General features: G+C 37.9%; 1 protein-coding gene across 2 annotated transcripts; it reads left to right on the top strand.

Annotated features, from left to right (window-relative positions):
* Nucleotides 1-28,182: 28,182 nt before the first annotated feature.
* ZNF292 (zinc finger protein 292) lies at nucleotides 28,183-115,828 on the top strand. Of its 2 annotated transcripts, XM_061207260.1 has the most exons (10): nucleotides 28,183-28,692; nucleotides 28,892-29,088; nucleotides 74,290-74,444; nucleotides 74,637-74,715; nucleotides 76,992-77,127; nucleotides 92,103-92,305; nucleotides 98,397-98,533; nucleotides 100,815-100,956; nucleotides 107,653-110,100; nucleotides 110,527-115,828. In XM_061207260.1, exons 2-10 carry the CDS (start codon nucleotides 28,921-28,923, stop codon nucleotides 114,796-114,798), a joined length of 7,740 nt encoding a protein of 2,579 aa, XP_061063243.1. In that variant the 5' UTR covers nucleotides 28,183-28,692; nucleotides 28,892-28,920; the 3' UTR covers nucleotides 114,799-115,828. The 2 variants fall into 2 exon arrangements, with proteins under 2 accessions (XP_061063243.1, XP_061063242.1); XM_061207259.1 differs by having other exon boundaries at nucleotides 107,653-115,828.
* Nucleotides 115,829-128,725: the final 12,897 nt, after the last annotated feature.

Genomic DNA, 128,725 nt, shown 5'->3' with positions numbered 1-128,725 from the left:
GACACATGTCAGGGATGATAGCCCCAAACCTACAACCCGTCCATCCCTATCAAAACTCCCAGAAAGAAAAGCAATATTTATTAACGATTGCCCAAAGAATGTGCAGGCTACCCCTCTTTCTCTCTTACTACTCAAAGTGTGATCCAAAGACCAGAAGCATCTGCATCTTGTTAGAGCTTGTTAGATTTGCAAAAACTGAGACCCTAACTCAAACCTAGTAAATCAGAATCTGCATTTTAACAAGACTCATATGCACAGTAAAGTTTGAGAAGCACCACTGTAAACCACATTCCTAATCTGGGGTACATGGATCGCTGGATAAGCCTCAGGAAGACTGTGATTTCCTTGACGTATTTCAGTGTTGTGCATGCGCGTTTGTGCGTTTTCTGGGGAGAGGTTGCATGACTGTCATCAGATTTTCCAAAAGGTTTGCTTCAAACATGTTCACATAGGTTAAAACCCCTCGCTGTGGAGTTTCTAAAGAATTTCTTTGATCTCGACTAGAGCATCAGAGAGGTTTGTACCTTTACCACCTCTATTAGTTATCTGTTGTCGCATAACAAGTTACTCCCAAATTTAGTGGTTTAAAATACAAGTATTTATTAAATCACAGTTTCTGTGGGTTCAGAATCTGGGAGTGGCTTGCCTGGGTGCTTTGACTCAGCATCAATCAGAGGATGCAGTTATCTGAAGGTTCAGCTGGGTCTGGAGAATCCACTTCCCAGCTCCCTTACATAGCTATTGTCAGAGGCCTCAGTTCTTTATTGGCTGTTGGTTGGAGACCTCAGTCCCTCACTTAAGTGGGTCTCTCCATAATCTGCCTGAGTGTCCTCTTGACATGGCAGCTGGCTTCCCCCAGAGTGAGTGAACCGAGAGAGAGACAGAGTGAGACAGAAAATCACAGTGCCTTTTATGACCTATCTCCAAGTCACACACCATCACTTTAGCCCTAGTTATTCTGTCTCACAATGTTTTTGTGAGGATTGGATGATGTAATGCATGTAAATAAATACTTTGGTCAAGTATTTCTCACATGGTAATGACTCAGTAAGTATAACTATTGCATTGAAGGCTACTTTAAGGAGAAATTCTATGAAGATCACTGTTATACAAACTGTAAGGGTATTATTGAGGATATTGTCCACAGCAATCTCGTCACAAAAAAAAAAAAAAAAAAGCCATGGGAGGATTTCTCCTTGGCCTCAGTGAAAGGAATAGATAGTCATCTCATGGATATTGTGAGTTAGGTGATTATGTACTTCCTGTGTTGGCTGCTAGAAAGCACATAGCCACATTCATGGTCTGACCTTAATAAGGGAATGGAGACCCTTTCAGGAAGCATTTTGTGCTCTAATCTTGCTCTTAGCTTTATGTTATTTTCCTACCCTATATTCCACCTATTCTGGTTCTCTCACATGTCTAAAATAAAGTTTGATTTTGTTTCATTATATGTAGTTTTATAAACTATTAAAACCTCCTTGGAACCACACAAAATATAAAACAATCTTTCCAATTTCACTCATAAGAAAGTAGACATTAGTTATAGGAAATTTGACCTGGCATATTCTCTCCATAAATGGAGGGATATGGAATCTAAACATTTTTTAGTAAGAGTCACCTATAATGAAAATTAAGAAAATCCCCCCCATGCAAAAACACAAAAAATTTTAGCACAATTTTAGGGTGGCTTTTGTAGCACACTGGAGCCCTTCCACAAGCCCAGGTTGAGAACCAGTCTCTGTGGGATTTCTCTGATATTTAATTCAGAGGATTCATCTGTCCTCTTTTATTTATTTATTTATTTATTTATTTATTTTAAATTATTTTATTTATTTATTTTATTTTTGGCTGCATTGAGTCTTCATTGCTACGCGTGGGCTTTCTCTAGTTGGCGGCGAGCTGGGGCTACTCTTCATTGCGGTGTGCGGGCTTCTCGTTGCGGTGGCTTCTCCTGTTGAGGAGCACGGGCTCTAGGCGTGCAGGCTTCAGTAGTTGTGGCTCACGGGCTCAGTAGTTGTGGCTCCCGGGTTCTAGAGCGCAGGCTCAGTAGTTGTGGCGCATGGGCTTAGTTGCTCCGTGGCATGTGGGATCTTCCTGGACCGGGGCTTGAACCCGTGTCCCCTGCATTGGCAAGCAGATTCTCAACCACTGCGCCACCAGGGAAGCCCCATCTGTCCTCTTTTAAAGCACAGTCTTCAAATGGAGCCTGCATGCCCCGGGGATACTCTAAGACTTTTCGGGAGATGGAATGGCATGAATATGCTACGGAGTCCAAGCTCACTCTGCTCGCCTCACTACAGGCCAATAAATCGGGAGATGAAGTGTTGAGGCAAGGAATAATGACTTTATTTGGAAAGCTGGCAGACTGAGAAGATGGCAGACTAGTGTCCCCAAAAACCATCTTAGTGGGGGGTCTGGATGCCAGTTTCTTTTATAGAACAGAGAGGGGGAGGAGGTGAGGAAGTAAAGTAAAAAAGCCATTAGTTTTGCAAAATATCTCCTGGCTTGGCCAGCATTGGGAGGGGATGTGTTAATTTCTTCTTTTCTGCAGCCATTCACAGTGGGCAGGGTCAGATTATCTCCCTGTGAGCTGAACAAAGGCACTTTAGTTTAACATTCAGGCAGAGGGGCAGGGTTCCCTGAAGCAGGCCATTATGTATGATTATAATAACAAAAGCAACGAAAAGCAAAGTTCAAAATAAAAGAAACAGCTCCAACATGGAGTCAGATTTTGCTCTTCCCTGTTACAAATAGTTTTTGGACCATCCGTTTCCAAATCCTCAGATTCCATAGGCATTATTTTCTAGACTTGATCTGTCTGAGAATGTGCCACAGTCAAGACATCATGCCTGTTCTCCTTGCCCACCTTCCCTCACCTTTCATAATTGCATTTCCCCACATTACAAAATAAAGACATGTCTCTCATGCATCCCCAAACTTACTATATTGTACTGCCCTGAGAGTAAAAACCACAGAGTGAAAACATAAGGAGAATTCTAAATATCTGTGTTGATAAAGCCATCTTTAATTAAGATACTGTTACTGAATTGGTTGACTTAGACCCTCGCTGGGCTGATACCCCTTGTCTTTGCCAGGTAGCTTCTTTCCCCCTCAGATTCGCACAACCAATAACAAAACCGATGCTGAGACTGGAACAGCACAAGTTATAGTCAATGGCCAAAGAATGAAAAAGTGGGAACTTAGTTTGCAAATCAACTTCTCAACCCAACTGGAGCAGAGACACCAAATATATAGGAGGGTCAGAGTAAAAGAGAGGGAATTGGAAAGAGAACACATTATCTGAGAACAGGAGTGTGGTTTAGACCCACAGAGGCAACACTCCTTTTCAGTGCTTGTATGGGCTTTTCCAGTTGTTGTCATGGCAGTTGTCAACTGTCATGGTGCTGGTGGGTGTGTCATTGAAACATGCAAATGTATTATAATGAGTGTTTAATGAGGGTTAAAGGCAACTGGAGGTCAGATCTTCTACCATCTTGGGCCTAGTGAGTTCTAATCAGGTCTTGTTTTTTCTCTTTGCAGTTTCCTCCTGAAACTAAGACAAAAGTAATTGGTTCCCATTTGAGAGAGGGGCAGGGGAATGATTCTGGGGCAACAGCCTTGGTAACGATACCGTAAACCCAAATAGACCTTGGCACCATTCTCTGTCTTAAATATATATCTGTTAAGATTGAAGCAAAGTGTTAGATATCTCTGTTGGGGTGTTTCAGTCTTAGATATATGGCATAGTGGGGCAGTAGAAGTCATGGCAATTTTTTGCTCAACAACTTCATCCCTTGCAATTTTTGCCTATTATCACAAAATGTATTGCCCCTGAGATAGATTCTTCTGAGAGCAAAAAAAAGAAAAAAAAAGAGCCTCAGTAAGACAAAGTAGCCGTCTTTTATTTCATTCAGTAACAAACTCCTGGCAAAGCTCCATGACTTATGTAAATACCTTGGCATTAGAATTAGGAAGGAAGAAGATAGGTGGTGGGAGGCACACTAACTCTTACGTTTGATCTGAAAATGAAACCATATTTCTTCTGATGGAAAGTAAGTGCGATTGGGCTCATTGGTTTGACAAAAGCGCTGGTTTGATCAACTATTTTACATGTCAGATATTTTCCAGAGATTGAATGAACTAAATGTAAATATCCAAGGATTTAAGAAAAAAATAAGTAAATCACATATAATAAGATAAAATATGTTTGCAAAAGGGAATTGACATTAACAATTTTTCAACTTTCCCAACCCTTTCTGGGTAAATTGATACGCTTCTAAGTAAGCCGGTAAGAGTAACTAATACTCATTTGATAACTCTGAGTGAAGCCCTATTGGGAGATTCGCAGAAATGAGAGAATTCTAATGACTAAGTAACAAATACTTTGCAAGTTAGGAGGTTTCTAATTCTGTGCTTTCAACAAAATTGAAGGAGCACCTAATCAAGCTGTCAGTTGCTGTATTTTTAGCACATAATTTGAAAGAAGGTTTTAAAAATTGAGTAATATTACCACAATAAAACTTCTTCCATTCCCATTACTTACGGGAATAAAGATTTCTCAGAGCGTACATCATTAAATTTCTTTTGAAAATTGAATAGAATTGATGTTGAAAATTCCATCTGCTTCTAATTATGTGATAGTTTTCCATAGATGCACGTAAAATGTGAGCAGTAAGGGTCGCCACATCATGAGACCGCCGTGAACAGTAAATAAACTAACCAAAAAGGACACAGACCATGTGTGGCAAAAAATCAACAGCAATACACATTAACTATTATTATTATTATTATTATCATTATTAACCTGTAGTTGGCATAGAAGTGACAATCATATGAATCACAGCTGTTTCCACATGCACTTCCAAAATGTTTTATGTTAATAATTATTTATCAAATCATAATATATGTATGTTTTGGTAAATTGGCCCTGAAAATAATTTTTGTGGCAGAGAAGTATGTTAGAATTATCTACTAAAGATTTTCAAACATTAGGATATATTACATTAGGATAAAAAGTATGTGGGGAAGTGCAAGAGAAATAAGTCTGAAAAGAAAAGGCAGCAATGTAAAACTCCGAAGTTAAAGAAGAGTTTGTTTATGTATCTTTTTAAATGGCTTATGATACATATCAAGGTGGTATAGTATTTGGATCATGATACATTTTAAAGAGTGATGTAACCATTTTAATGTAAAATATCAAAGTTACCTGTGATCATTTTGTAACATATAGAAATATCAAAGCACTATGTTGGGTTTCCCTGGTGGTGCAGTGGTTGAGAATCTGCCTGCCAATGCAGGGGACACGGGTTCGAGCCCTGGTCTGGGAAGATCCCACATGCCGCGGAGCAACTAGGCCCATGAGCCACAACTACTGAGCTTGTGCGTCTGGAGCCTGTGCTCCGCAACAAGAGAGGCCGCGATAGTGAGAGGCCCGCGCATCGCGATGAAGAGTGGCCCCCGCTTGCCGCAACTAGAGAAAGCCCTCGCACAGAAATGAAGACCCAACACAGCCAAGAATAAATAATTAATAAATAAATTAAAAAAAAAAAAAGCACTATGTCACGTGCCTGGAACTAACATAGTGTTGTAGGTCAATTACACTTCAATTTTTTAACTATTAATAAATAAATGTATCAAACTTAGAATATGGAGGAATTTATACACTTTGCAACTACTTAAACTTACCACGAAATTTTTTTATAACCTAAAAAATAGACTGGGCACATCTATTATGAAAATATCATGAAGACCACTGCCCTGGAGCTCTGTCTTTTGTTTCCATTCACTCTGTACCACTTACTCACTCACTCTCTTGCTCAATTAGCCTCTTTATCATCAACTTTATATATCTGGAGAGAGAGAGAGAGGGAGAGAGAGGGACAGAATATGTATGTAAATAATTATTATATATAAAATATGATATGGGGCTTCCCTGGTGGCGCAGTGGTTAAGAATCCGCCTGCCGGTGCAGAGGTCACGGGTTCAAGCCCTGGTCAGGAAGGATCCCACATGCCGCGGGGAAGCTAAGCCTGTGCGCCACAACTACTGAGCCTGCGTGCCACAACTACTGCAGCCTGTGCGTCTAGAGCCCGTGCTCCGCAACAAGAGAAGTCACTGCAACGAGAAGCCCGTGCACCGCAAAAAAGAGTAGCCCCCGCTCGCCGAAACTAGAGAAGGCCCACGTGCAGCAATGAAGACCCAGCACAGCCAAAAATAAATAAATAAATAAATTTATTTTAAAAATATATATATATAATATGTATAGAGAGAATATATAATATGTATAGTTATTATATTCTCTCTATATCTATCTGGCCTCTGGTGGAGTTTGGGAAAGTAACTCATAATCAAGTAATCAAGCACTTCAGTATTTCTCAGCAAAACATATATATGTGTATATACATAGATAGATACAATTTTTCTAAAATTAAGACTTTAAAAAAGTCTTTGAATTCTGAAACACATCAGTCCCCAAGGGATTGTGAACCTGAAGAGATATAAAAACATCTATCATACACAGTCTTCCTTTCACCATGCATTTGACCTATTAGGTAGGGACTGGGGTTGAAGCTGGGTCTTGGAAACATTTTAAATGAGTAATAATGGGCACCATGCAACTAATTTCCATTTACCACTTCCTGTTTACTAGAAACTTCTTAAAATCTCCTTCACTTATAGTCTCAAGGAAATGCTGGTAAACTTGCTTGACTTTTCTGGAGATAATAATATAGATCCTAAAATTTATCCTTTTCATGTTTCTGCTTCTTTACCCAAATGTTAAAGCCTTTCTCCTTTTATTACCCAGGACTTTTACTTGTGCCCCCAGAATCCCACTGAAGGGAGTTTCTGATTCATTCGCCCCTTAGGGGCATCTCAGTGTCCTCTTTTCTAACAGATGTAACAGGTTGGTTCCAACATTCGCATTTTTTTTCACCTTTGTTTCTCTAGATCAAAATTTCTAGAATCCTGTTTCTGTAATTTGCCATGAATGCTTTTGTCATTTTCCTCTTTTCTATTTCCAGTTCTCTCCTTTCCTTAATTGTCCCCAAAATAATCATTCACCTATTTTGGAAATAAATTTTTCATGATAACCAAAATGCATGCAAAAATAAAATTAAGTATATTAGAATTTCATATAAAGAGAACTTGCACTTAGGGAAGGATTGCTGGCTTTACAAGTGTTTGATTATAATTTCTAGCCATTACTTTCATGCAGACAGCCCCTGATTCTCTATATATGCACCACAGTCACAATAATTTATGGGATAATGTGACTTTTCCCAAAAGATGAGACTGATAATTCGTGTTCCCACTTAATAAATGGCTTAATAAGTCAAGCAGTTTCTCTCCTGCACATGCCCTCAGACCCAATTTAAACCAGGAATTCCCTGGCGGTCCAGTGGTTAGGCCTCGTGCTTTCACTGATGTGGCCCAGGTTCAATCTCTGGTCGGAAAACTAAGATCCCGCAAGCTGCATGGCGTGACCAAAAACAAAAAACAAAAAGCAAACTGTTGACCAACCTGGAATTAGTTTAATCTTTCAGGCTGATCATCCTAAAGTTTCTCTATACCACACTTTTCAAGACTGTGGCCTTTGCTGTGGTAGATGGTTCAAATCATAAGCATTAGACTCTCTACTTATTAAACTAGGCACACATCAAGTAAAAAATCTTAAGCTCTGTGTATGTGACAATAATTAGGGGTACAAAATGATTTTTCCACAAGACTCGCAGAGAAAGTTTGTGATCTGTACAAATTGTAAAAGCATGGCCCTAACAGAGGAAGATGTGAGACCCCTAATCCCTGAGGTAACATTAAGGGCTTCTCTGTCATTTGTGAATAGTTCTGTTCTCTCAGCAATACTCTCTCAAGTAAGTAACAGTTGGTGTCTTTTTGTCACTGGCATTTTATGACTAGACCCAGCTCCAGCCCTGACATCATGACACATAAGAAGCAAGAAGCTATAGTTATGTTCATCATAATGCATTCCTGCAGACTAAAAGTCAATAACCACTTGACATTCAGAAAACGTCCTCATGCTGGCAAGTCCAATGCTTCAGTCTGCTAGGGCTGCCATAACTAAATACCACAGACTTTGGGTCTTAAACAGCAGACATTTATCTTCTCAGCTCTGGAGGCCAGAAGTCCAAGATCAGGGTGCCATCATGGTTGGGTTCTGGTGAGGATTCTCTTCCTGGATTGCGCATTGCCACCTTCTTGCTATGTCTCCACGTGGTGGAGAGAAAGAGGGCAAGCTCTGGCATCTCTTCCTAAAAGTCACTAACCCCATCATGAGGGTCCCACCCTGATGATCTCATCTAAATCTAATTACCTCCCAAGGATCCTATCTCCAAATACCATGACAATGGAAGTTAGGGCTTAAACATATTAATTTCGGGGTTGGGGGGGACATAATTCAGTCCATAACAGCTTCATAATACCTTTTCAAAGCAAGCAATGAAATAGTTATGCAGAGGCTAAGTTCCATGGGAAAAGCACCCGAAAGAAGTGATGTAGCAATAGAGGTACAGGTGCAAGGGCTTTATCGTAAACTTTACGCGCACATGCACACACCCACACCACACCCACACACAATTTCACAACATGACATCTGAAAATTTCCCCAAACTGCAGTGCTTGGTTCTGAACATAAGCAGCAATGCATTCTCCTGTTTGTTTCTATTTGGGAAATTTACATTTCAGAATAATTTGGGGTGTTTTTTGACAATTGCACCTGAAGACTAGCCAGAGAAACAAAAGTAAGGAGCAGTCATTCTCCCCTGGCCCTTTTGCCTGCTGAAGGGAAGTCTCCTTGTATATCTATATCCACAACTGAACCTTCAGAAAGAGCACTTCTTTGCCCATTATGCGATTGAATCAGTTAAGGAAAAAAGGAGTTGTTGTCGTTTATCATTAGTTCTTAATTCTTTTCAGTTTCTGCATGCATCCATGCTGCAGTGATTGGATTTAGCCTAGAGGGGATTCCAGAAATAAAAGATTATCCTTTCGAATACCTGTTCCTTCCTTGCTTGGTTTTTGTGTTTTGGGTTTGTTTTATTTTTACTAATAACCAATATGTCTCTGCCTTCCACCCAAGACCTACCTCCTCCATGAATCTTATTTCATTCCACTCTGAATTTTTCCTTTTTCTGGCTTTTGAAACATGTATTGTGGACTTCCCTGGTGGTGCAGTGGTTGAGAGCCCTGCCTGCCAGTGCAGGGGACATGGGTTCGAGCCCTGGTCCAGGAAGATCTCACATGCCACAGAGCAACTAAGCCCGTGCGCCCCAACTACTGACCCTGCATGCCACAACTACTGAAGCCTGGGCGCCTAGAGCCCGTGCTCTGCAACAAGAGAAGCCACCGCAATGAGAAGCCCACGCACCACAAGGAAGAGTAGCTCCCGCTCACCACAACTAGAGAAAGCCAGTGCACGGCAATGAAGACCCAAAGCAGCCAATAAATAAATAAATAAATAAAATATTAAAAACAAACAAACAACAACAAAAAAAACATGTATTGTATGGGCTGCACAATCACTTCCTCAATAGTTTTCTAAGGTGGTCACACATAATATTCAATAAACATTTGATTGATTCATTGATATTCTTTATCAATATTTCTAGTCTATTAATTAGGTATCCGTTACACAGTTCTTAAAAAGAGAGTGAGAACAGGAGAGAGAGCAAGTTGTGTGCCACTGAGTTTCTTCCTGGAAGCCTCTTCATGGTTTATGCCACCCAAAGCATCTCATCTGATCCACAGGGCCACCTGGCAGAAAGCAGGATACCAGACATACCCACTCTTGGATGCCCACATGGATCTGGATAGTCTATCAACATCATCCCTCTCCCAACCCAGAGTTCCGTTTGGAGAGGTGAGGCCTCCTTTCAAGGGACCACTCACCAACATTTAACTCTTGCTTTCTTTCCGATGTACTCTTCCTCTCCCAGTGCAGGATAAAAAACAAATTTTTAAAAAACTTTTTGCTCTGTTGACTGAAAAAAATGCACAACCTAAAAGGTGAGAGTTATGTTTTATTCGGCGGACAAAACTGAGGACTTAAACCTGGGACACAGCATGTCAGATAACTCTTAGAGACTGCTCGGAGGAGGCAAGAGAGGGGGAGCCAGGATAGACAGGAGTTTTTGCAACAAAGACCAGGTAGTCGGAACATCAAACGATTACTGGGAATTAAGGAAAACCGGATTATCTCAAATTAAGGAATTTAGTGCTTTTCTATGTACAGGAAGATGCAAAGTCTGGGCTCACTGAAATCATCCCTTTGATATGCAAGCTATCTGGGGCCAGTATCCTGTGCTTTCGCATCCTGAGTGTCCTCAGGGTGTACCTTTGGGAGTGGCTGCAGTGGCTGACTGCTAGTTGGGGGATTGGGGGGTACCCTGCCTCTATCCTGAGTTGCCTCAGGGCTCACCATCCTGGTGGCTGTAATGGGATGGCTTGATGGCTGTGACATCCTTTGTTTACTGATATGGCAGGCAATGTTTTTCATTCACAGCTCTCAGGTAGGAATGAAAGGAGGTCAGGGCAAAGTGGAACTCAGTTATCAAGTATTTTTTCCAACCTTTCTGCCTTGTACTTCGTCCTGGAGATTCAAACTTTAAAAGCAAGGAAACAAATGAACAAAAACAAGAAGTTGCTGCTTTGGGAGCTTCCTGGTGGTCCAGTGGTTAGGACTCTGTGCTTTCACTGCCAAGGGCCCGGGTTCAATCCCTGGTCTGGCAACTAAGATCCCGCAAGCCGTAGGGCGTGGCCAAAAAGAAAAGGAAGTTGCTGCCTTGGTTCTCTACTTCCATTATCCTTGGGACGTCGCTGGCCTAACTTCCATCCCACAGCACTATTGGGGATGGGCTAGGGAAACAAAAGAAAACAGAGGGGACCACATCCATTCCTATTTTGAAACATCTTTTGGGTGCAGATTATGGTGATTTGGTTCAATATCCAAGGTAGTCTAATAATCATTGAAGGACTTATTAAAAGAATACATTTGAGAAACAGGATTTAGTAATAAATTTAAATAATTATTTTAAAATGAACCATAAAATTATGTTTGTCCTAGATTCCTGCAGTTTTCTCCATTTCTTAGCTCAAGCCACAACTTACCCTATCAACAACTTTTTTTTTTCTACAGAAATCCATTAACAATTTATATCTGTAAGGAGCAATTCTGATCATTTGACTGCTGTGAAAAGCAGTGGTTTGCTTTCAGCAAAGGTGACATTTTGCCCCTAATCAAGTAAGAGAATAGCTGTGTGAGTAGCTGTTATCTTGGTGTTAAAAAAATGGAGCCTGTGCATCCCTAACAAAGAATGTGTTTGCAAGCTGTTGATCTCAGGGGAGATTCAGAGGAGGAAGTTAATATTTTCTTGCTGAATTCTATATCACCATAATACTTTGAATTGATTGTAAATAATGCAAAGGTTTGTATGAGTGAAAATTATCTATATCCAAAGAGCTGCAGGAAAGTAAATTTAGCTGCTGAAGATATATATGTTATAAAGCTTTTTATTAAGTGGTTAATATTACATTCTTCTCCCAATATTTTCTACATTCTTAGTACTGCTACTCAACTATGTTACAAGAGGAATTTATTACATTCATTGTATTCCCATTAATCTTTAAAAAAATAAATATTTTATTGCTTTTCATTTTATTTCACTGCTATTGTTTTTCCACTAAGCAATGATTTTTTACCATGAGGCTGAAAAAATCAATAGACATTTAACAAGTACTATACACAGGTTTATCATCAATCAAAAACCCCAAGGACCTAACACAGCACTTACTAAAATTGAGTTTGAATTCATCCTTGCTATTGTATTTTGTGAAACTTCTTTTAGAGGCTCTGGTTTATTTTACTGAGAAAATGATGCACTCCTCAATAATAATTGACAAAAGATTTAAGGAAATGTAATTCAGGAAAAAAAAATCATTTACTGCACATAGCTGGAACATGAAAATTTGGAACCCTTTTCTTCCACACTCATTCTGCCTTGGTAATACAGTAGAGGAGGATATTTTGTGACTAATTTGGTTTTATGTAATTTTTACATAGCAAACCTTCACTTAAAAGGAGATTGAAGATAGAGTGTTTGCTTTCCAGGAAGGCAAAACCAAACTAATATATTTGAGGAAAAGCTGCAAAAAAAAACCATGAAGTTGCCTTTGGTTATCTGATTATATTACCTACCACCAAGTCATGAAACTAAAACAAGTCAAAAACATAAGGATCAAATTATTAAAATGATTGTAGCACTTTAGAGATAGAGTATAGCACTAAATACTACTAGAAGGGAAAATATATAGTTAACATTAAGGAAAGTTGAAAATATGTGTACGGATGGACCTACAGATCAAAAGAATCTAGCTAGCAATGAAGGGTACAGGTACTGAAAACCAGACAACTCCAGGTATAAAGATCCAGAGATGACAGAAATGAGCTGTCATGCCAGGACCGCAAACTTTTTGTACATCAGTTTCCTCGTATAATCCTCCGTCATCTGGTTACCTCTTCCTTTATCGTAGCCTATCACAGTCCAACCTGCAGTACTTCTTTGGGTTCTGGAACCCACCTGCGGGTTTCTGCCACCTGTCAGGAGGAATTTGATGGCTGAGTGTTTACCAAAGAATAATTCTCACTTATATTAACATGGCACAGCATCAACAGGGCTAGGAGTACTCTCCTTCCACCTAGAGAAACTTGTAGCCATTATTTTTACACGTTATCCTCACTAAATTGAACTCAGTATTGTTTGAAATGGCAATGCTGTATGTATATGCATGTATACAGTTGTAAAGGAAACTTCTTAGGGAATTTTTTTTTTATTAATTTTTATTGGAGTATAGTTGCTTTACAACGTTGTGTTAGTTTCTGCTGTACGGCAAGGTGAATCAGTTATATGTATACATATATCCCCTCTTTTTTAGATTTCCTTCCCATTTAGGTCACCACAGAACATTGAGTAGAGTTCCCTGTGCTCTACAGTAGGTTCTCATTAGTTATTTTATTCATAGTAGTGTATATATGTCAATCCCAATCTCCCAATTCATCCCACCACCCACAGGGGAATGTTTTGATAGTTGAGAAAAGGAAAAGAAAGGAAAGGAGTAAAGGAGTAAACACTTTGTAGAGAATAAAATTTAGCAATTAGAAATAAATCTCTGCAAGAAACTGGGGATATTGTAAGTCTAACCATAAAATCTCTGGGCCCTTCTGTAGTCAATCTGTCCTCTGCATAAAAGCTCTCAGAAGTCTACCGCTCCCCTTTCTCCCGCCTTTTGGTTTATAAATTGGAGTCAGGGGTATTTTGTTGAAAAGGACCAGCAAACCAAAAGGGGAGGGCTTCCCTGGTGGCGCAGTGGTTAAGAATCTATCTGCCAATGCAGGGGACACGGGTTTGAGCCCTGGTCCGGGAAGAGCCCACATGCCGTGGAGCAACTAAGCCCGTGCGCCACAACTACCGAGCCCTCGTGCCACAACTACTGAAGCCCGCGTACCTAGAGCCCATGCTCGCAACAAGAGAAGCCACTGCAGTGAGAAGCCCACGCACCGCAATGAAGAGTAGCCCCTGCTCGCTGCAACTAGAGAAAAGCCCGTGCGCAGCAACGAAGACCCAACACGGCCAAAAATAAAAAATGAATAAAATAAATTTAAAAAAACAAAAAGGGGATAAGGCCCATTTAAAATTTGCAGCTTATGAGAAGGCAGGGCCTCTGGTCAGGTCCAAGTCTTCTCAACTTCTCTAAGGCTAATATTTTTTTTGCAGAATATGATACTTGAGTATGTGGTAATCTATAAAATATGAGAAGAAAAATGAGGGCAACAACCATCACTCCAAGCTTTAGTTAATATTCCTTTAGAACAGGGTGATTTTTCAGAGCCTTAAACGCTTATAACTGAAAATAGCTTTTATGAATAAGAACAAGGTAGATTCTGGCCAGATCAATACCTTGTTTTCAGGGGGCCAGGTTCTCATTCTATGTAACTATGGAAATCAGACTACACAGGAAGGCAATCTTCCCCAGAGAGAGATGGGTACAGGTGAACCTTCTGATACTGCTAGTGAAATTGAAGTTCCAAATCCAGCTATGTTGATTGAATTCAACACACTCTAATGGGCATATGCCTCCTCTTAGTATCCTTTATTTTAGTAAAGGGGAACAAAGCACAAATAACATGATTGAAAGGCTTACTCGGCTTCTGAGTATCATGCCACTGAACAAACGCGGAAACGCCCTCTGCATCAAGAATCCGGAGTCTATTTCATATAACGTCCTTTACATTAAATAGACCTCCCTCCAACTGCTAACACATTAGCAGTTGGCTTTGATACATTGTATCTAAGTCAAATTACTGTTATTTTTTCTAACATCTATCTTAAATATGTCTACTTTAAAATTTCAAGTTGTTGATCCTAATTATACTAAAATTAATCAGTTTAAAAACTATTTTCCTTCCTTCTATGACATTAGCACTTGCGTTAGTTTCCTATGACTACTGTAATAAATTATCAAAACTTAGTAGCTTAGAACAATACAAATTTGTTATCTTACAGTTCGGGAGGTCAGAAGTCCTAAAGGGTCTTACTGTGCTAAAATCAAGGTTTTGGCAGGGCTGCATTCCTTCTGGAGGCTCTAGGAGAGAATCCATTTTCTTGCCTTTTCCAGTTTCTAGAGGGCCCTGATTTCCTTGGCTGGTAGCTCCCTATCATCTTCAAAGCCAGCAATGGCTAATCAAGTCTTTCTCGCATCGAATCAATCTTCATATTCATTTGTATCATTATTTTAGATTCCACATTCATGTGATCTCATATGATATTTGTCTTTGTCTGACTTATGTCACTTAGTATGATAATCTCTAGGTCCATGTTGCTGTAAATTCTTTTTTATGGCTGAGTAATATTCAAATATATATATATATCACATCTTCTTTATTGATTCATCTGTCAATGGACATTTAGGTTGCTTTTATGTCTTGGCTATTATAAATAGTGCTGCTATGAACATTGGGGTGTGTGCATCTTTTCGAATCAGAGTTTTCATCGTTTCTGGATTTGTGCCCAGGAGTGGGATTGTAGGATCATACGATAACTCTATTTTTAGTTTTTTAAGGAACCTCCATACTGTTCTCAATAGTGGCTGTACCAATTTACATTCCCACCAACAGTGTAGGAGGGGTCCCTTTTATCCACACCCTCTGCAGCATTTATTATTTATTACTATCTTCAATTTTTTGGAATAGTTTGAGAAGGGTAGGTATAAGTTCTTCTTTATATATTTGGTAGAATTCCTCAGTGAAGCCATCTACTCCTGGACTTTTGTTTGCAAGGATTTTTTAAAATCACAGATTCTATTTCATTTCTAGCAACTGGTCTGTTCAATTTGTCTGTTTCTTCTTTTTTTTTAATTGGAGTAGAGTTGATTGACAATGTTGTGTTAGTTTCAGATGTACAGCAAAGTGATTTGGTTATACATATAAATGTATTCATTCTTTTTCAAATTCTGTTACCAATATAGATTATCACAGAATATTGAGTAAAGTTCCCTGTGCTATACGGTAGGTCCTTGTTGGTTATCTATTTTATATATAGTAGTGTGTGTATGTTAATCCCGAGCTCCTAATTTATCCCTCCTCCCCATGCTACCCCTTTGGTAACCATAAGTTTGTTTTCTAAGTCTGTGAGTCTGTTTCTGTTTTGTAAATAAATTCATTTGTATCATTTTTTAAAATTAGATTCCACGTATGAGTGATATCATTGTCTGTTTCGTCTTGACTCAATCTTGGCAGGCTGTATGTTTGTAGAAATTTGTCCATTTCTTCTAGGTTGTCCAATTTATTGGCATATAACTGTTCCTCTTATGATTTTTTGTATCTCTGTGGTATTGGTTTTTATATCTCCTCTTTCATTTCTTATTTTGTTTATTCAATTAAATCAGACACAGGTTTTTTTTTTAATATTTATTTATTTATTTATTTATTTATTTATGGCTGTGTTGGGTCTTCGTTTCTGTGCGAGGGCTTTGTCTAGTTGTGGCAAGCGGGGGCCACTCTTCATCGCGGTGCGCGGGCCTCTCACTATCGCGGCCTCTCTTGTTGCGGAGCACAGGCTCCAGACGCGCAGGCTCAGTAGTTGTGGCTCACGGGCCTAGTTGCTCCGCGGCATGTGGGATCTTCCCAGACCAGGGCTCGAACCCGTGTCCCCTGCATTGGCAGGCAGATTCTCAACCACTGCGCCACCAGGGAAGCCCCAGACACAGTTTTAAACAATTGTTAACTCTGTATAATATTAATATGAAATTCCATGAATATACTATGTTTGAAATTGTTTATTAATTTAGATGTTAAAAGATACCCTTAAGGGGAAAACTTATTCTCTTACATCAATAAAGGAATATTAAGACTGAGCTAATGTTTCCTTCTTATTTAATATTTCTGCTGATAGAATGGCTTTCTGGTATATTATTCCCCTTTTGTATTAGTGACAAATGATAAGTGGCTTGATTTCTAGTAAGAGTTACTTGTTTTATATGAAATATTCAGTGAACCAAGGAGGCAACGTCTTTTACCTCTGCCTCAGGATGCCAGGGTCTTGCTGTCATTTCCATTCCTCTAGAATTTCCTTCTTTGGTGCTCTGCCCTATGTCAAGTGTAGAAAGTAACTGAACACTTACAAGCACTCAACTGTCTGCAGCTTTGGTGCATCATTTAGAAAGTAAGAATCATTTCTTACTGAGTGCTGACTGGCACAACACAGCAGGGGAGTAAAGCTGAAAAGAGAAACCATGAGAAATTTATGTTTTCTTTTTGCTTGCGTTTCCTGTCAAACGAGTAAAAGCAGGACTTAAAAATGAATCAAATGTGCTTCAAATAAACTTTCAAGGTTGCAGTCAAAATATTATTTTTTAACCTCCAAATGATCAATATGTATCGCTCCTCACAGAATCATTAGAAACTACTCTGTACAGATTTATTTGAGGTTGTAGGGCTATAACTATGAAAACTAGTTTTATGACAAACAAGCTATTGGAGTATTTTGTATTTTTCATATACTTGAACTATATATATAGGATGCAAAAGGCTACTTTAAAAGGGTAACCGATCACCATTACTTTTCTGTAGAAGGTTTTTGCACTAAGAATTTTCAGTTACTCCAAATACTTTCCCTTCAAAACATAGTAATAAAACTAAAGGCCCAGGAATTCCCTGGCAGTCCAGTCATTAAGACTCCATGCTTCCACTGCAGAGGGCACGGGTACCATCCCTGGTCGGGGAACTAGGTTCCCTTGTTCTGTTAAAGATGACTGCAGTGTAATACATGTGCCTTGCAGTGTGTCTGCAGGATGCCCAGAATATCTGCAGTGATGACCTTCATGAACTGAAGCCTAAGCTCTTCATTTCCACCTCTGATCTCATAAAGCCATTTTCTGCACAATTATTTTGGAAAATAACTTCCTTTGACACTTTTGTCACTGTTAAATTTCTACTTCTTGGGTTGGGGGTATATATTCTCAGATCCTTAAGACCTGAACTTGTGTCTTAATTGCTCTTGATATTGAGTGACAATTATTTTCTTTGTTTTGCCTCCAGCGACATAACGTGGTTCTGTTATATTGGATCTTTGACCTCTTTAGAAATCCCTTTGGACGCTAAATATTTTTCTAAGTTTCTGCCATCAACCTTCTCATTATATCCTCTACTTTGGCAATCTCATCCCAAATCAATATCTCCAATCTGAACTTTTCCCTTCACACATCGACCTGCTTGACAGACAGCGTCACCTAGATGTTTTGCTGGTATCTTCATCCCAAAACGAATTCATCAAGGTCCCCTCCCACCCTTGCTCTCACCCAGGCTAAGCTTTCTCTTGTGTGTTTGTTTTGTTTTGTTTTTTTCTGCCTGCGCTGCGCGGCATGTGGGATCTTAGTTCCCCGACCAGGGATGGAACCCGTGCCCCCTGAAGCGGAAGCGTGGAGTCTTAACCACTGGACCGCCAGGGAAGTCCCAGGCTAAGCTTTCTCTTACTTTCCTATTTCTGTTCAGGGCATTACTGCCCTTCCAAGTTTTAGGTTCCAAACCTTGAGTTCAGCTTTGACTTTCTGCTTCCCCTTTTCTTTACATGCCATCAGCTGTTCAGACTGGCCAAAGAAATCTTTGTATAGCTTCTATCTTCCCAATGTCATCCCCCAGCAGCTCTCATAAATCTCTCCTAGAGAAAGGTTTCTTTTTTTATTTTTATTTTTTATTGGAGTATAATTGCTTTACCATGTTGTGTTAGTTTCTGCTGTACAATGAAGTGAATCAGCTATAGGTATACGTATATCCTCTCTCTGTTGGACCTCCCTCCCCCTCCCTTTCCCACCCATCTAGGTCATCACAGAGCACCGAGCTGAGCTCCCTATGGATTAAAGACCTAAATGTAAGACCGGACACTATAAAACTCTTAAAGTAAAACATAGGAAAAACACTCTTTAACATAAATCACAGCAAGATCTTTTATGACCCACTTCCTAGAGTAATGAAAATAAAAACAAAAATAAGCAAATGGGACCTAATTAAACTGAAAATCTTTTGCACAGCAAAGGAAACCATAAACAAGATGAAAAGACAACCCTCAGAATGGGAGAAAATATTTGCAAACGAAGCAACGGACAAAGGATCAATCTCCAAAATATACTAACAGCTCATGCAGCTCAATTAAAAAAAAAAAAAAAAAAATGGGCGGAAGACCTAAATAGACATTTCACGAGAGAAAGATTTTTTAATTAGCCTCTTTACCTTCTGCCTCTTCTTCTATTTTGTGCTAAGGATTTCCAGCTAGAGCTGCTCTTCTAAAGGACAACACTGACTTTAAGGCAACGTAATCTAGAAGAGCTGAGCCCCCAAATCTGCAGTGAGCTAAGGGTGGAGGATTATTTAAGCCACTTTATCTTTCATTCCCTATTTCTTATCTGTATTGTGGATACTAATAATTTCTACAAACTATAATTGTTGCAATTGCATGAAAATATGCACATAAAATGTTTTTCCCTGGCACTTTATTAGCACTCAATAGATGGTAACAGTTATTATTATCATGTCACTTTGCTGTTCAAAATTGTCTATGGTGGGAATTCCCTGGTGGTCCAGTGGTTAGGACTCGGCGTTTTCACTGCTGGGGCCCGGGTTGGATCCCTGGTTGGGGAACTAAGATCCTGTAAGCCTCGCAGCGCAGCCAAAAAGAAAAACAGTCAGTGGTGCCATAATGTCCACCAAATGGTGCAGCTCTAACCTACCTTTCTAGTGCTGAATCCCACTTACTGACCTTCACAAACTCTTTTCAGTCATGCACGCTGAACCGTTCTCTACACATTTCATTTACCTAAGATGCTTCTTACTTTCTCGTTTGTCTTATAGCTATTTATTTAATTTCCCTGTCTGAGTCAACATTCTGTTAATTACAACTGACCTATACTCTTTTCACAGTAAAGTTAAGTAAAAAGGAGGGAAATTATTAACTCACACGTGTGGGCCAGGTGGGGACTACAAGGCTGTCAGGTTTCACGGAAGCCACTCCCTGGGTCACAAGCATTTTGGGACCACAAGGGCTCCACTTTTTTCTACACGTCAGCTTTATTTCCTGCCCCAACATTGGCTTTCTCTGCTTCTCCTTAAACCCTGCAGCAACACACTTCCCAGAGGTATGCCTTGTTATTTCCATCCATTTAGTTCCACACACAGATCAAATGACCCTGCATTCCAATCCCAAATTTCTGCGACAGTGTGCCAGGCAGTTCTCAGAGCAAGTCCATTCAGGGTAGGATGCTCCAAAGATGGTTAATGTCTCAGAAAATAAGATCATTAGAGCATGAGTAGTGTCTTATCATCTTTATATTTTCTCATCATTCTTGCAAATTGTGACTTGCATAGACCCCCTTCAATAAATATTTATAGAAAGATCTGAAATTTTCTCTTGTGAGTTTGCTAAAAGCAATACGGATATTGAGTGAAGTTAAATTTATAATTTATTTAGTCTACAGAGAATGATATAGACTTGATTGGAAGCTCCAAGACCTCACAATGCAATGGAAAATTTTGCCAAAAAGTGAAGGACACAGGAAAAGAGGCTCAACATCACCAATTATTAGAGAAATGCACATCAAAACCATAATGAGGTATCATCTCACACTTGTCAGAATGGCCATCATCAAAAAATCTACAAACAATAAATGCTGGAGAGGGTGTGGAGAAAAGGGAACCCTCCTACACTGTTGGTGGGAATGTAAATTGGTGCAGCCACTATGGAAAACAATATGGAACTTCCTACAAAAAACTAAAAGTCGAACTACCATATGATCCGACATTTCCACTCCTGCATATACATCTGGAAAAAACCGAAAACACTAATTTGAAAAGATACATGCACCCCTATGTTTATAGCAGCACTATTTACAATAGCCAAGACATGGAAGCAACCCAAATGCCCATCAATAGATGATTGGCTTAAGATGTGCTATACACACACACACACACACAATGGAATGTTACTCAGCCATAAAAAAGAATGAAATATTTCCATTTGCAGCAACATGGGTGGACCTAGAGAATATTATGTTTAGTGAAGTAAGTCAGAGAAAGACAAATACTATACGATATCTCTTATATGTGGAATCTAAAAAATAATACAAATGAATGTATATACAAAACAGAAATAGAGTCACAGACTTACAGTTACCAAAGTGGGGGGGGGGAATTTAGGGGTACGGGATTAACAGATACAAACTACCATACATAAAACAGAGAAGCAACAAGGATTTATTGTATCACACAGGGAAGTATATCCAATATCTTGTAGTAACCTATAATGGAATATAATCTGAAAAAATACTGAATCACTATGCTGTATAACTGAAACTAACATAATATTGTCAATCAACTATACTTCAATTTAAAAATGATCCTCAGTTTGTCCCAAAATTTAAGAAATGCTCATTGAAATGAGCTATTATTTTTAAATTATGAAATTGTTTTAAACGCTTGACAAAACATAGATCTACTAAGAATTCCTGGGAAACCGGTCCTTTTCTACACTGTTGATGGGACTATAAGCTGGTCCAATATTTTGGAAGGGCAATTTAGCAACATCTGACTAAACTAAAATCACAAATTGCTTTGATTCAGCAAGTCTTCATTGGGGAATTTATCCCATACATACTTACTTGCTCAAATAATCAAATATATGCACAAGGAAGGTCACTGCAGCATTTTTATAGTTAAAAAAAAAGAAAAGAGAAAAAAACCAACTTGTTCATCCATGAAATAATTAATTAAATTACCTTCATTTATACCATGGAATATCTTAGGGTCATTACAAAGAATGATGATATGGAAAATTTGTAAATTAATTTTTAAGAGAAAAAAGTAAAGTGGAAGACTGTCCAGCTGAGTGGTATGAGTAGATTCGTTAAGAAAGCAGTGGTGATAAGCACATATTGCTTATATATGCAGAAGAAAATTTTTTTTTTTTTTTTTTTTTTTTTGCCACCGTGGGGCTCGTGGGATCTTAGTTCCCCCACCAGGGATTGAACCTGGGCCCTTGGCAGTGAGATCACAGAGTCCTAACCACTGGACCGCCAGGGAAAAGAAGAAAATTCTTAAGAATAAATAAACCATTGCTGAGTCAAGTAGCAGGGTGGGACTTGATCCTGGAGGTTAGGAATGGAGGAAGACGTTTATTTTCTATTTTATGTCTTTCTTTGCTGTTTGAAAATTTTATAAAATTTATAATTTTAAAATTAATGGCACCTAATTAGCAATTTTAGGAAGTCTCAGAACCATGGATATTTAGAATTTACAAATCAAATTTTACATTGTCTTTCTTCCCTGTCCACTTACCCTTATATGTATAAAAAAATACATGTCATTAAGACTTATAAATACAGGGAGAATTTTTTTTTTTTGGCCGCTCGGTCTGTTCCCCTACCAGGCATGTGGGATCTTAAGCCCCTGACCAGGGATTGAACCCATGCCCCCTGCATTGGGAGTGCAGAGTCTTAACCACTGGACCACCAGGGAAGTCCAATACAAACAAAACTTTGAACTCTCTTCCCCTACCCCTTCACACCACTTCTGATAGAGCTGTTAAGAAGTAATCATATTCTTCTCCTCAACAAGTAGCCTGGCTAGGGAATGCATGAGGAACAGGTTGAAAAATGCACGTTTATTGAGAACACACCTCCCATGTGCTGCACATGGGAGCACATTGAACTAGGCGCTTAGGAGTCAAATGATTCACAAAACAAAGGCTTTGGATAACAGGATGATTAGAACAAATTATGAAGAGTTAGCTAGAAATTTTTTTTTTTTAAGTGCTTTGTGCCCGTTGGTGGTGGGTGGAGCAAGAAGGAAGGTGTTTAGGCTTTTTTTTTTCTTTCTTTCTTTCTTTCTTTTTTTACAAAATTGGTACAAGGGCCATGAGTCAGAGGGAAGGAAGGGAAAGCAGAAATTAGACAACTACAGGTCTAGAACAGTATGATCTGAAGGATCCCGAAGTGATGGTTAGAAAGCAGGTTTCTAGGGCCCAACTCCAGTCTACTTAATCAGACTTTCTAGAGGTGTGGCCTGAGAATCTGCCTTTAAGTTAAATTATTCAAGTGATCTTTATGCACACTAAAGTTTTAGAGGTTCTGCTGTAAGATAATTCAGATCCTGAAGGATAAGCCCTACCTGGACTGAGAGGTAATCTTCTTACATTTATTTTCTCCTTAAATTTCTAGGATGGTAGTAAGGTCCTATATTAGGCATGCAGTAGATGTTAGTGGGTAAACTCGTGGTAAAGAAATTGAGAAAAGATTCAGTTATGTTAAGAAAACAATTGGACTGGAAATTTAGACTCTCTTGAGAAGACAGTAAAAAAATCAATATTGTGACAAAATGTAAGAGAAAAGACAAAATTAAATTAGATCTAAAGCACAGATTAAGTTTGTGAAAGAGAAAGCTAGAGCCTGTGTTTTTGCAGTTCATCTGATAGAGTGTAACAACTGAGCATCTATCTTGCCTTCTTTTGAGTCTACTTGCTATAACTTTTGATTATAGATAATTTTGTTGATAAAAAGTAGAGTCCCCAAAATATTTGAAAGGCAGTTGTAAATAAGTTCCTAAAGTTTAGAGAGCATCATTGCTCATCCTGTAGAGTCTAGGATATTTTAGATAATATGAGGATAAGTGTAAATCTATATCTATGACGGTCAAAAATAAACTGAATTGAATTTAGTTCAATGGGCATTTATTGACTACTTAATTTTACCTTGAAATGTGCCAAGGAATATTAGAGAAGGGAGCCTGGATATAAGACACAGTGTCTACCCTCAAAGGGCTTACAAGCTCATGAGCAAGGCTCATCTATAGACTAACTATAATAAAAGGCAAGATGAGGGATTTCGAATTAAAATGCAGTGGGGGGTGGGATGAATTGGAAGACTTGGGATTGACATATATACACTACTATGTATAAAATAGATAACTAATGAGAACCTACTGTATAGCACAGGGAACTCTACTCAGTGACCTAAATGGGAAGGAAATCCAAAAAAGAGGGGATATATGTATATGTTTGGCTGATTCACTTTGCTGTACAGCAGAAACTGACACAGCAGTGTAAAGCAACTATACTCCAATAAAAAAAATGGTATGACATTAAAAAAATAAAATGCAGTAAGTAGTAGATCGAAGCTACAGGAGTTTTAAAGGGTGGTTATTTCTGTATGGGAAGGGGGGTGGTGGGCTAAGGGAAAGCAGAACAAATCAGTCAACTCTACTCTGGTGACAGATGTATCCAGACTTCACTCCACCAGGAAGACAAAGGAAGACTTCACAGAGGAGCCCTGGTTAGAGAGGAAGTCAAGAGGGTGAGGATGTGGAGTGAGGAATAGTGAGCAAGTGAACATTTTTGTAAAGGTACGATAGAGGGTAAGCGCTTGGTGGGACTGATCCTGGTCCAGTATATGAATAGAACACTAAACACTCAAATTGATGTTAACTGAATTATTATTACTGCCACTGTTGTTATATTGAAGAATACGTCTATAAGAATCACAGAGGGGGCTTCCCTGGTGGCGCAGTGGTTGAGAATTTGCCTGCCAATGCAGGGGACACGGGTTCGAGCCCTGGTCTAGGAAGATCCCACGTGCCGCGGAGCAACTAGGCCCGTGAGCCACAACTACTGAGCCTGCGCGTCTGGAGCCTGTGCTCCGCAACAAGAGAGGCCGCGATAGTGAGAGGCCCGCGCACCGCGATGAAGAGTGGCCCCCGCTTGCCACAACTAGACAAAGCCCTCGCACAGAAACGAAGACCCAACACAGCCAAAAATAAATAAATAAATAAATGGGAAAAAAAAAAAAAAAAAGAATCACAGAAATCAGCAAAACTCCTAAGAAGTTGATGTCCTAAAATGGGAAGAGAGACCTGTGCATTTCCAAGTTCAACACACTTTGACAGCCCTATTTTTTAAAATCCAGATACCACAAAAGTGATACTCTCTGATGGGTTTCCAATGAGGTAAATGAGATACAACGAGGAAAACTTAGAAATATAAGAAAAAGGCACTTCTATATTGCCTTTCTAAAGGCAATTTCTATATTTCTTCTTGGGAGAGATGCTGTGAATCAACTCAGGGGTTCTCTACAGAGATAGCGTATGCCACATTTATGCTTCCAAGATTTATTTTGCTTTATTTCGCGGTTAATTTACGTTTGAATAATTGAGGCTCTATTAAAAGCATTTTCCTTAGAATGGTATTACTCTCTCTCATCTGCACCTGGCTTTTCCTCATGGAAAGAAAAAAAAAATCCGAATAGGCAATACAAATATCTCTCCTCATTTAACTACCTGTTTATTTAAATATACATGCTATCTTCTTTCTGGGAAGAACGCAAGGACTAGAATTAATCGTTTTAAATGCGGGCCCAGCGTTTCCGGTGCCTTTGGAATCATTTCAATACGTGGCACAGCACCTGCCTCGTGTTTTCAACTTTGATTGGACTCCATTCGCTGCTCCTCTCATGAAAAATGTTTTCCTTGGGAAAGTGTGGAGTGTTTTTAACCGATCCCAATAGACCTTCAACCCATGCTCCCTCTTTGTGTCTGCGGACACAGAAGTGGTTCCCAGACTCCGGGGGGACTTTCTGCTGGACCGATCCCCAGACAGACTCCGGCCCTCACCTCTGAGATCCAGCAGGCGGCCTGTCTGGGGCCTGGCGGCCCAGCCCCTCGGATGAGAGCAGGTAGAACCCGCCCGAGACCCAGCAGCCGTGCCCGCGTCGCGGCCTCCGCAGGACGGACTCTAGCATTCCCGCCCTGTCGGTTTCCGGAGCCCCGGAGCCCCGCCGCGCCCTGGAGAGGCTCCAGCATCCCTCGGCCTGGAGGCCCCGGGCGCCCGCGGCTCCCGAACCACGAGCCACAGCCGCCCTGCGGCCTCGATCCGCAGCGCCGGGTGGAAGAGCCGTGCCGGCAGATGCCGGGGCTGGGGCTGCTGAGCGCCGGCCCCCGGACGAAAAGCGCGAGCACCCGCGCAGCTGCCAGGCGATCGAGCGCCGCGCCGCGCCAGGGGAGTCCCGTTCCTCCTCGGCCGAGTGGGTGCCCGAGGACACGGTTAGCCGAGCAGATTGGAGGCGTCCCCAGCCCGGCTCCAGCCCCGCGCACCTTCCCGGTGGCCGGGGCCCCGGGAGACAGCCGGGGAAGGGAGAAACGGCGGCGGGAGGGCGGGGCGCTCTCCGCCCCCTGAGGCCCGCTCTCTCTCCCCGCGTGCTGGGGTTGCTCGGCGCCCCGGTCGGAAGGACGTGCCCAGCCTCAGCCCTGAGCCGTCCGCCGCGCCCGCCGCATCCCTGGCGCGGCCCTCTGGCTCTGTTAGCAGGCACAGCCCAGTGCCCTTCCTGCCCCCAGGCCCTGCTATTTCAAGAATTTTAGGGGAAAAAAAAAAAAGTGCACTAGCTAGCTGGGGGCCGGGGCAGCCCGGGAAACTCGTGAAGCAGGCAGGCAGGCGCGGCCTGGATGCAGCGACCTCTGTCCCCTAAGGGTCTCCCCGGCTTTATTGATCGCAGGGGTGGGGTGGGGGGCTTTTTTTGTCTCCCAGATTTACTCTGAAATCGAGTCCCTTGGGACTGAAGGTCCATATGATTGTATCACGTCCATAGCAGTCGCGCTGTGTCCAAAATGGGCAAGGGCACTCGCGGCGCAGACACTGAGGTCCCCGGAGACGCCAAGTCTCTTGGCCCCGGGGCTTATGCTTGTTTTCTCCATGGAACGGGCCTCCGAATTCCCCCAGGAACGTCTCAGTAAGTAGGGGGTGTGTGTGCGCGTGTGTGCAATGATTCCCGTGAACTGACAGTGTTATTACAAGAACAAATGGATGTAAGTACAATACGTCATGTGTACTTGTTGATACACTTTTTTAATGGATAAGAATGAAATTTCTGAGGTCTCGAAGACAAGGTCGGCTTGTCAAGGGAAAGTATTTCCAGCCCTCATTTAATTAAAAAAACCTGCACTTCTGTAGCGATTCGATGGACATTCCAGCTAGCACCTTAGACGACTGTGGTGTTCCGAATTGAATCTGCGTGCATTCTCATAATAGAACACTTGTCATACGAACTGCCATTGCAGGTCACTCTTCCTCAAAACTGTAAGCTTCCTCAAGGCAGGGATAGTTTTCATTCACCTTTGATTTTCCCCATATCAAGCAGTGCCTGCGCATAAGTACTCAATAAATGGTCGTGAATTACACCACTCACTCCTAGTCCTTACATTTTCTATAGATTCTAATACGGAGGAATGCAGGAAGGGGAAGGTGGGGGGAAAGATACCAAATAAAAGTGAAGGACTTAGTCGTCCAAGCTGAGGGACATTTGCAAGACAGTGATAATGCTCAGAATCAATTTGCTAATCAAATCTTTTTGGTTTTAGGGCTATCATGGGCAGGAAGTGGAAATGACGTACAGTCTTGGGCTTTTTTTTAAAATCAATAAGTGGATACATTTCTCTTTGGATATATTTTCCTTTTTTTTTTCTTTCTTTCTATAGATTAGGTGTGGTGTAAACCATTATACTTGAAGTGAAAATGTGTCTTGCTAGCCTTTGATGCCTTAGATGTCCTTGAATTTACTGGTATATGTGGCTAATCTCATATTTCTCATTTTTTATATTTTAACGGTTATCCTAAGATAACATACATTGGAGAAATCTCGTTTGGACATCTAAAATACTTCACTTGGGAGAGTGAGCTGCAAATATTAAAATCCATTAGCTGCCTTAATCGTTGCTTTTTAAGCTCTCAGTGATACTTTTATATCTTTGTTCCTTAGCCCTTGAGTGTACTCCCCAGCCTCTTCCATTTGTAACTATTTGAAGAACCTGTATTGTTAATATGTAATATCAGCACACATATGCTGTACTATGATTTTAGCTGATAATGGCTTTTATAAGGGGTTCATTTGTGCCCACTCATCTTATATAATGGCACTTAAACATCACCATCACTGATGCATTACAAACATTCATTCTGGACAACATACTGTCTAGAACATTTTCTATTAATACTAGAAATCTCCAGATGCCTCATCACTACCATTGTTTCTGAATTTCTGTAGACAAGTTGTAAGAAAGATTAGCCTTTTGTCTAATTTTTGACTACTAACAAAATATTTGTTTTATTCTGAACTTTAGGCTTAAGCACTTGAATTTTTGTACTACTTCTACTGTTCTGTTCAAGTGCCAAGTGTTCATTCTTTCCAGGCTGTAAATAAAATATGGTTCAGAACGCCATCTCTATTTGCAGCACCAGGAAAAAAATGCTGTTGAATTTGTAATAACTCTCGATAACCCTGTTCTTTTATTTTAGCAACTTCCCCTCCGTTGTGATTTTTAATGGAGTCCTTATTGCTCTTTTTTTTTTCTTGACCTACTTTCTTTTCAAGAGCTTTCATATAGAGCGTGTTTTATGTGGCGGTGATTTCTGTTGTGTGTAGGAGAGTCTTAAATCGCGGCGGAACAGATTAGTTGGCTATCACTTATTCCAGAAATGTTTTCGTGGTTTAAAAATCACCTGGTTCCAACGTCCACAATTTCACAGTCTGAAATCTTTTAAGCTATGCTTTTCATGAGTTTGCTCCGTTCTCCAGACTGAGGATTGGACCTCATTCTGCTCTGACCCAATTGTTATTTTTCTTTGTTGCCTCAACCCCCTAGAGATTGTGTTTCCAAGGGAGAGGCGTTCTTGGGACTGACGAGGAGGGGAGTGGGACGAGATCTGGTACCTCAGGCACTGGATCCCGCCTCCCCCTCCTGGTGAGAAGTCAGAGACATTTTGACAGTTCATAGTCCCGCTTTGGCTCTCACGCTCTTGGTCCATGGGTGGGTTTTACCTGCTCCCACTTCCCCTGCCTCTGGCCTGCCTTCGGGCCAATCGCAAATGCAGCCCTTGCCCCAGCCCACCTAGAGCTCTCCCTCACCCGTCCTCTTGGGGAACTGGGGCATATGTCCGTAGAAGGCTTCGGAGACTGGGGAAAGCCACGCCGGGATCCGGACGGTCGAGAAGACAGCCCCTCCCCAGGCTTTTCCCCGCGTCGCGGCGCTCACGTGACCGAGAACAGGCCTCCACCGGTCCGCCCATTTCGTCCGCTGCTGCCCACTTCCCGCTGGGGGTAAGTAAACCGCGGTTTTCCGCACCGCCCAACCCCGCCCTCCTCCTTTCCCCTTCCCTTCACCTCCCTCGGGTTCCCTCGCGCCACTCTCCCCGCCCCCCATCCTCCCCACCGGGCCCTTTGTACGTGCTCGGCGGCGTGCGAGCGCGCCCGGCACGTGACCCCGCCGAACGTGGCATTGTGTTATCACGTGACCCAGGTGCGTACGCGACGGAGCGGGGTGTGAAGATGGCGGACGAAGAGGCCGAGCAGGAGAGGTTGAGTCGCGGCGGAGGCGGCTGCGCCGCGGAGCTGCAGCGCCTGGGTGAGCGGCTCCAGGAGCTGGAGCGACAGCTGCGGGAGAGCCGGGTGCCGGCCGTGGAGGCGGCCACGGAGTACTGTCAGCAGCTGTGCCAGGTGAGGGCGCCTGGGGTCCCCTCCCCCTTTCCCCCTGCTAGAGGGGGAAGAGGGCGAGCGAGCGCTTGGCGGCCGTGCGGTGGTCCTCGCTGCCTTGGCATCGTCTGCGCCGCCGCCCGGGCGGGAGCGGGGGAGTACGAGGAAGGCGCCTTTGTGTGGCTGCCGTTGTGGCGGTTGTTGTCGGCGGCTCCCGGCTGGGGGAAGGGAGTTGTGGTCAGGGCGGAAAATCCCCCCTCCCCTTTCCTGCCCCGAACTCGGGACTGCGCGGTCCCCGCGGCCGAGAGATGCAGACTGCGAGGACTGGAGCCCTCTCCGCCGTAGGAGAGGGTAAGGGGGGAATGGAGGCCAGGTCCCCTTCCTCCTCCTCTTATTGTGCACTGGGGATTACCGCGCCCCCCGCCTCTGCGCCCCCGCTTCCCACTCCAACGGGCCTCCGCCCCCACTGGTTTGATTCCTTTGCCTCCTTTTGCTTTCATCCGTCCCGCCGCCGGCCCCGTTCTCGCTGTCTCCGGGCCTTTGTTGTTCGAGTTTCGCCTTAGGACTGAAGGGGCCTTTGTTGATGTTCCGAGGAGCAGTCCCCGCCGACCCCTTCTAGCTGGGCGAGACGTTCGGGGGTAGGCGGCGGGGAGGTTGTCCCTTCCTGCCTTTACTTGCTAGGAGCACCTCTTCCATGGTAAAGGTTGCTCTCCTCGGTGGAGAGAAGCTGTCCCTGTATGTGTATCCTAGGGTCGGATGTCCCTGTGCAGCGGCTTCGGCTTTTCCAGAGTCCGCTTCTCTTTTGCCTTCACCCTTGGAGGAGTGTGGTTTCCTCTCTGCCCTTCCTCTCCCGTCTCCCCACCCCCCTATTACTTGGAGCCTTCCCTGTTTGGCCTCCCGGTGGAACAGAGAAGACTGAGGTTCATGTGGACCCGTGCTCAGGTCAGTTTCAGGCCTTTCCTCCCTTTTCTTGCACAAGGACACTGCTTTCCAGTAACTGCGTTCTAACCAGGCTTTGGAATGTTAATAGCACTGTTTGCTTGATAGAAATCGGGGAGTTTGTGTCTACATTTGGACTTGATTACCTACCCTCCAGTTACGTTTGAAATTTCAAGGTGCTGCTGCTGGCTGTGGTCAAGATTTTGGTTAGATTATCTTCTTGAGGAAGAGAAAGAATTTATACGGGTCACATTTAGAGTTAGCTTGTGAACATGTCATGATACAGAAGTTGTTTCATTAAGATACTGAACTTGAGGTCGAACAATGGTGGACCGTTTTAGCATTTCAGAGTAGATCACATTTTCACTTAACTTTTGGCCTCCAAGTTCTGAAATCTTTCTTTATAAGATCAGGGATACTTGATCCCATACCAGAAATTCTCCATTGTTCTATGCACCTTATTGTCGCAAATTATTTGATGGCGGTTCATTATCTTAAAAAGCAAAACAACCAAAAACAAACAAAAAAACTTTGTGAGATTGCATGGTGACTTGTCTGGGAATAAATGCAAGGTGAAAGCCACCCACTTAAGGTAATATAGGTCTGGTGAATACCTATGGCATAATTAGAGATTCTATCATTCCTTTGAATCCTAGTTTTAAAGAATTGTTGAAATTTACTAATTTCACCATCCTGACCATAACCACTCATTCTTAATTGGTCTTTCAGATTTAAAAATTTATCGTAGATTAAAAAAAAAAACTTTAATAAGATGCCCATGAAAGGAACTCTTTCATTTGTAACTAAAATTAGCTTTTTAGTCAGTGAAAAGTATTAAAGTCTAGCTTTGCTGAAAGACATTTTTCAGGTAACAGTTTCCACTGATGCATTTAAGGCTTATTGCTGTAAATAGTCTTGACCAGCAATATTTAGAATCAGGATTAATAATTCTGGGAAAGTGGAATCTCATACAAGTTGGACTTAATTTGGAGGGTGTGCAACATCAGATATTTGTCACTTTAAAATTATTTTTAATGTATGAAACAGTATTTCTTTTTGTCAGCATGAAGGTAATTTCCTGTATTAGTTTTAAGTGATTAGTCTTACAACATGTAAATTGTTTTTATTGACCAGTGCTACATGAAATAGTAATAAAACAAATGCTGTGTTTGTGGATTTCAAAAATAATGACATATTGCATGCACTAAAATCCCACAATAATGTAAATGCATTTAAAAGTGATCTCCATTATTCGAATAGTAGAGTGTATCTGATGTTTAAAATCTCCTGTAGAACATTTATATATATATATATACACACATATATATATATATATATATATATATATACACACACACACACACACACACACATATACATGATAAGTTTCCAATTTGGTCTTGCCAGATGGGAGGTAACTTGAAACAGTTGTTTCTTTAAAATTGTATCATAGCCATTATTATTAACATTTTGCTACAAGTTGAGCAGAGCAGAGCAGTGGTTAACAATTACAGAATTTATTGGAGCAGTTTAAGAACAGTGCTAGAAATACTAGGAGCTAGAAATTATATCTACATTTCTAACCTGGAGATTATCATTTAACTTTTTCTATCTAAGCTTTTCCTGTAAAACTGGGGTATTCACATGCTTCAAGAAGGCAAAGATGAATAAATATTTGTCAGGGTTAGTGTGCTTCAGAGTTAATAGTCTGCAAGTGTTGATGCTTAGTGCTTTTAAATGTGAATTAGTTTATATTCTGAATTTTTACTTCAACAAAAGGTGAGTTTCTGGAGAATGTAGTGAAACCTACAGAAATAAAGTTGCTTACTCTTTCTAGTTTATAGATTTTTCTTTCCTTTTCAGTGAGGTGTAGGATAGTAACAGATTTCTTGAGTTCTGAGAAGTAAAATAGAAATGAAAAACATTTAAGTTTTTCTTATTGTTAACTGTATCGTTTTGCTGTTTATATTAGGTTGCTTCCTGGAAGCATGCCCCACTTTTATATGAACATTTGCTTAAAGCTTAAGAGTAAGAGGAAGGGAAGGTGGTAGAGGATGGGCATATGGGAGTATTTGTCAGAAAATCTTAGATTTCGTTATATCTTTACAAGCTAGCCGTAATCTGGATAATGTTTAATTTTCCTAAAAGCAAATTAGAATAAGAATATAGGATAACCAGAAATAATTTATTGCATTTATTTGTTTCAGTATCATTATATAAAAACAGATTGTAATTGGAACTTTTGGGACTGTTTATTGTATTAGACTAGGCCAGGATTCACTCACTCATTCAGCATTGTTATTGAATACCTACACCGAGGGCCAGGCAACCATGAGCATGGTCCCTGGCTTCAAGGATCTTACAGTCTCTGGAGGAAGGTAGACAAGTAATTGTAGTAAACTGTGATTTATATCTTTTATATGGAAGGTTATTTATTTGGGAGCTTGAACAGAAGCATTCCAATAGGAAAATTGTTCTAAAGGGATTTTAAAATGATTATTCATTTAAAAAGTTAAGCCATCGTAATAGTTGAAGAATGATTTGTTGGAGCATGGTGTTTGTTGACAGCATTACATACTGGACTGGATGACTCGTTGATTAATACATGAGTTGTGACTGTTTATGGTTGTTTACCGTTTGGTGACAATTATTTTAAAAGGTAGAATTGCAGTTGTGGAAATATGGTTGTGTATCATACACACACGCACGCTTCTTACCTTTGTTCATACCTTAATTCATATAAGCAGCTTCTCAACTGGGCATATACTTTTTCCCACTGCATTTCTCTCTTAAGGACATTTAGAAGCACGTGGGGTCAGTTGTTCGGTTACTGCAGTGACTGGGGATGTGATAACTGGCATTTAGTGCCCATGGGCCATGGATACTACATTTTCTGAAGTGACCAGGACAGTCCCACCCCATTAAAATTTATCCCTCTGCCTAAATACCCACAAGTGCCCTTTTGAGAAACAGTGACCAGAAAGAAGAATATATTAAGATTTTTTTTGTCCTTATGCTTTTTCATGTTAATATAGTTATATTAAGAAATGCAGTTAATCTGGAGCAGATCCAGGTCAGTGCTTTTCAACCATATATAAATGCACACACTGAGCTTCAGTGCACATTGAACTTGAAAATTTCTACTTTCTTAGCAGAAATTACGAGCAATTACTTAAACAATTACTAAAACAATTCACTTTTACTAGGTTAAGGAGGGTAGCAAAGTCAGCATACTTAGTTATCCTGATTAAAGCAGAGATTTGACCTTTTGATAAAAATTGAAATTCTGTGCTCTTAAGAAAGCATTTAATGCAAGGACTAGGTTTAAATGTTAGGGAATATAGGATACTGGAGACTCTAGTAGGATATAAACTAATAAGATAAGATTTAAATATCACTTCAAGATGACAACTGAAGAGATGTCAGAAGGCTGTGTATCATTAACATATTTGCTTTATTTTTTATTCCCCTTTTTAAAATTGAAAATGTGGTACGTTAAAATGGTTTTTAAAAATTCAAAGACCGAGAAAGGGCATACACTGAAAACTTGCTCTCCTTCCCACCCTAGGCCTCCAGTCACCTTCCACAAAGACAGTCCCCTAATAGTATTTTATGCATCTTCCCAGAAATGCTGTTTACTTTTTTTTTTTAATTAAAAAATCAGGACATACTGTATACTGCATCTTTTTCTTCACCAAAAAAAGGTATCTTTGAGATCATTCTGTAGCTGCCCACCTAAATCTATGGCTTTCTGTTTTAAACTGTGTAGTAAGTCTAGTCTGCAGCTGTGTCTAATCAGTTAATTGTTGGTGGTTATTTAGAAGAGTAAGTTAATTTTATGTGTAGTAATTTCAGTAGAGTTCAGAATAGGTAGTAAGCACATCAGGCTGGGGTATCAGACAGAAGGCTTTACTAAAAAGGTAGGATTTGACCTAGACCTTAATGCCTTTATTAACTGTGTTTAGTGCCTTATTGGTATAAGAAACAAATGAAATGAAAACTGTTGAGAGCTACTGTTTAAATTGTGCAGTTACAGTATATCTTTGTATATATTTCTTTCAACTATTTGATACAAGTTGATTCTTTTGTTTGCACGTTTTGCTTAGCTTTAAATGCAGAGGCAAGAATTTTGAAAATACTTAAATATTTTCCTTGAGAAACTCGACTTTCTTTTGATTATTAGAGACCATCTTAAGTTAATTTGTAGGTCACTTCAAATCAGAAGAAAAGATAGCTTGCTTGTTAATTAGTGATAATTACTTTAGGTATTGAGGGAGTAATAAGTCATTTAAACTTTAAAAGTTTAGGTAATGCTCAGGGGAAATAATTTATTAAGTGTTCGTAATTAGTATGATTGCATGCTGGAGATATTAAATTCTACTTTCCAGAATATACTTATACCAGTTTTAGCAAAGGAAAACTTTACCAAATTTTGCTTGCCTCCTTAACACTTCTTGATCCTAAATTAAAATGGGGGAAGGGAAGAGGTATTTTGCAGTTGCCATTCATGATATTTTATATGACTAATCTGCAAAACCAAGGATTTTTGAAAATGTATGGTCTTAACTGTATGAAACTGCTGCTGTACTTATTTTCCTGGAGATTCTGTCAAAGTTGAGAAATTACCTTATTTTTCCCAACTCCCACACGTAAATTCAGTTCATAAAATAAATCAATCAATGTGTGAGTAGCCTTGCTTATAAAATGGAAAGTTTACTTTTTATTAATGTGTTTGTCAGATATGCTGTGTAACTTTTAGCTATGTATTGTTTTCCAGGAGAGCCTCTTGATTCATTGTTTCTCTTATCATTTAGAGTTGCACAGTGCACCTCATAGGAAAAAATGTTACCTTTTCTCACCTTACATATATTTAGCCAAGAAGATTTGTTAAAGTTCAATCAGTTACATCTTAATTTATTTTAAACATATTGAAATTCCTCTTATATGGGAGCACTAAGGGAGCTATGGAGAATTATGGCGTGGATAGAGCTTACAAAATCTGGTACATATATTAATAGTTAAGTAATACTATTAGATAGTAAAGTATCTAGTGATTAATACAATAAGTAGAGTGTGAATTAAGAAAACTAGAGCATTTTAAAATTACTTACATTAGCTAAAAATTGAAAGGAAAGGAAAGGAAAACACTATTTACATTGGGTCTTGAATGTGGATAACTAAAGAGGGAAGGATGGGAGTAAACCTCAGAGAACTGGAACAACTTTTCAAACTGGCATCTTGGAGAAAAATGTCATGGGTTGGGATGAAAAATAGGATAGAAAAGGTAGATCAGAACCAGACTAAGGGTTAAAGATCCAAACCAAGGAATTTTAACTAATCCTGTAAGCGTAGATAATATATGGTTACATTTCTTAAAGACTTACCCTTCCAAGGTTGAAGCATTGAAATTTTAAAAAGTTCAGAATGTTAGAGCCTTTGGTTTTTCTTGAAGTATCCTGTGTCAGTTACTACCATGTAACAAACTACTCAAAAACACTGTGGCTTTAAAAGAACAGCCATTTTTATTACTGTTCTCAAGTCTATGGGTGTTTTGGGTCGTTCTGCAGTCAGCTGGTAGGTTGTCTGGGGCTGAATGATCCCAGATGGTCTCACTCATATGTCTTGTGGTTGGTGGGTTGGTTGAGGGGCCCCAGTTAAGTTGGCTCATCTCTGCTCCACTCTTACCCTCTAGTAACGTAGCCTGAATTTCTTTACTTTGCAGCAGGAAAGCCAGTTCTGTAGCACAACTGCTTTTCAAGCCTCTGCTTGTGTCATGTTCGCCATTGTCCCATTGGCTCAACAAATAGTCATACCCAGCCTCTTCGTGGGTACAGGGAGATGTGATTCTTCAGGGACCAATTTTATAACAGTTTATGACATATCCCACTTCTGTTTATTCTCCACTGCAATTCCGTGCACTTTTTTGGGTGAGATTTTAATTTTTTGTTTCTATAGCCCCACCTCTGCTTTCTTTTTTGTCACACATATTCTGTCATCAAAGCACATCTAGTTGCCCCTTTTCTCTTTGATTGGCAAAAGGCATTTCTATTCCTGCTTTCTAACCTAAATCTCCAAATAGAAGAAGGGCATCCCACTCCATCACTGTAACTTTGGAAAGTTTGTGGAACAACCTCTTATTTGCCGTGGTTCTTTACCTTAATATTAAACCTGGTCTGTATGTGGTGTTTTGTGTTGTCTCTACCTTGTACAGTTTAGTAATAACATCCTAGTTCTTGTCCTAATATTTGAACTTCTTTTTCCTTTTAACTGATGAACTTGCTTTTAACCTTCCATTCAGTTTGTGAAATTCCCCCAGCATCCTGCTTTTATCCTTCTACCTCAGTGGCAGTCCAGTACTCATGACAGTGTTTCTCAAATTTGTGTTTGCAGAAACCCAAGAGAGTCTGTAGATTTTAGAGTTACTCAGCTCAGAGTAAGATTAAGATGTAACTTTTTTTACATCACCACTTAGTTGTCCACTGAAACAAAATTATCACAAAAAAATACTTATCTTTACTGTGTGTGATGCATTCTATTTTCATTTACTATTATTGTTTTTAAAAGCTGCTCTTGATTTTATGATCCACTAATACGTCATAACCAAGAAATTGGAAAACACTGCTTATAGGGAGTTAATGGGCTCAATTCAGTAATAAGCACAAACATAGGTAGTCCTAAGTTGTAAGGTGGCCTTCTAGTCTAGTTGATTCAGAAAATTCATATGGTTTTATTTATGAGGAGCATCAAAATTAAAATACAATTTTAAATGACTGCTGAAAACCCAGCATATGTCCATGGAATCAATTTGAGAAATACTGGTACATAGGATCAAATCCAAATTTAAGCTTGAGCCCGGTGGTCTCCGTGCTCTATTGTTTACTTTTTTTTTTGTATTTTCACTGTTCAGCAGGAACTTTCTGCTCCATCTAAATTGTTCATTCCTCATTTTACTGCCTTTGTGACTTTGTTCAGAGGAGCAGTGTTATGCAGTGAAAAGTCAAATGGCTTTGGGTTCAAATAGGAGGTCCCCAACAATCAAGACAAGATTTTAGCTCATGCTTTGTCTGGGGTGAGGGTGAACCTTGGAGTTAGAGTCTAGACCAAACAGATTGAAGAGGAAGAGAATTAATTTTCAAAACAGGCACTGTTACGCTTTACTAACAATGAATTGTTTAATCTGAAGACTTGTGAGATCATAGGATTAAAAAGCGTTTAGTCTGTTTAAATGTCTGTTTACCCAAATTGCCTCTTAGGACCTCATCATTGCTATATAATACTTGTTCAGTATGACATTGATTTATCAGAAAATGTTCAGTTTTATTAGACATTTGTTTAGGAAGACTGAGATATATGGTTAAATGGCTAAAATGAAACAGTTCTTTAAAAAATGAATTTCAAATATATGGATAATATATTCGTTTGGAACATTTGGCATCCTTATTGATGCTTGACGTATAGGCAATGTTATGTTTTAAGTTTATCACTCCTAGATACAGATTTTACATTTAGAAAGAGGTAATCTAAATTTAAAAGTAGTAATTAATTGACTTGATCCCCATCCCAGTCATTTTGTTTGTTGGTTTTTTTGGATTGAACCTCCCCCGCCCCACTCCTCTGCAGTGAAAGCGTCCTGATCACTGGACCGCCCGGGAATTCCCTGCATGAAGATATTTTCTAGGAAGGGTTTCTGAGTGCTTGTCATAACTATTGCTCCTTAGTAATTCAGAATGAACCCTAGTATGTAAAACTGAATATGTTGGCAAGAATGAGTCAGACTTAGTATATTTAATATTGTGACCTATTTAGTGTTTCTGAAAAGGCAATCTGATGTTGTAAATGCTGCCTAAAGAGAAATTATTTTTAACACCAGAAGACCTTTGAGGATTTACCTATCTTGAATGAAAACACTTGTGGTGTTTGGTGCCCCTCCTCACCGAATTATCTTTTATAAATCTTGTTTTACTTGATGAAGAAAACCTACCCTCCAGATTCTTTCATATATACTTTGCTTGACAGCTCATTAGATACTGTGAATTAAAGTGTTGGAATTCTAAGGACACTGATTTTAATTTTCATGAAATTGTTTATTGTGACCCTTGGCATGCTACTTAAGACTTTCCTGGGGTTTTTTTGTTTGTTTTTTATCCTTGACATGGAGATGCTACAGACTTTTGCTGGTTGTTGGTATAAGAATGGATCAAAGGCATGATTATTTAAAACGATTGTTGTCATATAAAGTAACATTTTCATTTACATTTAGAGACTACTTGGGAAACACCTGTGATGTTTTATACATGATAGTGACCTAGCATAATGTTATTACATTAATAATTCTATCATTTTGAAGTCATCTATTATCGTCATTTTGAAAATAGCATTAGATTACTGATTAACCAGCTTGTTTAAAGCCTACATTTTAGAGAAGGCAGGATTAGATTTTATAATAATTTATGAAAGATCTTTTTGTCATGGGGGGCATGCAGATTACTCAATGTGTGTGAATGTGCCAGGAGAAAATTATTGACTTTGCAATTAAAATCTTTCCTTTGTCCAGAATTTTAAACCTGGGATTTGAGAGGCTGGGATGAGAAAAGCTAGTATTTACCTAGTAACTAAAAGTGTAGATTTTGAACTATGATTAGAATTCCAGCTCCCTTACTTCTGTGGGATTTCAGGCTTGGTTTTGTGTCTGTGTGCTCATCTGTAGACTGGAGGTAAGAATAATATCTGCCTTAAAGCTGTTGTGATTAAGATATAATGTTTGTTGAGCACTTTGCATATTATGATGCTGGAAGCACACAGCAAATGTTAGCTATTAATACATTTACAGGGACTAGGTCTGAAACCTTCCCTCATAAAAGAATATTAATCTTAGTAAAATACTCTTTAGTTTCTTATCATCTAGTGGTTTTCAAACTTAAAAAAAAAATGAGGGGAACTCCCTTTTCCTTCCCCCCCCCAAGTCTTACTTGAACTCTTATGTATGAAACAGAAAAGTTACTGCTGCAGAACAGTTTGACAAATACAGTACTAATCCAGAAAATAACAACGCTATTGCCAGGGGTTGTAAAGGGAGTTCAAGCAGAGTTCTTTTCTGCTGTTATTTTCTTCTCAAATGGTTCTTTTTTCTTATTTTCCCTCATTCTACTGCTTTTCTACACTCTCCCAAAAGATAATGAATGTTCTTGTCTTAGAGGCATAATAAAGCCATCACTGAAGACTTGAATATATTTTATCTTTAAAGACTTTTAATTGTGCTGCTTATTTTTGTTTTACATACCAAGGCACACTAAATAAACTCATTTTTTGGTACCTAAGATTTAAAATAAATTTGCTTCTCTGGAAGCATGACACTGATGTGAATATGTCTAAATAGAGAAACTGTACCTTATCAGAGAAACAATAAATATTAAATAATAGTGAAACTTATGCATGAAACAGTCCCACAGATATACTTAGTGCTTATGTTTAATTCTTTCTGAAAATTTGTTGAGAGGACCTAAGCCATCTTATATATTCCCTCAAATCTTCATCTCATGTTTTCTCTAGATCTTTTATTTTCTTCCTTGTGTTTCCAAAGAAGTGGCTGTTCCCTGGCAAGTGGATCTTTTCGTCTGTGCACCTTCTCAGAGAACCTTTCCACTTTCCTGTTTGTTCACATTTTTCTTTTCATCGCTTCTGTCCTTTAGCCTGTAGAGATGTGTGTGTGTCTTTCTCATCTTTTTGCTATGTTGATCGTGTCTTCAGATTTCTCCCTTTTCTTTAACCCCTTCTCTCCACATATGAGATGTCTCCTATCCTAAAAATGTCTTTCTCTAACTCTTGTTTTCTAGTCTTTCTTGCCAGACTTCTTTGGAAAAGTACCCTATACATTGCCTTCATTTCTTACCTTCTGTTGCAGTTTGGATTCTACCCCTCACCACACTAAAGAAGACGCTCTTTTGAAGGTCACTGCTTGGCATATTTGTAATACTTTATTAAATTTAGACCCAAGTAGCAATCCAGCAGCTCAGACTATTTCATATACCTGCATATTGTGTTTAATAAAATTTAATTGTTAGCATTTTAAAACTCATAAGCTTTCATGTTGAAATGAGAGTGTTTGGCTTCTCCTGGAAAATCAGAAGATCGGGCAATATTGGACTCATGCATGGCTACAGGCTGAAGTGGCTGCCTGCTCAGCCTCTGTTGCATTTAAAAGTGTTTGTGACCCCATCTTAAGTTCATCTCCCTTCAATTTATTTACACTGCTCTCCTGATTCTCTTACCTTTGTGACTGCTCCTTAGTCGTCTTCACTGACTTTTCCTTTCACCGCTGGAAATGCATGGTAGTTATTAGCTAGTATTAATATATTTAAAAGGAGTAGATACAACATTTCTGAAATTTTTTGTGGCATTTCCTCAATGTTCTTTTCTTCCTTTCACTCTTCATTAATGACCCTCAACCATTTTCCCCATCTCATCAATGTATCTGAGACAGGACTCTAATCAGAAAGGGGCTCGTGAGCCCTGGTTGACAGTCCGTGCTTTACATACTCATCTTCAGCAGGCATCCCCTCTGACAGCATCTCCTGTCACTCACTCTGGATAGGATTTCCAGGGGTCCATTCTCTTGGACCTTGCCACTCTTCTTAGCTCTTGACTCCTGCTTCCAACCACCTGTGGAACTCTTCCTCGTGAGGTTCAGTAGGTACTTCTAATTAAACAAATCTGAAGTTGAACTCATCTACTCTCCTCTCCATTCCCTACTCCCCACCAAAAAGAAAGCCTGTTGGTATTGGTGACATTCCTCCCCTCCCCCTCAAACTTAGGTTTTGAAATCTTGAGTCATTTTTAGCGCCGCCTTTCACCTCCACAGCCCAGTCACTGAGTTCTGTCAATTTTATTCATGCACTCTTTCCTGTATCCTTCTCTGGTTAGATCTGATATGCTATTAGTGGCCACTTAGTTTCTTGCAACAAAAAATTCAACAGACATTTTTTTCATGAAGGTACTTTTCTGTTCTCCATTCTCTCCACTAATCTATCTTCTTCTACATTGTCGCTAAGATTGTTATCTTTTTAAAGCATGGATATCATATTTTTAAAGACTTTTAGAAGGTAGCACAATGTGGAAGAGCTCAGACACCATGAGTTGAAATCCCAGCTCTACCATTTACTGATTATGGGCTCAGTTTCTTAATCTATTAGATGAGGATGGTAGTATTGTGAGGTAAATGAGGCATCAGCACAGCACCCACCACATTAGTAAGCACCACATAAAATGCTATTCCATGAAAAATAAAATTCAAGCTCACTAGCCTTACATTCAGGGACTTTCATGACATGACACCTAGCATGCCAGCCTGGCTGATTGGCAGCCATATCTCTTCATTTCTTTTTTATATAGAGCCTTAGGGGTTTGTAGTCTGTTCTTATACTGCAGTTTACATAACTTCCCTCACCTCTGTGCTTTGGCTCCAGCTTTCCCCTTTAGGATTTCCTTCTTTTATCAACCCCATTTCTCCATATTTCTTTCCTTCAATCTGTGATGAGATTATGAGGTATTATTATCTTTTTCATGAGGCTTTCCTGTACTCCTAAATGGATTTAATGGCATATTCCCCATCCTTCTTATTGAACTGTATTTTTTCTGGCTTTTATCATAGTTTTTCTATATTAAGATTGTCTCCTCGCCCTCTCCCCAAATTGGAGCTCCTTAAAAGCAGGGGCCATGGCTTAATAAGTGATTAAATCTGTTAAATGGTTGTCTCCTCTTTTTTTGCTTGAATAGGCTGGTTTTAATTGTGGGGTGAATTTTGTGCTCATAAGAGGCCATTACTTCCTGAAATTAGGTTTCTTCTGACCGCAGTTGTTTCATCTCAATTCTGACATTGCGTTTCTGTGTTCAAGGCAAGGATTCAGTTTGATCAAATATGTATAGTTTTTATAAAGCAAACATGAATGAATGGTAAGTAGTAGCTCTCTTAATAGCTTGCATTCATTAAATGCTGATTGTGTGCCAGGAACTGTTAAGTGTAAGTGTGTGTGTGTTTGAGAGGGAGAGAGATTGAGAGAGATGAACTCATTGTAATCCTCAACAACCCTCTGAAGTAGGTGGTTACTATCCCTATATATGAGAGACTGCTGAGGCACGGAGAAGTAAAGTAACTTGCCCAAGTCAGTTAACTCAGACTTAATTTTTAAAAAACAAAGGCAAAACCCAAACTAAGTAAAACATTTTTTTATTCTTTTTGGGAGGAATATATAAGTGTTAATGTTGAAATTTGTTTTAGGGCACAAAGAGAATTTACAATAGTAAAATTTAATCATCTGAAACTAAACCTCAGGAAAGCAGAGCAGTGAATATAAGCAGTTATTGTAGTGGAATTTGAGTAATAGTTTTATTTAAGAATGTGTTAAGTAAAGTTATTTGTTTAGTAGTAGTGGGAATCTTATTAGTTTTGAATTTCTTTGAGTAATGTATAGGTCTTTTAAGGGTAATCAATACATATTTATAAATTACAATGAGGGCAACTTGTTGAAGAAATCTGTTACTAATCTCCGAATATAACTACGATCAATTCTTTATTTCATTGGAATAAGAAAAAAACTGCATTTGTGTTGTGTTTGGCCTTTTTATGTGATGCAAAGAAGTACCTAAAATCCATGGGGTAAAGTAGGTCATCAGTGGTCTTTAAGCTGCTTTTAATTGGGTATCCTACCAGTAAACATTTGAATAGGAACTCTCAGTATGGGAATGCCTCATAAATTTCACACCCGTGTGCACATGCATATTATTTCAGTTTATATAGTTATTTGAGTCTGTTAAATTATAAAGTTTGTTTTAGATAGATTTCATAGGAAAAGTTTTTTTCCCCCTCTGTACTGCATTTTACACTGTGTTTGGAAACCTCTGGTTTATAGTGCTGTGAGTAGCTGAAGTTTCTGAAATATGTTATTAAATAAGTGCTGGATTTATTTTCCCCATTTTCATAGTGTACTGGAGAAATGACAGCAGTGACTCAATCAGAATTTTTTTTCATACTGTCTTTTAGGCAAATTTAATGTATTGTGTATTTCCAGTTTATTGTTTTTGTCATGCTTTACCCTTTATGAACGTTCCTGAGTATTGAGTGTGCCTGTTACCAGATTCTCTCTTAGCTCTGAATCAACTCTGTTACTTGCTCTGTGATATTGGAGCTTGGCCCTTTAAGCATTTCTCTGTTGATCGATGTTAAGCTGTGTCAGTAGAGGATGCTGAAGGGCCATTACACAAAGAAGGGGCTTCTGTTTGTGTTTCTTGCTCCTGATGCATGACTGCTAGTGGCACAGATAGGGGGACATCCAGTGGTCCTCTGCTCCAGATGAGTGCCCCGAGTGGACAGGTTCTTTGTGAGCTCACAGCCCTAGCCCCGACTTTGTGACTGCCTCACCACAGTTCTCCTGCCACGGACATTGCACACCCCGGCCACCAGCACCCCACTTTCCCTGCATGGCTGCTTGTGCTGTACAAGGTTGTTTCCTGTGGCCCTCCCCACGCAGGTACTGCTTGCAAGCAGGTCTTCAACTCCCTTTGCAGACTCACCTACCGGCCACTTAGTCCCAGGCAACCTAACCTGGCAAACTTCTTTGCGATCCAGTAGGCTGTAACCATACCTTCTCCAGCAAGGTCCAGATCCTAGCTTTGGGGAAGAGCCCTCCTTCAGGTTTGTTTTTTTCCTTCTGGTACTCTCTCACTTCTTGGGTATTCTTTAGAGCAGCGGTCCCCAACCTTTTTGGCACCAGGGACTGGTTTCGTGGAAGAGAGTTTTCCATGGATGGGGGTGGGGAGGGGTGATTCAAGCACATTACGTTTATTGTGCACTTTATTTCTGTTATTATTACATTGTAGTATATAATGAAATAATTATACAGCTCACCATAATGCAGAATCAATGGGAGCCCTGAGCTTGTTTTCACTTGCCTCTCACTGATAGGGTTTTGATATGAGTCTGCAAGCAATTGATTTATTATGGTCTCAGTGCAGTCAAACCTCTCCGCTAACGATGATCTGTATTTGCAGCTGCTCCCCAGCGCTAGCATCACCGCCTCAGCTCCACCTCAGACCATCAGGCATTATAGATTCTCGTAAGGAGTGCGCAACCTAGATCCCTCGCATGTGCAGTTCACAGTAGGGTCCGAGCTCCTATGAGAATCTAATGCTGCCACTGATCTGACAGGAGGCAGAGCTCCGGAGGTAATGCGAGCGATGGGGAGAGGCTGTAAATACAGATAAAGCTTCGCTCGCCCGCCCGCCGCTCACCTCCTGCTGTGCGGCCGGTACCAGTCTGTGGCCTGGGGGTTGGTGACCCCTGCTTTAGAGTGCTCTTTACCTGTTTATATGTGTTACTCCCCTGTTAAAATTAATAATTCTTTATGTGAAACTTTCCCTGTTCAAATTACTGTGTGGTTCCCAGTTTTTTGGTTTGACCCTATCTGATGCAGTGGGCTAAAATGAGATGAAGTACATACTGAGCGTAAAAACTGTATGTAGATTAGTACCAATACTTTCTGCCTTATACACATTGCCTATTTGGTTCACCTGCTAGTCCATGGAAACTAGCTTTGGTATTTAAAAAAATACCATGGTTGTAAATTCAGGTTTTCATTCTAGTGGGATTATAATTATGTAGTAGTGGTGCTTAAAAATCATTGGTCCCAAAAATTGTTGAGGTAAGGGAATGGAGTCATTGTGTTTCATAGTTAAATATCTCTCATACTTTAAACAGGAAACATCAAGTGAGAACTTTTATATCCTATTAAGTTGTTGGCATATTTATTGCTCAAAAAATTTCCACCTGGTCTTTTTTTTTTGGTAAATTAGCAAATGACAGGCATGAGTTATCTTTTAAAAAAAATTCCCCAAGTAGGAGGTTAGGTTAAAAGAAAAGGACACCCACACTCCCAGAGGACGTGGAACTGTTGAGACAAGGAGACAAAGAAGTGCTATTTTGACTGATTTCTTCGTCGTGCTCACTTGTTAAATGGTTTATTTGTAGACATCTGAATTTGATTCTGTTTAATACTTTCATATTTGAGTTTTCTTGTGGATATTTAAAATCAGTAGCTTTGCTGATTTTAAGATTCCTCTCATGTCTTTAATAACATTTACCACATGTCTGCAGCTATTGCTGTACAGTTGACTAAAGTGTTCTATTAATACTACATTCATTCCCAGGAAGTTTTCTCAATTTTCCAGTTGCTGGATTTCTGACTTCCACTTTGGTTTTTGTGAGCCCTAGTTTTAGCTTTTTTTTTGAAGCAGTGATATGTACTTAAAATGGATGATGATAATGTTTCCAGAAGTTGAAGGAGAAAAGAATAAAAGTTAATGATCAGATTATTGATTCTATAGGAAATAATTTTGCTATATTCAGTAACCTTTACACTGGTGTGGAAGTAATGAATCTGCATAGTGTATTAAATAAATTACATTATTTTTTAAAAGTTAATAAAACAGTAGGACACCAGAATCCTATTTGAGGGGTTTCTTACTTCCTGGTCCTACTGCTTTAACGTCACTATTTGTGACAGCTTTGGGTAGAGATATTATTGAAGATAAAACTGATGGCCCTGACTCTGTAGATGATGATTTTCCCAGTGGAGCATTTATCCAGTTAGTATATTAAGTAAAGTTTTAAAAGCAAATCATATTTCCTGTAGAGGAGCCGATTTCTTAAAAAAAACCTATCTTATAATTACTATGTATACAGTGAGTGCTTTTGAAAAGAAAAAATGTGCTTTTTAATAAAGTTACAAATAGGAGTTTTTTCCCCCTGCAATGGAAAGAATGGTACTTTAAGTCTTTGATGTGACATTCAGTAAAGGTGTGATGTACTAGAGAAAGATTATAATTACAAAGAGGTGAGTCTCGTCATCTTAAAGGAAAATAGAATTCTTTGCAACAGTAAAAATAATAGGAAAATAATTTATAATATATATTACTATCAAATGCATTTTTTTTCCCGCTGGTTGGCTCCTGCAAGAAAATATAACATGAAATTGAAATATGTAGTATATGTTGTATCTTACTAAAATGAAATTCAAGTATATTGTATATATTGTAATTTACTAACAAGTTACTTTTTTTAAAAGCTCCCTTCAGGTGACAACAGTATGGCAATTTAATTAACACAGTAATTGTTTTAATTTTGTTGGTGTACCCTTGGTATTCTTTTAGAACTTTAAGCATACTTTTCTGTGTTGTTAGTGGAGGTAAATTCCCAGCTAATCACAAAAGTCTTTTTATTCACAGAGTATGCTTTAATGTTATTTTGTACTCTAGGAACAGGATGCCATGGAAAGAAGGGTTTCCTACTATTTTTCTGAGTAGTCGGCAAGCTTGCTGTCCAATTTAGAAATAATAGTTGTGAGTAGTTTTTTTTGGGGGGGGGGTGGGAGGAGGGCTCCTTAACACTTCATTTTCATTCCTTCTCCCTTCCCTGCCCTCTTTCCCAAGTAGCCACTGTTCTCATATTTCTGTGAGCTTCACTTTGCATCCTCACTCAAACCCCCTATTTCATCAGTGTGGGAAAATGCAACTACCTGTTAAGGAACATCTAGACTAATATGTGATAATGTGTGGGTATATCTTAAGAAGATAAGATTTTGAGTAGATAAATAAAAATGGGGAAATATGGGTAATTTGGGGAAGGATAATTTGGAAAAGAAGGGTCTTCAAAGAGACAGACCACACTGTTGCTGTTATCTGAGTTCAGTCTTTTTTTTTAATTTTTTTTTTTAAAGAGCTGTTTCTGTACTCCTGAACTCATAGTTGCTCTGAAAATTTGAACTCAAAAAACTTTTTCCTGACTACTTTTACATTACAGCAAAGGTTCATGGGGTAGATGAATAGGGTAAGATGGGAGCCTTTGGTATGTATGGTTTTGTAAATTCAAGATTCCAGTTGTGTCATCAGACACTCTTAATCTTTTCCAGTTATTATGCGAGCAAATAAATTACTTTTTTTTTCTAATCCTAATACGAATAATAGTCCAAATTTTAAGGGAAAAATTAACTACAAAAATGTAGCAAGTTGTCAGTCCTCTCTGACTTAAATACATAAAATATACAGATAATTATGGGTCCAGATAAATCATGATAAATACCAGTGAAATTTAAGGAAAAAATCATCTTGTCCAATAACTCTCTTGACTACATCTCTGGATTCCGAGGCGTGGCCACTTAGTACTGGAAAATATACATGTCCGTAGCCAGATCTTCAGCTGAAGGGCTGTTGGATGAACCTATTTTGTGGACAAGTGTTTGATATTTACTGATGACCTAATGTAGTTTGGTGCTCCTGCGTTAAAAACTGCTTTCACTACTTAACTGTTTGTCTATGCTAGCAGTGACAACACTAGATGCCTATAAACCCCAGGAATGTCAAATAAATGAAGCACTTGGGTAGGGAAGGAGCAGTGAAGAACCAGAGAGCTCCTCCCTGATTTCCCAGTTGCTACCTTCCTGCTTATCACTGCTACGTGGGATTCTTGACCCAGTATTACTAGATCTTCTGAGTCTTCCAAGAAGAACTAGAAATCCAGATTTTTATGTGCATTGTCCCAATTTTGAAATATTGGCATCTAATTCAAAATGTCAGGGGAGGGAGGTGGGGAAACCCGAAAAACATTGTGTGAGCCAAGCAAAACATGTCCAGGGAATTTAAATTTATTCCTGGATATTTTGAGCGGTCTGTAGCTTGCCAGAAACAGTACATGGAAAAACTCCTCCCCCAGATTGAGATTTGGTTATGATTCCATCACTGTCCATGTGTTTTCCTTCTTCATTTGCATTTCTGGAAACTAGTCTCCTGAATGCATCTGGAAAGAGGTATGTACAGATGGCTAGTACGGTAAGAGGAGGGAAACAACTCAGGTTACTTTCGCACCTTCTTTAGAATAGAGAGCTCTCTGAGGTAAAGATTCCTATTGGCAGATACCTAAGAAATCTCTTACCATCCTCCTGGTCTTGTATTTCTGCTATAGGACTCTATGCATTGTTTAATTTATCCTGAGGCCCAGACAGATTTTTAACCAGTATTCTAAGTTTCCAGAACTGTTTAAACATTGTATATATCCAAGGGTGGTTATATCAATGTATCAGTGGAAAGACAGAGGAGAACAAATCAGATAATATTAGCTTGCAACCATGTTAATTTGAAACTTGGGTGATTAAAGAGTTAAAAATATACTTATGTTAAATTAGATTTTAGAATGTCAGTATTCTTGGGCTTCCCTGGTGGCGCAGTGGTTGAGAATCTGCCTGCCAATGCAGGGGACACGGGTTCAAGCCCTGGTCTGGGAAAATCCCACACGCCGCGGAGCGACTAGGCCCGTGAGCCACAATTGCTGAGCCTGCGCGTCTGGAGCCTGTGCTCCGCAACAAGAGAGGCCGCGATAGTGAGAGGTCCGTGCACCGCGATGAAGAGTGGCCCCCACTTGCCGCAACTAGAGAAAGCCCTCGCACAGAAATGAAGACCCAACACAGCCATAAATAAATAAATAAATAAATAAAATTAAATTTAAAAAAAGAACAAAAACGGATCACATTATTTAAAAAAAAGTCAGTATTCTTGCTTAATTTTTTGCATTATCTAAGAAAAATTCTGAAGTTTAGATTAATACATGGCCAGCTGTATTATCTTTTGTTTATTTCAGAAAGTTCACTTGTTAACAATAGCCAAATATCAAGTTTGAAAATTAACATATTAATGAAAGATTTTAACAAATAAAAATGTTTTTTAGAACAAATTTCTTATTAGAATAGTTTTAGATTTACAGAAACATTGTGAAGACAGTACAGTGAATTCCCATGTACCCCAGGGCCAGTTTCCCACATTAGTCACATCTTGCGTTCGTGTGGTACATTTGTCACAGTTAATGAACCTATATTGATATAGTATCATTAAAGTCCATACTGTATTCACATTTTCTCAGTTTTTTTATCTTAGTGTTTTTCCTGTTCCAGAATCCTATCCAGAATACCACATTACACTTAGTTGTCATATCTGCTTAGGCTCCTTTGTGCTGTAATGATTTCTCAGACTTTTCTTGTTTTTGGTGACCTTAAGTTTTGAGAAGTACTGGTCAGGTATTGTGAAAATGCCTCAATTGGAATTTGTCTAATGATTTTTTCTTGATTAGACTGGGGTTAAGGTTTTTTGGCAGGAAGACCTCACAGGTAAAGTGCCGTTGTCATCACAGTCATATTAAGGGTACCTGTTAACAGTATGACCGAACACTGTTGATGTTGACCGTGATCACCTGGCTCAGTAGTGTTTGTAGGTTTCTCCACTGTGAAGTTACTCTTTGTTCACCCTTTCCATGATGTACTCTTTGGAAGGAAGTCACTACACTTAAGAGGTGGGAAGTTATGCTCTATCTCCTTGAGCGTGGTGTGTAGATAAATTATTCATGATTCTTTTACATGGGAAGTTTGTCTCTTTTCCCACATTTATTTATTCAGTCATTTATTTACATCAGTTTGGACTCATGGATATTTGTTTTATACTTTGTGTTATAATTTAACACTACTGTATTTTGTTGCCCAAATTGTTCCTGTTTTGGCCGTTGGGAGCTCTTGCAGTTGACGGACTCCTTTGGATTACTGCCCCCGCCCCATTTCTCTGTGTGTGTGTGTGTGTGTGTGTGTGTGTGTGTGTGTGTGTGTGTTAGCACAGTAAGTCTATCTAGAAGAAAAATTTTTAAATAGAGATTAAGTTTTTTTTTTCATTTATTTATTTTTGGCTGTGTTGAGTCTTCGTTGCTGCGTGCGGGCCCTCTCTAGTTGTGGCGAGCAGGGGCCACTCTCCGCTGCGGTGCGCGGGCTTCTCACTGCGGTGGCCTCTCCTGTTGCGGAGCACGGGCTCCAGGCGCGCAGGCCCAGCAGCTGTGGCACACGGGCTTTGTTGCTCCACAGCATGTGGGACCCTCCTGGACCAGGGCTCAAACCCGTGTCCCCTGCATTGGCAGGCGGACCCTCAACCACTGCGCCACCGGGGAAGCCCGAGGTTAAGTTTTATATACAGATAATCTTTCCATTTTTACTCTCTTGCTAACCCTAAAACTCCATAACTAACAAAATTCCACTATTATGGTTATGCCCTACTCTCAGCATTCTTTATTCAGGTACTTTCAGAGGCATTGGTGAACATTATCTTGGAAGTAAACATTGTCAAGATAGAAGATCCTAGAAGATTTTGAAGTTCTTGAAGCAGTGAAAAATGCCTATGCTTGCTACAGGAAAATTTACCAGAAAATGGAGGTCTCTTAGGCCAGTGGATATATATTTTTAAGAAGACTGCAGAAAAATTCCTTCAAAGGAATATTTAAATAGCTAATAAACATCTTTGAAACATGTTTATTTTATTTTTGATCAACTTTAATATTTTTTGGTGATATACAACTCATTTCTAGAAATTGGAGTCTAATATATAATCTCTCTGTAGAGTTTGATTTACTAGGAGCCAGTCAAGTCATTGTTTGGGGTGGGGTCACTGGTGTTAATTATCCATACAAATATAATCGTCCTTAGCATACCCTGAAAGTCAGTTCTAACACAGTTTTCTATGTAGTAGGAACATTCTTTAAGTCAGATAGATAAAACACTTCTATGTGATTAGTTTTTTTTAACTCTCCAGAACATAGTATTAATAGTCTCTTTCCATTTTTTAACTACTTCCTTTTTTAAGTTATAAAAATGGCATTCTTTTTATTTAAAAATACAAGCAATACAAAGGTGTCATCCTCCCTATGCTGTTCTACTCTTCACTCCAGAGGTGTAACTAGTTACAAAAATTGAGTATCTTTCTAGACATTTTCCTGTGCATTCACATAAATGTAATTCATTTATATGTTCAAATTTAAATAGCAGAATCATGTAATACGTATTGTTCTGTGCTATACATTTTTTTTCACCTGATAATATATCCTGATCATCATTCCTTGTCAGTAAATTCAAAACTACTTCATTCTTATCTTTTTATTCAAAAAATTTTTTTTTTAATTTTATTTATCTGTTTGTTTATTTTTGGCTGTATTGGGTCTTCGTTGCTGCGTGCAGGCTTTCTTTAGTTGCGGCGAGCGGGGGCTACTCTTTGTTGTGGTGCGCGGGCTTCTCATTGCAGTAGCTTCTCTTGTTGCGGAGCACAGGTTCTAGGCGTGCAGGCTTCAGTAGGTGTGGCACTTGGGCTCGGTATTTGTGGCTCGCAGGCTCAGTAGTTGTGGCGCATGGGCTTTTTTGCTCCGCAGCATGTGGGATCTTCCTGGACCAGGGCTTGAACCCGTGTCCTTTGCATCGGCAGGCGGATTCTTAACCACTGTGCCACCAGGGAAGCCCTACTTCATTCTTTTTAAATAAAACATTTTATAGTGTGCACATACCATAATTTATTAAACAATCTTCTACTAGTGACATTTGGGTTGTTTCCAATATTTTGGATTACAGAAAGTGTCAGAAAACCCTTGTATCAGTGTCTTTGCATGTATGTGGCAGCATTTGGTTAGGATTGTTTTGTGGAACCAGAATCTTTAGTTTAGTGGTATACCCATGTAAAATGTTTGTATTGCCAAATTGACCTCCAAAAGACTGTACTAAACATTCTACAACACTGGTTGTTTTTAAGGTTTTGGAATTTCTGCCATCTTGCAGAGTGAATTGGCGGCTCCTTGCTGCTTTTAATCTTATATTCCTGACAGCTGGGGAGGTTTGAAAATTCCTTTTTCATAGACTATGCTTTGCCATGGAAAAGGCTTTCAGAAGGTTTTGTTTTCCATCTCTGATTCTGGGTTATTAGGGTACTACAGTTAAAGTGGTTTTCAGATAGTTTCTATTTTAGAAGCATTTTTAAAACCTTTATATCAGGTATCTCTGAATTGTAGCTAATATTTTCTGGAAAAAGTAACATGATTTTGAGCCATTAATGTTTTAAGCAATGTTTAATATATATTGATCGGTACTTTCTTTTTCATTAGTTTCAAATTGATTCTGTGAATTTGATGGGTTAAATCAGAGGCAATTCGGACAGCTAGAGATCTATGTCTTAAATGACACTAATTTGCTTAAAATTTAAATTCTAAAATAAGTCACTATTACATAGTACACATTAACTGTGTGCTTCATGTTCAGTCATTTACAAAATATTAAAACAAGAACTAATTTGTAGTTGGGAAATGGATGTTGCTTAATATAGGTTATTATAAGGTATAAAATACTTGAATGTATTAGGAGGGCTTGGGAAAGTTATTAATTCTCTGTGAATTCCACAGTCCTTATGTGAAACCATTGAAGCCAGATGTGATTCAGAATTCAGAATTTTATGGCTTTCTGAAAAGCTATATGGTGCATATACTGTATTTTACACAATACTTTCAGAGGGGCTTTGGGTTGCATCCCATAAACACATAGCAAGATATATGAGTATTCTCACTAAGTGGAGTAAAAGCTATGAAGTATTTCATTCCTTTTTATTATTTTTATTGGATTATATTCAACCATATGGATATAATACATTTTATTTATCCATCCACTCCATTTAATGGACATTCGGCTTGTTGCCAGTTAGTGTTGCTATGAACATTCATATACATTTATTTTTGTCAACATGTTTACATTTGTTGGGGTGCTTTGCTAGTAGAATTGGATAGTGAATTTATGTTTAACTTTTTATGAAACTGCCAAATTCTTTTTCCAAAGTGACTGTGTGTGCCATTTTACATTCTGTATGTACCATTTTGCATTCTTCCCAGCAATGCATGAGGGTTCTAGTTTCTCTATATTCTCACCAAACTTGGTATTGTCTGTCTTTTTAATTACAGCCATTCTAGTGGATGTGTAGTGGTATCTTGTGGTTTAATTTGCATTTCCCTAATGACTAATGATATTGAGCATCTTTTCATGTGCTTTTTAAGCCATTTGTTATGTTTGCTGAACTGTCCATATAAAACTTTAGTCCATTTTTGGGAGAAGGTCATTACTTGTGTTTTTATTATAGAGTTGTAATAGTTTTTTATGTATTCTGGAGACAAGTCCTGTATCAGATATATTATTTCCAAACATTTTCTCCTAGCCTAAGCCTTGTCTTTTCATTTTCTTTTTTCTTTCTTTGTTTCTTTTTTTTAATGAATGCTTAATTTTTTCCACGTCTACTGAGAATTGATAAATAAAATTATATATATTTCAGGTGTGCAAGATGACGATTTTATATACATATACATTATGAAATGACTACAATCAAGTTGATTTAACATATCCATCACTTCACATATTTACCGTGTGTGTGAGAGTACGTGTATTGAGAACACTTAGGATTTACTCTCTTAGCAAATTAGAAATATACAATACAGTATTAATTCTAGTCACCATACTGTACATTAGATCCCTAGAACCTATTTATCTTATAACCGAATGTTTGTACCCTTTGACCAACAGTTCTCTGTTTCCCCCACCCCCCAGTCCCTGGCAACCACCATTCTACTCTCTGCTTCTGTGATTTTGACTTTTTATTTTTTTTAAAGATTCTACGTACGAGTGAGATCATAGTGTTTTTCTCTGTCTGGCTTATTTCACTTAGCATAATGTCCTCCAGGTTCATCCAAGTTGCAGCAAATAACAGGATTTTTTTCTTTGTTATGGCTGAATCATATTCTGTTGTGTATATACACAACATTTTCATTATCCATTCATTTGTTAATAGTCAATTAGGCTGTTTCCATATTTTGGCTGTTGTGAAAAATGCTGCATGAACATGGGAGTCCAGCTATCTTTTCAAGATACTGATTTCATTTCCTTTGGGTATATGTCCAGGAAGTAGAGTTGCTGAATCATACATTCCATTTTTAAGTTTTTGAGGATCCTCCATACTGTTTTCCATAATGGCTGTACACTTTACAATCTTACTAACAGTGCACAAAGGTTCCCTTTTCTCCCCACCCTCACCAACACTTATTTGGTCTCTTTGATAATAGCTATCCTAAGAGGTCTGAGGTGATACATTGTTATGGTTTTGATTTGTATTTCCCTGATGATTAGTGATGGTGAGCACTTTTTCATGTACCTGTTGGCCATTTGTATGTTGTCTTTGGAAATATATCTATCCAGGTTCTTTGCCCATTTTTAAATTTTTTTTTTCCCATCGACTTGTTTTATGTTCCTTGTATATTTCAGATATTAACCCCTCATCAGATAGATGGTTTGCAAATGTGTTCTCCCATTTTATAGGCTGCCTTTTAATTTTGTTAATTATTTCCTTTGCTGTATAGAAGTTTTTCAGGTTGATGTAGTCCTCCTTGTCTATTTTTACTTTTCTTGTCTGTGCTTTTGGTATTACAGCCAAAAAATCATTGCCAAGACCAGTGTCAAGGAGGTTTTTTTCCTATTTTTCCTATGTTTTCATCTAGGAGATTTACAGTTTCAAGTCTTCCTTACATTTAAGTCTTCAATCTGTTTTGAGTTAATTTTTATGTGTGGTTTAAGATAGGAGTTTAGTTTCATCCTTCTGTGTGTGGATATTCAGTTTTCCCAACACCATTTACTGAAGAGACCATCTTTCCCCATTGTGTGTTCTTGGCACCCTTGTTAGAGATTAGTCGACTATATATGCATGGGTTTATTTCTGGGTTCTCTGTTCTGTTAGTCTATATGTCAGTTTTTATGCTAGTACTATACTGTTTTGATTACTGTAGCTTTGTAATATAGTTTGAAATCAGGAATCCAGCTTTGTTTTTTCTCAAGATTACTTTGGCTACTGGGGTCTTTTGTGGTTTTGTACAAATTTTTGTTTCAATTTGTTTTCAATGAAAAACGTCATTGGAATTTTGATAGGGATTGCATTGAATCTGTAGATCGCTTTGGGTAGTTATGGACATTTTAACAGTAATAATTTTTCTGATCCATGAACATGAAATATCTTTCCATTTATTTGTGATTTCTGCAGTTTCTTTCAATATTGTAGTTTTCAGTGTACAGTTCTCCACATCCTTGGTTAAATTTACTCCAGTGTTTTTTGTTTGTTTGTTTTTACGGTTTTTGAAGCTTTTCTTAAAAGCTGGAACTGTTTCCTTAATTCCTGTTACGGCTTGTTCTTTTGTAGACACATAGTTTGTTCTCTCATAGTTTCTAAATTTCTCTTATAGTTTGTTCTCTTATAGTTTGTTGTTAGTGTATAAAAATGCAACTGATTTTCCTATGTTGATTTTGTATCTTGCAACTTTACTGAATTTGTATATTTTCATTTTCTAAATGAAGTCTTATGAAGTGCAAAAGTTTTAAATTTTGACGAAGTCCAATTTCTTTTTATAGATCATACTTGTAGTGTTGTATCTAAGAACTTTTTCCCTAATCCAGTGTCACTAAGATTTCTTCCTGTGTTTTTTTTGTAGAAGTTTTATAGGTTTAGCACTTTATTTAAATATGGTCTATTTCGAGTTACTTTTTGCATGTGATATAAGGTAAATGTCTTATTTCATTTTTATGCGTGTGGATATCCAGTTATCCCAATACCATTTGTTATGTTGAGAATGGATCACATCCCCTCATAGTTCAGCTTGTATTAACATTTTTCCTAGGAAAAGAAGTAATTTTTTTCATTTGCTTTTAATCAAAGTTTTTGTGGATCAGTGGATATAATATAAGTGACCAAGGAAAAACTAGTTTCTGTTGAATTTTATTACCATCCAAGATAGTTGTAAATTATAGAACTGAAGGGAATTGATCACCTTTTAAGCTGGGCTTCCTGCTGTCATACTTCACGTCTAAAGTAGATGTATTTGTTCGTTTGAGCTGCTATAACATAAATAACATAAACTGTATGGCTTATAAACAATAGAAATTGATTTCTCACAGTTCTGGAGGTTGGCAAGTCCAAGATCAAGGCACTAACAGAATCTGGTCTGTTGAGAGCCCACTTTCTGGTTCATAGATAGACAGCACCTTTTCACCATGTCTCACATGATGGAAGAGGCAAGGGAGCTTTCTTGGACCTCTTCTGTAAGGGCACTAATTCCATTTATGAGGACTCTGCCCTCATGACCTAATCACTTCTCAAAGGCTCCACCTTCTAATACCATCACCTGGGGGTTATTATTTCAACATATGAATTTTGAGGAGCACACACATATTTAGTCCATATCAGTAGGAATGTCATATTTGTGGCAGTTGGCCCATGATAGAGAGACATACCCAGTAGACTATGGTATCCTTTTCTGCTGAACCCTAGCAAGTTGAGATTGAGACTCATGCTGTTATTATTTCTGGGATTTTGACTATGCTTATTTGAGTATGATTATGTATATATACTGTGCTTGTGGGTCCCTGGAGATATTAAGATTACAGTCTTTGTGGAGGTTTTCCTCTCTAGGATTTTGGACCTCCCATGTGATATTCAGCTGTATGTTGGAATAAAATTATCACTCTAGACTTGAACCACGTGTTTACCTTCACTATGACTGCTTCACTCTTGGAGTCACAATATAAAGGTACAGGTCATCCAGATACATGCTGTCATGGTTCTTAGAGTATACGTACAAAGTTAGAAATATTGTGGAGACTAAAGTCAAAATTGTCATTTTTGGGGGGCTTCCCTGGTGGCGCAGTGGTTGAGAGTCTGCCTGCCAATGCAGGGAACACGGGTTCGAGCCCTGGTCTGGGAAGATCCCACATGCCGCGGAGCTACTGAGCCTGCACGTCTGGAGCCTGTGCTCCGCAGTAAGAGAGGCCGCGATAGTGAGAGGCCCGAGCACCACGATGCAGAGTGGCCCCCGCTTGCCGCAACTAGAGAAAGCCCTCGCACAGAAACGAAGACCCAACACAGCCAAAAATAAATAAATAAATAAATAAAATTTTTTTTTTTAATTGTCATTTTTAGGGTGTCTTGTATGCAGAAACAGTTATATAGTGTTATGAGAATTAGTTCAATGGATGGGATCTAAAAACACTTCCTCTCTAGGTTACAATGTACTAGACATTGTTACTTTTTATCTCTATTACATCAGGTTTCTTAGGAAATTAGAATCACCTGTGGGCATTGTGAACAGGTTAGTGTCAAACATGTTCATATTAGTCCAAGATTGAGACCCTCTACACGAGCGGTCCCCAACCTTTTTGGCACCAGGGACCGGTTTCATGGAAGACAGTTTTTCTACGGATGGGGGGGTGGGGGGGGCGTGGGGGGGGCGGTGGTTGGGTGGTGGTTCAGGCGGTAATGCGAGCGATGGGGAGTGGCAGATGAACCTTCGCTCGCTCACCTGCTACTCACCTCCTGCTGTGTGGCCCAGTTCCTAACAGGCCACGGAACTGTACCAGGGGTACCCGGGGGTTGGGGACCCCTGCTCTACACTAAGGAACTCATTTGGTTCCTTTTGTAAAACTTGTTTATAGCAAAGGATATATTATAAGAACTAGAGAGATTAATGGGCCACACCACGTCAAGGTAGGGAAGAGAAAATGTTGGGGTCATGATGTTCATGCCACCAAAATGCTGCAAAGAAAGTAGGCTTTGGATTCTGAGAAATTCTGGAGAATTATAGCATCCATATTGGAGATTATTTAAGATTTTACGCTATCAGAAGCTCAGTTTCTGAATGATTACTTCACATCCTAGAATGAGTGTATGGGAGTGCAAATTATGTCAAATTCATAATTGATTTTCTTTGAAAATGCTGAAGTGCCACTGAAATAACTACAACAGTGGGCCATTTGCCAAGGACAAAAGACTAAGGTATGGGGAAACAAAGTATCTGGAATAATGTGGAAGTAAGATTATGAAATAATATTGGATTTCATCACAAGTGAGAGAGACTCATTGAATTCTCACTGTTCAGGAGAAAGATGATACAAAAGCAGCAGCCCCAGAAGAAAGTACAGTAAGGGACAAGCTCAAACCTGAGATGCTGAGGCAGACTTGGGAGGTGCAAGTGATGCAGATGAACATCAGTTCTTTGAAGTCAGGCTTCTGACTAGCTTGGTAGTTGGGAGTAACCTCCTTCACCAATTCTAGTCAGAGGAAACTTTTATTATGGACATGTTAATATGTATTCCTGGGAATATGGGTTGCAAATACTTCTTCCCAGTTTGTAGCTTTTCATTTGGTTTTATGTGGGGTTTTGGTGAACCAGATATTAAATTCTAATGTAGCTTTGGTTGTCAGTGTCTTCCTTTATGGTTGTGTGTTTTGTTTAAGAAATCCTTCATTGTCCCTTGAAATATTCTCAAGATCTTGAGATCTTCTCCTCCTGTGTTCTTAAAGTTTTAAAGTATTGCTTTTCACATTTAGATATTTAGATATTTAATCCATATGGAATATAATTTTGTTGTATGCTGGGAATAGTTGTAGTTTTTTTCTCCTGAAGAGCTGGTTGTTTAAGCATTATTTATGAAATGGTCTGTACTTTTCTTACTAGTTACTAACGGCACATCTGTTATATACCCAAGTTCCCATATATACTTAGCTTTGTTTTAAAGCTCTCTCTAATTCTTTTCTGTCATCTAGGCCTGTACCAATATCATGCTCTTTTAATTTCCGTCTCTTTAAGTCTTGCTATCTGATTAGGGTATGTACTCCCACCTGGCTCTTTCAAAATTGGTTTGGCTTTTTGTGTGAATTTTAGAGTCAACTTGTCAGGTTATATGAAAAATCCTTATGGGGAATTTCTTTGGCATTGCTTTGACTTTATATATCAAATTTGGGTCATATTGCCATTTTAAAAATTTGTCTTCTAACATCCATGAATGCAGTATCTCCATTTATACAGGCCTTCTTTTATGTCTTTAAGTGAAGTTTCATAATTTTTTTCTGAAAATTTTATATATATTTCGTTAGATTTATTCTTAGGTACCTCATGGGTTTAGTTATTGTGAGTGGTATCTTTTTAACAGTTATATTTTCTACTTGCTTGTGAATAGAATTGATTTATATCCTGAATATATCTTGCAACTAATTTGAATTCTCTTGGACTTATGTATGCATTTTCTGCAGTAATGACCTTTTTATTTTTCCTTTGCAGCCTTTATTGTGTTCATTTCTTTTTCTCATCGTGCTGATTAGGCCTACAGTGTTGAGTAGAAGCAGTGATAGCAGATGTTTTTGTTTTGTTTCTGACTTTAAAGGGAAATGCTTTTAACTTTTCACCATTAAGTATGAGGTTTGCTGTGGGTTTTACTGAATACATTTCATCGTTAAGGAGCTTTCCTTCTATTCATTGTTGCAAAAAGGTTTTGTTTTGGGCTTCCCTGGTGGCGCAGTGGTTGAGAGTCTGCCTGCCAATGCAGGGGACACGGGTTCGAGTCCTGGTCTGGGAAGATCCCACATGCCGCGGAGCGACTAGGCCCGTGAGCCACAACTACTGAGCCTCTGCGTCTGGAGCCTGTGCTCCGCAACGGGAGAGGCCGCAACGGTGAGAGGCCCGCGCACCACGATGAAGAGTGGCCCCTGCTCGCGACAACTGGAGAAAGCCCTCGCACAGAAACGAAGACCCAACACAGCCAAAAATAAATAAAAATAAATAAATAAATAAATAAATAAATTTAAAAAAAGGTTTTGTTTTTTTTTCTTTACGTTGAATGGGTTTTAATTTTGATCATGTCCTTTTTTTTGGTAATTATTGAGGTAATCATATAGCTTCCCCTTTAAATCTGTTACTATGATAAATTAGTTTAAAATTAGAGAAATCTTTTTACTATCTTCATATTGCCAAGATAAATCCTTCTGGGTCCAAAATACATTAAAAAAAAATACATTGCAGCCCTTCCTCTTCCTTTCCTGAATAATTCAGTCCTTGATTCCTTATGTAGAGGGGACAAAGTAGGTGTCTGTGGTGGGAGCAGGAGTGTTGCATAGGCCCAGAGTGAGTGTCAAAGCCCAGGTTGGATGAGTAGCAGCTCTGTGGTGCAGGAGTCAGAGCTCAATTAGGGTGAGGAGGGCTCCATAGGGAGTTGGCAGGGGTGGCTGCATGTGGGGATTTAGAGCCCAAGTGAGATGAGTAGGTTGCCCATGGGGTGGGGGAGGGGAGAGCAGCCTGGTGTGGGGCTTCAGAAGGGGGGCATTTCCACAGAGGGGCGGCCTGGCAGAGGATGTCAGCGCCTAAGCAGAGGGAGAAGGGGGAACTACCTGGAGAGACAGCCAGTTCCAGCATGCTGAGCCCAAGCGGAGTGAGGAGGGCAGGCCCTAACTTAATCAAATGATCAAAATGAACATCATCCATAATGGGACAAATTGAAATCATGTACTGCTTGATAGCATACAGTGAGCAGAAATCATCATTGCTTCTGTGGTATTCCTGCCAAAATGCATAACATGGATATAATTATGAGAAAACACCAAACCTAAATTGAGGGTTATTCTACAAAATAACTGGCCTGTAATCTTTGATATTGTAAGGGTCCTAAATGAGTCTTTAAAGTTTCAGTTAGGCCTTGGAGACCGAAGGGACATGACAACTAAATGCAAGGCATGGTTCTGAACTGTATCCTTTTTTGTGAAAGACATCATTGGGATAATTGGCACACTTGAGTGGTGTCTGAGGATTAAATGGTAGTAGCGTATGTACCAGTATTTTTTTCTTGATTCTCGTGGTCATACTCTCTGATCATGTAGGAGGTCTTTGTTTGTAGGAAATACACATTAAAATATTTGAAGGCAGTAGAGCACCAGGTTGGCAACTAACTCCCAAATGGTTCAGCAAAAAATTTTCTCTATACTGTATTTCCAACTTTCTGTAACTTTGTGATTGTTTCAAAATATTTAAAAATTTTTTTAAAGTTTATTGCCGTATTTGGTTTGGTAATATTGGGGATTTTAAAATCTGTTTATGAAGAGAGATTGGCCCGTGATTTTTCCTTTCTCATATCACATTTACCCAGTTTTTAAGTTTATAGTAGCCTTAAACAATGAATTGGGGGAAGTTTCCCTCCCTCCCTTTTTCCCTTCCTTTCTTCCAGAAGTTTCTATAATAGACAGTCTGTTTCCTCAAAGATCGTTTGCTGGATTTTCCTGTAGAAAACCAACTTGATTCTCTTTTTTTTTTAAATTGGTTTCAGTTTCTTTAGTGGGTAAAGGACTTTTTCTGTTCTTGAGATAGTTTTAGTAACAACTTCTACCCATTTCATTCAGATTTTTAAGCTGTTTCATTAAAAAACAAGTAAATAGTTAAAAAAAAGATTTTAAAGCTATTTCAAATAAGGAATAAGGTTATTCAATGTATTATCTTAAGATTTTAAAAAAGTCTGTATTGCTTCTGTAGTTTTGGTCCCTTTCTCATTCCTAATTCTATTTATTTGTTCCTTCTCTTTTTTTTTTGATTATTTTTGCCAAAGGTTTTTGGTTTTTTTTTTTAGGTCTTTCAAATGACCAGTGTTTGGTTTTGTTGATCCTCTCTGTTGTATCTTCATTTTCTATTTCATATATAAATATATCTGCTCTTGTTTTTACTACTTTAAAATTTTTAAACTCCCTTTGAATTTATTCTCTTTGTCTAACTTAAGTTAGCTACTTAACTCAGCTGTTTTCACAAAATTCTGTGTAACAACCACAAAACCCTAGTGACATCTAATAGCAAGTATGTATTGCTCATTCATCTGAAGTCAGGGCATGGTTGGCTAGGCAATCTGCTGGTGTTGGCTGCAGTCATACACAGGTTTAAGGTTGGCTGGATGTTGCCTGGTATAGGCTGGCCTCAACTAGAGCAACAGGGATGGCATCTTCTCATCTTCCTGGGAACAGCAGGCTAATCTGGACATATCTTCTCCTTTTGATGGTAGAAGCATACGAAGGAGCAAGATTCTTAAACTCATAGATGACCTACCATCACTTCTGACACATTCTTTTGGTCAAAACAAGTCACATGGGGTAGGAAAATATTCTCTACCACTATGAGAAGTATTCCAAAGTCATGTGAAAAACGGCATGGATACAAGGAGGAGTGAGGAATTCAGTCTACCACACTTGCCATCCCCAATATTTTGCTCTTCCAAACTTTTTATTATAGAAAAAGTACAAGAATAGTACACTGAATACTCATATACCTTTTACAAGATTCACTGGTGTTAACATTTTGCTGTATTTGCTTTGTCTCATGCTTTAATGCTCTTTTTCTCCGTGAATCCTTTAGAGCTAGGCATCATGACATTGCCTCAGTCCAAAAATTGGACTTGTATTTATCTCTTAAGTCCAAAAATACAGGCATCACACTCAGGAAATTTTAACATTGACACAATAATATTAGGTAATTACAATATATGTTCAGATTTCTTTATTTGTCCCAGTAATATTCTCTATGACTTTTTCATTTTGTCTTTTTCTAATGCAGCCAGTTTTGCTTTATCACAGCGTAAGTATCCCTAGCAAAAAACCTTGCTATGCAAAATTGCACAACAAAAATCACAAGTCTTATGGGGAAAATGGGGTTAGAGGCACAACACTCGAAAACTTCATCAGTGTCACACACAGAACCTTATAAAAACTGTAGTACAATTTTATACTCCTTTAGTGGTTAAGACGTACATAACTATTAAAATAAATGTGGTGCTTTACCTTGGAAAAGACTTGTACTTTCTTTGTAGGAGTGGTGTCAGAAGGGATGCAGTTTGTGAGTTATTGTGAGGTGGTGGAAGGAGAGTTCTCTGAAATTGGACAGAAGGTTGTAAAAACCACGTGTGGATGGGTGTGGCTCATCACACACCTGGTGAACTGATGTAGCTGATAACATGTTTTTGAGGTGTGTGCATTTTGTATTTTCCTGCAAGTTTAGTTCAGCTGGATATAGTTTTCTGCTTTCACCTAATGTTTCTCACCAAAAAAATCACACATAGGCAAATGGGAAATTAATGTTTTGCTCATACTGTGTTGGAACAAATTTGCATGTTTTTTTTAAAGCTATAGCATAACAGTATAAACATTTGCATCTATAAATTTTCCTCTTAAGATTGTTCTAGCTGCGTCCTACAAATTTTGATATGCTTTTGCTATAGTTCAAGTCTAAGTATTCCTCGATTTCTATTATGATTTCTTCCACCCGTGATTTAGAAATAGACTTAAGGGGGGAGAGGGATAGATTGGGAGTTTGGGATTGACATGTACACACTACGGTGTGTATGTATTTATTAATTAATTAATTTATTTATTTACTTTTGGCTGCGTTGGGTCTTCGTTGCTGCACGTGTGCTTTCTCTAGTTGCAGCAAGTGGGGACTACTCTTCGTTTTGGTGCGTGGGCTTGTCATTGCAGTGGCTTGTCTTTGTTGCGGAGCACGGGCTCTAGGCACACGGGCTTCAGTAGTTGTGGCACGCGGGCTCAGTAGTTGTGGCGCACGGGCTTAGTTGCTCTGTGGCATGTGGGATCTTCCCGGACCAAGGGTCAAACCCGTGTCCCCTGCGTTGGCAGGCGGATTCTTAACCACTGTGCCACCAGGGAAGTCCCACACTACTATATATATATATATATTTTTTTTAACATCTTTATTGGAGTATAATTGCTTTACAATGGTGTGTTAGTTTCTGCTTTATAACAAAGTGAATCAGTTATACGTATGTTCCCATATCTCTTCCCTCTTGTGTCTCCCTCCCTCCTACCCTCCCTATCCCACCCCTCTAGGTGGTCACAAAGCACCGAGCTGATCTCCCTGTGCTATGCAGCTGCTTCCCACTAGCTAGCTATTTTACGTTTGGTAGTGTATATATGTCCATGCCACTCTCTCACTTTGTCCCAGCTTACCCTTCCCCCTCCCCAAATCCTCAAGTCCATTTTCTAGTAGGTCTGTGTCTTTATTCCCGTCTTGCCCCTAGGTTCTTAATGACCTTTTTTTTTTTTTCTTAGATTCCATATATATGTGTTAGCATACTGTATCTGTTTTTCTCTTTCTGACTTACTTCACTCTGTATGACAGACTCTAGGTCCATCCACCTCACTACAAATAACTCAATTTCGTTTCTTTCTATGGCTAAGTAATATTCCATTGTATATATGTGCCACATCTTCTTTATCCATTCATCTGTTGATGGACGCTTAGGTTGCTTCCATGTGCTGGCTATTGTAAGTAAAGCTGCATTGAACATTTTGGTACATGACTCTTTTTGAATTATGGTTTTCTCAGGGTATATGCCCAGTAGTGGGATTGCTGGGTCATATGGTAGTTCTATTTTTAGTTTTTTAAGGAACCGCCATACTGTTCTCCATAGTGGCTGTATCCATTTACATTCCCACCAACAGTGCAAGAGGGTTCCCTTTTCTCCACACCCTCTCCAGCATTTATTGTTTCTAGATTTTTTTGATGATGGCCATTCTGACTGGTGTGAGATGATATCTCATTGTAGTTTTGATTTGCATTTCTCTAATGATTGATGATGTTGAGCATTCTTTCATGTGTTCGTTGGCAATCTGTGTATCTTCTTTGGAGAAATGTCTATTTAGGTCTTCTGCCCATTTTTGAATTGGGTTGTTTGTTTTTTTGATATTGAGCTGCATAAGCTGCTTGTAAATTTTGGAGATTAATCCTTTGTCAGTTGCTTCATTTGCAAATACTTTCTCCTATTCTGAGGGTTGTCTTTTGGTCTTGTTTATGGTTTCCTTTGCTGTGCAAAAGCTTTTAAGTTTCATTAGGTCCCATTTGTTGATTTTTGTTTTTATTTCCATTTCTCTAGGAGGTGGGTCAAAAAGGATCTTGCTATGATTTATGTCATAGAGTGTTCTGCCTATGTTTTCCTCTAAGAGTTTGATAGTGTCTGGCCTTACATTTAGGTCTTTAATCCATTTTGAGTTTATTTTTGTGTATGGTGTTAGGGAGTGTTCTAATTTCATACTTTTACATGTACCTGTCCAGTTTTCCCAGCACCACTTATTGAAGAGGCTGTCTTTTCTCCACTGTATATTCTTGCCTCCTTTATCAAAGATAAGGTGACCATATGCACGTGGGTTTATCTCTGGGCTTTCTATCCTGTTCCATTGATCTATATTTCTGTTTTTGTGCCAGTACCATACTGTCTTGATTACTGTAGCTTTGTAGTATAGTCTGAAGTCAGGGAGCCTGATTCCTCCAGCTCCATTTTTCGTTCTCAAGATTGCTTTGACTATTCGGGGTCTTTTGTGTTTCCATTCAAATCCACACTACTATATTTAAAATAGAAAACCAACAAGGACCTACTGTATGGCACAGGGAACTCTGCTCAATATTCTGTAATAACCTAAATGGGAAAAGAATTTGAAAAAGAATAGGTACATGTATATGTATAACTGAATCACTTTGCTCTACACCTGAAACTAACACAACATTGTTAATCAACTATGCTCCAATATAAAATAAAAATTTTTTTAAAATACGCTTAAAAATTTTCAAATTTGTAGTTTTCTTTGTAAGAGTATTTTGTTAATAGTTTCTGACTTTATTGCATCATGTTCGAAGAATGTGAAATGTATGATATTAATTCTTTGTTATTTTTTGTGACTATGTGACCTAGTTTATGGTCAGTTTTTGTAAATGTTTTTTGTTTTTAAAGAATGTGCATTCTCTAATTGCTGAGTGCAGGTTAATGTACTTAAATTATCTTATTTCCTTAGCTGAATATTCTATGTATATGTCACTAATTCAATCCAAACTCTCCCTCAGTTGTATAAATCTCCTCTCAGCTTATTCAGGCACATTAGGTAGTCTTGTCAATTTCATCTTGAATAAATTTGTCCTAGAGCCATCTGATATGCTGTAGTTATTTTTCAGGCCCATTGCACAGCTGTCTTCTTGAGATCTTTCTTCATTTTCTGTCTCTTGTGTTAGAGTCCCTTTTTCCTAGATATCATTTTCACTCCTTCCCTGGTTTATTCCCTCATTTTGGTGAAATTCCCTCTTCAGTAGCATCCTGAAAAAATATGCCTAGAAGTTGAAATTTTCGAGAACTTGCATGTCTGAAAATGACTTTTCTGTCTTAATACTTACGATAGTTGGATGGAAATAATCGCCCCTCAGTTTTTAATGCAGTGCTTCATTTTCCTTTGGCTCCAGTGTTGCTGTTGAGAAGTCTGCTCCCTGGTCCCCCCCAAGCTTGTTTTGATCCTCTCTTTGTCCTTGAGCTCTGAAATTTTATGAAATAGTACCTTGGTATAGGTCTAGTTTGAGTAATTGTGTTGGGCACTTAGTGGGTCTTTCAATTCTAAAATTCGTGTCCTTAGATTCTAGGAAATTAACTTGAATTAGTTCTTTGATTTGTTCCCCTCCATATCTCTAACTTCCTGGAATTCCTCTTGTTGATTTTGAGACCTCTAGCACTATTCTCCAAAGTTTCTTATCTTTTCTTTCCTTCCCTTTTACTCTACTTTCTGGGGAAATTTCCTCAGTTTATCTTTCACCTCTTTAATTGAGGTTTTCATTTCTGCTATTATATTTTTAATTTGAATTTTTTTTAAAATAAATATTCTTTTATGATATGGTATTTTTTTTCATAGGTCTAATAGACTCTCTCACACACACACACACTCTCTAGAATATTAATGATAGTTTCTTGGAATTTTGTCTTCTCCCTGTATAGTCTCTGCTTGCTCCAAGTTTCTTTCTTTCTTTTTTTTTTTTTCAACTAATTTGTTTCAACCTCCTGAGTGGCCTTGGCTGTCCATATTTAAAGGTATACCACTGAAAAACTGATTGAGAGCTCCAAGCCCATGAGTGGGATTTGTTGTGGTCTTCACTATAGGGGGACCTAGCTGTTTTCTTTTCATGGGGGAAGGCCTGGTGTCAGAATCTTTGGGTCTTTTCTCTTGAATTTCCTGAGAAGGACTCAGCTAAGGAGGTTCTGGCAATTTTGGAGGGAAAAGGACATGAGAAAGGGAGCTGTCTCTATAGTCAGTATGTAAAGTTGACTTAATGCTCCCCTTATCTCTGTGCAGACACCTTTTTTTCTATACTTCTCTCCAGAATAAACTGCTGGGGGTAGAGAGGAGTAGTGCCCAGCTTTGGTCACCTAGCTGTGGAGAGGGATGCAGAAATAAGAGAGGCCAACTGCTTAAATAGACTTTCAGCCAATCCTCTCATTCTCAGTCTCACCTTTGCCCCCATTTCCAGAGGCACCTGGTGCTCCCAGTTTTTGAGCCCTTCCGTGATTCTTCAGAATTAGGTCTTTACCTAAAGCCTACTTTGGAGTCATTTTTCATAGAGTGCCAATCTTCCATATGCTTTCCAGTGTTTAAAATTTTGTTTCTCTTTCCTCTGTTCCTATTTTCTTAGTCCTTGTGGGTTTATGCCAGTTTAAAAAAAAAAAAATTACTGTTGGTTTAGTGAGGTTTGGAGAGAACAAGGAGCAAAATGTATGTGTCCAATCCACCATTTTCACGCAAAACCTTAAAATAAATTTTAGTAACTTTGAAATTATAAAAGAGTATCACTCACCAAAGGCTCAGTGGGTACAAAAAAGTCAAAACTCTGTTATTTGCCTTCTTTCATCCCTGTACAGTGGAGTTTTTCTGGAGGTTACATGATCTGTGATGTTGCAGCAGATTAAATGCAGGGATATGAGAATCCTGCTCTTTTCTATTAAGCCAAACATTGAAGAGATTTGAAAAATGTAAAAAACGCCACTCTTCTCACTAATTTTTTTGAAAACAATTTTTTTCATTAAAAATACCCTATTTATAGTAACATGTGATGGGTTTGTTATTTTAAATTCATTTATAAGTATATAATTAAACATCTCAGTTTTCATTTCTAATTCTCACATGGTGAAAATCAATAGTTATAATCCCCATAAACAAATGCTTTGGGATTCTCAGTAATTTTTAAGAAAGGGTCATGAGATCAAAACTTTTGAGAACTTCCAGTCTAGAGAATCATAGCTATAAATTGGAATTGGACCATGAGTGTAACAGTATAAACATATCCAACACCCCAGTCTTACCTTTATGTAGGACAATAATGTAATTTAATCCTCATGCTTATTAAATTTAACACCCCTGTGGTTTTTATTCCCCTTTTATTCTTCTTTCGTTTTCTCTCCTAATAATCCTTAGAGGAACTAAAGGAAGCTTCTGGAAGTTAATCTATACTGTCTTCCTCCCTAGAGTATATATGTCCTAGTCTCTGCTGATTTAGATAATGAGAAATCAGCTTAACAGCCAGAATATTAAACGTGCATTTTTGTTCCCAAGGGGGTGAAAATTGGTTCTTAAGGAGCAAAAAGAATCTTAGATATTACAATAGCTTGTGACCCATAAACAGATAGACAGTACATCTGTGGTATTAAAATTTCATTGGGGGTGGGGGACAGTTAGGGAAAAAAGTCAGAAGTTTCCTTAGGAGCGGATGAAAATGAAAAAGAGGTTGAGAAACACTGTTGTAGAGATCCTGCTGGAATATGATCTTTTAACCTTTCTTTTGCTTGTATTTCTTTCTCTGATCGTAATACACACTATAGGAAAGGTGGTGATGACAGGTAACTCGCAGGAATACAATAGGCCCCTTAAAGAGGGAGGCAGCTAGGTAAGGCTTCCCGCACGCAGAGAGCCGGTGCCTCAGCTCCCGCCAGTTATTTCAGTGCCGGAATATGGACCCAAGGTTTCCAAATTAAAAAAAAAAAAAAGTCAGAAATCCAAGTTCTATGTAAACTTATGATTTTTAAGCGTTAGAAACTAATTAAAATAATTTTTAAACAATATGCCCACCAATCAAAACCTTTTTGAGCCACCCCCACTAGTGTAGTCTCTTCTGGTGGGATGGAATGTGTCTCCCAAATATGACTGCTTTACTGTATTCTGAACTCAGAGCCATTTTGCTCCTGCTTGAGTAACTTCAGTGATGGAGGCCAACCTGTTCAATTTTTGGTTAACTGTAATTGCTTGATGGTCAGTCTCATAGGAAGCAGCAATTTATCTCCTTAAAACTTTAACTTAGTGGTGCTGGTTTGTCCTGTGAGAGCACATAGAGTAAGACTAACTCTTGTTTTATGTGACAAGTCTTCAGATTTGTTAATTTGGCTGTGAATCAAAGTTTTATTTCTCTAGAAATGTAGAGCATAGTATTTAAGAACTCAGGCTCTGAAGTCAGACTATTAAGGTTTGAATCTCCTCTCTGCCTCTAGTTCTGTGCTCTTGGGGCTTATTTGTTACTTTAACTATTTTATGCCTTTGTCCATTTTAATATAAGCATATTACTGTAATTTATCTAATTGCTAATAGGTATTGTAAAGCTTGCAGAACAGTGCCTAGCATATGGTAAATATTCAGTAAATGTTATTTATTGTCCAGATTAAGCACCCTGTCCTTAGTTCTATTAATCATTCTTTATAGAACACAGTTTTAACTTTTCTTACTATACTTAGTTTACAGTTTACTCATTAATGGAAGCAATCTGGTGCCTCGTAGGAAGACTTATAGGTTTCTTTTCCTATATCTTATCCTCTATACCATCCCCTCGCATATCCCTCTCCAAACCAGATCACAACGACTTTTATTTTTGTTCATTTGTGTATGTGTATTTAAATATAAAAACACCACACACACACACACACATTAACTTACTCATTCTTGAACACATGTGGGAGTAAAAACCATTGGAGAGGCAACCAAAGTGTGAGGCTTAGGCCCCTCCCCCACCTTCCTAATAGAATCCTGATTTTATTCACACATTTTCCTTCTTCAGCATGGCTTTGTGCTTCGGAGAAACCTTGGAGAGTGGGCAACCATGGAGTTCCTTTATGGCTGTGTGATTTTTGACGTAGGTGTCTGATGAAATTCTGGCCGTTGGGACCTGAGGAGAAATTTACTGATAGAAATTGGGTTTCTGGTTTCTGGGAAGGGTTTCTTTGTTGCTTGAAAAGATGTACATGAAGTGGTAGTCTCATCTTTTCTCTGGTTATTGCTGAGATCTAGGGACTGGGTGGGGCACCACCTGAGGACGGCAGAGTGAAGGCAGAGGTGGTCCTTGAGGACGTTGTTGAGCCGATAAACTAACCAATCCCAGAACTTGCTCTTCCTTTTAATCTCTTATTATGTGGGAAACCTTTCTTACTGTTTCTGCTGCTTTGAGTTGGATTTTCTTACTTTCAGCTGAAATAAGCTTAACCAATAAAGAGGTCAAGTTATTTAATTCTACTATGGCTGGCAAACTAGATAAATAGTACATAACCTCATAGAGTTATGAGGAATAATTGAAGTAATAAAGTAATCTACAGATTTATAGTTGTGACATTACCACAAACAGTATTTGTAGTGGACAGAATGTTTCACAGAGAGTGAGGAGGCTGCCTGGCTTTGCTGATTACCAATTCAGTTAATATTCGAATTGCAGGTCACTGGACTTCGTAAAACTGAATTAAGTGATCTTTAAGGTCTGTTCTGATTCTGTGTAAAAAATATGAGTCTGATTGTTCTGGAATTCCTGCCTGAAAGCCTTTGTATAGATTAAGGTAGTAGATATAAATAAGTAACTTTTTTAGTTGAAGAAAGCATAATTTATTAACTAGTCACATTGGGAATGCTTCCAGTTTCACAGTGGTTCTACTAATCTTAGTGTCTTGAGAAACAAGGGAAGCTCTACTATCAATACACTTACTGGTTATGAATATCAACTCATACCTTTATAAAAATAGATACTTAACCCAACTTTTAAACTTATTCTCCTATATGTAGTCAGTATGAGCATGTCATTAGTTTTCTTTTTCTACCATCTCTTATAATCTGCTGTGATCCCTTTCTTCTACCCTTTCCCTAGTTACGTTATTCCCAGACTGTTAAAAAGCCACCTAAAAGGTGTGATTTTCACCGGAATCTGCTTTCTCCTCCTCTTTCCTCATCTATAAAATGAGGTGAAAGTATATCATTTTTAAGGTGCTTTATGATTCTCTCATTCTGTGACTTGTCAATTATTTTTCTCATCAATTCAGACTCTGTTAATACCCAAAAGAAATCATCTTTGATTATAATTAAAGGTAAGTTTAAAAACTTTTTCGGACTTCCCTGGTGGTGCAGTGGTTAAGAATCCACCTGCCAGTGCAGGGGATACGGGTTCGAGCCCTGGTCCAGGAAGATCCCACATGCCGCGGAGCAACTAAGCCCGCGAGCCACAACTACTGAGCCCTCGCACCACAACTACTGAAGCCCACATGCCTAGAGCCCATGCTCCACAAGAAGAGAAGCCACCTCAATGAGAAGCCCGCACACCACAACGAAGAGTAGCGCCTGCTCACCATAACTAGAGAAAGCCTGTGTGCAGCAACGAAGACCCAACGCAGCCAAAATTAAATAAATAAATAAATTTAGTAGAAAAAACAAAAAAACTTTTTCACCTGAGGACAGTAGAACTCAATTATATAAAGGAAAGAAGTAATGTATAAGTACCCTTTGCAGAGCTAGACGTATCAAGAAATGTAGAGCTTGGGTAAGATGTAGATTTATGTACATACATGTAGATATATGTGATTTTTTTTCATGTAATATTATTTTAATAAGAAATCCAATCACAATGAGCAGGAATGAGGGAATAGGGGAATAAAGCAAAGAAGGAATATGTCAGCCAATATGACAATGCATCATCAAGCTGGCCACCTGTTAAATCTGTCAGACTGAACCTCTTAGAAGCTATATGAACTGCATTTCAGGATCACCCCTAGGGTTTGGGGGTGGGAGGGTGGGAAAGGAAGAGGAAGAATTTATCTACTGGTTCTCATCTTGGATTGATCAAAGTCTTTCCCCAAAGGGCACTAACTCCCCTACACTTGAGTTTAACTCCTCTGTTCTTCCTGGTTGCACATGTGTGGGTCTGGGCACTGAGTGGACCCCAGAGCAGTGGTCACATGGAAGCCCTGCGGCAGGTAGCAAAGGGCTTGCAGAATGACAGGAGATGAAGCTACTAGGTTATGCCTGCATGAGGGTTTGCATAGAGGTGAAATGAGACAAGTGAGTCCTAGAGGATCTGCAATAGTATATAAGAGGTATCTAAAACATTTAGGGTTTTTTTGGGGGGTGTTGGGAGACAAGAAAGGAAGAAGCTTATAATTTCAAAGCTTTTTGGAAATCACTACAATATATTTTCTTTTTCAGGAAAAATTAAAACTATTATGGGAAATTGATTCATTACTGCAAGAGTACTAATAGGGGAAACCTAAGCTTTCAATCGAACCCACGTGAGATTGGGTACATTGGCCAGGCATGAAATTCCCCAGACGCCTAAACTTCTTTTTCCAGAAAAAGGAAAATAATATTTAATGACTTTATGTAGAAAGACAGGTGCTAGCTAAAGTAAGAATTGTATGCATAGTTGGTGTTAATTCCAAAAACCTTGAAGATGTGAGTGAGGTCATCCTCCATCATATCACCAGTTTTATTCCTAGAAGTAGAGGGATAATCCCAAAACAATTCCAGAATGCAGATTTTTCCCTTCAGTTGGTAGGTTTTGTTTAGATTTTTCTTTAAGTCCTGTTGAGAGATATTTGTACTGCTGACACCAAACACATGGTGTTTTTTCCAGTACCACTTCTCAAACTCTCCAACGCCAAATAGGTGTCCCACAGTTCAGTTAGCTCAGACTCCACAGGTTAAAGGGCTCAGTCCCACAAGACTGCCCTTACTTCAGATGCCAGTTGCAAGTACTGGGCCTTCAAGTAACCCGCACTTCTGTCCAACTTGGAGAGAGTCAGGGTTTGTGAATATATGACTACTCAGAGAGTAAGTTGTTACTATGTTGCTCTTTAATTTACCAGATTACCTTTTCTATCCTTCTTTTCTTCCATATTCTCTTTGATCACTTACTACTTCTAGTAGTTAGAGGGTTGTAGAGAGGAGAAGGTAATAAGTGTTTTCTTTTGAGTGTCTGATAGTAGAATATAATTCCTTCATTCCTACCTTCTTACCTTCCTCCCTTCCTACTTTCCTACCTGCACATTTGTAGAAAGCTGCTTCTGTATGCCAGAGGATACAAGCAAGGCCTTATGGAGTTTTCCTTCAAGATACCTCTTTTCTAGGAAATAACACCTGAATTTGCCACATTTTGATGAGTCTTAAACCTTGAAGAGTGAGAAAGACTAATTGTGGCAGTCTTCTATATTCTGAAAACATTTAATTAGAGTTCTACTTCATTTAGCATAATAGTAGAACCTTTTAGGTAGTTTTTAGTAACTCACAATGTTAGTAGTTGTAGAACGCATAGGTGTCTGTTTAACTACTGTTGCCAGTCTCTTCTATCTCTTCATTCTATAGGATAAACAGCATTTTGTTTTTCCTGATGAAGAGTTTTTTATTGTAAAAAACAAGCACTTTAGGGGCTTCTCTGGTGGTGCAGTGGTTAAGAATCCGCCTGCCGATGCAGGGGACACGGGTTCCAGGCCTGGTCTGGGAAGATCCCACATGTCGCGGAGCAACTAAGCCTGTGCGCCACAACTACTGAGCCTGTGCTCTAGAGCCCGCGAGCCACAACTGCTGAGCCCGCGAGCCACAACTACTGAAGCCCGTGCGCCACAGCTACTGAAGCCTGTGCGCCACACCTACTGAAGCCCGCACACTTAGAGCCCGCGCTCGGCAACAAGAGACGCCACCGCAGTGGGAAGCCCGCGCACAGCAACAAAGAGTAGCCCCCGCTCGCCACAACTAGAGAAAGCCCGCGCGCAGCAACGAAAACCCAACGCAGCCAAAAATGAAAATAAATAAAATAAATAAATTTTTAAAAAACCAAAAAAACAAGCACTTTATTACAAAAATTTCTTGACCTTATAATCATTCTTTAATAGTGATTTTATGTGTGTTGAACATCTTTAGATGATATTTTTAATGATAAAGCTCGTCATAAAAACCAGTAATATACTATGTACTATTATTTTTTATTAACTGAAAAAATTACATGTCTTTTCTGACCGTATGTGGTTAATTTATTGTTAGGTGTTGAATTTTATGTTCCTTGCATGAAAAATAGAACACATAAATATTTGAAATTCTTCACTGCATGCCTGGTCAAGTATTACTTGCCCAGGTGTCTTCTTTTTAAAATAACTTTTAAATCTTAGAAATTTGTGGGTGAAAGGGTGGATTTTGACTTGGAAAGAGAGGAGATAATGCTTTCACTATTTAAAACCAGACTTCATGAAAAGATGCTATTGTTGGATGAATTAACACTAATCTTGTCTCCTACAAAGAGCTGCTGGAAATAAGATTACGGCTTTATTACTTTCAATATTTTAATCAGTATAAACTACTTTTTGTTTTTATAAATAACAGTTATTTTTCAAAATTTCTTAGGGAGGAAAGAAAAACAGTTGATTAATCAATATGTATTTTTATTTACTTTGAATACTTTTTATTATTCCTTCCAAACAGACACTCCTTGAATATGCAGAGAAATGGAAAACTTCAGAAGATCCTTTACCTTTATTGGAGGTATACACAGTGGCTATCCAAAGTTATGTTAAAGCCCGACCTTATCTTACCTCTGAATGTGAAAATGTAGCATTGGTTCTGGAACGCTTGGCATTGTGAGTAGACCTTTGAGTAAATAAAAAATTAGATTTAGCTTTTTTGTTTTTAACTCTATCTCAGATCTTATGATAGTTTAATTTTAAATAGATTAGTTATGGACAGTATACTGATGATATTAGAATTATTCATCTTATTTTACTTTGAATTTTAGTAATTATTTGTATCCTTACCAACTTTTTGTTTTTTAGAAGCTGTGTTGAACTTTTACTGTGTCTGCCTGTTGAGTTATCTGATAAACAGTGGGAACAATTTCAGACACTGGTGCAGGTGAGAATATTTACCTACTAGATTTAATATAGGTATATTTTATGACGATTTTCTTTATTCTTAATAAATTATTTGGTTAAACTTTAAATGATTTAAGTAATGACAAACATTAATTGCTGTTCTTATTAACATTAATGTCTTGCATATAGTCAGTGCTCAATAGATGTTTGCTAAATGAATATGTACATTTAAGTAGATTGGTTGAATATTGCACTGTTCTTTAAGATCAGATAATTAGAACCTTGCCAGAGCAGTAAGGGAACACAAAAGAAAATGCCCTCATTTGTATTTAGAAACAGTTTAACTAATTGTTGAAAATTGCAATATGCTTTGTAAGAATTTAACATATCTCATTTAATCCTTATGAAAACTTTGTGGGGGTAGGTATATTTTTCCCATTTTAAAGGTGAGGAAACTGAGGCTCAACTCTAAAATATTTATCTGCCCAAACTTGTATAGCTAATATCAGAGTAGTTATTTGAACCAAGATTCTTTACTCCATAGGCCATACTTTTTCTCCTATATCTGAAAACACATGCTTTATCTCTGTTACTTAGGGCTGTTATTCTACTTATAAAAGTACTACATAGTTTAGCACTTAGTTGTTTTGGAGTATTTCAAGAATGTTAAATTTTGTTAAGCACTGGATTGTGCTGGATATTTTATAGCTTCAAGTAAATTTTGATTAATTGGTTAGCTAAAAAGAATGTTCCTGCCAGCTAGTCTCAAAAAGTATAGTTGTCTCTCTATTCCTCTAGCCAGAGTTCTTAAAATATCTTTTGGCCTTATGTTTTTCCATAGAAGAGATATTAAAAGAGGATTAGTCTCAAATTTTAGAAGCATGTGAAATAAACTATAGTTAGGCAGAGAAATCAACTTTCCTATTTTAATATTAAATATTAAAATTACATCAAGTGCAAAATTCTTGAAGATAGGATTCATATCTTTATTCCAAAGGATTCAGCATAGAGTTTTACACATAGTAGATACTTAATAACTGTTGAAAGTGTCTTGTCCTGTTTGTCACATTGCAGCTAACTTTTTGATCATGCAATTTGTACTTCAGCATATCAGTAACTTGTGTCTCAGGTTTTTTTCCCAGCAAGTGATTATTTTTAGGTAAATGATTATCTCAGAACTTTTTTTCATTGTTTGGCACTCAGATACACTCTACCACAGAATTAATTATATAAATAGTTTATATACAAATATAATACTGAATTCCTCATATTAATTTTGTTTGTCAACATAAGGTAAACTTTTCAACTTTCTTTTTTGAAACAATAGCACTACTTGATACTTTTTCATATGGTTTAATGAGGAGGAAATAACTCTTTAAATCCCAGTATGGAGCTCTCAGCAGTTGCTCAGAGAAAATTTCTTAAAGCACTTGAACTTGTTCAGTGAGATTTTTATGGTTTTGAGGAATAGACTTTTTATACAAACACAGCGTGCAGCTTTAAGAGTTTCCATGACACTTTGCTTTCATTTCAGAGCTTTCTCAGGTTTATTTTTTACCTGCTTAACAGCATTTGTTTTATTTTGCCTGTGTTTTAACTGTTTTTAAGCATCTCTTTACCCCACTAGAGGATAAGCCCCATAAATGCAGGGACTAGTTGCTCTCTTCCTTGGTACTTTGCCCATAGAAATTCTCAATAAACATTTTCTGAATTGAGTTAAAACTGTTGGTCTTTTGTGACCTGAAGAATATGCTAATTGCATGAACACTTGGAAACAACAAGTAAGCAAGGTTCAGTGTCAGCTTTAATAGGATATTGTAAGGCTATATCATGAATAAATGAAAAATCATACATTTAGTTGTTTTCTTTTCATAAGTCCCTTTTATTGAAATATGTGTATACAAGTTGTCACTTAGGCCTTGATGCAGATTTGTCATTTGTTAATGATAGAAGTTTTTTTGGAAAAAGTTTTACTAACACAGAGGATATAAAATGTGTAAGGTCTTTCATGCTATGGATACTCTAATAGCTTCCTTGAGAAATAACTGCTCTTGGTTTAGATTTTGGGGAGAAAATAATATGAACTTATTTCTAGAAATACATTTTATTTATTTAAAATTTATAATTAATATAATTCTTATCCTTGAGATTCATCTTTAAAAATCAGAAGTAAAGGATTCAGCACTTTGTAATGTGACATGAAAATTTTAAGATAAAAGTCTTATTTTTCAAAAGTTTAGTATTATATTTAAAGCCTGATAAGCTTGCTTTTGAAAATCTGTTGTAATTCTTTGGATGTTTATTTAATATTTATAGGTAGCTCATGAAAAGCTGATGGAGAATGGCAGCTGTGAATTGCATTTTTTAGCTACTCTAGCTCAAGAGACTGGGGTGTGGAGAAACCCGGTACTGTGCACTATTCTTTCCCAGGAACCATTGGATAAGGATAAAGGTAAATTTTCTAGAGAGCAGAGAGAAAAAAAAAGAATCATTAGACTAGAAATAAGTACTTAAAATTGTTTTGATATAATTTATCTCAAGATATTCCAAGAAGGACCATTTAATTAAATTTTATATGAGGTGCTTAAGGCCCTTCACCTTTTTTTTATTGGGGGAAGATGTGTTTATAGGATTATGTAATCTTAGAGTAACAGTTTTTTTCTCAACATTATTTTATCAGAGGAATTCCCTCTGCAACATCCTGACAGGTGGCAATCTAGCTTATATTTGATAACTAACTTATTTGACAGATGGAGAAGCAGAAACAGGGTAGTGAAATGATTTTCCTCAGAATAAGAAATTAATGCGGGAACTCTCCAATCTTCTGTCTCTGAGATTAGTAGTCTTTCTCAAACAGCTTTTTTCTCAGACTTACTTTATCCTGCTTTGTTATTATTGTATGAGCTTAGGCAACAAAGATCCCAGTCAAACTCAAACTGGCAGGTAGCCTATCAGAATTAGATGGCTAAATCACTAATATGTATAACACTTAATGTTCAGAATTCAAAAATTGTATGTGCTACGAAGAAGAGCACAATTATTGTCTTTGGTACTTTTCTTGAGATTATTTAGGAAAATGCCCAGATTTCACCCCAAGTTTTCCCAAGGTATTTAACTAGAGAAGTAAATAAGCTTCTTCCATTGTTTATTGATGTTTTCTTGTTGATTGATGGCAAACTCTAGGTATTTTGCTATGTGATAGCAATTTCTGAAGGCTCTGAGAAAGGAGTGTAGGTTCATTGTTTGTTAACTCTTCTGGTACTTTGATATTTACCAAAAGGCTTCTCAGCTAATCTCGAAACTTCTCTTCAAGCTGGTTGTTCCTACCTGACTCCCCTCTTAACATTTCTCCGCATTTCTGGATAGTTTTAGCAGTGTTATCTGTTTCTTAGTTTTCACCAAAAGTTTATTTTTATTACCTCCCTTCCTTTGTGTATATCCACAGATTATAGCTACATTGTTCTCAGACCCTCATTATTTAAAATAAGAAGAACAACAACAACATTTAAAAGTTGAGAATCTTAGAGGTTGTTTTGCCTTTGGCATATTAGTTTTTTATTCACAATATATTACCACCACCATGTTTTTATTCCTTTAACCAAATTATACTTTTTAGTCTTCCCAGCTTTGGAAATATTGGACGTATAATATATTAATAATAATATCAAATTACATTGTATAGTTCCTTACAGTTTGAAATGTGCTTTTATGTGCATGGTTTCATTTAGCCTTCACACTGATCCTGGGGAAAAAGTGGGATCTTTATTGTCCCTGTTTTACAGGTGAGGAAATGGAGGCTCAGAAAGATTAGTTGTCATTTCTACATCACATTGTCAGTGATGTGAGGTAGAGCCAGGAATTGAAGTGAGGTCCCCAGCTTCTCTCCTTTTTATATTATGCCACTAATAAAATAAAATTGCACCTAGCTTAAATAATTAAATCCTTTTTTCTGTTGTCGGTTTCTGAAGACTGTCTTTGCCAAACTCACACATTATGCTAACGCAGGAAAATGGAACCTTTACCTTAGCAGAGATTTAAAATTTACCTTAAAAGAATATGTGCTCAGTTTCCTTATTTGTTTAAATGTGCCTAACATTGTTTCTGTTAACAAATGTCTTTGCCTATCTCTGTGCTGCTTTATTCCATGGTCTTCACGTGGCATAGCTACTGGAATAATTTGGACTGTGCAGGCAAAAGGAGTTTGTACAATAACAGATGGATTGTAGGTAGCCAGCTTTCAATACAACTCATGAAGCAACCAGAGAGATGTTACATGACTGAGAGACTCTGCAGCCATAATCTTTACTTGGTCCTCCATTATTTAGAATACTTCTTTGATGGGAGTTAGTCTGTGGGTAATCACATAGACTAGAAGTGTATGTTTATTTCCTCCTTTGAAAAACTTGAAGGGAATTAACATTTTACACATACATGCTAATTTATTTATATTTTCAAATTGGATGCTTCTACAGCATGTGGAACTTTTAGCTTTTTATATGATATATCCAGCCCCTTGGTTTAACCTACACTAGCCTATAGCAAGTTTGATGAGAAGAGCTAGAGCTCAGACAGTAATCAGTACACCATAATAAGCTGTGCTCATTAGTTTGTTTATAGCAAAGCCTTTGAAGGTTTGATGTACTATTTGAACAGTAGATGATCCACTTAATCTTGATTTGTTTTAAATAATTAATTTTTATTGACTAATTTTAGAACTACTAAAGCCCAGATAAACCAAGAAATGCTCTTTGATTTAGGGACTGACGGTGTGTGGGACTAAATTAAAAATGCTGGTTTCACCTTAAGGTTTTAGTGTCCTAGAATAAGATAACTCTAATAACTAAATCAGCATAATTCAAGTAGATGTCCATTGAATATCACAGGATCTTTAGGCTTACATATTACTTTTGCTTTTCTTTAGTTATCTCAGAATTGGAAAGGCACTGAATGCACATTTATTTTTTACCCAATTTTAACTCCCTTCTAAAACATCACTGATAAATAAATGGGCCTTTGCTTGAAGACTTCTAGAGAATGGTAACTATGTAATTCAGTCCATTCGTAGCCTGCTATTAGATAATCTTCATTGTGTAAATTGTGAAAAACTACATTCTTAGAGTTGCCATCCTTTGGATCTAGTGCTACCCCTAAAGCCATACCTAACAAAGTACAAATCCCTCTTTCGTGCCATAGCAATTGAGATGCTTAAGGATCGTCATCCTGTCCACACTTAGTCTTCTTTTATTCTAAAGACTAAAAGCCGTCCTGGTGTGGCATGATTTTAAATCTACAGTCATGATTCCTGACCTTTTAGTGCATTTTGTTTGTTCTCATTCATGTGTAATTCTCAAAACTTATGTGTACCCCAAATGCTATCTGGCAGGCTCTGAAGTCATTGGTACTCTCATCCCCTTCATCTTAGTGTGACTTAAGATGACGTTACCTTTTTGGGTGGCCTTACTCTCACAACTCAATGAGGTTACTAAAATCACAAAAATTAAAAAAAAAAACAAACTGCTCTTAAATTATTTACATTTTTATATGTTGTGTTTTGGCACACAAAGTAGTCTTTTTTTTTCTTCTTAATTTCACTGTGTTAGATCCATTCTGCCTCTGCAACTTGTCAATATCATTTAAAATCTTGATTTTGTTAATTCAAGATTTTTGTCCTTCCCTGTTTAAGCAGATCTTATTAGCATACACTCTGTTGGCATCCAGGTTCTTTTTTTTTTTTTTTAATTTATTTTATTTATTTTTATTTTTGGCTGCGTTGGGTCTTCGTTGCTGTGTGTGGGCTTTCTCCGGTTGCGCCGAGCGGGGGCTACTCTTCGTTGTGGTGCACAGGCTTCTCGTTGCGGTGGCTTCTCTCATTGCGGAGCGCGGGCTTCAGTAGTTGTGGCTCGCGGGCTCTAGTGCTCAGGCTCAGTAGTTGTGATGCACGGGCTTAGTTGCTCCATGGCATGTGGGATCTTCCTGGGCCAGGGTTCGAACCCGTGTCCCCTGCATTGGCAGGCGGATTCTTAACCACTGTGCCACCAGGGAAGCCCGGCATCCAGGTTCTTGATAATAACCATTAAAAAGGTCATATCCAAAAACCTACCCTATGGGGTACTTATAGAAATCTTCTTGCTTGTCTTCAGTCTTTTAGCCAGTGCCCTTTGATTATGGTTGTTTCATCAAATAAACCTATTTCCTTATGTCTGGTCCATGGCTCTCCTTTTTGTCTATCAGGATTTGATGAAAGACCACAAGAGGTATTTGGCTAGAGTTGTATTAAAGTAAGATTGTTTAATATTGAGGTTAGTCTGACCTAATTAATTTTTAAATGAACTTTTTATTTTAGAATAGTTTTAGATTTACAGAAAAATTGTGAAGAGTTTCCAAATAATCCACAACCATTTTTCCCAACTGTTAATATCTTACATTAGCATGATACATTTGTCACAATTAATAAACCAATATCGATACTTTGTTACTGACTAAAGTCCATACCTTATTCACATTTCCTTAGTTTTTACCTAATGTCCTTCTTCTGTTCCAGGATCCCACCCAGGATACCATATTACATTTAGTTGACATATCTCCTTAGGCTTCTCTTGGCTGTGACAGTTTTCCAGACTTTCCTTGTTTTTGATGACCTTGACAGTTTTGAGGAGTACTGGTCAGGTATTTTGTATCCCCTCAATTGGGATGTGTCTGATGCTGCTCTCATGATTAGAACTGGGCTTATGGGTCTGGGGGAGAAAGACCACAGAGGTAAAGTGCCATTGTCATCACATCATACCAAAGGTACATATAATCAACATGATTTCTCACTGTTGGTGTTCACCTTGGTCACCTGGCTGAGGCAGTGTGTTTGTCAGGTTTCTCCACTGTGAAATTACTTTTTTCCCCCCCTTTCCATGCTGTACTCTTGGGAAAGAACTTACCTTGTACAGCCCACACTTAAGAGGTGGAGAGTTAAGCTCCACCTCCTCGAGGAGGCAGTATCTACACAGATTATTTGGAGTTCTCCACAGGAGATTTGTCTTTTCTTCCTTATCTGTCTATCTATCTGTTTAGTCAATATGGACTCATGAATATTTATTTTATACTTTGGTGATAATCCAATACTACTTTATTTTGTTGCTCAAATAGTTCAGCTTTGGCCCCCAAGAACTCTTTGAGTTAACTTCTGTGACCCTTTGACATATCCCCATCATTGTGAGTTATGTTTTTTGTTTGAGTACTTCCTTGTGTTCTGGCCCTAGAAGATGCTCCAGGCTTATCGTGCATATTTCCTGCCCTAATCCTAGAATCAGCTATTTCTCCAAGGAACCCTAGTTCCTTTTATTGGAGAATAGTATTGATATTAGAAACCAAGACCTGGTAATTGGGTGTGCTCATTGCTACTGAGATGTCATTGCCTCTAGGACCTCTCAGCAGACAAAGTAAGAAAATATATGTAAGTATAACTAATCTGTGTATGTACACATATCTATAAATGTTTCTATATGTAACCAGCTGTATCTGTATTAAACTAAATGTGAGAGTTTATACTGATGTCTCCAACTCTAATCTATATCACATGTATCATTCTAGCCTTCTCTTCTTGCTTACCTGTAATCTCTCACTTCAATAGAATGTCATATAACTGGAATCATACAGTATGTAGCCTTTTCAGACTTACTTCTCTTACCATTGGCCATCCATATACTTAATCAATCCTAGTATACATGTATAGTGGTTTCAGAATTGATAACCTCTACCCCTGTGGGTACAGTTCCTCTTTCCATTATTCTTGCTGACTCCACTCATCCAAAGTTAGGTGAGCACCCCATTTTCTCACCTCTTTCAGTGAAGTTCTTTCATTACATTTGTAAGATTCTTTTGCCATATTCTACGTTCTATCCTGGGCTTCCCAACCTCCTAAATATTTTTTTTAATTTGCATACCTTGAGTCCTTCTTCATGCTGTAAAGTTCTATGGGTTTTGACCAATGCATAGTATCATGTATCCACCATTACAGTATCATACAGAATAGTTTCACTGCCCTAAAAAAAATTAACTGTGCTTCACCGATTCAGTCCTCTCCAGAACACCTGACAACTACTGATCCACTTACTATCTCTATAGTATTGCTCTTTCGAGATTGTCATATAATTACAGACTTTTCAGTCTAGCTTCTTTCACTTAGCAATATGCATGTAACATTCATCTATGTCTTTGTGTGGCTTAATAGCTCGTTCCTTTTTATTGCTGAATAGTATTCCATTGTGTGAATGTACCATAGTTTGTTTATCCATTCACCTATTAAAGGACATCTTGTTTGCTGCCAGTTTGGGGCATTTATGAATAAAACTCCTATAAACATTGGCATGCAAGTTCTTGTGTGAACATAAGTTTTCACATCAGTTGGGTAAATACCTAGGAGTAAGATGGCTAGGTCATATGGTAGGACTATGTTTTGCTTTGTAAGAAACTGCCAAACTACCATTCTGCATGTTGCTCTACATTCTCACTGGCAATTGGTGTTGTCTATTTTGGGAATTTTAGCCATTCTAATGGGTGTGTAGTGATATCCCATTGTTGTTTTAATTTGTGTTCCTGTACTGACAAGTGATACTGCACATCTTTTCACATGAGTATTTGCCATCTGTATATCTTCTTGGGAGAGGCATCCATTTATCTTCTGCCTACTTTTTAATTGTGTTGTATTCTTATTTTTTTTTAATTTTTATTGGAGTATAGTTGATTTACAATGTTGTGTTAGTTTCTGCTGTACAGCAAAATGAATCAGTTATACATATACATATATCCACTCTTTTTTAAATTCTTTTCCCATATAGGTCATTACAGAGTATTGAGTGCAGTTCCCTGTGCTATACAGTAGGTTCTTATTAGTTATCTATTTTATATATAGTAGTGTGTACATGTCAATCCCAATCTCCCAATTTATCCCTGCTCTCCCTTTCCCCCTTGGTAACCATAAGTTTGTTTTCTACATCTATGACTCTGTTTCTGTCTTGTAAATAGGTTCATTTGTACCATTTTTTTAGATTCCACATATAAGCATATCCATACGATATTTGTCTTTCTCCATACGATGTTTGACTTACTTCACTCAGTATGACAATCTCTAGGTTCATCCATTGTTTTCTTATTGTTGAGTCACAGTTCTTTGTTATATTTTGATACAAGTCCTTTAGCAGATAGGAGTTTTGCAGATATATTCAGTTTACTCTGTGGCTTGTCCTTTTTCTTTACAGTGCCTTTCAAAGAGCAGAAGTTTTAAATTTTAATAAAGTCCAACTTATCATTTTTTTCTTTCATGGATTGTGCTTTTGGTGTTTTATCTAAAAATAATTACCAAACCCAAGGTCATATAGATTTTTCTCCTGTTTTCTCCTAGAAGTTTTATAGTTTTGCATTTTATATTTGGGTCTGTGATACATTTTGAATTAACTTTTATAAAAGTGTAACCTAATTTATGTTTGATGAATCTGTCTTGGCTCTTAACAGTCATGCTTTTTTTCCTGACCACTCACAAGCCATGTTTTTAATATATTAATTTTGAGACTCTTAGGAATATATCTATTCCTCTAGTCTACAGTTTGCAAAATGTACCTTAAGCCCCATTTTGAAAATTACATCTTCCCATCTATTTCCATTTTCTCCATTGTTTGTTCTACCTTTTCAATTTAAAGCTTATTATCAGAACCACCATAAGAATAAAGGAATCCTCTTTTTCTCTGTCATCATAAATAATACATAATCAAACCCAAGGAGCAGGCCCTTCTGAAGAATTTACCCATCTCCACCAATTTGATTACATTCAACTTTTTTGGTGAGCTAGGGGTCATCTTGAGTTTTAGCTGTAATAACAGTTCGCATAGGTTAGTACCAGGTGCTGACACTCATGGTGCACGCATCCTTGGTCCTGAGCCTGCTGCTTTTCCTTCTTTTGTATATGTCATTATTGTAAAATCTAAACTCTGAAAGAGCTCCCTATTAACAGTCACACTGAATTCCTTCAGCCCTTTCCCTTCCACTTCTATTTTGGAATAATTTGCAATTGCATAAATTGTATTTTTATCAGCTTGCCCGTTCTTTCTTGAATCCTAAGCCCTGTGGTTCTCTCTCTTTTTTTTGAACCCCTTGGTTTTCAAAGGAAATTTCTAAAGCTTCAGCTTTTCCACAGTACTTATAAATCCTCCAGAGCTTTGTGAGAAAATAAGTCTTTTTTTCAGTAATAAACTTTGCATTTTAAAATGAGCAGGGAAAAAGTGCTGCTAGGTTTACCCGATATTAACATACATAAAATGTAATAATATTTTAAAGGGAGAGGAGATGGGAGGAGAGAACAAATGATAACTAATAATTTCCAGGTAAATAGTGTGAGGCCAGATCTGATTCCATGCAGCTGAATTTGTTTTCTAATAGTAAATCTCCAGTTCTTTTGCTCATTGATACTTTTCCTATATTTTTCATGTGTGTGTTTATATCTTTACCTGTCTATGTAGAGAATACCAAAAGGGGTGATTCTGAGACCTAGACTTACATCTGTTGACGGTTTTTTTGTGTGTGTTAGGACATTTCTTATAGAAAGTCACTAAAAAGAACACCTTATAGACTATATACATTTAGTACTCTTAGAAATACAGTTTTCTTAACTTGTTTCTGTTTGGTTGTCTTTTTTTTTTGCCTTGTCTCTCCCTTTTGCTCTTAACTGACCTTGTTATAAAAAATAAATCAGTGGAGCATTTTAGATTTTATTTTTAAAAATCACTGCTAAATTAGATTGCCTTGTGTTTAGGTTTTACTTGTGTATAACCCTTAGATCATTGAGGATCAGTGACTCTGGATAGAATTAAGCTGATAGAACTTAACTGCAGTAAAATTGTGAAAGTGTTCACTCTCCCATTTCAGGCTGATGCTTTATTTTGCATTTTGTTAACCTTAATAATATTCTACTATTACATAATGAGATATAATATGGTGACCACCAAGATTTTATTTTTACCAAAAATGATTTTAAAACATACACTCATTGGCTTTTCTAAACATCCTAGAAAAATTCATTATTTCTGTTCTAATGAGTGTATTTCATAATGATGTTACATGGATAAAGTTGTCAGAATTTAATCAAGTGTAATAGTAATAATTAAATCTTATTTCACACAAATTTTAGGGTTGCATATTTACTAGGTTCATCTATATCATGGAACATTTTTTTAATGTTTAAAAATTCTGATTTATATCAGTCATGTCAAAGAATCAGTTATGATCATGTTTCAGACTTAATGACAAAGCAAGCAACATGATTTAAGAAATTCTGAAATCTTCAAGTGAAAATTCTATTTCTTGTGTATGTAGCTTGTTCTTCCAGGAAAAGGTGAGAGGTCAGGTGAAGATTAAGACTGTCCCTAACTGGTAATTTGAACGCTGAAATATACTTACCTTAGAGCAGTGGTTCTTAATCCTGGCAGTGCTTAAATCGCCTGGAGAGTTTTTAGACATACCTGTGCTGGAGGCCTACCACAGACCAATTAAATTAGAGTCTCTGGGTTTGAGCCCCTGGTATTAGTACTTTTTAGAAGTCAAGATAATTGTACAGCCAGGGTTAAGAACCACTGATGTAGAGCTTAAAGTGTTATGTGTTTTTTTTGTTTTTGTTTTTGTTTTTTTTAAAGATGAAAGTTACTTTAATTTATTTTTATTTATTTATTTATTTTTGGCTGTGTTGGGTCTTCGTTTCTGTGCGAGGGCTTTCTCTAGTTGCGGCAAGCAGGGGCCACTCTTCATCGCGGTGTGCGGGCCTCTCACTATCGCGGCCTCTCCAGTTGCGGAGCACAGGCTCCAGACGCGCAGGCTCAGCAGTTGTGGCTCACGGGCCTAGTTGCTCCGCGGCATGTGGGACCTTCCCAGACCAGGGCTTGAACCCGTGTCCCCTGCATTGGCAGGCAGATTCCCAACCACTGCGCCACCAGGCAAGCCCCAAGTGTTATGTTTTTATTAAATTTCTGAATTTGGATTTTTTTGTCTAACAATGCTGAATTGATTTTTAATGCATTTTTTTCTTGTGGTAAAAAAACAACATAAAATGTACCATTTAATCATTTCGAAGTTTACAGTTCAGTAGTGTTAAGTATGTTCATAATGTTTTGAAACAGATCTCCAGAACTTTTTCATCTTGCAAAATTAATCCCTGTTTTAAACAACAACTGCCCCCTTTCCCCATCCTTCACTCCCAGCCCCTGGTTAATCAACATTCTACTTTTTGTTTCTATGACTTTGACTACTTTAGATACGTCATAGAAGTGGAATCATACTGTACCTTTTTGTGAGTGGCTTATTTCACTTAGCATAATGTCCTCGAGATTCAACTGTGTTGTAGCATGTGACAGGATTTCCTTCTTTTTTAAAGGTGAATAATACTGCATCATATGTATATACCACATTTGTTTATCCATTTATCTATTGATGGACATTGGATTGCTTCTGCCTCTTGGCCCTTGTGAGTAGTGCTGCTGTGAACATGGGAGTGCAGATATCTCTCTGAGACCCTCCTTTCACTTCTTTTGTGTACATAACCAGAAGTGGGATAGCTGTACCACATGGTAGTTCTATTTCTAATTTTCTGAGGAACTTCTATACTGTTTTCCTTAGAGGTTGCATCATTTTGTAGTCCTGTCAATAGTGTACAAAGGTTCCAATTTCTCCACATCCTCACCAACACTTATTTTTTGTTTTGCTTTGTTTTTGATAATAGCCATTCTTTTGGCTGTGAAGTGATATCTCATTGTAGCTTTGCTTTGTGTTTCTCTGGTGATTAGTGACGTTGAGCATTTTTTCATATGCTTGTTGGCCATTTGTATATAATCTTCAGAGAAATGTCTATTCAAATCCTTTGCCCATTTTCAATTGGATTATTTGATTTTTGTTGTCGTTGTTGAGTTGTAGGAGTTCTTATATATTCTGGACATTAACCCCTTATCAGATATATGATTTGCATATATTTTCTCCCATTCTGTAGGTTGCCTTTTCACTCTATTGCTTCTGTCCTTTGATATGTAAAAGTTAACTTTGATGTAGTCTCATTTGTTTGTTGTTGTTGTTGTTGTTTATACCTTGTTATCATATCCAATAAATCATTGCCAAATCCAGTATCTTGATGCTTTTCCCCATTGTTTTCTTCTAGGAATTTTATAGTTTTGGGTCTTATATTTAGGTCTTTAATTCATTTCAGGTTTGTTTTTTTATATGGTGTAAGATAAGGGTCCAGCTTCATTCTCTTGCATGTGGATATCCAGTTTTCCCAACACCATTTGTTGAAAAGACTATCATTTTCCTATTGAGTGGTCTTGGCACCTCATTGAAGATTATTTGACCATATAGTGAGGGTTTATTTCTGGGTTTTTTCTATTTTGTTGCATCGCCTACATGCCTATCTATGTGCCAGTTTTGATTAGCTTTGTAGTATATTTGAAGTGAGGAAGTGTGAGACCTCCAACTTTGTTCTCTTTCAAAATTGTTTTGGCTATTTGGGGTCCCTTAAGATTCCGTATGAATTTTAGGATAAATTTTTCTATCTCTACAAAATAGCCATTGCAGTTTTGTTGGGATGACATAGAATCTGTAGATTGCTTTGGGTAGTTGGACATCTTAACAGTATTAAGTCTTCCAGTCCATGAACATGGGGATCTTTCCATTTACTTGTGTCTTCTTTAATTTCTTTCAGCAATGTTTTGTAGGTTTCAGTGTACGAGTCTTTCACTCTCTTGGTTAGGTGTATTCCTAAGTACTTTATTCTTTTTGTTGCTATTATAAATGGAATTGTTTTCTGAATTTCCTTTTCAGATTGTTCATTGTTAGTGAATAGAAATGCAACTTATTTTTGTGTTTTGATTTTTATATCCTACAACTTTGCTAAATTCGTTTATTAGTTCTAATAGTTTTTTTGTTTTTTGGGTAGAATCTTTAGGGTTTTCTACCTATAAGATGATGCCATCTGCAATCAGATGATTTTATTTCTTCCTTTCCAGTTTGGATGCCTTTTATTTCTTGCCCAATCAATCTTGCTGAATAAATTTTAAAAGAAAATATAAATTGTATTTTTAAAAAGAAATAAGTGATGCAGATTCATGTAGGCCATGATGGTAATTTTGGAATTTACCCTTTGAAGGCAGAGGGACGCCACTTGGGGGTTTTAACTAGGAGAAGACAGTCGAGCGTGTGCTTTAGGAAAAAGAAAAGGCACCCTCCGTCCTAGTGGAGATGTGATGGAAAGAGTAAGAGTGGCTGCAGAAGACTAGTAGAGTGCAACAAAGTGGTCTGATAGATAAATGATTTGGTCTGGGAGGTGGGGGTGAGTGAGTGGTTGGTGTAGGGATGGAGAAAAATGAATAGGATTGAGTACTTAGGAGTTAGAAGTGACAGGATTATATGGTGGATTGTAGGTTAGGATGAGGAGGAGGCAGAAGAGAACAATTTTAATGCCAACTCTTAGTTCTGGGTTGAGATACCACATACTGTGGTATAGAGATTTTTGTATGCAGAGTTTGAGATGCTTGTGAAACAGCTACCCGGAGATACTGCAAGGGGAATTGTGAGCAAATCTGTGTGTGGAGATATATACCCAGTAAACAGGTTGACTCCACTTTGGGGGGGAATCCAGGACCTAGTCCTAAGTTTTGGTGCATAGTACATGATCAGTTAATATTTGAGTAAAGATTTATCACAAATATTCAACTTATATATTGTAATATATTTGAAATTATCTTCCATGTTTTTCTTTTTTACTATTATGTAAGTAGCGTTTTATGGGAAGAAGGCCATTATTACTTTCTTAATTGAACTGGCTGGGTATCATTCATTTACATTGCCATTTTATGTCATCCAGCTCTCGATAGGCTTGAATGTAGTAAAACCTGCTTTCTTCCCCCAAGTACATAAATACAGACAAAATAGATAAAAAGGCTACACAAGTAAAATTCAAGGTATTTTTTCGTTTTCTGGGATGGGGATGGGTAAAGCAGGGTAGGGAGTGAAATTTGATGTGACTAGGTACTCAAGGATAAAGATAACAAAACTTGTTTCATAAGTCTGGTAGTCTTTGATGTGCTATTATAACTCTGTAAGGAAAACATGTCCTGGAGTAGAGAGAAATAGAGAAAGATACAGAGGAATTGGGACAAGGAAAGCAGTAAAAGAAAAATGGAGAAAAGAGAGGGGGAGTGAGGGGAGTGAGTTTCCCTCCCCTGAGGGAGAAGTTCTGAATTGAGTGTTGTTGAATGTAATCTAATTTTGATCTGTTTGAAACATGAGCTTCAGAATACATTATTATTTTCCTTTAAAAGCTAATGCTACTTCACAGCTCTTTACTGCTGTGTAGTGCTGTTCTGATAACTAGTAGACACACTAGTTAAATAAGAATTTTTTTTTTTTTTCTCATCACACCACTGTGTTAAGGTGGAAGTTGTAAGACCCCATTATTCTGGTCCTGGTTCTGTCATTAACTGGCTTTATGACCCTAGAAAGTCACTTGCCTTCTGTGAGCCTCAGTTTACTCATCTGCCAAATGATGGAGCTGGACAAAATGATCTATAAAGTTCCTTCTGCTCTAGTATTCTGTGTTTCTTTGAAATCAGTTTTGCCCTAAGTGTGGCAAAGGTTTCCCATTGTTTAAAAAAACACACACACAAGTATGTTTTTGGAATGTATAATAACAGCATGTATTTTACTATACTTGTTAGTACAGAAATTATTTTGTATAATTTGTCGTTCTAACTATACATGCTGCTCTTTGAGATTTTAGGGACTATTTGAAATTCCTCCTATTAAGATTGTCATTAGTTTTGTTAAAAATCTTGCCACCTTTAAATAATGTCTTTGCCATGATCTTTAGAGTTTGTTGATTATGAGTTTTTGTGGGAGTATTTGAAATAATTCCCAGACTTTTTATTGCTAGAGTTTCCTGGAAACTCAAGCTGTATTTTAAAGTCTGTGACTTATAGCCGGAATAACTTTATTTTAACTCTTCTTTCCTTAAAGTTGTCATTGAAAATCTTTACAGATTTTACTTTGGCCATTGAACTAAACTGTGAAAAGGTATTTGCCATATAACTGTCTTAACCAGGATCGTGTCATATTAAAAAAAGAAAAGTAATGCCCTGTATATGTCAGACATATCATCAGAGGCACCAGAGGGTTATGCAGATAGTGTTATTTATCTGTGTTCAGTCTTTATACTTTTTGGTTTAGTTTAATATGTAAAGAATAGAGAGTAGCAGATACAAAGGTCTAGACTTTAAGAAAAGGATGAAATTTGTGATCCTGTGTTAAATTGCTTACATGCTCATGGTTTTAATACTGAGGAGCCGTAATCATACTATTTTATAGAAGAGCATTTTCATAGTGGAGTACAGTTAGATCTAAATAATAAAGGTACTAGAGGGTAGCAAAGGATATTTAAAGAAGGGAAGAACATCTCTTATTTTCCATCTTCTAACCCACAACTTACTTACTAGACATGTCTTCCAGTCTGTTCACAAGTGAGAAATTGTGTATTTTATGGTATTTATAGGGCATTTAAAATTTTATTACTGAAAGCCTTCCAAAGGTTTCCAGCTAGCCATCACCAAGTAAATTTTTAAACACGATTTTCATCCTGGTAAAGAAAACTTAGGGAAAAGTTTAAATTTGCATTTGTTAAAATTTAAAATCTCCTTCACCAAAAAAAAAAAGTTAAATTTTTATTTGTAGTTGATCAAACAAGCACTAGGAAATTTAAGATTTCAACAGAATAGAATTTTATTATGCAAGTGTTGAGGTTTGTTGATTGGTATTTTAAAAACCCACAGAACTTTCAGCAGACTACCCCCACCCCCTTATTTATTTTTCTGTAGATATTTAAATTTGTTCTGAAACACTCATTAAGGCAAGATAGACTTCACCTTTGTAAAATGAAAAATACATCAACAGTATTGAACACAATATTAGCTGAATTTCATCTTCTTGAATATCCAAACATCCTTTTGTGGTTTCCCATGTAAGTGTGTAATGTCCTAACTGCAAATTTCTAGAAATGCTAACACCTGGTATTCAAGAATAAATGCTGTGGGAAAAGAATTTAGTATAATTTTAATAACACTGAGTTTCAGAATTCAATGCAAAGTTATTTTTAAAATCAGGAATTTAACTCACCTCATTGTAAATGGTACTTTCAGGGGCAAAAATATTTAATGCAGCTCTAAAAAGTTAGCAGCATAACTCCTTCTGCTTATAAGGTCAAGTATTTTGTGATAGCCTGAGAGTAATAGGAAACTGCAACAACAACAAAAAAGAGTTTTAGTTTCTGTGCTTTAAAAAAATATTCCTTATAAGTATTTGTATTGCAAATGAACTATTACCAAATGTTAATAATCTATTATGTCTTGTTTTTTAAAGTGAATGAATTTTTAGCTTTTGAGGGTCCCATCTTGTTGGATATGAGAATTAAACATCTAATCAAAACAGATCAGTTAAGTCAAGCAACTGCTCTAGCAAAGCTGTGTTCTGACCATCCAGAGATTGGTACAAAAGGTAGTTTTAAGCAAACTTACCTTGTCTGTCTTTGTACATCATCACCAAATGAAAAGTTAATCGAAGAGGTGAGTATCTTTTCTTTTGTTAGTAATTATTTTTTAAAGTCAAGAAAATAATTTTTAATTAGATTAGAATGTCTTTGACTTCCCTTTCTCTTAGTGAAGAGCCGTTGTTGTCAGTCTTAAATCTGGGGTGTGCTCTTAGATAGTGATTCTAAGCAGCTTTCAGAGTCATACGTAAACGTTTCATCTGGCTTCTATTTTAAATAATTTGGCTCTTTTAACTGCTTTGGCTAAATTATGGGAAAGATGGTGGTAGCTTAATTTAGTTAGGATGTTTATATTTATTAGCGTTTGGGCCTTAATTTCAGTTTTACCTGACTTCAGGATACTTGCAGATTTTTTTCTAACTGGCTAATTTAAGTAACTTTAAAAATTTATATGACTTCCCGCTAGGAATACTTTCTCTCTCTCTTTCTCTCTCTCTATATATCTTTCTCTCTTTATCTATCTATATATATAAATATTTTATTTGCGTACTTAATGTAAAACTTTTTCTTTGTAAGACAGGTGATTCTGGTTTTTTTTTTTACTTCTAGTTGGCATAAAGCATAGTATTCATGTATTTGTGTATTCTATACTACAGAATTCAAAAAGTAGAATCATGATCCAAATGGGAATTTTGCAATTGGAGGACTCATAATTCCAAAATGAAGTTGGAGACAGGGTAGGAGAATTGAAAGCTGTTGATCAAAAAACAGGGAATATGTATATAAAGAGTATAGATAAACTATAATACATTGGACAGTGTTGTGTGAACATTTAATGTACATGTGTCTTATATCTCTAATATAAGTATCTTTCGACTCCAGAGCAATAGAGAATGGAGAACAAAGGGATTGTGGGACAGATTTTAGGATATACAAAGGGAAAAGCTGGGATAAACAACAGAGAAGACAGTTAACAGAGCATGCATGATCCCCTGAGTAGTCAGAGAGAGATTGTAATCAGAGTCCAGAAGAAGGATGACCTCGGACAGAAAGCTAAATGCCCACATGAGGTTAGAGGTTGTAATTATAATGGTGATTGACTTTTCTTGAGAATAGAAAATAAAGAGGAAGATGATAGCCTTGGACTGAGATTAGAAATAAGCCTGTTGTGTATGTTGAGGATAATGAGGATACTGGGAGAGTGATGCTAGGCCAGGTAGAGTAGAGCCAAGGGCTCTAGCTTAGGGGAGATATCATTAGTTTAGACCTTAGCTGTTTTTTTCTTTAATATTTCTCTTTTGTCTCAGGTAATGGCTTTTTAATCGCTGTATAACAGGAGCTAAATAGAAGATTGAAATTTTCGTATTAGTTCAGGATAACTTTGTAGACAAGTTCATTGGCAGATGTATCAAGTTTCTTGGGATAACAGCCTTTGAAATGTGTGTAACATTGTTTTTTAGTCTTTAAATAAATTAGTTATTGTGATGCTGCATCTTAGATATTTTTCAGCTCCACTAAAGTTTTCATTATCAGTTCAGTCCCAGCCCTTAAGTCAATCTGTCCATCCGTCCATCCTTCCTTCAGCAGATTTTATTAAGTAAGAGATTAGATGTGTGCTGTCTAAACACAGAGGGGATTTAAAAGTAAGGCATAGGTCCTACCCTAAAGAAGCATACCTTCTAGTAGGAATCTATCTAAAGACAGGGTGGTTAGGTTAACTTTGAAAGTCCTGTTTGAAGTTGAAGACTATGAATTTGTAATCTCCAGGAAAAATCTCTATTTCTAGCTGTCTTGAATAATCAAAAAATCTTGCAATACTGAACCTAAATTCCCTTTTGGTCTAATTATCCAGAGTTAAGTAGCAGCAGCCCAGCCTGCTCTGGGAGAGCCTCAGAAAAATTCTCTCTGAGGACCCTGGGTATCTCTGATGTCATATGAAATTATTTTTTCCTTCTCTTGTTAAGCAGGTGGAATTAAGATATTTCATGTTCTTTAAGCAGAGTTCACTAAAGCCTCTTTCCCACCCCAGGAACAAAACTAGATCACATAGTGTAGAATGGGATGGGATATGTGTAAGTCTACACATTCCTTGTTAAAAATCCCTTTTTGCTTAGAGATTGTTTGATTACTCTTTTATGTTTCTATTACAAACATATAGAAACTGGTTCTTCATTGTTGCAAGTGGAGTAAGTTCTCTCGTTATTTCTGCCCCAAGGAAAGGTAATCACTTTGGAACAATTGCCCAGACATTGCCCCCTTCAGAAGAGGTATGCTACATGACCCACTTCAAACATTCACTTTACCTGTCTGGTTCTTGTAAACATTTGAGGTTTTTACCCATTCCTTAGAGTAGGCAGGAATAGATATTGGAAAGAGTCAACCGTGGTCTGGATCTATAGTCCTTTTGAGGAAATCCTTGTCCAAGTGAGCCAGTAGACAAGGGATTGACTATTTCTCAGGACCCTTTCAGTGTGATAGAGGTAGCAGAGGAATGGGACTGAGATGAATGTTTATCTGGCTTCTCTATAGAAGGAATGGACTTTGGCCTGGATTCTTGATGTAGGTGTAAAAATGAAGTTAGCATTGTTTATTTTATATCCAGTATTTCTATTGGTTTTGTCGTCAAAATAAACACATAGATGTTAAAAAGTAAAATCTTCTACCTTGTGTCTCTCTAACCATTATTTCCCCGTTTAATACTCCTCTGACTAATCATTAAGTGTGAAATTTGATATTTCTGATATTTTTACATATACACACACACACTTTAAACATACTTACACATACCCTGGCTGCTGTTCACTTTTCCTCCTCTTAGTTTAGACATCTTTCCATATCATTTCTTATAGATCAACCTCATTCTTTCTCATGGCTGCATAATTCCATAGTATAGATTTGTAATAATATCTTAGCCAAACTAGGGGACATTTAAATTGTTGCCTTGTCCATACATCCTTTCATTCTTCTTGGGGGTATACTGGTAGGGTAAATTTCTGTAAGTGGAATTGCTGGATCAAAGAACCTACACATCTTAAATTAATAAATAGGGCCATACTACCATCCAAAAAAAGATTATGCCAGTGTATACTCCCATAAACAGTATATGAAGTTTTTTTCTTTCCTAACGCTATAGATTATTCATCTTTTAAATCTAGCCTAAGATTTTTGCTACCCTGAGAGTATAAAAAAAAAAACAAACATTAGCTAATTATTTTAATGTGACAGGTTTACCATTTAAGTCCTTTTCTAGATGGAAAGCAATTTCATTTTGATAAGCAAAAGACTATTCTTAAAATATGTTAAAGCTAATACATTTTAAAGGTACAGTTGGTAAATGTATGTAAAATATTGATGAAGTGTTCTTTATTTTTTGAATATCTTGCAGAAAGAGCCATATTAAGACATGGAAGTCATTATTCACATTTTTGAAATGATTTTTATGCCTTACAAAGGGATTTAGCATAGTGTATCTTTAACAAACAGATCATTTTAATTGGCTTTAAAAATTTTATTCATATTTCTAAATTTTCTGGTATTAGATTTTTACTCATTTTTCAAAGCAATACAAAATAGCTATCTATAATGTATAAATAGTTCTTATATAGGTAATATATTGGTAATCCTTAACTTTATGCTGCCTTGGATTATAAAAAATAATTCTTGCTCATTGATGGCTAAATTTGACCTGTATTTCACTTGCACAATTTTAATTAAGCCATTTATTAGTTTAGGTTTCATTTTCGCTTTAGTGTCCTATTTTTTTCAAGTGGGCCATCTAGTGGCAAATCGGGAATGAAGGCTATCAAATAGCACATAGTAAAACTTGTTTCCTTAGTATACCTATAAAAAGTGAGGTTTTCTGTATTATTGAATATAGCAGATGTTTCAGTTGGTATGTTGTATATATGTGGATAAATTTATAGAGGCTACCTTACATAGATACAAATTTATATTTTTAACTATTAAGTATAAGCTAATGTAGGTAATATCATTGGGAAAATAAATTTCTTTCCTTATATATAATGTACACATTTTGCATTATATGAGAATTCAGTAAGAACGGCTTAGGTTTTAGAAGAACAACAAAAAAATATTTGATTCAAAATAAATCAGACTTACAAGATGTAAGAATTTTTGTTAAACCTGAACATGTAAAATCAATATCTAGCAAGAAAGACCCTCAATATGCTTGTGCATGTAGAATTCTAGAAAGAGCACAGACTTTGAAGCGAGACCTGGGTTGAAATCTTCACTCTGCTAATTAAGGATGTAACTTTGAGCAAGTAACTTAACCTCTCTGAGCCTTATCTCTAAAAAGAAATAGTATTTACCAGGCAAGCTATCATGTTGATTAACAATGCTATTTCTGAAGAAGCTGGCACAAATAAATGAATAATAGTAGCTGCTGTTTACTGTGTTTATTGATATCTTATGTATAAAATGTTAATGATACCTACCTAGTAGAAAAGTTAGATTAAATAATAATTACATACATATATAAAATGTCTAACAATGCATTTAACTTATTGTAAATATTTGAAAATATTAATTGTATAAATATATATTGTTCAGCCCTTTTTGTGTTTGTTTACATAGGGTCACTTAGAGATAAAGATTTGTAAGAAAGAGGCACACAGAGGAGTAGTGGGAAGAGTACCGTGCCAGGGAGTTCCAGGACTTAGGTTTCAGTCGTAACTCTGACACTAACTTCATACTTCCTTTAAGAAATCATTGTTGTTAAACACATAGACTCGGAGTTGGGTCTTTTCTTATCTTAGTGTTTTCTAGCTCAGTGTAATGTATAAAATGGAACCTCTGAATCTATCCCCATGCAATCTTTATCCTCATTATCAAAGATCAACCTCAAGATTACCCTCATTCCCATTCAGACACTTGTTTAATCCTAAACACGTTACATTTTACACATACACACAGACACTTTTCCTGTACTCAAAAAGTAATGAGGAGACATAGAAAGTCAACAAGGAGGCGTATAGTTACTTCTGTGGTACATGGGTGCTAGTGGCCTGTATTAATCTTCAATTCTTTTTGCCATTTGTCAGTTGTACCATGTTGGAATTAATCTTTCTAATTCTGTGGAACACCAGTGATTTGTGACTGTATGCTGTTTGTCAAATCCTTATCTTACAGCAAATACTTGTAGAGATCATAGGTAAATTCTGTTTGTTTTATGTAGTAAATCATTGTAATGAGGTTATAAATTTTAATTTAAAAAAAAGCATTAGATGTAAGTGCATAATTAAATGAAGCAAGTTGCCTTCATCTAGGTTATACTTATGCATGCATGACTGTTGACAAGCTTTGAGATGGAATGAATTTATATGAAAAGAAAAATAATGGAGATTTATAGAAAACTGAGGTGAGCTTCATTTAAAAGTGGTATAGCTACATAAAATGTTTCATATTATACTTTTTTCCCCTCCAATAGACACTTTGTTTTTTTAGTCTATATCCAATAGACATTTCTGTCTTTTTGCTGATTCTAATGCTTTTTTTTTTTTTTTAAATTATTATTTATTTATTTTTTGGCTGTGCTGGGTCTTCGTTTCTGTGCGAGGGCTTCCTCTAGTTGCGGCAAGCAGGGGCCACTCTTCATCGCGGTGCGCGGGCCTCTTCACTATCGCGGCCTCTCTTGTTGCGGAGCACAGGCTCCAGACGCACAGGCTCAGTATCTGTGGCTCACGGGCCTAGCTGCTCCGCGGCATGCGGGATCCTCCCAGACCAGGGCTCGAACCCGTGTCCCCTGCATTAGCAGGCAGATTCTCAACCACTGCGCCACCAGGGAAGCCCTCTAATGCTTTTTAAATTACTGGATAAAGGGGAAGAAATACAAGTAGCAGCTTTTCTTTTTCAGTATTATAGACCTGATTTAATGGGTAGAGTTTGCTTATAATTAGCATTAGTTATTTACATGTAAATGAATGCTTATAAAGGTCTTGAAAATCGTTTGTTCTCTGACTTGAAGAAAGATTATTTCTTTAAACTGCAGCCTAGTCATGACAAACTGTGAATTGATAGTGTATGAGTTAATGAGGTTTTACTGATGAACATGATCTGTAAATATCTAATAAAAATTGTAAAGTATATTACTGTATATTCTAACATAAAACCATTTTATGGCATATTTCTATATCCTTTCCCTGTAGATTTCAGAAGTTGATTGCAAAGATGCCCTAGAAATGATCTGTAACTTAGAATCTGAGGGTGATGAAAAAAATGCTCTTGTCTTATGTACTGCATTTTTATCACGTCAGCTTCAACAGGGAGATATGTACTGTGCTTGGTGAGTTGATTTTATTTTGAAGAGAGAAGTTTGTTCAATAAGATTACAGGATAGGTTGTGCAGATAGCTTAAGAACATATTTTTAAAAATCATTTTAGTGTTACAAAGACAAAAAGCTTATTTTCAGATATTATATGCTGTGCAAACTGATTATCAGGTAGTTCATATTATAACTTTAAAAACTTTATATTAAGGACCACACAACTCCTTAGTATATCAGCAATGATCATATAATGATCAATTATGATTAATTTTTAAATGTTGGAAGATGAAAGAAGGGCTTACGTCTAATGCCGCAATAAAATTTTTTTCAGACATGTAAGCAACCTCTGATTTAATGTGTGTATTTTTCCTCTGCATATTGCAGACTTTTTTACTACATAACTAGCTGCTAGTCATTTATGTATAGAAATATAGTTCATTTCTGTGAGGTATCATTCTACTTCACTAACTTCATGGTACATTTCCTAGTGGGCAAACCTGTTATATATAATCCTTTGGGAGGACACAGCTAACGGAGATGATGACTTCAGTTAACTCAAAAAACTTAAGATCAACTGTCTTAAGTTAGTGTTAGCTAAAACTGACAATTTATGTGGTCAGTCGACAGCATTATTAGTCTTCAGTGTTGTGTTGGTATTGTGGAAAAACAAAAGAAAATTTAGTTTACAACGTTCTGATATTTAAGGATATTTACCAAGTGACACACGTCATATAAATGAATATAGAACAGGCAAGCTAAATAAATGGTTGTATAATCAAAAAGACTAAAGTTCATAATTATAAAGGTTTTCTGAACAGTTGAGCTCAGTTATGAAGGAAAAATTGTATATGCAATACAGAGAGGATTGAGATAAAAGGCAGGTAGAAGGATTCTGAAGGGAGAATAAATAACATGTATTTATTGAGGACAAGTAGGTTTTCTATATAACATAAATATTAATGATGACTAAGAAATTAATGTGTTATATTGGTTTACAAAAGGCATCAAAGTCTGGGTTTTATATGAAAAGCAAAAGCAGTCTATTAAAAGCCCTTAGTAGAAGGAGGGCAAAATAGAAGTTTATGTTCAAGAAACACTGTTTAAGACTAACAGTTGAGAATGGATTGGAGCCTGAACAGTGAGGGCGAATTGGGGGTAGGAAGTAGCAGTACAGGTAATTGAGTTGAGATAGGAAAATCAACTAGAAAGCCAGTAAATAGTCCAGCTGGGAAGTTACGAAGGTTTCCTGTGGATGTGGGGTGGGGTGAGAGAAACGTTGAAGATAACAGTCTTGAGGATAGTAAAAAACAGAGGCTGATAGATAGGATCAGTGATAATGATGCATTAAATTAAAAGAACGGTGAGCTGGAGAGAATGTTAATCATCTTTTTCATATATTAAGTTTCAGGTTTCAGAAGAGATCAAAGTGGGGAAGTCTTATAAAGAACTAGAGAGGTGAAAGTGGTCAAGACTGGAGAGACAGATTTTGAAGTCCTCAGTATGAAGGTTAAAATCCAGTAAATGAACAAGTTATTCAAGTGGATGGTGGAAAGGGCACAGTTTCTAGGAGTGGAACCTGAGGAATTAATAGGAAAGGCCTGTATGGAGGAGAATACTTGAGGGGGGAAGTTGAAGCAAGGAAGAAGATTTTTGTGGAAGTTAACTATGGAGGACAGAAGAGAAATAGGACAATAGGTAAAAGGGAGGAAAGTTCATCAGTTCAGTAGGATTACTTTCTAAGAAAATACAGTGTAATTGCATTTGAAATAAATTTCAAAGTTTATTTTTCAGAGTTTATTTTTTTTTCCACTGCTGTGGCACAGATTAGTTATTTTCTTCTGGGTTCTGTGTCATCCTTGATTCTTAACATTATCTAATAATTTAAATTTAAGTTAGAAGGTAAAAATTAAATGCTTTTTAAAAATCATTATGCCCTTGAAGCTTTTTATATATACACACACATTTTGCACTTTCTTATTACTTTAAAGTTCAGATGTGGCCCAAAGTTACCATTTGTATAACTTGTTTAAATGTCAGGTGCTTTCCTAGTAAAAGGTAGTGAGTGCTTCTCTGAGATTCAGAAATCTTAATCAGTAAAATGATAAGTCATATCTTGATTTTTATTTAATAAGTCTTCAGAAATTTGAGATTTTTTTTTTCTTTTAAACCTCATTCCACATATAGAATTGGAATCTATAACCAGTTTTAATTTCACATGTAATTACTAGCCTGACATGTTCGTGATTTTACATTATAGCTCCAGCTTACTTTTTTACTTTTTTTTTTTTTTTTTTTAAGGGAACTCACTCTCTTTTGGAGTAAATTACAGCAAAGAGTAGAACCATCTATACAAGTGTACCTAGAAAGATGTCGTCAACTTTCTTTGTTAACCAAGACGGTATATCACATTTTCTTCCTGATTAAAGTTATTAATTCAGAGGTAAGAATGATCAAGGTATCTTATCTTAATTTCAAATACATAAATTACCTTTAATAAAAGACTTTAACTTTATTATTTTGGCACCTCTTCCAGTGATTTTTGTTTGTTTCATTTAGTGCTTTGAACATTGATTTTCTTATTAGTCCTTGATGATACTTGATACGGAGAAACTTAAAAATGCAAATGAGAGCCAGGGGCTTGCTCTTAGCCTGAAGAAAAGCAATATACCTAATACTTGCATTTTATCATTCCACAATTTTTACTGCCAGGTGTTATACTATTTTGATAATTTGGCTCTATAGAAATTTAGAAAGTGTAAAGAGAAATACAGAGATAGCTTCCTTTGCTAGCAGGCTGGCAGATTACGGTATCTAAAAATCCTTCTTCTACAAAAGACCCAAAAATACTTGATAAAATAAAACAAACATTGTTCTTAATGTATAGCAGCTGAGATTGCAAGAATATTGGGGAAATCCCTAGGCTCAAAAAGAAGAGAAACCTAAAAACTGGAGTAGAAATTTGAGCTGATGCTAGGATTCTCCTAACCTGGTGAGGATTGGGGTATGTTACTAAGGGGGTTGAGTTTTTATATCCACACAGGGATAAGGTAAGAGATGGGATCTTGGGCCCTTTCAAGTTGGGGATTTAGAACTGAGTTCCGTGTTCCCCTCCTTCCCTCCACCAACTTTTGAAGTACTATAATTTCATTGAAAAGTGGACTAGAAAAATATTATACTGTGTAACACAGATGATGATAGGGAACCGTGTGCATGTCCGACTGGACTGTGGGTCAGAGGAGGAAAATGTTTTCCCTAATAAATTGTAACCATAGGTCTGCCCTCACACAATTTGGGGTCCACATTTACCCTTCCATATAACCAGGAATCCCCACACCAAGTGAGTTTCAGGGAGGAAGACCTTTTCCTCTCCCTTTTCTTCTTAGTTATGTTGGCTGGTCTAAGAATTAAACTGACACAGGACAGATTAACAAGAGAAGATCAGGCAAAAGTTTAATAACATGTATACATGGGAGAGACCCAGGAAAACTGAGTAACTTGTCAAAATGGCCGAAACTCTCACCTTAAATACCATCTTCAGCTAAAGACAAGAGGATGTTGGGGGTAGTGGTTTAGGACTTCAGAGGGGAGGAAGGCAATTCACATGAAGATGGAAAAGCAATGTTTGGTAAACCAGTGGTGTGCTGGGCCATGCAGAGACTATCGGACACAGTGGACTCTGATCTCTCGGCCCTGCAGAGTTTCTCCCCACCACCACTAGTCCATATTCTTTGCAGAGATCTCTGGTGACAGCTCTATTCCAGGAACAGGCCCTCTGTCTAAATTCTTTTAGGCAGTAACGGGTAGGGGTGGCGGGTAACAGGAAGAACTTCCTTAGTCTTCTGTTTCTTAAAAGTAATCAGTCTAACATCATCCTCACGTCAAAGAGATGCATTTGGTGGTGGCAGATTTTGCTCCCTTACATAAGTAGTATTTAAGAAGGTAAGGATGGAGTCCTGGGCTGGTAATGCCTGGGATCCCTGGCAGAAGCAAATGAAGAACTGCTTTGGAGGGACATACCTTCAGTACAGGATTCTTAGATAAAACCCTTCTTAAGATGGGTTCACCATCAAGATTTACAAAACATAGAACAGTCTGCCATGAGGGAATTTTAGCAGAGAGAACTAACAATAGGATTAAACATGCAAGGATAAAAACGATAAATTACATATATTTAAAGACATAAATAAGTTAACCTCAAGCTCTATTAAACATATGAAACAACCTGACATGAATGAATTTCAGTAGACAGAAAGAATGATAGAATTATTTGCCTAATACTTTAAATAATACAGTTATGGATAAATTATAAAATACATATATTTAAAGATATAAAATAAGGAATTGAAGTATGAGAAAGAGAGGTCCTATAAAAATGACCAAGCAGATTTTAAAAAGAATCAAAAGAACTTTTAGAAATATAAAAACATAGTCATAGAAATGAAAACACTTTGGATTAAACAGTAGATTAGACACAATTCAAAAGGGAAGTGATGAGCAGAGATTGCATGTTTCCATTTATCTATTAGCAAAAATCAGAATCCAACTTTTACAAAATTAATTTCTCTTATAGTAACCCTTGTAGGATGCACTTGCTTTCCCCTTTAAATGTACACAGAAGTCACTTTCCAAAGTTGCTAGCACTGCATGAAATGGTATGCCAGACAGGTCTTAGGAATCCTTGAATTTTGTTTTTGAAAGTAGGAACCAAAAGACATTCTTATTCTTTTTAAAAAATGTCTTTTAAGATCTATAGCTGGTCAGTAAATCTTGTATGTATCTTTGCTTTTTTTCTCCTGAAATAATTTCTCTTCATTTTCAGGAGTAAAGAACAGGAATGAATCCTTCTGCTTTCCAGTTTTTCTTTATCGACCTTGTTAACTCATCCTGCTTTTTCATTTTATATGTCGTAGCGCTGCAGTTAAAAAATAAACTTAACAATAAGTTTCTTAGAAAATTACTATGTAATTTTAAAATATAGGTTGTGCCACTACTTTATATCTAACTTAAAGAGCAGCATGGCAAAGTAGATGGAACTTGAAACTAGAAGCCAGACAAACTGGGTATAAATCTTGACTTGCTATTGACCACCTGGTACCCTTAACCACTTTGGATTTCATTTCTTAATCAGTGGAATTGAGGAGGTTAGGTAAAAGGGACTCTCCTCCCTCAACCTTACACCCTGCTCACAAGGAGACCTTGTTGGAGAGGGGGGAAAAATCTTGGACAAGAGCTACACTGTTCATTATGGTAGCCATCAGACACTTATGGCTAGTTAATCTAAGTAAAATATAAAATTCCGTTCTTCAGTTACAGTAGCCACATTGTAGGTGCTCAGTAGCTCCATGTGACTAGTGGCTACCATATTGAACAGCACAGATAAAGAACATGTCCATCACTGCAGACAGTTCTATTGAGTAGTGCTTTTCTAGAGAGACTTTGGGCTCAGAAGTAAAGCACATAAGAAAGCACTTAAAGCGTGAATAGCTTGGGAAAGTTGTCCAGGGGAGCAGGATCATGTGCAATGTGGTAATTGCTCTGCCCCAAAATCTTATTTCCCGTTGCATGAAATGTCTCCCTTTGTTTTTATTTTCTGAAATCTGATCAAACAGAGGTTTTATCTTAAAAGTAGAATCATAGATGATTATTGTTTTAGGACTATGAAAGAGACCTTAAAGTTATGTTGTAGTGACTGCATTCTAGTGTAACTCCTCATTTTTTAACATGATGAAATTTAGCCTCAAGGTTGATGATTTGAGTTAACTGGTGCCCCCCCCTTTTTCTCCCCAAAACTCCAGGAGTTGTTGAAAATTATTGCCCAGCTGTTCACATATAACCTAAAATAATTGTTTCCTTCTTAAACTCTAAGTGAGATCTGCAAAGGAAATGGAGCAGATAGCTTGGTTCATCATTTTATTTATGCTTTTTCCTAGACCCCTGAAGTCAGAGAGTTGAAAAATATAGCCCTGCCCTTAAGGATCTCATATCTATTGATGGAGACACACTAACAGTTGCAATGTAATATGGGTCTTTCAAATATAGTGGAATATCAAGACTCCTGAGAGGGAGAGCACATTGCTGAGCATAGTGCCTGGTATAAAGTAGGTGCTGATTGAATAAAAGAAGAGGGCCCTCTAACCCACTGGTCTGTTCAGACTCTCAAATAGTGATGGCCAAACAAAGCTGGAGAGGGAGAGTGTTCCTAGTAACAGAAAAAGAATGAAAGGTAGTGCAAAGAAAAAACTGTTTTCTCCTCTATTCGCTACTCACTGAATACTTCCTGATCACCAAGTGTGTGGAGATTTTTTTCCGCACCAGGCAGTCCTCTGATTCTCCGGACACCAGCTGGGTGTCCTACAATTTAACTCAACTCTGACACTGTTCACCTAGAGATAGCATAGAATCCGCAGGTTAAGGGCTCAGTCTTACAAGACTGCCCTCCTCCCCCAACGTCAACTACCAGTCTTGAGTCCAGGGTGTCACCTGTGCTTCTGACCAACTGGCTATAAATCAGAGGTTTCCACGACTTTCTGGTCAGATTTGATTAATTTACTAGAGTGGCTCACAGAACTCAGGAAGACAGTTTACCAGCTAGATTACTGGTTTATTTTAAAAGGATTCAACTCAGGAAAAGCCAGATGGTAGAGATGCACAGGGCAAGGTATGGGGGAGAGAGTGAGCTACTCTCCCCCACCTCTACTTGTTCACAAACCCAGAAGCTCCCTGAACCGGGTTCTTTATGGGTTTTTATAGAGACTTCTTTGGCCATTGGTAATAGATTCAGCCTCCATCCTCTCTCTCCTCCTTGGAGGGAGAGGAGGGGGACTGAAAGTTTCAACCCTCTGATCACAGGTTGGTTCCGCTGACAGCCAGCCCCCAGCCTGTGGTTATCTAGGGGCTTTCAGAAATCATCTCATTAATAAACTCCAGTGTGATCGAAAGGGCCTTATTATGAATAACCAAAAAACACTCATTTCACCTATTTCAAAAGCTGGGAACAAAAGATGCCCCTATAGCTATTATTACTTAGGAAATTACAAAGGTTTTAGGAGCTATGTGGGAACTGGGGAGGGGGGGGAAGACCAAAATATATATTTCTTAGCAGTATATTACAATATCACAAGTTGTATCAAGACATGAGAGAATGGCTTAGTTGGGGAACTACAGTTCACATTGCCTGGAGTGTAGGCTATTTGGGTAGGGAAAAGATAAAAGATGAGGCTAGACCAGATGAGGCATAGGTCAGATTGTGAGGGCCCTTTTGTATTCATTCTATGCTAAGAAGTTTATATTTAATTCTGAAAGACACGGGTAATAACCATTTAAGAATTTTAAAGCAGGGTAAGCCATGATGCTGTAGGTGGATAGGGAAGGGCTGAATGGGATGTTAATGGGGAAGGAATATCAGCATGTAAGCCTTGGGTAGCTTTGGGTCAAGGATATTAGGCAGCCCAGAGGAAAGGAATAGAAAAGGGGGGTACCAAAGATAAAACCTTGCATTTTTCAGAAGATTGCCTGCTGCTGTGCCTGTGCTAGAGAGGGGGATGAGTCTCTATTCCTTCTCTGAATGGATCTCACTTAGGTTTCTGCTCCTGTGACTCATAAATTCAAGCTGGTGCTATCAGTACTTTTATTAACTGATATTATTAAATAGGTTTTTATGGGCTAATTACTTGTTTAATCACATTGTACGTATGGGAAATTGTGAATTCAAACTCAACTCTTAAAAACAGTTGTTACATAACCAGTTTATGATCTGAATATTACCTATAAACTTAATTTTCAGTCACACACACACAAAGATGAAAACTCAGAAGAATAAAAATTTTAACATAGTTTGTTTTGTTAGCCTTATTTCTTAAGGTTTCAAATGTATTTATAACATTAAGATGGCCAGTTCAGCATCTCAGCCTCTTTTACTCACTTTCCTTTTGGCCCACAAATCTAAGCTTCTGTTTTAGTAAAATATTTTGTTTCCTTCTTAACCTGTAAAAATACAGATCCTCTCAGCTTTTTTGGACTTTTTTTGACTTTCTTGCCCTTTGATCTTATGTCACACATATTTCATTCCCATGAATGTGGCCACATCTTGTGACTGGCTTATTTTTCATATATTTGTTCTCTTTTAGCCTTTTTATTTCTTCATTACATGTATCTTTCAAATGAGTCTTACCTTTATTACTGCTATATTATAATAATAGTTCAAGATGCTAATTCAAAAGGAAAAAAGTTTATTGTGTCTCCTGCTACTACTAATTCTTAAGATGGTCCAGGGACTTCCCTGGTGGTCCAGTGGTTAAGACTTCGCCTTCCAGTGCAGGGGGCGTGGGTTCGATCCCTGGTCAGGGAGCTAAGATCCCACATGCCTCGCAGCCAAAAAACCAAAACACAAAACAGAAGAAATATTGTAACAAATTCAATAAAGACTTTAAAAATGGTCCACATCAAAAAAAATCTTAAAAAAAAAAAAAAAAAGATGGTCCAGCCATGAGGTAGGTGATTTGGCATTCAAATTTATGATAGAACTAGAATTCCCAATATTAAGGAACAAATAACTTTATTCTCTTAAATGTGAAAATCTCCTTTCATTACTAATGAGTTAGGAATTATGGGGACATTCTCAGTTTTGTAATTGGACTAAGGGTTTTGTTTCAGAAGGATTGTAAATATAAACTTAGGAAATGAAATTTGTGATAAAGTTAATGATATTTATTGATCACTTACTGTGTGCCAGACATGATACTAAACTATACCAACTACTTTAGGTACACGATATCTATTAATGCTCACAGCAGTTTCATGAAGTTTGTGTTGTTTTGATCTCTATTTTATATTGTGATATGAAAGGTCAGAGAAGTTAAATAATGTCCAAGTTTGCCTAGCCGTTAGATGATTTTATACTCATGTCTTAACTTAGCTCCCATAGTTTATGCTTTTTCTGCTATTCTCTACAGTTCATTACACACATAGACACACACACACACACACACAAAGCTACAATGCTTTGGAAGGGGTATCTGCATATATTGGCTATTGCAAAATTTGAGAAAAGCAAACCTCAGTTTTAAAATTACTAAATTCATGAATCTATGTTGATGAGTGTAAATTAAGATAACATTTCTTACTTGCTTTTTCACAGACTGAAGGGGCTGGACTTGCCACTTGTATAGAACTATGTGTAAAAGCTCTTCGCCTGGAATCTACAGAAAATACTGAAGTGAAAATATCTATTTGCAAGACCATTTCGTGCTTGTTGCCTGATGATCTGGAAGTTAAACGTGCTTGTCAACTGAGTGAATTTCTTATTGAGCCTACAGTAGATGCATATTATGCTGTGGAAATGTTGTATAACCAACCAGACCAGAAATACGATGAAGAGAATCTTCCAATACCAAATTCTCTACGCTGTGAGCTCTTACTTGTATTGAAAACTCAGTGGCCCTTTGATCCAGAATTCTGGGATTGGAAAACCTTAAAACGACAGTGTCTTGCATTAATGGGAGAAGAAGCATCCATTGTGTCTTCAATAGATGAACTAAATGACAGTGAGGTTTATGAGAAAGTAGCAGACTATCAGGAAGAGAGTAAAGAAACTTCCATGAATGGTGGAATTGGTGCTAATTCTGGCCTTCTTAGAGACATTTGTGATGAAAAGCAGAAAAAGAGAGAGATAAAACAACTAAGAGAGAGGGGATTTATATCTGCTAGGTTCAGGAACTGGCAAGCCTACATGCAGTATTGTGTGCTGTGTGACAAAGAATTCCTTGGTCATCGAATAGTACGACATGCTCAAAAACATTACAAAGATGGGATTTACAGTTGCCCCATATGTGCAAAGAACTTTAATTCTAAAGAAACTTTTGTCCCTCACGTCACATTGCATGTTAAACAATCTAGTAAAGAGAGACTAGCAGCTATGAAACCATTAAGGAGGTTGGGAAGGCCTCCTAAGATCACAGCTACCAACGAGAATCAGAAGACTAATGCTGTGGCCAAGCAGGAACAGCGGCCTATCAAGAAGAATAGTCTCTATTCAACAGACTTCATAGTGTTTAATGATAATGATGGTTCAGATGATGAAACTGATGACAAAGACAAATCTTATGAGCCAGAGGTGATCCCAGTCCAGAAACCAGTACCTGTTAATGAATTCAATTGCCCTGTAACTTTTTGTAAAAAGGGCTTTAAGTACTTTAAAAATTTAATTGCTCATGTAAAGGGACATAAGGATAATGAAGATGCCAAGCGCTTTCTTGAAATGCAAAGCAAAAAAGTTATTTGCCAGTACTGTAGACGGCATTTTGTAAGTGTTACTCATCTCAATGATCACTTACAAATGCACTGTGGCAGTAAACCATATATCTGTATACAAATGAAATGTAAGGCCGGTTTTAATAGTTACGCAGAGCTCTTAACCCACCGAAAGGAACATCAAGTCTTTAGAGCAAAGTGCATGTTTCCTAAATGTGGCAGAATTTTTTCAGAAGCTTATTTACTATATGATCATGAAGCGCAACATTATAATACCTATACTTGTAAGTTCACAGGTTGTGGTAAAGTTTATCGTTCTCAGAGTGAACTAGAAAAGCATCTGGATGATCACAGTACTCCTGAAAAAGTGCTGCCTCCCGAAGACCAACTTAATTCATCTGGAGATTCTGTTCAGCCTTCCAGAGTGAATCAGAATGCAGAAGGGAACACTGAGAAAGCAGGATCTGTGCTTCCTTCAGAAAATAACATTGAAAACACCTTCCCAGCAGATAGAAGTGATGCTTGGGATAAAAGCAAGGCAGAATCACCTGTGACCAGACAAGACCGGATTTCTGCTTCAGAGCTCAGGCAAGCTGATGGACCATTGCCAGATGGTTTGGAAAACCCTGCTCCTGCTCATCTGCTTCAGGCCAGTGAGGTCGCTGTGTCCATTAAGGTATCCCTCAATCAGGGGATCGAGGATAACTTTGGAAAGCAAGAAAACTCAGCTGTGCAAGGCACTGGTGAATCACTGGTCACAAACTTACATACACCAGTTGAAGATCCTTGTAATGATTTGTGTCATACAGGTTTCCAAGAGAGAAAAGAACAGGATTGTTTTAATGAAGCCCAGATTACTCAGAATTCTTTAGTAGATTCGGAAGCCCTCAAAATAGATGACCTTACTCCACAAAACTTAGAAAGACAAGTGAACAACCTGATGACCTTTTCTGTGCAAAATCAGGCAGCATTTCAAAACAATTTACCAACTGCCAAGTTTGAATGTGGAGGTAATGTTAAAACATCATCCAATCTTTATAATTTACCTCTGAGGACATTAGAAAGTATCACATTTGTTCCATCACAGCCCAACCTCAGTAATTCTTTAGGAACTCCATCAGTGCCTCCAAAAGCACCAGTTCAGAAATTCAGTTGCCAGGTTGAGGGATGTACTCGAACCTATAACTCTTCACAGAGTATTGGGAAACACATGAAGACAGCACACCCCGACCAGTATGCAGCATTCAAAATGCAGCGCAAAAGCAAAAGGGGTCAGAAAGCTAACAACTTAAATACACCAAATAATGGAAAGTTTGTTTATTTTTTGCCATCACAGGTGAGCAGCTCTAATAATGCATTTTTTACACCACAGACCAAAGCCAATGGGAATCCTACTTGTTCTAATCAGTTGCAGCACGTCTCACCTTCCATTTTCCCAGCTCATTTAGCAAATGTGTCAGCTCCACTGTTGCCCTCAGTGGAAAGTGTCATAAATCCAAATATGCCTTCTCAGGATAAAAATGAACAAGGTGGTGGTATGTTATGTTCCCAAATGGAAAATTTATCTAGTACTACCTTGCCAGCACAAATGGAAGATCTAACCAAAACAGTTTTGCCTTTGAATATTGACAGCGGCTCAGATCCTTTCCTTCCGTTACCTGCAGAAAGTAGTTCAATGTCTCTCTTCCCTTCACCAGCAGATAGTGGGACTAATTCTGTTTTTTCCCAGCTGGAAAATAATACAAATCATTTTTCCTCACAGATCGAAGGAAACACTAATTCCCCTTTTCTAAAGGGAGGTAATGGTGAGAATGCAGTTTTTCCTTCACAAGTCAATGTTGCAGATGACTTCAGTGGCACCAGTGCCCAACAGTCTGCACTGGAAAAAGTGAAAAAAGACCGTGGGCAGGGCCCAAATGGGAAGGAAAGAAAACCCAAGCACAACAAAAGGGCTAAGTGGCCGGCAATTATCAGAGACGGGAAATTTATCTGCAGCAGGTGTTACAGGGCTTTTACTAACCCCAGATCTCTGGGTGGACACTTGTCTAAGCGATCTTACTGTAAACCACTGGATGGGGCAGAAATTGCTCAAGAACTTCTGCAGAGTAACGGGCAGCCTTCTCTTCTTGCCAGCATGATTCTCTCCACAAATGCAGTAAACTCGCAGCAGCTGCAGCAGTCTGCCTTCAGTCCAGGAGCATGTTTTAAAGATCCATCATTCCTGCAACTTCTTGCTGCTGAAAATCGCTCCTCAGCATTTTTACCAAATACATTTCCTCGGAGTGGTGTGACTAACTTTAATACAAGTGTTAGTCAAGAGGGAAGCGAAATTATTAAACAGGCTTTGGAAACTGCTGGCATTCCCAGTACATTTGAGGGTGCCGATGTGCTCTCTCATGTCCCCCCAGGTTGTGTTTCAGACCCAGCACCAGTAAATGCAACAGTGATGCCAAATCCACCTGTGCCATCCCTGCTGCAGACTGTATGCCACGCAAACCCCCTGCTGACAGACCAGAATAGGACACCAAACTCCAAAACTTCCTCCATTGAGGAATGCAACAGTTTGCCTGTTTTTCCAGCAAATGACTTACTACTGAAGACTGTTGAAAATGGTCTGTGCTCTAGTTCATTCCCTAATTCTAGTGGGCCATCACAAAATTTTATCAGTAACAGTTCACGAGTTTCCGTTATAAGTGGTCCTCAGAACACAAGGTCTAGTCATTTAAATAAAAAGGGAAACAGTGCTTCTAAGAGAAGAAAGAAAGTTGCTCCTCCACTAATTGCCCCTAATGCTCCCCAAAACTTGGTAACAAGTGACTTAACGGCAATGGGACTTATAGCAAAGAGGATTGAGATACCAACTACTAACCTTCATTCAACTGTAATTCCCAATTGTGAACCTCAGGGTTTGGTGGAAAATCTAACACAGAAGTTAAATAATGTTGACAATCAGTTGTTTATAACTGATGTGAAAGAAAACTTTAAAACCAGTCTTGAGTCCCATACAGTGTTAGCTCCCTTAACATTAAAAACTGAAAATGGTGATTCCCAAATGATGGCTTTGAATTCATGCACTCCTACAATAACTTCTGATTTGCAGATTTCTGAAGACAATGTTATACAAAACTTTGAAAAGACTCTTGAAATTATTAAAAGTGCTATGAATTCTCAAATACTTGAGGTAAAAAGTGGATCTCAGGGTATTGGTGAAACATCACAGAATGCTCAAATAAATTATAACATTCAGCTTCCTTCAGTAAACACTGTACAAAATAACAAATTATCCGATTCTTCTCAGTTTTCCTCCTTCATAGGTGTCATGCCGACAAAAAGTAACATTCCTCAGTCTGAAATATTACATAAGGAGGATCAAGTACAGGAGATTTTAGAAGGCTTACAGAAATTAAAATTAGAAAATGACCTGTCCTCTCCAGCACCCCAGTGTGTACTGATAAATACATCAGTGACACTGACTCCCACTCCTGTTAAATCAATTCCAAATGTCACACTTGTTCAGCCAGTTTCTGAAATTATAAGCAACATTCAGTTTAATGACAGAGTTAATAAACCCTTCGTGTGTCAAAACCAAGGCTGTAATTACAGTGCTATGACAAAAGATGCACTATTTAAGCACTATGGTAAAATTCATCAATACACTCCAGAGATGATTCTTGAAATTAAGAAGAATCAGTTGAAATTTGCTCCATTTAAATGTGTAGTACCTACATGTACAAAGACATTTACAAGAAATTCGAATCTCCGGGCACACTGTCAGTTGGTACATCATTTTACAACAGAAGAAATGGTAAAGTTAAAAATAAAAAGGCCTTATGGAAGAAAATCTCAGAGTGAAAATTCGTCAGCCCCACGAATTACACAAGTAAAAAGACAGCTAGCTATGACAGAGGAAAATAAAAGGGAATTCCAGCCTGCTTTAGAATTGGGAGCAATGAAAGAAAATACCCTCAGTAATATAGCAGTGATCCCAGAAAAACAACTTTTAGAAAAAAAAAATCCTGAAAAAACAGAAAGTTCTTCACAAGTGATTACAGTTACTTCAGAACAATGTAATACAAATTCTCTCACAAATGTACAAACCAAAGGACGGAAAGTTAGGAGACATAAAAAAGAAAAGGAGGAGAGAAAACGCAAGAAGCCAGTTTCTCAATCTCTTGAGTTTCCCACAAGATACAGTCCCTACAGACCTTATCGATGTGTTCATCAGGGTTGCTTTGCCGCCTTTACAATACAGCAAAACTTAATTCTGCATTACCAGGCTGTGCACAAATCAGATCTACCTGCATTTTCTGCAGAGGTTGAAGAGGAAAGCGAAGCTGGTAAAGAAAGTGAAGAAATTGAAACTAAACAAACTGTGAAAGAATTTCGATGTCAGGTGAGTGACTGCTCTCGAATTTTCCAAGCAATTACTGGCCTAATACAACACTACATGAAACTTCACGAGATGTCTCCTGAGGAAATTGAAAGTATGACTGCTTCGGTGGATGTTGGGAAATTTCCATGTGATCAGTCAGAGTGTAAATCTTCATTTACCACATATTTGAACTATGTTGTTCATCTTGAGGCAGATCATGGAATTGGGGCAAGGGTAAGTAAAACTGAAGAAGATGGCATATACAAGTGTGATTGTGAAGGCTGTGACCGAATATATGCAACCCGGTCTAATCTCCTCCGACACATTTTTAATAAGCATAATGACAAACATAAAGCTCATCTGATTCGGCCAAGAAGATTAACACCTGGTCAGGAAAATATATCAAGCAAGGCAAACCAAGAAAAGACAAAGTCTAAACATCGGGGGACAAAATACAGATCTGGAAGGGAAGGAACCAAAATGCCTAAGACCAAACGAAAGAAAAAAAATAATTTGGAAAACAAGACTGCAAAGATTGTGCAGATTGAAGAAAATAAGCCTTATTCTCTGAAACGTGGAAAGCATGTATATTCTATAAAGGCTAGAAATGATGCCTTATCTGAGTGTACGAGCAGATTTGTCACCCAGTATCCATGTATGATAAAGGGGTGTACATCAGTTGTTACAAGCGAAAGCAATATAATTAGACATTATAAATGCCATAAATTATCTAAGGCATTTACATCACAACACCGCAATCTTCTCATTGTCTTCAAACGGTGTTGTAACTCACAATTAAAGGAAACTTCTGAGCAAGAAGTTGAAAAGAGTGATGTGAAAGATTCTGACACAGGTATATCAGAGAGCAATGATAACTCAAGAACAACTGTAGTTCCACAGAAGGAAGTTGAAAAAAATGAAAAAGATGAAGTGGATGAGCTAACAGAATTATTTATTACCAAATTAATAAATGAAGACAACGCAAGTGTGGAGACCCAAGCTCAGACCTCTTCAAATGTTAGTAAAGATTTTCAGGAAGATAACCCCTGCCAGTCAGAAAAACAAAAAGCAAGTAATTTGAAGAGAGTTAATAAAGAAAAAAATGTCTCCCAAAATAAAAAGAGGAAAGTTGAAAAAGCTGAACCAGCACTGGCAGTTGAGTTGAGTAGTATGCACAAGGAAGAAGAAACCGCTGTTGCAATACAAACCACTGAGGAGCATCCTGCATCTTTTGACTGGAGCTCATTTAAACCAATGGGATTCGAAGTATCATTTCTGAAGTTTCTTGAGGAGTCTGCAGTGAAGCAGAAGAAAAATACTGACAAAGACCATCCAAATAGTGGGAATAAAAAAGGATCCCATTCAAATGCAAGAAAAAATGTTGACAAGACTGCTGTGACTAGTGGAAATCATATATGTTCTTGTAAAGAAAGTGAAACCTTTGTACAGTTTGCCAATCCATCACAGCTTCAGTGCAGTGATAATGTAAAAATTGTTTTAGACAAGACTCTTAAAGATTGCACTGAGCTTGTCTTAAAGCAACTTCAGGAAATGAAACCTACCGTCAGTCTGAAAAAACTTGAAGTGCATTCAAATGATCCAGATGTGTCTGTTATGAAAGAAATCAGTATGGGCAAAGCCACGGGGAGAGGGCAGAACTGATAACTCATGTGCTATTAATACATTATTTACAGTTTTATTTTAAATAGGAAGCCATCAAGCATGCTAGAATTGTGTAACTTTTTTGTTGTTCTTTTGTTGTTGCTGACATGAATTAACCTGGCCAAAAAAGAAAAAAAGAAAAGGAAAAAAAAATCAACATGACATTTGTCATGTAAAACTTTTTTTTATCCCTATGGGACTTGAGGAACAGAATCAATATTTCAGTTACTGTAAATAGTTGAGCTAAACCTCAAATTTCTATCAGCCAGTTGCCCTTTCCATGAACTAAACTGAATTGTCTGTGTGATTGGTATGTTTCACCGGGCCACTGCTCATGTGTAACAGTACTCTGTTTGTAGATACCTTTTTTGTATATATTTATTATTGTAAATCATTTGCTGCCACCAGCAGTGTGTAAGTCTAAACTATTAAATGACACATTTATATTTGGAATTTTAATTTTTAACTAAGTGATCAAGTTTTTAAAACTGTTCTTTTATTGTTTTAAATTAAGAATTTTTTTAACTAAAACTAGAAACTCTGCCATAGTTCATTGATTTTTACATAAAACATTTATTTACAAGACTATCTCAAAAAATTACTTTTCACGAAGTAGGCATATTATATCAACACCTTGCTCTGCTTTGTAAATTTACCCTCCAGGATTTTTTGGGTGGTACTCATGTGAAATTAAAGCAGAGTCTTTAGCAATTTCCTATAGCTGCAGTTTTCTTTTCAGTGCTTCTAATTGGATATAGTTACTATGATTCCATGAAATATAATGGAAATGTGAATAAAGAATTTACTACATCAAAGATTTTAAACATTTGGTATTTAAAAAAAAATCCTTTGTGAATGTGATAGAAACTAGTAGTGTGGAGCAGTGTAAATATTTGAGGTGGTGATTTGTGAAGTAGCCCAGTATTGCCTTAAATAAAATCACATTTCATTTCTTGTTTTATACATGTGATCTTATAAAGGTTTTTGGGTTTTATTTGTTTTTTTCCCCCCATTTTCTGAGATTTATAGATTGGTGTATAGCTTTAAACTGTATAAACTTTTGTGGAAAGATTTTTTTAAACATTTTTATAAATCTTAAAATTGGTATCATCAAAGTGAGCCCATCTTGTGTTTATAAAATGCAAGAGTCCTTAAACATTTATAATTACATAGATGAAACACTTTCTATAAGGAAGTTGGATGTTTTGATTTTACTGTTTATAGATGTTAGATTGTACAGATTTGTCTGTATTTTCCCACCATATCTAATGATACTTTTTTCATTAGATTGGTCTTCCAGAGCAGTATTAGTTGTTATAATTGATTATTTTGGTTATTCAGTATATAGTTAGCTCTTATAGATTAGCTTTATTCACCATATTTATACTGTGGATTTACGGCCAGAGATAGAGGTTATTTCAGGAGAGTTTATGACCTTCCTTTGAATTCCAATTAAAATCAGTACTGGAAACAAAAGAAAACATCCTTTCAAATTTACTTTTGTTTCTGTTTGCCATAAATAGTAGCATTGATTTTTGACTTTGTTATAAACCAGTTGCATTCACAATATTATTAGCCTGAGATATTGTGATATGAAAATGTATATTCTCTGTGCAACATCAGACTTGCAGGAAAAATGAAGCACTTAACATTAACTGAAATTGCTGGTACTCTGAATAAATAAGCATGGTCAAGGAGTGAATTATTTTCTTTTGGAAAATATTTTTTTAAGTTTTATTATTAAAGTATTATAGTTTTATTTTTAGGGCCGAATGGGTTATATTGAATAGTTGGTTTCACCTCCTTAAGGTTTATTACCAATATGCATAAAACTTGACACATTAAAATCCCTATCCTTTGGTAAGCCCACTGTTATTTATTAAAATAAAAGTTGTTCTTATGGGTGATTAATACATGTTTTTTTCTAAATTAATAATAACTTAACTTTGAGTCATTTTAATATTAAATTTTTGTTAACAACTGAATGTTTCCGTACAGTTTTCTTAGAAGTTGACCTAGATCTTAAAGGTAGGCATTTGGCAAACTGCCCTGTGTAGTACAGCAGTAAGTAGGTTTATTTCTGATGAATGTCATGAAGAGCCTGTTAAGGGAAAATGCCAGTGTACTGGGGCTTTTCTTTTGCTCATTAGCTTAAGAAAATTAACCACTAGAACTTCTGTAATTGTTCTCCTACATGTCGGGGGGGGGGCAGTTTGCCAACATTGAGTTAATTTTTTTATATTCCAGGTACTGTATGCTAAAAGTAATTATGGAATAGTGGGCTTTTTAGCATGGAACAGAAAAATCAAATTATGGTATAAAATAAATAATGAATTTATAGAACAACAGCATGTTGGTAAAATTTGATACAGAATGTAATGCCTAAGTATTAAAAAAGTATCAAAAAGTATGTATTTTTCATGGTATAATTTTCCGCAATCTCTTGTCTTTGAGATATTTTCTTCCTACAGTGTGAATTTGCCTAAGTTTTCATCATTTGAAACGTGGATTTTTTTCCCTCTTCTAAACGCAGAGAATTTGAATCTTACAGATCAGAGCATGTTATTCAGAATACATCACTAAGTGAAATATAACAGTTTGAGAAATTTTCAGCAATGTTAAATTCAGCATAATTATTTTAAATGGCTGGACAGAGTTTTACAAAGGCAAATTTTGATCATCAGGTAAGCAAACAGTTGCTATAGTTATTAAGATAAAAGTACGTAGAAGCTAGAGACATCAAGGAGAGAATGCTCTGTTTTTCAGGGAAAAAGGTGGTTATGAGTGTTTCTAGAAAGATGGGTCTTGAAAGATCAGTGAGTGGTCGGTGGCTGCTCAGAGGGGAAAGGGGAATTCTAGGCAGGAGGTAGGAAGCGGCATAGTGCGTTTGCAGTATTGCAGGTGGTCTGTGTGGAAAGATAGGGAGTTGGAGAAGCTGAAGCTGAGGAGGCTGATGGGCCAGGTCGTGAAGGTTCTTGTTTGCCACATTTAGTCTTTATCATGTTTTGTTTTTTAAGTGGTTACTGAATGCATTTCAGTTGAACAGTTTGATCAGGTACCGATTTTAGAAAGATAATTGGCACTGTATAGAGGATAGGTTGGATAAGTTGGAGGTTAAAAGCAGGGAGACTTGAAATAGCCCGTGCAAAAATTGATGGGTGCCAGAAAAAAGAATGTTACTGGAGTTGAGAAAGAGACTAATGAATGTGAGAGGTGTTAAGAAGTGGAGCAGTAAGGCAGCCTTTTTCAAAATGTTTAGTGTAGTGTGATATCAGTGGGTGGGAAGGTGATGGGAGTGATGAAAGATGTTTTCTAAACTGCATGCTGTAGCTCCCCTTAAAGAATCCAGTGCACATCAGCATATTGAAGACTGAGAGGTTCTGCTGTACAGAAAAGATGTTAACTGTTAAAGTGGGAATTTTTCAGACTAAATGACTGTGAACATTAAAATAAATTTTTAATGTTAATACTTAGGTATATCCCACTAAGTTAGTGATCTAAGGAACATGCTTTGGGAAACAGCCATCTAAAATGTCATTCATTCAGCCAGAGCTGATGATCAGCAGGTGTGCACCAGTGCACCTGTACCAGCTGTTTACACGTGGTGATTATTCTGATTGGTCAGTTTATCCATTCCAATTGGATTGATTCCCCTGCTGTATTGGTTGTTAATGTTTCATCACCCTACATCCAAATAATATTTATTGAACATTAAGTGCACTTTGATTAAAATCCAGTCTCCTTACTCAAAGTCCCTGCCAACCTCTCCAGACATTCTTATGCTACTTCCCATTTTCCAGATGCTTCCATCTCCTGGAGCACATACTAAGCTTCCCCACCACCACCACCACCACTTCAAGGCCTTTACACATATTTACTCCTCTGTCTGGAATGCTTATTCCTCTATTTGTATAGTAAAGCTTAAATGTCACCTCATCAGAGAGCCACCCGGATCACTCTGTAATGAAGTGTCACATGTTCATTCTCCATACCAGTGTTTTTAATTTTTATATTTGTCACTATCTATGCTGCCCAACACTACCACTCAGTGAACAAAATTTGTTTTATTTCCTGATGACCTTGCTCATTAGAGGTACCTCTCATTTCAGTGATCGCTCCATAAATGGGAGCCCTACGCTTTGACATAATCGAAACCTGTATCACTTCCAAATCTGGAATTCAGATTCCCTTTCTCCAACCACAATCTTTCTCCAGCTCATCTGCTCGAGATACCTCCATTAAAAAGTATTTCTACCTCATCACAACTAACAGTTAATGCTGCTACTTGCTCACTATTCATCAGTTCACTCCCTGTCCTCAACTTGTCTGGCTTAGAGACTAGATCCCACTTTGCAAATATCCTCAGACCATACCCCTGCACCTCCCTTTATGTCATGATCTGGAAAAATCGCAGTTTTCTGTCTACTCTTGAGCAGTTGAATGGGAGAAAATTGTTGAAACAGGCAGGTTTATAATCTCAAAACTTAAATAGGCTCAAAACTGGTAATTTTTCTGCAGTTTTATTGTAACAACTTGTTTCCACAAACTTAAATGATTTATGTACTTTTTTTTTCTGAGAAAATACAAAAATTTGACAGGAACTTTCTCAAATTTCATCACTAAATTTACAAACCCGTCTATATCTGCACTTTCTTCTACTTGTCGAAAGCCAATCCCTCCTCACCTTCTCAAAAACTTGGAATTAACTACTCTTGTTTCATCAATCTTTCACTAGATCCTTTCCAACAGCTCATAATATGTCCCTAACAGCTACTGTTCTTGAAAGAAAGGGATGGGGAGAGTGGTCATTTGATCCCATCCAACTATAACCCCTTTTATTTAGTTCCCATCATAACTAATCTGAGTTGCCTCCATTTTTCATTTACTACCACTTTGTGTGTCCCTACAACTTTGCTGAAATTGTTTTCATCAGGATCACCAGTCTCTTCCATGCTGTCATACCTGTAGGTTCTTTTTCTGCCCTTATTTACTGCCTCAGGAGCATTCAGTAGGGTTGATGACTTCCTCTTTGAAGTATTCTCTCTTGGTTTTCTTGGCATTTTCTCTTGACTTTCTCCTTATCCTTACCGTTTCTGGCTGCTCCATCACTGACTCCAATCCTAGTTGCTCTTCCAGGACCTGGACCTTTGGCTCCTTGTGTGACTCTACACTCTTTGGATGGTTTCCATTCTGTGGAGCTTAGTTTTATCAGTGTACCTGTCACACCTGAACACATAACCCTAGGACCAAACTTTTTATAGTTCCAGGCTTTCATGTTCAACTGTCTACCTCATAGTTAGGCATATCATGTCATATCAAAGTCATTTTCCCCACCCTGCCTTCAACCTATTCCTTTCCCAGTACTCTGTCTGAAGTCACTACCTAGGTTTCTCAAGTTAGGTTCTCTAGCCCCATGGCCAGTTACTCCATTACAGCACTCAACTTCCTTGATAACATTCATCTTGAGTTGTAATGGCTTTTTTTCTGCTGTGTTGAAATCTCACGCCGCCACCACCACCACTGCAGCAAAACCAACCTATAGGTTGCACAAGGGCAGAAATCTTTCTAGTTAGATCGCCTACTGCTTTATGCCAAGCACCTAGTCCAGTACCTTAAACATAATAGGTACTTAGCAGTAGTAAAATTTTATTGAATGCTTAAATGGAAGTTGAAGAAAACTTGACTCAAACTCTCATGGAGCTCAGAAGTACACAATTACTATCATTACTAGTTCTAGGGGTACTGTAAGAATATATAATAGGGTGAGAATATGATACTGCATGGTCTGTAGTGAGGGGAAGCAGTTAATGAAGACTTCACTAAAGAAGGAGGTATTGGAGGAAGGAAGGCAGAGAAAGCTTCAGACTAAGGGGAAACAAAAACTGGTAGGAATAACTTGAGGAAATGGTAAAAAAAAAAAAAAAAAAACTGATAGCGTTTGAAGTGAGCAAGGAAAGGTAAGCAAGGACCACATCACACTGTGTCTTAGACCTAATTGTATTGGACTTTATCTTGGGTTCACATTTGGGTTTCAAGCAAAAGAATAAGATTCTTACATCTGCAGTTTTGTGGGGTTTTTTAAATTTATTTTTGGGCAGAGGCTACTCTTCGTTGTGGTGCGCGGGCTTCTCATTGTGGTGGCTTACAGTTGCAGAGCACGGGTTCTAGGCACGCAGGCTTCAGTAGTTGTGGCATGCGGGCTCAGTAGTTGTGGTGTGTGGGCTCTAGGGCGTGCGGGCTTCAGTAGCTGTGGCGCACGGGCTCAGTAGTTGTGGCATGTGGTCTCCAGAGCACAGGCTCAGTAGTTGTGACACACGGACTTAGTTGCTCCGCGGCACGTGGGATCCTCCCGGACCAGGGATCAAACCCATGTCCCCTGCATTTGCAGGCGGTTTCTTAACCACTGTGCCACCAGGGAAACCCCACATTTGCAGTTTTAAAAGTTCACTCTGGTGAGAGCATTCCACTGGGGAATTCAAGTAGACCAGTTAAGAAGGCTGTCCAAGTCATCCAGGGGAGAGAGGATACTGTCGGTGTGGAGTGGTGATGGCTGAAGGAGGAAGGTGGATGGACTGGAGAGACCAAAAGTATTTGACAGGACTTGATCATTATGAGTTATGGGAAAGGAAGAGGAGGGGAGAAGTAGAGAAGATTTCCAGGGTTTTGCCTTGAATAAGTAGTTGAAGAAATACCATTTGTTCAGGTAGGTGAGACTGGAAGAGGAACAGTTTTGTGAATGGGTGATTGGCTAGGAAAAAGTGTATAGAAAAGGGCCCAGGGCTGCACTCCGAGGAACTCAGTATTTAAAAGTAGATTAAGAGATAGGAAAAATCATGAGACAAATAGGATGGAAAGCATCCTCTGGCTTTAGTGGTAAGAAAGTAATCAGTGACCTTGGCAATTACGTAGTTTGAATGGAAGCCAGTTTTGAGAGATGTAGAGAGCAAGTGTAAACACCTATTTTTGGAAAGTTGGTTGTGAAAGAGAAGGTAGAATGGTAGCTGGAGAGTGTTATGGATTCCAACTAGTTTTTACAAATGGAGCATATTTTAAGTGCCAGTGAGGAGGATTTGGTAGAGAGGGGTTCAGATGCGAGAAATAGATTATCATAAAATTCTTTAGTTTCTTGTTTGGGTAATTGTGAATGATGATGCTGTTTACCAAGATAATATACAGGCATACCTCAGAGATACTATGGCTTAAGTTCCAGACCACCGCAATAAAGCAAATATCGCAATAAATCGAGTCACACAAACTTTTTGGTTTACACTCTACTGTAGTCCGTTAAGCAGTAGCATCACGTCTGAAAAACAATGTGCACACTTTAAAAATACTTTGTTGCAGGAGCAGTGGGATGAATTGGGAGAATGACTGACACACATACACTGCTGTGTATAAAATAGACAGCCAGTGAGACCCTGCCGTAGAGCACAGGGAACTCTACTCGGTGCTCTGTGGTGACCTAAACGGGAAGGGAGTCCAAAAAAGGGGATATGTGTATGCATGTAACTGATTCACTTTGCTGTACACAGCAGGAATTAACACAACGTTACTCAAAAACAGCTATACTCAAAAAAATTAATTTTAAAAAATGCTTTATTGTTAAAAAACGCTAACCATCATCTGAGCCTTCAGCTAGTTGTGATCTTTGGGCAGGAGTAACAGCAAAGATCACTGATCACAGACCACCATAACAAACAGAATAGTAAGTTTGAAATATTGCAAGAATTACCAAAATGTGGCACAGACGTGAAGTGGGCAAATGCTGTTGGAAAAATGGCCCCAATAGACTTGCTGGACACAGGGTTGCCACAGACCTCCAGTTTGTAAAAAATGCAGTATTTGTGAAGTGCAGTAAAGCAAAGAGCAATGAAACAGGTATGTCTGTAGAAGGAACATAGCGTTGAAGGAAAGGTTAATATTGAGTTTGAGGTTCTTGTAGGTCATTAAGGCAGAGAGGTATAGTGATCAGTTCTTTATAGGGGTCTGAAACAACAGTTTTGTCCCTTGAGGACAAGCATCCTGTCTTTGTCTTCTATCTCCTGAGCATTTAGCCCATAATCTGAGGTATAGTAAGCACTTAATACATTTTGCTGGAATTGAAAGAAGCAGCAAGCACGTAGGAAAAAAATACGTCACCACGGAGAGAACCCTGAGGAACACCAATACTTAGTGGACACTCAGTGGGCAGAAGAAAAACTATCAGAGAAGACTTGGGAAGGAAGGTTTAGGTGACAGCCAGGAAAGGAGGTAGGGTATGGAGCATTATGGAAGCCAGAAGAGAGAAAATGGGAAAGGAAACTAGTCAGGAGCTGACCTTATTTGAAGGCCTTTAAGGTAAAGTCGAATACTTGTGAATTCTGGGAGGTACCCATTAAAGAGGCAGAAGTTGACATAGAGTAGTAGATGGAACCTGGTCTCAAGAACAGGTGGAGATATTAGCATTACCGAATAGAAAGGACATCTCTTAGACTAAGTCTGTTAAGTAGGAATGTTGAGTTCCTAGGAAACAACATTCCTGCCCCACAGCAAGCCTTGGAAAAGTAGGAAATCAACATTTAAATGTTAAAGTTTGAAGTGAAGAATGAGAGAAGGGGCTAAATATTAAAGGATTACTGATCAGCATTCAAGGCCCAGCTGAGTTAGGAGAGCATAATCTTGTAGTAGCACTGTCTGCATGGTTATGTAATATTTCCAGTAGTGTTCCTCAGCTTGAATAGAGGAGGAAGAAGGAAGAGGTTGCATAGTCCCAGGAGGAGTATTACATCAATGAATTGAGCCTGGTTAGGGTAGGAAACAAAGCCAAGAGGACAGAAGAAGATGGAGTGGTCTGGCTTCCCTGGTGGTGCAGTGGTTAAGAATCCGCCTGCCAATGCAGGGAACAAGGGTTCGAGCCCTGGTCCGGGAAGATCCCACAGGCCGTGGAACAACTAAGCCCGTGCACCACAACTACTGAGCCAGCGCTCTAGAGCCCGCGAGCCACAACTACTGAGCCCATGCGCCTAGAGCCCATGCTCTGCAACAAGAGAAGCCACCCAATGAGAAGCCTGCACACCACAATGAAGAGTAGGCCCCGCTCGCCACAACTAGAGAAAAGCCTGTGCACAGCAACAAAGACCAAACGCAGCCAAAAATAAGAATAAATTTTTTTTAAAAAAGAAAATGGAGTGGTTAAGGGACTGGAGGCCTTCTTTATTTTTTTTTTGAGGGGGGGTTAGAAGATTCAATATTATTTATTTTTATACAATTTTTAAATTTTGGTGTATAGTTGATTACCAGTGTGTTTCAGGTGTACAGCAAAGTGATTCAGGTATACATGTATCTATTTTTCAAATTCATTTCCCATTTAGGTTATTACAGATTATTGAGCAGAGTTCCCTGTGCTGTACAGTAGGTCCTTGTTATCTATTTTAAATATAGCAGAGTGTACATGTCAATCCCAGACTCCCAATCTATCCCTTCCCCCTGGTAACCATAAATTCTCTAAGTCTGTGAGTCTGTTTTTGTTTTGTAAGTAAGTTCATTTGTATCTTTTTTTAGATTCCGCAGGAGGTCTTAATGGTGCCAAAGAGAGGGTATAGTGGGCATAAGGCCAAGAATTAGGTATGAAAGACTAGAGCATTGCAATTTAAGATTTTAGGAGTAATGTAACACAGTGTCTGGAAATGGCCAGAGAAGTGTATTTCTGAATTAGAATGTAGATGAAGGCTGACAGAGTTGAGAAATTGAAACAGCTTTTGGTCTAATTTATTGGATGGACTCTACACAGAAGATGCTGTTAGTAGGAAGTGGTGTAAGAAGACTGAGTCCAGTGCTGAAGTCCTAAATTAAGAGATTCAGTGGAGAGCATGCTTCCAGACTACATGGTACACGTAAGGAGTTTTGGAAAGTAGCTTCTTCATGGTATCCTCTTGGCCCAAAAGTCTTGGGAGATCCAGGTTAAGTTAAGATGAAGTTGCAGAATATAAAGATGAGCTTTGAATTCTTTCTTCAAGACCAAGAGTACAGACTAGCAGGAACCTGCTCTATCTAGCTTTCCCAGGCCTGAGTCCCGTGTGTCAGATCTGCTAGTAATAGTAAAACAGTTAATATTATTTGACTTTTACTATGTGCCAGGCACCATGCTAGGAACTTTCCTTGTACTTCCATTTATTCTTTCACCAACTCTAAGAGTTCGGTGCTCTTATCCTCATTTTAAGATAAGGACAGTCTAGGTGTCTTGCCTGAAGATTGCACAGCTAGTATGTGGCAGAGCTGAGAGCTGAAACCAAGCAGACTGACTCCAGAGTTTGTACATCCCTTGATAGGGAGAACACGGGCAGCCACAGGAGCTAACAGGTTGCTCAGTGTCTTTAGCTGGAATGATGTTGTGAAAATTGTCCTGGTAGCTGGAGGGAATTTTCCCCAAGTGATTAGGAAACAGTATTAGGAGATGATTTGTAAATGATACTCCTTTTTTAAGACCCACATTTATGAAATTTTTTCGTCTGTAGTTTAATATTGATTCCAAAGGAGGGAAAACCACTTCTGGAAGCCAATCTAGAGCCGTGAAGGTAGGGAACATAGAGGAGCAAAGGGCCCCTACTGGCGATGTTCACTCAGAAACCAAAGGAGCTGAGAGAGAGGGGGAAATGAGAAGCAGCTGTGGAGGGCTAGAGTGGATTCTGCCCAGCTCTCTACTCACTCTAGTCAGTGTGTATGGGGAGCCCTATAATTGAGACTGTAGTCAGGGGTTTTGTTTGCTGCCCCCTTAGCTACCAGGTTCTCGTGCTCCCCAGAATACCTATGGGTGTGGCAAAAGAATGTTCATTCTGCAAGCTGCACTTGCACAGACTTTAGTGCTACCAGTCCTGGACCCCCTAAGTGCCCCTATCCCACAGGGGAGGTTGGAGAAGAGGAACGGGGCATCGGGGTGGTAATAGTAGCCCTCATGTGCCAAGGTCCCTGCGAAGTAGTGAGGTGTTGAAGTCACAGGGCTTTTGAGGACACGGTGGGTTTCAAACTCTTCAGGAGCAGATCACACCAGGAAATTCTTAGAAATCAGGTACCTAGGAGTCATCCTCACCAGGGGACTGCCCCCCCCTTGCCAAGTCAAAGTCCTCCCTTTTATACGGAGGCTCCACAGTGTTAAGCAACACCTAGACACTTAGGGATGGGAAGGGGGATGGGATTATACAGAGCATCAATCTCTTACATATTTCTACAACACTTCTGCAATCAATACAACCCAGATGTTCAAACAACTGAAACCTTTTGGTAATTCTTGCTTGTTACCTCCAACCCTACAAAACCACTTAGTTAGCTGGTAAACTCATTACATTTACTTATTTGAAAATTTCAAAAGCATCCTTAATGTATTTGCTAAACCTACCTACAGCTACTTAAAACTGGAGCATTACAAAGTTTTTTTCTCAAGTATATCTGTCCTCAAAGGAAATTTTCTAATCCATGATGGCAGTTGGGTGGTGTTCTAACCTGATTTATACAGTTTAAAGTGTAATTCTCAACCCCTGCTCCATGAGAAGAATAGGAAAATTAGCAACCCTGTTTTATAAAGACAGTGACATATAGGGAAATTAAATGACTTGTGACAGTAAACCTACAAAACAGGTCTCTTGACCCCTGGTTCAGAACGCTTTCTCTCTGTCCTGCTGGTTGAAGGTGTTTCCATTTCAAAGCAGGAGGATGAAGGTGGAGAGTGGCAGGGGTATACAGGGAAAGTTCTCATTGGAACTATGGGAAGCAGTGCCATATACTTATTTTAGTAATAAGGCAAAATTATAAGTTGTCACATGTCATGGCATATGTTGGTGTCTTACACTTTAAAAATAGTTTTTCTAAAAAAAAATGTAGTCTACATGTTACCAATATAAAACGAGAAACTGAAGCAACTCTAGTTTCTTCCAACAAAACCTTGATCCCACACCAGTTCCCCAGCCGAAGTAGATGAGCCAGAAGTATGAAAGGCAACAGCACCTCTGCTGGAAGTGAAGCAACCAGAAACATCCAGAATGTTCTGTGTGATAATGGTGTGCACTTTCCAACACAAAATAGTGATTGCTTGTGTGTAATCATTGAGCTTTTAACTTGTATTATTGTGCTCCTGTGCTCGCTCGCACCCTCTCTCTCTCTCTCTCTCTGTCTCTCTCTGTCTCTAAGCTTACAACCCTGACAATGAGAGAAAATCTACATTTCGATTTTAAAACTATAGGCTGGAACCCAGCATTCCTACAGCCTGGCTATGTTTTGTTTTCTTTTCACTAACCAAACTATAACGTGTAGGCAGCTTTTTTCAGAAGTACAACAGGGAAGCAAAGGGCAGACATGCTCCAGCAGAGCTTTCAAGTCTGATACTTTGAATCAGGCGCTCAGTGGACCAGCAGTTTGAGCGCTGAGCTCAAAGATCCTGGAAGCGAGGCTTGGGAACCCAAGACTGAAGTCTGGCTCTATCTAGTAGGACAATGGGTAATATTTAATAATCGTGTCAGACACTGCTCCTGATATGTCCACTCATTTAATCACAACCATAGGAGGTAGCTGGCTGTCACCACCTGACTCATCTATTCCAGGAGACCCATGTGTTCTTACTGAGGTTACCAATCCTAGAATACTGCTTGCAGGGAAATTTATATAGTAGTTATAATAGTATATATGTACATGTACACACACATTTGTACGTATACCTTCAGCAGAGAAAGCAGACATTGTAGTAGATTTTATAACCCTGTCAGAGTGGGAAGAGAGACCCTGCCACCATTTGGATTTGGTAAAACCTATATTTAAATCCTGTTATTACCTTGCTTTCCCGTCTCTGTTAGAGGCGATGTTCATATTGGCTTCACAGGAAAAGTTACATACACTCCTTTTCAGCAATCGTGTATGCATGTCCTATTCCATAGATATTTAGATGGTTTTTGTGCACTTGTCTCTCAGTGCATGTTCTTTAATTCACTTCACTTGTAGCTGCCAGCATCTGTCTCTCTGACTTAAGGTTTGTAAGCCTTTGCTGGAAAGAAGTTGGTCTGGAAGTGAAATTTGAGGTGCAGCTCATTTACCTGCATATAAAATAAGTTTAAAGTGGGTATGTGTGTGTAAACTCCTCAGTTCCAGAGGCTTTGCTGTATGTGCTGGTCAAACGCTGAGTTGCACAGGAGTAAGAGGCCACAAGGTGGCAAGCTAAGACTGGAAAGTGTGTGTGTAGCTAAGGTCCAGAAACTGAACCAGGAATTACGTTTTCATTGTTTTTTAAACTATCTTTATAAAGGGCATGGACTAATATGTGGTGGTCATTTATATTTTTGACTACTTATGGTAGTTTGAATAGATATTGGAACAGTTTTAAAAATTGGGAGATGACTATGATATATATTAGCTGTTGATTCATTTTAGGATAAATAGACCACTGTTTACAATGGAAACAGACTAGAGTCACCTTGCATGGATTATACATATTTTTAACTTTTCCCAAAACACCAGTCGAAAAATCTTGTTTTGATAAGAAGGTAGTCAGTGCCACCTCTACATGCAAAGGAGACTTGGAAATGTGCCTTTTAAGCTGGGCATGTTGCCACTCCCAACAAAATCAGAATCAGCAAAATCAGAATTAGTTGCCTAATAAAGTAAAACAAACAAACAAAAACTGGATGCACCACAGTTGGTCATTACATGGAATACCAATATTCCAGAGCTCTTTGAAGCTATTTGTACAGGAAGCTTCTGGAAGGCTAGATTTGGAGTTTTAAAAAACCGAATTCTTGCTCTGTCATTTCCTCTAACGTTAGGCAAGTCACTTTATCATTCTGAGTTGTAGTCTTTTCATTTGTAAGTATTTTTAAGGTTTCTTCCAATTCCAGAATACTATGATTTTTTAGTTTATACAACATAGTTATGCTGTAAATTTCGTGAATACATTAATTGCTGCCAGCAA

Source organism: Eubalaena glacialis, chromosome 12, assembly GCF_028564815.1.
Source record: "Eubalaena glacialis isolate mEubGla1 chromosome 12, mEubGla1.1.hap2.+ XY, whole genome shotgun sequence".
NCBI classification, from domain to species: Eukaryota; Metazoa; Chordata; class Mammalia; order Artiodactyla; family Balaenidae; genus Eubalaena; species Eubalaena glacialis.
Note: the sequence above shows the minus strand (reverse complement) of the source record. Positions and strands in the feature narration are given on the sequence as shown.

What these genes read in the sequence shown, in the direction of transcription:
- ZNF292 (XM_061207259.1), top strand. Translation starts at nt 28,921, where the DNA reads ATGGCGGACGAAGAGGCCGAGCAGGAGAGGTTGAGTCGCGGCGGAGGC. An exon ending in ACTGTCAGCAGCTGTGCCAG is followed by an intron (nt 29,089 to 74,289) that starts GTGAGGGCGCCT and finishes CCTTCCAAACAG; the next exon opens with ACACTCCTTGAATATGCAGA. An exon ending in GTTCTGGAACGCTTGGCATT is followed by an intron (nt 74,445 to 74,636) that starts GTGAGTAGACCT and finishes TTTGTTTTTTAG; the next exon opens with AAGCTGTGTTGAACTTTTAC.